The 144,179-nt window shown below is 39.6% G+C and overlaps 3 long non-coding RNA genes across 3 annotated transcripts; all 3 read left to right on the top strand.

The window, feature by feature from the left end:
* The first annotated feature begins 3,027 nt into the window (after window positions 1-3,027).
* On the top strand, window positions 3,028-55,556 carry LOC120399431. Its single transcript, XR_005595153.1, has 3 exons — window positions 3,028-3,112; window positions 4,183-4,449; window positions 55,021-55,556. It is a non-coding gene; the product is annotated as an uncharacterized LOC120399431 (long non-coding RNA).
* Window positions 55,557-65,414: 9,858 nt separating this feature from the next.
* On the top strand, window positions 65,415-67,896 carry LOC120396829. Its single transcript, XR_005593426.1, has 4 exons — window positions 65,415-65,538; window positions 65,699-65,810; window positions 66,342-66,475; window positions 67,382-67,896. It is a non-coding gene; the product is annotated as an uncharacterized LOC120396829 (long non-coding RNA).
* A 15,375-nt stretch (window positions 67,897-83,271) lies between these two features.
* LOC120399093 lies at window positions 83,272-119,417 on the top strand. The gene is made up of 5 exons (XR_005594956.1): window positions 83,272-83,391; window positions 95,672-96,033; window positions 96,273-96,412; window positions 101,763-101,949; window positions 118,406-119,417. It is a non-coding gene; the product is annotated as an uncharacterized LOC120399093 (long non-coding RNA).
* The last annotated feature ends 24,762 nt before the right edge of the window (window positions 119,418-144,179 follow it).

Consider the following 144,179-nt stretch of genomic DNA (forward strand, 5'->3'; position numbering starts at 1 on the left):
TTAAATTCTTAAATGTAGCTTAGGTATTGCTCATGTGATAGTACTGAGTGAAATGTGAAACTGTCTAGCTGTCTACAGGCTTAGGATCCCAAAAGGCCCATGGACAGAAAACTGCGAACATTTGGGAAACCAGGATTAAGATATTTAAGGTATCTAGTGGCAGTATCTGCCATTAGAAAATAGGGGTGAAATCTTGGTCCCACTAAAGTCAATGGGAGACTCCCGTAAGATCAGTATTTTACTGAGGATGTCTTACTATACCACAGTATTTTCCCTCACCATTATATTTGCAGAATTTCCTTTGCTTAAAAACGGAAATACTGCAAACATTGTGGTATATATATTTGATCATTTTGAGTGGTAAGTGTTCAGTTGTTAATGATGTGCTCTGAAGTGTTGCCATTCTTGAAACTTTGCTTTAATTTACTCGGACCCACAAGAAGTCAAATTATCTTGAAGAAAGGAAGAAATAAAGAAAAAAGTCTTTCTTAAAACTATGACTGCAAGGATCAGCATTGTTGCATGGTAGGCACTAGTTAAATATCAGTGGCGTAAGTTTGGGGGTCCAGAGGTGGGAGGATAACAAGTCACTATTTTCAAAGCAGAAGACACACAAATGGACCAGTCCCTGAGTGACAAGTGCACTTCGCCAAATAGCTTCCAATTACAACTGCCAAAACACTCTATTAGCCGCTCATGAATATTTGCAACTGCCTCCCTCCCCCCACTTTTTTAATGCAATCATCTCCAAAACCTCCTGGTAGTCTTCATTTCAAAATCTTGGCAATCCTAAACATTATGTGATATAATGCCAATGCCCCTTAGACTTTTATAGTTAGTCATTCTTTGCATATCACCCTTGGTTGAAGAGTGATCTGCATGGGATGGATTTGAGTATGTAAACATGACTAACAGTCATCTGAAGGTAGTTAGGAAGTAGCAGGCATTTCTTTATGGCAATCTTGAGAAAACAGAAGGACTAGTGGAGACTGAGGACTTGACCATAGGGTATCAGGCTCAAAGATTTTATCTTGCAATGTAGGTAAGAAGATACATTTTCAAATGTAAAGCCTATTATTTTTCTTTTTAAAAAAGTCAGGAATGACTAACTTTCAAGGAAAATATGTTTGTATCTAATATACTGGAGACCTTACTGAAGAACAGTTTATCCTAGTGAAAATATTTGCTGTATGCTGCTGTCAAGCTAAATAAACTTGGAGTGTATATACTGGGTAAATGTTGGTCACACACTTGAATGCGTGACTTTTCATAAGACAGTCTAGGATGTTTTTAAACTAACATTTGTTGCTCATTGTTATCATAACTGTACATAGTTAGTGTCAATTGACATTTTATTCAAGGCAATAAAAGTTCCTCTTTACCCAAGTAAAACATTTGTATTGGTTTTGACGTATCTCAAACTGGTGTATTGTAAAATAAAATCTTTAAAACTGTATTACCAGACAAGATGTTGGTTTCAGAACATTCTACCAGGTGGCTACAAATCATGAGAAATATGATGGAACTCCAGCCCAGGACTGCATGCTGATATTTGCACAGAGATTTTCAACAGCCCTTATATGCATCTATATTTTTGAAAGCTTGATCTTAAATGTATGCAGACAAGGCTTTGGCACCCAAAATTGGTTCCCTTAGCACGCACAAGTGGGACTTTTGAGAATGTTTATGTGTTTTTATACCTCATAGCTACAATTTCCCAACTAATACAAATACAGTAACCCTAATTTCCCTTTACAGCAAGGGAAGAGGGACCTATGCAGATTCTGGACATGGTTTAATATTAAATTGCCTTTCAGTATTTGGAAGATAAAATATTGCAAAGCTGGAATGTTTTTAGAGCAAGAGCTAAGTTTGCTAGTATGGCATTCTCTTCCACAAAATCTCCTGGTTTCTCACAATGGAATGAAGGCTTACTTTCTGGAAGAGATCTACCTTATATATTCCAGCTTTCCTGTGAGGAGGTTACCTTAAAGTGTGTGGTAATGTTCAATTTACCTCTGTGCATTCTTTTTGACATGTAATTCTTGCAGGGAGAACAGGAAGGAGGAAGGGTTGTCAGAGGTGATGCATCTACACTATTCAGCTCTCAGTAAAGCTTTCTCTTTACTATGTCAGAAGAGCTGCCTGAGACACTCATAGAGTTGTGTGCTTCTCTACACTCTGGCTAATGGGTGCCCTGGAACCACTTGTGTGTATAGTGAGCTCTGAGCTCAAAGATATTTGATATGGAACTGTATGCTATCAGGGGGCAGGACTGCCTATATTCCATTTAGGTGCCAGATTAGTTGCATATGAAACCATTAGGTGACTAAAATGACTTTAATGCCTTTAGAACTGGCCACCATGGTCATCAAGTTTCACTGTACATTCCTGTTGAAAGCTGTATAGCTTTAACTTTAGATATGAAAGTTGTTAAAAAAAGATAAATATCTCAAGCAGCTCAAGTTTTGTGGAGAAATTTGCCTCTTTCCACTTGAACTATGTTCAGTGTCTATCAAAACTGAGATAGGCAAACCCTGGGATATTTCATTTACCAAAGTTGGCTACTCTTGTGTTAATACCTAACAATGGTCCACTAGGTGTGCTAGTAGACTTGCTGACCAGTAGATTACAGTACAGATATTCAAACTGCATAACAGAAGGGAAATAGCTATGGGAAGAAAAGAAGGAAATCTCAATGTGGCGACATCCAAAGCTTCCCTGGAAATCCAAGTCACAACAGAAATGAATGCACATGAGTATTACAATGTGGTGATTTTTTTTAGTATATATTGCAGTGACACGTACATTGTTGAGAACTGGTTTTCAAAGGCTTTCTGATCTCCAGCTCTAATAGAAGCAAGTTTTCCTGATAATGCACATGAGACTAACCCAACATGAGACTAACCCAACATTAAGTGAACAGGAATTAGGTTGGCCATGAGTAATCCATCATTCCTAAATAATCCATTATTCTTACATATATATAGCATGATGTCATTTTAATCATCTTTGAAAATGTTTACTCACGGGACATATGATATTGGAATTCAAGAATTGATGAGAAATCACTGGAAAATACATTCCTGTAGAACACTGTCAAAAAAATGAGGTAAACAAACTTACAGACTAGTTTTGTTATAACAGCATCTCGGAACTCTGGATGTTTCTGTATGGGATATTTTTTCCTCAAAATGTACCACAATGGCTACCATTGATGCAGCTCCATTTGGATTGCATATGGGATCACTCTGCTTCCTCAGCCAAGTTAGTGAGGCCCAAAGACTATCCTGAATATCAGCTTATTTGTTATATGCAACATTAAGAAACCCAGACTGGGCTCTGCAAACTTATTCACCATCTTCAGTAGCAGAAGGCTTGATCCTGCTCCCATAAAAGTGAATGGTAAAACTTACCATGTGTGAAGAGAAACCAGCCTGGGTCCTGCTGTTTAAATTTTGATGGAATATATGAGCCTAAAGAATCAAAGGCGTTAACTTGACTGTCTCACTGTCCAATATAAAACAGTGTTAAACAAAGTTCGGGGTTTGACCTGATTCTGAAAACACTTTTTTCTATGGCAAACCTTACTCCCATGAGTCATCCCATTGACCTAATGGAGCTATTCATATGAGTAAAATTAACTTTCATGCTTAAGGGTTTGCAGAATTAGTCCCTAAAACAGGTCTTTCTGCTCCTTGTCTTTATCTCCCTATCATTTAGGCGGTTGAGCCTTTTTCCCAGTTTCCAGTGTAATAAAGCGAACTATGCCTCCCCTCTACCAGTCACTGCTGATTAATGAGTTCCTGTGACCTAAAGCCTGTGATTTCTTATTTCATACTGGATTTATACATAAAATTAATTAATATTTTTTAACAAATGTAGTTGGCCATATGTCACAGGTTGAGTTTAGGTACAAGTATCTTATAGGTATATGTGTGATGTATTGAGAAACTGAACTAATTGGGAGCCACTGTTGGAGCTGATTTTTGTATATGGCAAGCCATTGTTAAGTGACCTCTATTTATTTGGTATCATAAATTTACCCTGGGACCTAAATGTGTTCATAGACAACATCACAGTCTCAGAAAGCTTACAATCTGGTTTCCTAACTGTGAGCAATTTGTTTTAACTGAAGCACCTACAGTAATAACTGTCTATGAACAAACATTATTTCTACAGGACTTATGTAAAAGGGAAAACTGGCCAGCAATCAGAATCTTTTCACCTTTTTCATGAAGACAACTGACTGAGATAGTGCCTTTGAATTGTACTGCAGAAATATATGGATATTATTATTAGACACACCAGCACTGCAGTGTATGCACAGGACAATGGACTGATGAGCACTTCAAAACAAATATGCCTGAAGACCTTGAAAACAGAACAGTGCCTGTGTGTCCAGATGATGCATACCAACTGTCAACAAGGATAGCATTTGCCTAACAGGTGCACTATTCAAATTGCCAGCTATTGCCAAATCCCTCTAATAATGCTAATATAGGCACTACACTAAAACATATCATATTTTAAAAATCCACAAGTGATCGTTCAGAATTTTAAGTACATCCATTTAGGGTTTGGGGGCGGTCTGAGGGTAGGTTGTTTTAATTAATACTGTCTCATAGGATAGTGCTGGTTGGAATATTAATAGAAATAGTGAAAGTAAACGGTGGAGAACATTCACAGAAAATTTTGCATTTGTAAACTTAACATAGCTATTTGCAATGGAAACCTTCTTTTAAGATGAGCTCACCAATCACAGAAAAACACTTATCTTGTTACCCAAGTGGCCAGTCAAAACAGCTTAAATATCAACTACCTCCAATATTATTTTATTATTATTATTATTTTTTACAAATTAGCCATAGACCGAGTCCTGTTTGGGGAATAATTAATATGTTTTTTTTAAATAGTGACTTTTTTTTCACAAAAAAACTAATCAATGGAAAAAAAGGCCTAAATATTTCTTGTTTTTACATTTTAGATTTTTTTTCTAGTAATACTGTTGTCTTTGTGCACTGCTAGCAACTGTATGCACTTGTCCTCTTTTGTGTCATAATATCTGGCGTCAGAGTGCCCTTAAGCAATGGGCATTCATTAGCAACAGTGGTGAGCTACAAACTAAAGAAGCTGATCATCCAAGCCTTATTGTCCCATCGAAGTCAATGGGAGTCCTTCCATTGACTTTAGTGGAAGCTAGAGTAGGCCAATTGCCTGTGACATACAGCTCATTTTCATTAACAGTGAGCTCGAGTTAGTATATTGAACTTGAGATACCCTAGCTTGAACTGGGGGTATACAGCAGCTTGGCAGGTGCTTCCCAGCATGGGTAGACAGGCATCCTAGCTCTGTTTGAGTTAGCATGCTAAAAATAGTGGTCTGTCAGTGGTGGCACAGGCAGTGGCTTGCGCTAGCCACCCAAGTATATACCTAGGGGGGTGGGCAGGATTGTACTCGGGCAGCTAGCCCATGCTACCATGACCACACTGTTTTTTAAAACACACTAGCTTGAGCAGAGCAGGCACATCTGTTCACCCACACTGAGAAGCCTCTCCCAGATGCTCTGTAGACATACCCCGACAGTGACCACTTTGCAAAACATTGGCGTTACACAGAGTGATTTGATTAGAAACCCAGAAAGATTAGATTAGCAGAGTGATAGGATTAGCTGCTGACAAGCTGTTACATCTCCACTTCATTAGTGCACCCTACATATATTCCTAGAATCATAGGACTGGAAGGGACCTTGAGAGGTCATCTTGTCCGGTCCCCTGCACTCATGACAGGACTCAGTATTATCTAGACCATTCTTGACAGGTGTTTGTCTAACTTTCTCTTAAAAACCTCCAATGATGGTGATTCCACAGCCTTCCTAGGCAATTTTTTCCAGTGCTTCACCTCCATGACATTTAGGAAATTTTTCCTAATGTCCAACCTAAACCTCCCTTGCTGCAATTTAAGCCCATTGCTTCTTGTCCTATCCTCAGAGGTTAAGAAAAACAATTCTTCTCCATTCTCCTTGTAACAACCTTTTATGTACTTGAAAACTGTTATCATGTCCCCCCTCAGTATTCTCTTTTCCAAGCTAAACAAATCCATTATTTTCAATCTTCCCTCATAGGTCATATTTTCTAGACCTTTAATCATTTTTGTTGCTCCTCTCTAGACTTCCTCTAATTTGTCCACATCTTTCCTGAAATGTGGCACCCAGAACTGGACACAATACTCCAGTTGAGGCCTAATCAGCACAGAGTAGAGCGGAAGAATTACTTCTCCTGTCTTGTTTACAACATTCCTGCTAATACAGCCTAGAATGATGTTTGCTTTTCTTTTCTTTTTTTTTTTTTTTGCAACAGTTGATTCATCTTTAGGTTGTGATCCACTATGACCCCTTGATCCCTTTCTGCAGTATTCCTTCCTAGGCAGTCATTTCCCATTTTGTATGTGTGCAACTGATTGTTCCTTCCTAAGTGGAGTACTTTGCATTTGTCCTTATTGAGTTTCATCCTATTTACTTCAGACCATTCCTCCAGTTTGTCCAGATCATTTTGAATTTTAATCCTATCCTCCAAAGCACTTGCAACCCTTATCAGCTTGGTATTGTCTGTACACTTTATAAGTGTATTAGATTAGTCCTTTGTTCTTCACCTGTGAATACTGCTGTCCCTCCCATCGCTTCACCTTTTCCTACTAATTTCTTCTGCTGAGGTCCCCAGGATCTCTTCATTAGCATTTGACGCAGTATCCATCCCTTTACTTGAACTACAGCATTTTGTGCTGATGGGAGTTGTTACATTCAACATACAAGTTACAGAGACTACCTATTATCAAAATTGTTATTGAATTGTTTGTCCACCTCTTTTGTTTCCAGATTTCTATATTTACAGAATGGTGTATGCAGGGAGGAGTGGTCTGTCAGATTGCCACGTTCCAGGCAATTCAGAGTTTAAAAATCAAAAACAACACCTTAAATTGCAGCCCAAAATGAACAGGGTTGAAGTGCGAAGACATGAGCATAATTGTCATTGCCATACAATCCTGGAGCACTCAGAAGCAGGCAGTAATTCTCTGGGAGTGTGTATTCCCATCAGTTGTACCAACTGCCCACAGCCTTTCTCTTGGTATTTAGTAAAGCCGATTGAAATTTTTTAAATACAATGTTTAAGATGGAAAAATGGTCCCTTCAAAAAACCATTTTTTTTCAAAAGCATTTTGATTGTTTTGCCTTTTTGTCTTCTATAACCAGCTTTGATTGTTGGATTAGTCACATTAGGAATTTTTTTTTTCAAAATAAACCAATTTAGATTCCAAAATTGAAAAACTTCAAATTTGAGAAATCTGATTTTGAAAACATGACCTTCCATGGATTTTTTTAATGGGTCTATTCCATAATGTGCACAACTAAACAATCTTTGAAATCTGAGTGAATTTTTAAAAGATTTTTGACCAGCTCTAATATCTAGTGTACAATGAATTGATCATTTAGGATACAGATTAATCACTAAGTAGTATTTTAGTTTAATTGTCATCCTCCCCAATCCTACTCTCTTGTCTATTAACTGCTCTATTGTGGGGCTAACCCCTATTACACTATTTAATCTAAGTTCAGATGGAGGAAGACCCTTTTTAAATGCAGCACAGACCAAGACTAACATATTTTAAAGAAGTATAGATATAACAACTAATGGCTAAAATCAGCAATATTTATATAACTGATGAAAATAGTACTGTGTACTATTGTAACCTTTTTTCTCTCCCTCAGAATAAACCATGATGAAAAAAATTGATTATTCATTTGGACCCTGGAATTTAGCATGAACATAACTGTGCTTATCAGTTGCACTTCAGGAATCACTGCTCACATTAGCACACACAGTACTTGAATATGTCTATAGTGAAAACAAGAATATATTTATTTAACAAAGAATAGAGATTTGAGAGAAAGCAAGTAGGATTAATGGAAATTAAGGGTGACAAATAAAACGAAATCAAACCATGCATTCTAGATCCTAAACATAACTAAGACGACACCCTCTTGTCAAATAAAGTACTGCTTACCCAAAGTACTTTTCACGACATTTTCAACCAGGATGGCTGAGACCCTACTTTCAATGAGACCAAGTTCGTTGGCAGCTTTTCTCTACAGGTGAAGGAGGCCAGGGCATCTTTCTGCACTCCTAGATATATTAGACCAGTCTTTTGTTCTTTATCTTAGAATACCTCTTTCTGTCCCAGCTGTTCACCTCTCTCCTTGTTAATATTTTTAAGATGGTAGGGAGGCTTTAAGAACATAATTTCCAAAATATATTCATACCTCCTTATATATTATCCACCCATGCATTTCTCAAAGACTATGATGACCACTGTGACAGAGTCTTTCAGTAGAAACCTTACATGACTCTCTTTGGTGAACTAGAATGTAAATATCAGACCTAGGCAATCTCGGAAACCCTTATGCATCCCTGTGCCCTCTGCCAGCTGCCATCATGAGGTCCTTGGGTAATACCATTTGAAGATTATAATTTAATTTTCAGGTACAAATATTTCTAGGGAATTTGCTGTATACTTTGAGGCCAAATCAACCAAACACACTTAAATCTAGTCCCAGGTATGAGGGAAAATATTGTTTGAATGCTGATCATGGTACCAATCCTGCTGTGAAATCTTGCTATTGTGATTCCTTTAGCCATTTGTTGCAATGGCACTCCAAGTAAGTACTCATTATCTGTGCTTGCAGATCCCATTGCAGGGTCCCTGCCAAAGTCTTTCTAGAGTGTGGCTCAGGAAACCATTATTCATCCAGTATAATCTGCTAGGTTACCCTCAGACTAGTTACAGGACTGACTATTTTCATCTTAGGCTACGTGTTCTTCATAGGTTGCCATCATTTTCTAAAAAGTCTGGCCCAACAATGTGGAACAAATTCCCATGAAAACTAAGGGCCATCACAAATCTCAGGTCCAAAGCACAGAAGCATGTACATGGTAGTTAAAAAATAACAAAAAAACCACTACACTGCACATACTATTCACACCCTGGGGAGAGAAGACGAAAATGAACCACGTCTGACAGTCATGTTGTTTAATGTGTTATTGGAAAGCGAGGATGGCAACACTATCTGGTTTCTTTTTAAGTGAGGGAGAAATGGATGTAAAGTTTATGGGGCCAAATTCTTTTGTAGAATACAGAGGATTAATTCTGTGAGATGGTATGAATTTGACAAGGATAAAATTTGGCAAGCAAATCTGACAAGAATAACATTCTCTAGATTCTAGCATCTAAGCGTGTGCTTCAGTGAATAAGGTTTTGGTCATTTTCAGTCTGCTGCTCAGAAAATGCTTTCTTCGCAGCATCTTACTCAGATCAGAAAGATAGATAAAGTGATGATCACAGAGAGAAATAAAAAACTGATAAAAGAGAATACCAAAAAATAGAAAAAGGAGCTGGGGAAGGAGGGTCATTTTGGGGTCTATTCTCCATTGTGGCATGGTGGAATTATGCAAAGAACTCCTTTTATCATTAATAGATGTTCCCTGCATATATCCTCTATATTCTGATCAGAGAAAAGGTGCTTAAAACTGTAAATGTACAAACTAAAAAATGGTAATTATTTCTCCCTTTCAGAGGAAATCAAATTTGCAGAGTTATAGGTAATATACAAATGTAAGTACCCTCAGCATGATGATTTTATTATGATTTTTGGTGTTTTAGACAAGTCCCTTTGTTGAGGTCACCCTAAGATTAATTATTTTGGGCTTTGATTTCTTAAGAATAGGAAAACTGTTCAATCTAACTGGTAGAGTGGATCACCATTTACTCCTTCTCCTTTCACTGCTTCTTTCTTTGTTCAAAGTTAACATATTAAAGTTCTCTCAAACTTCTCAGTTTTAGTGTAACTCTGACTTTCCCTTTCTATTGGAACAATGAAATACTACAATAAAATACACCTTGGGGGCTCTGTTAAGGACTGTAATGGATTGTTCACCCTACACCAACTCTGAAAGGGTTATGGAAGCTAAGAAGTAGCCAATTAGGTTGAGAGGCTACACATGAGGCGCTTAGGCTGGAGAAGCAACCCCTGACTGGCAAATGGAGTTCAGCTGAGCAGGTGTGGGCTGGGCTAGTATAAAGCCAGGAAGCTGGTAGTGAGGAAGTCTGCAGCTACCCTCTCTGCATTAGAGAGGGAAGGAGGAGAGTCCAGGGAAGGAGTAGAATCCCTGGGAGCCTGGCCGTAAGGGAAAGGTGTACCCAGAAAGGTGGAGAAAAGATCCCGCGACAGGTGAGCAGGAAGCAGCTTAGGTGGAGAACAGCAAGAGTGGGGATTAAGCCAACCTTGGCTGCATTTTGGCCTGGAACCTGGCTTACTGTGCAGGCCTGGGTTCCCCTACCAGCCACTGATGGAGTGCAATTGCCTGGACAGTGGGTCTAGTGAGACACCACACCCCAGAATTGGAAATCACAAAGTGACCTGGCTACCGGGGTGAGTCACGGGAAGGAAGCTGCAGCCCCTGGAATGAAAGAGGGGGTTGAGAGACTGCAAGGGGATATTTTGGACCTGGAAGAGGACTATTACCCAGAGTAGCCAGGAGGAGGTGCCACTCACAGTGAGTGAGTACTCCATCACAGGGACTAACAGTATAATTAAAATAACTGCAGTTCAGAACCTATCCTTCAAACTTGGCACTGACTACATATTGAAGTCAACTGAAGTTTTGCCTGAGTAGGAAGTGCATATTGGAGCCTCTTGGTGTTTCCCGTCATATAGAGCTGAATGTATCAATGATTAACATATGCAGTGTTGTTGTAGCTGTATTGGTCCCAGGATATTAGAGAGACAAGATGGGCAATGTAGTATCTTTTATTGGACCAACTTCTGATGCTTCAATATGGGGGGAAAACTCTCTAATTGCACACCTCTAGCTGTCACCTACCACCCCACACTGAAACTCATACAGGGTATCATTAAACAATTACAACCCATACTCAATGGGGATCCTATCCTGAAAGATCTTTCCTGAACTTCCTCTTGTAGACTTCAAACAACCCTCCAATCTCTCAAAGCTTTTCATCAGAAGCAAACTCCCCAACTCAAATTGGCACCAGATTCTGCCACAACAATAGATGCAAAACCTCCACTTCTAAAATGATCAATACCGACCGAGAACACACCTTTAAGGATTCATGGGTCCCATCCTACACATGTCTATCACAATATTTGGTGTACTTAACCCAGTGTATTAAATGTCCAAATAGCAATGATGTTGGTTAAAACCAGACAATCACTACGCTCTTCAATGAACTCACACAGGAAAATTATAAAACATAATAATGCCACATCAGGTGTGGATGAACACTTTTCACAAAGTGATCACTCTATATCTGACCTATCAGGCCTCATCGTCAAAGGAAACCTGCAACAACTCTTTCAAAAGATGAGCTGGGGAGCTTAAATTCATAACTTTATTAGGCACTGAAAATCATTAACTGAATAGAAAGACTGGATTTATGGCTTCTTACAGCAATCTGTAACCCACTAGCACCTCCCTCCCAGCTACTTCTCCACCCGACCCTATTTTCCTCCCTATGGCTGGAGGGGTGTTATCAGGCCACTCCACCTTTAATAGTCCCTTGAAATGTGTTAACTAATTTTAACAATCTGTTCCAACTTGTATTTAGCTGTGACGTACTGATTAAATGTCCATTGTCCCAGAGAAGAAGAAGAGCTCTGTGCAGCTCCAAAGTTTGTCTCTCTCACCATCAGAAGTCCTTCCAATAAAAGACATGACTTCCCTCACCTTGTCTCTCTAATGATTAACATATCAGTAATGACACTTTTTATACTTGCCACTGAAGTCTATCAAAACTGTGTGTTCTCCATTTACTTGCGTTTCTTCTATAGGTAACTGCTAACATCTGCCTTCATCTATGATAGATTAGCTATTCAGTGAATATGGTTTAGAGATTCCAGTGCCAGCAGGGACTATGGTAATCATCTTCTTTGACTTCCTGAATAACACAGGCCATAGAACTTCCCTGACATGATTCATAGAGCATAGTTTTTAGGAAAATATATGATCTTGACTTTAAAATTGTCTGTGATAAAGAACTCATCACGACCCTTGGTAAAATATTCTAATGGTTAATTACCCTCACTTTTAAAACATGCACCTTGTTTCCAATGTGAATTTATCTAGTTCGAACTTCCAGCCAGTGGATCATGTTATACCTTTTCTGATAGATTGAAGAGCCCATTGTCAAATATTTGTTTCCCATGTAGGTACTTATAAACTGTAATCAAGTCATCCATTAACTTTTTTTGTTAAGATAAATAGATAGAACCAAGGAGCTCAAACACTATAGGGCACATTTCCTAATCCTTTAATCAATCTCATGGCTCTTTTCTGAACCCTGTCCAATTCATTATCATCATTCTTCTTGAATTGTGGACACCAAAACTGGATGCAGTATTCTAATAGTGGTTGCACCAGGGCTAAATACAGAATCAAATATCCTCTGTATTCCTAGCTGAGATTCCCCTGTTCATGCATCCAATAATTGCATTAACCCTTTTGGCCACAGAGTGTTGAGCATGGTAGGCAATATTAGGCTAAGAGTCTCTGCAAACCTGACAAGGGAAAAAAGTACAATTCATCTGTAGGCTATCACTTTTTTTGTAATATGTATAGGCTTGACAGAATTCCTTTTTTTTTTAAGAATGAAATATTTTTTAAGAAATATTGATGTTTGTTTTTAAAGCATTTTTATTGATTTAAATTTTCACAGTTGCACAAAATTTTGGGTTTGAAGGATATTTTCTATTTATCGACTTAATTTTTTTCACAGCTGCAGGAAATTATAGAGGTCAGACATTTGGGAGGAAGTCAGAAAATTATTTATGACAGTAGCCATTGAGATTCAAAAAGTTAATTGTCAATATCACATATCAAAATATATAAAGTAAATATCCATAAATAAAACTAATACATTCTCAAGCAGCATTTTTTTATTTGCTTATCTGTAAATTTTGATTATCATTGATGGAAATTATTTTTGTGAGATTGTGTATGTACTGTGAAGTTGACATTTGCCAATAAAAATCTAATCCTTCCAAGCCTAAACATATATTTTGAGATGGTCTGAACAATGTCAGTGGGCAGTTTTTTTCTCTGCTATATTAAACTTTTATTAATTAATGAATTACAGGTAGGTAACAAGAACCCCAGCTGAAAATCCCCTAGAAATTTCAGAGACCCTGGATTCAGAGCCACACTTTATAGCTCAGGCCCAACTGTATAACTGATCTGAACACTCACCGAGTTGAGGAAAGTTTTAATCCAAATCCAGACACCCTAGCTCAGTCTTCATTAATCTGATCTGTGATCTCTTAATGGACTGTGTACAAAATATAACTGTTACCCAGTAGTGTCCAAAGAAGTAGTATTCTAACTCCATACATTGCCAGCATTCATTACATGCATGTAGTAGAGTTGGGCATATAATGCTAACATATAGGCAAACCTGAAGCCTAGTCCTAATGCTAGGCTATCAGTCCTGGCATTAGACGTGCACTGAGGGCAGAGTCAGGAATTTTTCCCGCAGAGCCACAAAGTGGCTGTGGAGCCAGCCTGGGATGGTGCGATCTCCAGGGCTCCTCACATATCTCCTCTGTTTGGTGGGGAAAGGATGAGAGGATACTGCTAAGGTGGATCTCCTGCCCCATTGGCCCCCTGTACTCTGCCATGGAGGGTAAAACTACGAAGAGAAAAGTGATTCTGTTTTGTGGAGGATTTCACTATTTCAAAATGTTGACCAAACCGAAAACCTTCAAAATTCTGTGTGAATGAGGTCCCTGACTTCAAGGCAGCCTGGCTGCTATGGTCCCTGGAAGACTGGTTGTGCCTGACTTGGGAGCAGCTGACAGGCTGGCTGCCATGGTCCCTGAGACTCCTGGGCTCCGCAGCTCTAAGGTGGTCCACATGGCTGGCTGTCCTGGAGCTGAAGATTACTAAGCCCTGGGAGCCTGGACTGCCAAGGATCTATGGCTCTGGGAATTCAGAAAGCAGGCTGTCCATCAGCCCACCTTGCAAAGTGTGGAGGAACTAGGATCCCTGAGAGCCCTGCTCTGTGGTAACCTGCCAGATGAACTATGGAAGAGTAGAGGACCCTGAGGACTTGGGTTTCCAGAGCTTCCATACTCTCAGCAGCCTGCCAGACAGGCTACTGAAGAGTCTGGAGTAGAGGCAGATGTAGACACCCAATTCTGTGGGTGCACAATGCCGACCACCTGCAGAAGCACCCCCTCTCCCAGCACTGCAACTCTAATCCCAGCCTGGTGTGGAGGGGAATCCTGTGGAGTGAGCCTGCCCCTCACTCACCCTGCAGTGGGGGTTCCTGTCGTATAGCTATTACGATTTAGTGCACAGAGCCACTCAGGTTTGGCATGGCTGCCCTTCCAGCATGATGCTGTGACCAGGCCAAAGCTGAGTGGTTCTGTGACCCTGTGTGCCAGGTCACAACACCCCTCACTCAAATTTGGCGCAGCTGCCTCTCTGGCTTAACAAAGGTGCGGCCAGGCCATACTTGAGATGGGGACTCTGTGCAAATGCACCCAGTGCACTTTGGTTAACCCGGACCTAATTTCTGTAGATGCAACTGCACCTATGGTCCCGAGCTAAAGCTGCCACTGGCCTGGAGCCTAAAAACCTGACTCCCCAGAAGCTTGCCAGGTTGGATACCAAGGAGCTGGGGAGGTGAGTTGGCAGGAAAACTCACCTGAGTTGACCTTTGGAGGAGAGGAAGGTGATCAGGAACAATCAGCATGGATTCACCAAGGGCAAGTATTCTGTAGATGCAACTGCACCTATGGTCCCGAGCTAAAGCTGCCACTGGCCTGGAGCCTAAAAACCTGACTCCCCAGAAGCTTGCCAGGTTGGATACCAAGGAGCTGGGGAGGTGAGTTGGCAGGAAAACTCACCTGAGTTGACCTTTGGAGGAGAGGAAGGTGATCAGGAACAATCAGCATGGATTCACCAAGGGCAAGTATTCTTGCCAGCAAGTTAAAGTATGGATTGGATGAATGGACTATAAGGTGGATAGAAATCTGGCTAGATGGTCGGACTCAACAAGTAGTGACCAATGGCTTGATGTCTAGTTGGCAGCCGGTATCAAGCAGAGTGCCCCATGGGTTGGTCCTTGGACTGGTTTTGTTCAATATCTTCATTAATGATCTGGAGGATGGTGTGGACTGCACCCTCAGCAAGTTTGCAGATTACACTAAACTGGGAAGAATGATAGATACGCTGGAGGGTAGGGTTAGGATACAGAGGGACCTAGACAAATTAGAAGATTGGGCCAAAAGAAATCTGATGAGGTTCAACAAGGACAAGTGCAGAGTCCTGCACTTAGGATGGAAGAATTCCATGCACTGCTACAGGTTGGGGACTGACTGGCTAAGTGGCAGTTCTGCAGAAAAAGACCTAGGGATTACAGTGGACGAGAAGCTGGATATGAGTCGACAGTGTGCCCTTGTTGCCCAGAAGGCTACTGGTATATTGGGCTGCATTAATAGGAGCATTGCCAGCAGATTGAGGGAAGTGATTAGTCCCCTCTATTCAGCAATGGTGAGGCAACACCTGGAGTATTGTGTCCAGTTTCTGCCCCCCTCCCACTACAGAAAGGATGTGGACAAATTGGAGAGAGTCCAGCGGAGGGCAACAAAAATTATTAGGGGTAGGGCACATGACTTACGAGGAGAGGCTGAGGGAACTGGGGTTATTTAGTCTGCAGAAGAGAAGAGTGAGGGGAGATTTGATAGCAGCCTTCAACTACCTGAAGGAGGGTTTCAAAGAGGATGGAGCTAGGCTGTTCTCAGTGGTGGCAGATGACAGAACAAGGAGTAATGGTCTCAAGTTGCAGTGGGGGAGGTCTAGGTTGGATATTAGGAAACAGTATTTCACTAGGAGGGTGGTGAAGCACTGGAATGGGTTACCTAGGGAGGTGGTGGAATTTCCATCCTTAGAGGTTTTTAAGACTCAGCTTGGTAAAGCCCTGGCTGGGATGATTTATTTGGGGTTGGTCCTGCTTTGAGCAGGGGGTTGGACTAGATCGGTGGTTCTCAAAGCCAGTCCGCCGCTTGTTCAGGGAAAGCCACTGGCAGGCTGAGCCTGTTTGTTTACCTGTCGCGTCCGCAGGTTTGGCCAATTGTGGCTCCCACTGGCTGCGGTTCACTGCTGAAGGCAAAGGGGGCTGCGAGAAGGGAGGCCAGGACATCCCTTGGCTCGCGCCGCTTCCCGCAGCCCCCATTGGCTGGAGCAGGCGAACCGTGGCCAGTTGGAGCTGCAATCTGCCAAACCTGTGGATGCGGCAGGTAAACAAACCTGCCTGGCCCACCAGGGACTTTCCCTGAACAAAAGGCGGACCGGCTTTGAGAACCACTGGACTAGATGACTTCCTGAGGTCTCTTTCAATCCTAATCTTCTATAATTCTATGAAACCAGATAAGTTTCCAGTGAAAATCTGCCTGCTTTACATCTGCCTTTCATCAAAACTGAACCATCCCCAAAGAACATCTTGACTTTAACAAATCAGCATTCTCTGTTGGAGAAAACATTCTGTTGGAGAATTTGAGCCATTTGAAGCCCTGATGGAGCAGCAGCACGTCTCTGCACTACAGGGTGTTGTGCACTTATGACTCTTGAATCCATTTCTTTCCCTTCTCCCTGTTGGGCACAGAAACCATACTGAATCCACAGTCTGGGGAGCTTCTGTGGCCATAAACGCAGGGGGCAGAAATTGCCACTTTATGCTTGTAGGATAAAAAGTAGAATTTTTTTTTAAACAAATAACCTAAACTAGAGAGCGAAGAACTAGATGGCACGTGCAGAAGGAACAAAAGGAAATGCTTTTAATCTTCTGGGTGACATAGCAAGTGAAATGCTGATAAAGCAAGCATTGTTATGCCCCTCCTTTAAATGATTTCTTCACCCAAAGAGGCTTTCACCACATCCTAATCTTAACTAATGCCATGTCAAGCCAAAGGGAAATTCTTCCCTCAGTGCTCCCTGTGCAGTGATGCTCAACTGCTCTACAAATGATTCCTAATCATGAGCTGAGATAAAAGAAGACTAGATGGACGTGCAACAAAATGTCTGTCAATTGCAGTTTCCTTGTTCTACTTCCCTGTTCTAATTTTTTTTTTAAAGTGGGTTCCATCCCATTAAATAGGGACACAAAAATACTGTAAGTCAGTGAAAGAGCAACTGATTCTACATTTGTATATAAGTCAGGCCAAAGAAATAAACATACTAAATTCCAATAAACATTGTTACAAGTCCTTTCTCATGTGAACATGCTGAGTATATGTGCATTGCAATTTTAATGTCTAGTTTTATGCATGTCTCTCAATTTCCTTTTATATTTTTGATCCTAAAAAATCATACTGCTACTTCAAATATTTTTCATTATTAACCTCATTGTAATATCCGTAAAAAAAACAAACATGAAGTATGACGTTCCCCAGAATTATTTTCTGTATTTTGTTACCAACAAAAAAGTAACTATATTGTAATATAACAAAAATGTGTTTGGAGATGTGACTTCCTATAGCCAGAAAATAATGTTGGATACTGATAATTGCATTGGTCGTTGGATTAATTGTAACAGGGTGCTGGCTAGGAGAAACAAGCCAGGCCCCTGGTAGCCTTGTTCCAGGGGAAGAAGGGTAGTAGTTGGGCTGGCTGAGGGGCCATGCCCTAATTACCAGAGTGGGTCCACCTGCAGGCCTGGGTAGTCAGCCTGCCCTATAAAGCTGGCTAAGAGACAGGAAGCAAGGGGAGATAGGAAAGGGAGGAGTGTGGGCTCTAGATCCCGGCTGGCTGGGAAGTTAGCAGTCTCCCAGAGTGTTGGTCTCTGTAAATAGCTGTAAATAATAGGTGGTGGGAACGGACACAAACAAAAAAAGGACACAGGTGCTGCACTTCAGTTGGTCTCTGACTGCGTTTGTGGAGGGCCTGGGAGAAGGCACTGCTACAATCTCCAAATCAGTGAAATTATTTTAAAGCAGCGGTTCTCAAACTGTGGGTCAGGACCCCAAAGTGGGTCAGAACCCCATTTTAATGGAGTTGCCAGAGCTGGCATTACACTTGCTAGGGCTGAGGGCCAAAGCCGACGCTTGAGCCCCACAGGCCAGGGCCATGGGGCTCAGGTTACAGGTCTCCCAACTGAGGCTGAAACCCTTGGGCTTCGGCTTTGCCCCTCCCCCTGGGGGCAGCAGAGCTTGGGTGGGCTCAGGCTTTGGTCCCTCCTCCTGGGGTCACATAGTAATTTTTGTTGTTAGAAGGAGATAGCGGTGCAATGAAGTTTGAGAACCCCCGTTTTAAAGCATTCTCTGTATATGACTGTTGTTCTGATCTAAAATGCACGTGTATCCTATTTCATATTTCTTGCAGATCTTTTATAAAAGATAAAGTTATCAGTTGGTCCTTTCAGGATGCTTTGAGGTACAATCAAAGAACCAACACTTGCGAGCATATAGTATTCCATGATGTTCACCAATTGTTTTCTATTTATCAGACAGTGTAGCCAGACATCTGTTTTGTAGTCTATTTAGAAAACCCAAGATTAAATAATTTTCTCTGAAGAATGGAATGAGATACCAGCTCAGGTACATTTTGTCATCTGACGCTCCTGGTGTGGTGCTCTTTTCTAGTTAATGTTGATATAAATCGGCTGCGTGAGTGTGTTCCCTCTGTGTGCTGCCCCGGCTCTGCGCAGATAGCTGACCCAGCATACCCTGAGAGAACCCCCAATGACCACAGATTCTAGTAAGATATGAAGGCACCCAGGGCAGGTTTATTATCGAAGAGAAACACAGTCTCCAGCTCCCTTGCATAGAAGTCCAAGGTGCTGCTAAGGTGCTGCTAGCTCGTACTTATGTGCTCCCTGACAATGGACCAGCTCAGTCAGTGGTGGAACTTTCCTCTGCCCCCTAGGCCAGACAAAGACATCCATTCAGGGGTGCATTCTTATACACAGGTACAAAGAAGTTACACATCACTCCTGACGTAGCGAGGTGCAACCCCTCTACGTAGCAAGGTACAATCCCTCTATGTAGCAAGGTGCCGCCTCTCACCTTGTATATGTTGGTTCGAACAAAACAACTCTATCCATCATATTACCCTTTTGACCCTGTCATTGGGATGAGCTTGTTCCTTGTTATCTGTGTGGAGTGTACGAGTATGCGAATGTTCTGATATCTGGTGTCGAGTACCGTTTAGATATGTCTCTTTTTGCAGCATCAGTCCTTTCCTTGCCAGCTTCTGTGAGCAGGGCCTGCCTCTGGCTCACAGCTTAACTTTGCTTTATGTTAGCAAAGTCTTGACCATTACTTTAGTTCAGGCCTTAGGCCTCATACTGGGCCTCTGATAAGGGTTTATGTTTCAGGGCCTCATTTTACTACACATTTCAAAGATATTAATGAAAATTTCACAAGTTATTTCACTTCTGTCTGTTGTTAGATTTGTGTCATTTGATGCTTTTTGGATGATGGCTTTTGTTGAACGTATTAGCTTACAATTCACATGGTACAGTTTGTCAATCACTTTTAATTTTGCAGAATTGTATCCTTTTGCTTATAAAGTATTTCCCTAAAATATTGTCAGGATATTAGAAGGCAGAACAGACTTTCTATTTTTTTAATTGTTAAGTAGTTTGGTTTTTTTCAGACTTCATTGCAAGTGCAAGTTCTGTATAAAAATGTCATTTGTACATTGCTCTAAACTGAAACTTGAGTCTGTCATTACACTACACTAGAAAGAGATTCCCTACATCAGAGAGTTCGCTGCAAGATGATTCCAAAGCAGTAGGTATAGAAAGAAACATCAGTAATTTTTTAATGGGTTCAACTAGCAATTGTTTGTTTCCACACAGTGAATAGTTTATTGCAGATAAGGGAATATTGTTATTGACCCAAAAGATGAAGGCAGTGACTTAATAACTACAAGTCTGACAAAGATCTCCTCAAAGCTGAACTGAGACATAATAGTTTTTGGCAGATTCAACCGCATTGGTAAAGTCTGTGGGGAGACAGGTTTGCTCTAATAGTGTCATCCTTTCCTTAACCCAAACTGATTAAGCAAAGAGATTTTCAAGGCAAACCATTTTATCCTGGTGGGTAGGAGTAGAGATAAATGTAGGCATCGATGTGTAACGAGAAGAGACTAGTTTTTAAATGTTACATGTAAATACACAATGCCAGGGGTGGCCAACTTGAGCCTGAGAAGGAGCCAGAATTTAGCAATGTACATTGCCAAAGAGCCACATTAATACGTCAGCAGTCCCCCATCAGCTCCCCCTCCCCATTCCCAGCACCTCCCACCCACTGGCAGCCCTGTCGATCAGTGCCTCCCCCTCCCTTCCCACACCTCCCAATCATCTGTTTCCTGGCATGCAGGATGCTCGGGGGGGGGAGGGGGAGGAAGAGTGAGGTCACTGCAGGCTTAGGGGAGGGAGCAGGAAGGGGTGGAGTGGGGGGCAGGGCCTGTGGCAGAGCCAAGGGTTGAGCAGTGAGCATCCCCCAGCACATTGGAAAGTTGGCGCCTGTAGCTCCAGCCCCGGAGTCGGTGCCAATACAAGGAGCCACATATTAACTTCTGAAGAGCCGCATGTGGCTCCGGAGCCACAGGTTGGCCACCCTGCAATATGCACTAAGTTACATTTATCTCATACCTTTTGTCACTTCACAGGTAGGTCCCAAATGTTATCCCACAGAATTGTTACTTTATGAACCACAGATTTTTTTAGAAACTTCTAAATATTCTTAACCCTCCAAAATATGCATAGCTGTACTCATGATACGTGAACCTGGCTTTATAGGAGGTGGGAACTGAAAAAAAAGTACATTTTAACTCACTAAAAGTTTGCCAATACATTTTCTGTAAAATATGTACCACAGTATTTCTGCTGGCATAATTTGTATCTCTCCTATGGCTTAATTCATTTTCAGTGACCTGCAAAACTGATATGAGCCTTCACCATTCATCCTCAACTTTGCTCTACATTACGCCATCATGTATTTTTTCCTCTTATTACCTCCCCTCATCCCTCCACAAAAATCATGTGAGCTTACACAAAGACACACACACACACAGAGCAGGACTTTAGTTGAGGAGATTCAGCTGGAACATAAACACTAACCATTCTTACTGAACACTGAGCCAATACTTTCTATCTCACAAGTGGGGAGCTCTACTCTAGGCAATGTGAACAAAGCAGAGAAGAGGTGCATATTCACTGGAGCTGGTCAAAACATGTTCCCAAAAAATGCACCCCTTTTTTTATCAAAGTGAAAATTCAGAAAATTGTGACCATCTCTAATATTTATTAAGCTGAAAACTATGGTCATCCTCAATACAGCCTTCTGTTCTTAATAAATCATAAGAGATTTGTATGTGCATGTCATCTGTGAGCATATCTACACTGCAGCATGTACTACTGGCAGCAGCATGTAGAGTGTGCGTAGCTACACATCACAATGGAAAGCAAGTTGTGTCCACACTGTGATGCGTAGCTACATTGGTAGTGATAGGCTCTGGCAGGGGAGTGGCAGTGCGGAAAGGCTCTGGTAGCATTCTGTGTCAGGGAAAGTCTCCAGCAGCAGCAGAGCTGTTGGATCCTTTCCCTGCTGCCTTCCCACTACCAGAGCCTTTTCCTATGATGGGGAAAGAGTCCAGCCCTGGGGAGGCATCAGGCCACTGCTAAACATGGCAATATAGATGGGAAAGGCACTGATTGGGCATGTCGAGAGATGTCTGATGTGTCTTTGCTCTACTCATCTAAGCAGTTCCTTACTATTCACACTGCTCTTTATAGCTGTAGGAGACATGCAGTGTGTACTCTTCACAGTGCTATATGGAGTGTGCAGTGTAGATATACCCTATGTGTATTTTAGCAAACCTTGTACTGTGATTTTATGAAACACATCTTATTTTAAAGTTCAAAAATATTTTGCATTGTGGGAAGGATAATCTTTTTTGGAAGTTTATTTTGTAGCTTGTGAGGATGACTGTTCCATTGCTCAGTTTTGCTCTTTCTGAAATACTGCTTCAAGTTCACTAAGATGTGCAGCCACATGTAGTGTATGGTTTTCCAGAATCTGCAAATGCTAACAGATGCATGTCCCTATTACCTTCCTAACAGCTACTCCACAATGCTCCTCCTATATGATCCCAAGGATTCTGGCACTTGAATAATGTCATTCCAGCTTCTACAACTGAATTCCCTTTCTGCCACATCAGTGGGTACTCTTTCATTACATCAGTCAGAGATCTTATTGTGAATGATTATTTCTCCCTAAACTTTGGATAATCATGACATCTCAGGAATTAGTGTGTGCCTATTTAGTCATGGACAAGATTGGATTTAGTCATGGACAAGATGTCGGGGCTTCTGTTTTTGCAGGTTTAGTATTATTGCATTCTTAGATAATATATGGCCAACATACATAGAGATGAAGGCAGCTAGAATGTCAGTACTTGCCTCTGACTTGAAGGGTTGGGGAAGGAGATTTCTGGCATGGCCAGAAGTACTCCACACACCAAAGGGAGGTGTGACTAGGCAGATGGACTAGAGGGGTTTCACTTCACTAATCTCCAGTGGTTACATCTGTGGCAGTGCATAATTAGAAAGGTGGTAGCCAGATCCAATCTCAGAAAGATATTGGCTTATTTATTCTATTGCACCAACCAGGATAGGCATGATGCAGATACAGAGCTGGATGCCATCACCATATTGCAAACATTCCATTCCATAACTCTTTACTAATCTTTCCAGTGGGTTTATACTCACTGCACTGGAGAGGTATCCAATAGAAGGGATCCAGTTGGTTAGAAGAACAATGGCCTGATGCTACAATTCTGAAACCTTTTCAAAGAGAGAGAATGGAGCCATTCAAACTGACCTGTGCACATCACTCCACAGTGCCACAGTGGTGTCAATGGAATAGCATTTCATGGTCAATGATATCAAGTGTTAGTGACAGATCCAATAGAATGGGCAAAGGCATTTGCTCTCTGTTCATTACAAGGAGGGGAGTGTTAGATTCCCAAAAGGAAGATTGTGTTATGATTATGTATAGGAACTTGGAGAGCTCTATTTTCAGGAAGTGTTTAATGAGATAGAACAGCATAGGTGAAGGTAGGAATAAAGCCTGAATATTGTATTCTCTTGGCACTCTCTCATTTTATGCTTGAATATTGAGCATTGTGTCAGAAGTGAATTGGTTCCTGCAGGTATATGAAATCAGAAACTAATACAGTTGAAAAGATAATAACTAAATAAAAAGAACCCCTTAAATCCTCCCCCCAAAAAGAGAGATGAATATTCATGTCAGCATACTAGATTCCTGCCCAAAGCAGTTGGACATTAAAGGGGTTGTGTTTAGCAATTGGGCCACTGCGAACTACTACACTTAGGAAGGAAAAATCAAATGCATGAATACAAAATGGGGAATTACTGGCTAAGTGGTAGTACTACTGAAAAGGAGCTGGGGGTTATAATGGATCATTAATTGAGTATGAGCCAACAATGAGAAAAAAACAGGTTAAAGAATATTTCAATACATTGGATGTATTCAAGTAGGCAGGGCTTGATGAAATTCATCCTAGGCCTCTTACAGAAGTAGGTAAAGCAATTATCTTTGAGAACGCACGGAGGACAAGTGAGGTCTCAGAGGACTGAAGAAGGACAAACATAAAACTTATCTTTAAAAGAGGAACAAAGAGGACCTGGGGAATTATAGACCAGTTAGCCTAGCTTCAATACCTGAAAAGATACTGGAACAAATTATTAAACAAACAATTTGTAAGCATTTAGAGTGTAATAGGGTTATAAGGAATGGCCAACATGGAATTGTCAAGAACAAATCATATCTAATCAATCTAATTTCCTTTGATAGAGTTACTGGCTTAGTGGATAGGGAAAAGCAGTAGAAGTGATATATCTTGATTTTAATAGGGCCTTTTTTTCACAGTTCCACGTGGCATTCCCATAAGCAAGATAGGGAAATGCAGTCTAGATGAAATTACTATAAGGTTGGTGTACAACTAGTTGAAAAACAATACTCAAAAAATAGTTATCAATGGTTCTTTGTCAAACTGGGAGGGTGTACCTAATGGGGTCCTACAGGGATCAATCCCACATCCAATAATAGTCAATGAGCTGGATAATGTATGGTTAGAAAGTTTGCAGATGGCACTAAGTTGGGAGGGATTTCAAGCACTTTAGATACAGAATTAGAATGCAAAATGACCGTGACAAATTGGAGCATTGGTCTGAATTCTACAAGATGATATTCAATAATGACAAGTGCAAAGTACTACATTTAGGAAGGAAAAATCAAATGCACAATTACAAATTGGGGAATAATTGACTTGGTGGTAATAGTGCTGGGAAAAAAAACGGTTATGGGGGTTATAGAGGATCACAAATAGAATATAAGTCAACAATGTGATGTACCTGTGAAAAAGACTAATATCATTCTGGGGTGCGTTAACAGGAGTGTTGTATGTAAGACACAGGATGTAATTGTCCTTCTCTACTTGACACTGATAAGGCCTCAGTACTGTAGCCAATTCTGGATGCCACACTTTAGGAATGGATGTGGACAAATTGTAGGAAGTCCAGAGGAGAACAACAAAAATGATGAAAGATTTAAAAATCTGATCTGTGAGGAAAGGTTAAAAAACTGGGCTTGTTTAGGTTTAAGAAAAGAAGATGGGGGTGGGGAAAAGGGACTAGATGAGTCTTCAACTATGTTAAGGGCTGTTATAAAGAGGATGGTAATAAATTGTTTTCTCTATCCACTAAATGTAGGACAAGAAGTAATTGGCCTCATCTTCAACAAGGGCAGTTTAGGTTAGATATTAGAAAATCTACGGGAGGTCGTGGAATCACTATAGAGGTTTTTAAGAACAGATAGACAAATATCTGTCAGGGATGGCCCGGGTATACTCGATCCTGTCTCAATGTACGAGGCTGGAATAAATGAATTTTAGAGGTCCCTTACACCCCTCCATGTCCGTGAGTCTATGGGAAAACTAAACCATTTCAATAAAAAAAGAAAAAAGAAATGAAAAAAGAAAAACAAAAGAAAAACACCTACACTTTTATCTTTAATGGGCAAAGGCTGCCACCTACTCCAAAAGCATTTAGATATGTCAGCAGCAGAGTGGGAGGATCCATGTAAAATCCTAGAGGTGCTCCGAAAGCCTTTTTAACTCCTAAATTTTTATAGATGAATGGCATCTTTTAAAAAATTGCAGTCAAGAATCTAGAGATACAATAGTTCAGTTTATTTCTGAACTGCATAAAATAGCAGACTCACACAATTATCAAACTTTAAAAAATGAACTAATGTGTGATAGATTACTAATAGGGATGAAAGATGCAGGAGCTTGCATGACAATGCTCACAGAGGCCACACTAACTACCAAGAGCCATAAAAGTGTGCAAAGTTAGTAAACAAGCTCACATCTAAATGCAGAGCATAAGTGGAGCAGACCCCAGGGAATTTCACCAAATAGCCCAGGGAAGGCATGAACACACAAAGGAAAATATGACAAAAATTGTGCAAAAACAAATGCACAAATACAAAGCATCAAATAAATACAATGCAAAGAAAGACTTCTGGGTACTCTGGGGGGGGAGGGGAAACATGGACCCATATTCAATGTGCCGTGTGCAAAGCCTTCCCGTGGGGTGGCAACAGCTCGAAACCCACTCTCCTCCGGTAAAAAGTGCACTGTCGTCGTGTATCGTTTGGATTTTTGTCGTTTGGACTGATCCCCTGTCAGCTCGTCATGCTTCTGGTGTTTTCCTCACTCAATACCAAGCTTGAACGAACCCCCAGCTAATTCAGACAGACCCATATTCAATAATGGTGGCAAGAGAAATCATTATGCCCAAACTTGCAGAAAAGAAAGACAAATAAAAAAAACTGCACCACATTGAGGCAGCACCCCATTGACTCAAAGGGGAGATTTTGCATTACGTTAATGCTATGCAAAAGAGCGAAAATATATGGTTTGTAAAGCTGAGACTAACACCAGATGGAAGACAAGGCAGCAGCGCACAAACAAACAGGAAATTGAATTCCCAATTGATAGTGGGGCATCAGTAATGTGCAAGGCTACAAAGACTTTCTCAGTGTTATGCAAGAGAAGTCAGTAAAACTACAACCAAAGCCAAATAAAAATGTTACAGTGGAACAATCATTATACTACTAGGAGAATGTAAATTATAAGCAGAATACAAGTTGAAATTACAGACAATGCAGAAGTCACTGTTTTTAGCTAAAGCACACAAATGCATGAACCTACTGACACTAAACCTGGAACAAACGATTCATACAAAAGATACATAAGAAAAATGAAAAACATATCCAAAGCAGACAATACATTGTGGCATTCTCTGCAGCAGAGCTGCTAAAAGATTACCATGATGATTTTGGAGGACTGAGATATCCTCCAGAGACCTGGATATAGATAAAAAGATTCTGCTGTTATAGCACCTATTATTGATTACCAATTGCATTACAAGAATTACAATTAGAACAATACAGCAAATCAGGGGAATAAAGCATAATTACAAAAGTTACAGAGCCCACAGATTTGATAAGCAACATGATAGCCATTGGGCAGCCAGACAAGCTTTGCATTTGGGTAGACCAAGACAACTTAAACAAAGCACTGAAAAAGCTCACTACTAAATGTCTACAACTGAAGAAATATTACTTGACTTGGCGAAAGCAAAAATATTCCAGCACTTGATGCCAAAGATGGATATTGGCAAATATTACTAAATAAGAAAAGCAACGGCCTCACCACTAGGTAGGTATAGATGACTGAGAATGTCATTTAGGATCAGACCATCAGTGAAAGAATATCAACACCATCAGTAAGACATATGAATAGGACTCAAGGGATCAGTGTCCTAGCTGATATAATTCTGAATCCAGAAGTGGAGAGAGTATGGCTGAATCTGTGGCAGATCATGACCCTAACTTCATCTTAGAGAAGATGGGAGTTGCCTTACCAAGTGGGGGGTCAGTGCTAACGAGGCCAATTCAGTTAAGGTGGAAGTGGCCTATTCTCTTGACAAGAAGGGGTGAATATCAAGAGAGGGAAAATTATTTTTGTAGTGTTAACAAGAGCAATACAATCAAGGTGGATGTCGCCCATTTCCAACAGTTGACAAGAAGGTGTGAGTATCAGAAGAGGGAAAATTACTTTTTTGTAGTGACCCATCCACTCCCAGTCTTTTTTCAGGACTAATTTGATGGTGTCCAGTTTGCAAATTAATTCCAGTTCTGCAGTTTCTTGTTGAAGTCTGGTTTTGAAGTTTTTTTGTTGAAGAATTGCCACTTTTAAGTTTGTTATTGAGTGTCCAGGGAGAGTGAAATGCTCTCTTACTGGTTTTTGAACATTCCAATTCTGGATATCTGATTTGTGTCCATTTATTCTTTTGTGTAGAGACTCTCCATTTTGGTCAATGTACATGGCAGAGGGGCATTACTGGCACATGATGGTATATATCACATTGTTAGATGTGCAGGTGAACAAGCACCTGATAGTGTGGCTGATGTGGTTAGGTCCTATGATGCTGTTGAGAATAGGCCACTTCGACCGTAACTGAATTGGCCTCGTTAGCACTGACCCCCCACTTGGTAAGGCAACGCCCATCTTTTCATGTGCTATATATATATATATATATATATATATATATATACTGCTTACTGTATTTTCACTCCATGCATCTGATGAAGTGGGTTTTAGCCCACAAAAGCTTATGCTCAAATAAATTTGTTAGTCTCTAGGTGCCACAAGGACTCCTCATTGTTTTTGCTCATACAGAGTAACAAGGCTACCATTCTGAAATCTGTAATTTGAGTTTTTCATATTGCTCTGTTTTGTTTTGTTTTTCCACATCTTGGATAGTTCTCTGGAAAGAACTGTAGACAGAATAGGAACAAAAATTATTACATTTCCTATAAGGCCTGATATTAGTTCTTTGTCTGTGTCCTGTTGATGACTGTCACAGGAGGACTGGATCCTTTTAAGGGTATATGAACACTGTGGCTGGTAGTGAGTCTTCCAAACTTATTCTCACAGGGCTTGAGCTAGGATGCTAAAAATAGCAGTGTGGACACTTGGGTTCAGGTTCTCAAACACACCCGACGCAGTAAGCTTCAGCCTGAACTGGAATGTTCACAGTGCTATTTCTAGTGCTCTAGTTCAAGCCCCAGTAACATTAATTTATCTCCCTGGCTGGGAGGTTTGTTCTCATCTGCAGTGTAGACATACTGATCTGTTCAGAACCTTGATGGGGCCTGATAGAGGACAGGAGTTTCCTTATAAATGGCCAGAAGGAAACAGGGAGAGGAAGTTCAGGGAACTGTGGAGACTGAGGAAGAATCCTTCAGGGAAAACCCTCACATCAGGGGAGTTTGGAAGACAGATCCAGAAGGCTGAGCTCCAGCCAGGTAAAGTATGGGAGTAGTAGTTGAATCAGAGGAGGGAAGACAGAACCCTCCCTTCCGACCCAGGAAGGAGGGGTTGGGCTAGGCTAGGCCCAGACCAGTTTAAAAAGCATTGTGTAAAGGCCTTATGTTCATTTTGAACTACCTTGGGGGAGAGACCATTGACTTCTGTTTGTGACAGTGTGGAACTGATGAAGGGCAAATGAAAGGGACCAGTGAGAAGAATAGCCCCAGGCCCAGACTGAGGTCTGTGGGGTTCCCTTAGTCAAAAGGGAAGAATTTTGGGCCCAGAGGGCCACTGGAGACTGTGTATAAGATTAAATAAACTGTGGTGTCCTGTACCTTAAATGTTTGGGCATCCTATACTCCTCCATCCCCAGTGAAAAGTCTCACTTTGTTTTCAGTTTTGCTGCCAGCTGTGTGTAAATCTGCTCTCCCATATCTATCTGCTTCTCTGCTGACCCCAAATATAACATTGGTGACAAGGAACTTCTATTCAACAAGTGTCCCGTGGTCCCACTGCCTGAATGAAGAAGCAAATAAAAAAGAAGCAAGCTCACCTAGAAACTCAAGACTGAGCAGCCAGAAACAGAGCAGTGGGGAGAGACAGCCTTTATCCTGCACTGAGAATCATGGACAGCAGACGGTTCAGGCAAAGGAGCGTTTTGAGCAATTTATAACCTGCTATTCTATTCCAGTCAGGTGAGTTTCAACCTTGCTGACAGTGATGTCTCTTAAGGCATATGGACTGCTGTCTGACCTATTATCTCCAACTGTTCCTGGAACTGCCACATACACTGCAATTAGAGCAACCAAAGGAACACTTTTATCTTAAGCTAAGCTATGCAAATTGACTGATTGACATGAGACTCATCATCGCTCTTTTGAAGTTGGAGATTTAGTGTGGACATGCAACTATGGTTGTGGAGTGAAATAGGTATCTGTAGAACTTTTAAAATTCATGCACCTGTTTTGTGTGTAATGAAACTATCCCTTGGTACTTATTGGAAATGACATATGGATTGGTTACTGCCTCAACAAGTACTGAAGGCCGGATGTATTCCTGTAGGAATTTTTTGCTTCTCCCATCAAACCTCCTTCTGTTACAACTTCTAATTTCCAAGATTTGTTGGAAGAAACTTTGGTACCATATCCAGTTGATTCCTTACCAGCTCTAATTGACTCTACCAATGATTATTCCTGTTGCTCAGGACACTGTCACACCACCATTACCATGGTATCCCAAGACAGTGAGAAAACCAGTAGTGTGTCTAGACTTCTAAATTGTTTAGCTAATGAGTTGCTATTTCAGGGAAGAATAATCCCTTGCAATTTATGAATCTGCAATAGTCCACCCCCAATTTTTAGTTAGGCTATATAATATGTATTGCTAGCCATATGAATGATGATGTGTGTGTACATATATATATTTGGTAAGTTTTTAAAGTAAGATGGAGGAATGTGATGTCCTGTCCCTTTAAATGTTTGGATGTTCTGCACTCCCCTCTCCCACCTCACTTTGGTTTCAGTTTTGCTTCTGGAACATTCATCTCCACAGCAAGTGTGTGTAAGTCTGCTCCCCTAGTGTGTCTCCTTCTCTGATGGGTCCAAATATAACACCTAGCCAGAAAACAGAGTGCTACAGAGCAACGTCAGGGCATGAATGAGAGGGAGTGCATGGGAAGTTCTTGGTCTTGTTACAATGGCCATACAAAACTGATTCATAAGGGACCAAATGTTGACTGGATTCTTTGGCACTAACCATGTTATTTTCTTAGAAACAAAAGCTTTTATTAGAAAGATAAAAGTGAACTTTTAGCAAGAGCTCAAAATGAGAGAAAAATGTTTTCAATTTAAAATAAAATTGCTTTCCCAGTCAGAGCTTTAAATAACACTAAATATATTATAACACATGATAAGAAAGCCAGTAGTTTATTTCTCTAAATAAAATGCCATAATTTGTATAATTTAATTTTACAAAATGCCCTTCTATTGTGTCATCTTGTGCTTAATCCATGCTTTTAAATTCTAAGAATGTCTTGATGGGATTAAAATTATACCACAAAGAGTATGGAACAATACTATTAGTTTTAATATATTGTCATTTTAAACCAGTCAGCATAATATATTCTGTAAGCGCCAAAAACAGGAAAGATAAACTTTATAATGACTCAGAGTGGAAAACTGTGAAATTCCCAATTTGCATGTCAACACTTAGTCTCTTACTTGAAAAGGACAATGATAAATATCACCTCATCAATTTATTTGCATAGTTTGGGATTTGGTTACACGTGAGAACATCAGAACATGGCAGATCCCAACAGATATGCAAAGATTGCTTAAAAAAAAGAGTTGCAGGTGATAAAAGGGGCTCCGTCATAGTCCTCAACTGTGATGACTTCATGAATGAGGCCAACCAACAACTCTCTGACACCACCTACTACGAAGAACTCAAAGAAGAGACCATATCACAGTTTACCCAGGTATTTAAGTATATTGTCAAATCCTCCCACAAACAACTCCAAGAGAAACTTTACAAACTCATCCCCCATGAACGCACCCCAGGGACCTTCTACATACTTCCAAGGTAAACAAACAAAGGAACCCAGGCAGACCTATCATATCTGACCGTTATACTCTTACTGAAGGAATATTGGGACTCATTGAAACCATCCTCAAACCACTCACCACACAAAGGTATAGCTGGGACACAACTGACTTTCTCCACAAACTCTGCAATATTAACAACTTCCCTCAGAACACCATTCTTGCTACAATGGATATCACTTCCTTATACACCAACATCCCTCACAATGATGGCATAGCTGCCTGTCTCAAATATTTACAAGATAATGGACAACATTCAAATACCCACCCCAAACACATTGTCAAACTCATCGTTACTCATAGCAATTTTACATTCAACAACATTTTGTCCAAACCACAGGAACAACCATGGGTATAAGGCTGGCTCTCCAATATGTCAATCTCTTCCTCGCCAAACTTGAAGAAGAATTTTTGGACAAATGCACTATGAAACCAATGATATACCTGAGATACAGTGATTATATTTTCATCTTCTGAATGGATAACTTAAACTCCCTCAAAGATTTCCACCACAACTTCTACCTATCTGTTAAAGTCTCTCTGGAATGCTCCCACAGTAGCATCAACTTCCTGGACACCTTGACCAGCTTCAGCAATGGAACTCTACAGACAACATCATAAAAGAAACCCACAGATCACCACTTCATTTACAGAGATCTGGTAACCACCCCAAACATACTGAGAAATCTCTTATCTAAAGCCAGGCACTCAGATTACAAGAGACATGCTCTGAGGAGAAAGTCCTGGATATTCACCTTAACACACTCAAAACCACCTTCACCAAACAAAGACACTCCATCAGAGAAGAAGATCACATCATGGAACAGGCTAGTTAAATACCTTGAGAGAACCTGCTTCAATACAGTAATAAAACCCCTTCTGATAGCACATCTCTAGTTGTCACCTACCACCCCACACTCAGACCCATATGGGATATCATCAAACAACTACAACCCATATTAAATGAGGACTCCATCCTGAAATAAATCTTTCCTGAACCCCCTCTTCTGGTCTTCAGACAACCCCCAACCTCTCCAAACTCCTGGGAAGCTCCCCATAGATCAGGACACACCAACTCAAAGCCAGACCTTGCCAGAACAACAGATGCAAAACCTTCAGATATAGCTCCATGGTGACAATGATTAACACCCCCAAACACAAGATCTGTGGGTCCTAAACCTGCCTATCTCAACATATGGTGTAACTAATCCAGTACATTAAATGCCCCAATAGCAACTATATGGGTGAAACTGGACAATCACTATTCTCTTAAATGAACTCACAGGAAAATGATAAAAGATAAAAACACCACATCATCAGGCTGTGGGAGAACACTTTTCATAGACTGATCACTCTACATCTGACCTATCAGTCCTCATCCTCAAAGAAAACCTGCACAATTTTCGAAAGGCAAGCCTGGGAATTTAAATTCATAACTTTGCTAGACACTAAAAATCATGGTCTTAATAAAGACACTGGATTTATGGCTTATTAAAACAACCTTCAATCCTCAATGGCCTTTTTTTTTTGTCCTATGACTGAAGGGGTGTTAACAGGCCACTTCACCTTGAATGGTGCCTTAGAATATGTACTAACTATTTATGCTAAACTATCTGTTTGCTCTTGTAATTAGCTGTAACACCCCAAGTACCTTTCCCAGACCTAAGGAGAGCTCCAAGAAGTTTGAAAGCTCTAATCAACATAAATTGATCCAATAATAGATATTACCTCATCCACCTTCTCTTGATAATTGTTATTTTAGAATTGATCACACTATTGAGATAAGTAAATTTAAAACACACACACACTTTTTGTAGATTCCTGTACATAATATTTAATCAATTTTATTCAGAGAATTTTCTGCCACCAGAACTGAATTTATTTGAAATAACACAAAATTCCTACAAATAATGCTTAGTGTTTGTCTTATTTGTGAGGTGTTCATTTGCAAGGCCTTTACTTCCAATATTTGGAATATTTTGACAGAGGACATTGACCATATACTATGTCTCTGATCCCTCACTGGATACAAATAGTTTTGAATGAGATCTACACTGCTTGTGGTTACAGATTAAGATCCCAGTCCTTATAAACTGTTAAGCACACGTACAATTTTGCTTGTCTTAGTCTTTCCTTTTAAATCAATGGGATTAGTTCTATAAGGTCGCACACACCTGTAAGTGTATGTAAGCAACCTAACTGCTCATTTAGCTATTTTATTAAAAAAATTCTCTCTCCCCATGCTCCTTTTTTTTTTTAAGAGCAGTCTCTAGGCAATCTGAATCTGAACCCAAGAACAGTGGAATTCATGTAGAAGTAGGATCTACAGAAGTGCTCAGTAATGCCTAACTCTTCTCCTACGGAAGGCAGTGGGAGTTCTCAATGGGACCAGAGTTAGGACAACACTGAGCACTTTTGGAAATCCCACCCATGATGTTTGAGTCAGTTCAAAATGTAGCACTGTGATGTTGCCCATCCTTAGCAACAAATAATATGTTGCAATGTTAATTAGAGCCTTTGGGCTTTTGACTAATGGAGGCCAGGAAACTATGCAAGATATTGAGTTTTGGTTTATTTAATGTACAGTGTAAGTGTTCATTAAGAAAGAGGGCATAGATTAACACTGACAAATTGTGTCCTCAAAATCAATATGCCATTGATTAGGTTTTCTTGTGTAGAAACCAGTGTAAATATGTTTTAGATATTTAGGTTATATATCTGCAAATTAAGCAATAATGACCCATAATTTAAACTGTTGTATTTTATGGACTTTTAGGGACATCCGCAAAAACTGTATACAAAGTATGTCCATTTCCATTCCAATAGCAATAAACCTCTCAAATTGCTCTGAACACATAATAACTCAGCTTTGATGAACATTTCCTTTTCTTCAGCCATGGTCTTCTTGCCCTCCACTTATTTTCCAACAAAACTGCAATTTACAGTAAATGCCAAGACCCATGTTCTCTAGTGTGTTGTCCTTTGTTAATATAAACTGATTTATTCAGTTTAGAAAATACTCTGTTAACCCCTTGTTGAACTCCCTTTCATATCAGTGGAAAACTTGTACAAAGAGTGAGTGTGATCATTGGCCTCTCTTACTAGAGTTTTGTTAGATGGATATTGAACACTCTCATTCACTAGGTACTAACTAATATTTTAAGTGCTAACTAGAATTTTAAGAAAACAAAAACATTTTATGTATAATTTTTCAAAAAAAGATATAATGCATATTTTAAAAAAAATAAGCTAGTTTACTAAACTATTCAAAAATGTGTATGTAAATAAACAGTTATTATCAACATGACACTTTGAGTATTCCATGATAGCTATGGTAACTTGAGTTTTTTCTTTTTTAGTGTAACTTGAGATTCACTACACAATCCCTTCTTCTTCTGTTTAGTTTTTGAAGCAGGAATCCTGGGTGAAATAGCAACTGCACTAAAGTCAATGGCAAAGCTCTCATTTATTTCAATGACAGGCCAGAATTTTGCATTGTGTTTTTATAAATATTTGTTCAGTGCTTAGCCCAACTTAGTCCATTGTGAAATATCTCAGAGGCTAAACAGCAAAACCTGCTGCTGCAGGACCCTACAATTACAGGATAGGCCTAAAATGTTCTTAAAAATCTCTATCCATGTATTAAGATATGTTGAATACTGAGGAACCCTAATTATTGATCCTGGGACGGCACTATGAAGAAACAAGGTGTGTGACATAGTCCCTTCTTACTCCACCATAACCTATATTATATGCATAAGAAAGTACTAACCCTGTGAGACATTGTTCCCAAGCTTTAGGCACTGTGTGAAACTTACTAGCCATTCCCTGTAGCTGTTTCACTTTGTTGCCAGCTCTGCCTCCCAGAGGAAATGATGCAGCAGAATGGAAGTAATCCAGGAGCCAAGGATCTCTTGAGGTGAATCCTCCCCTTCTGTTTATGCCCAGCTGGGGAAGACATGGAGCTTGACATGATGGGCTCCTGAAGTAAAGAAAAGTGTTTCCTCTATCTGGATTTAATTTTCATATTTCCTATCAGACTATCTTTGCCTATAGACCAGTGACTCCACTGGTCCTTATTTTGCCTTTCTGGCAGCTGAATTTTGGGTTGACTATTTGAAATAAGGTTGAACTTATATCTGGACCTAACTGTCCAATCAATTTTTATGGTTATTTAGGAGGAAACCGAAGTTGGCCTCTTAGAAACATTGCTGTTTTTTCCCATCTCAAGCATGTTAGTTATTTCTGTTTCTGAATTTTTATATATGAGGTGGGTGAAACAAACTGAGTACAGTTTCCAATCCACTTATGTATTCCCTTGACTGATTGTAGTTCACTTTGTAGTATAAGAAGCATGTCACCTTTGAGTCATTATTCTTGTCTTATGGTTCAGCCGCTATCCTCGCTTTAACAATGTTGTGGTCTTTTAAGTGTTTAAATATTAACCTGCTTAAATTTAGTGGAAAGCACTAAGGGAAAGAATATGATAAGAAATAGTTAGATACCTACTAAAAGCAGAAGATGTTAGAGAGCTTATTCCTTCACTCTCACCCTTCCCTGGTCCTTCTCGCATGAACAGAGAGCAACAATACCCGAAGTCCAAAGGTGCAAACAATTCAATGTTTATTGAGGTGAACTTCCAGCAAGCTTAAATTCAAGTTCCTTTTCCTTATTTTTGAATCCCAACTTACTTCCTGTTTGCCCCTAATTTATATAGTAATATTTTCAGCTATACCTTAACCAATCATTCTACTAAAATTTACCTAACCAATCCTAATGTATTGTAACATGATTAGCTAACCAATACCACCACCTTAATTAGTTTACACCTAGCAAAATTAATTGTACAGCAGATAGAAACAATCACAGAACCAACAGAGACTATACAAATAAACATACAAAACAATACAGAAGTGAGGATTTTACAACTACATCTATACAGACATAAGGGTTTTACAACTACATATATACAGACATAAGAGTTCTCCAGCTGTGTCTATTGATAAGTGAGTTATTACCAGACAGAAAACTATCAAACTAAATTTTTAGGCTCTTCCCTTTCTCTGGAGGTGATAGATCGAATCACCTTCCTAACAGCCCCAGATTGCCTTATTTTAATATGACTAGTTTGGAATGTGAGGACGTGACCATACATTTCCCAGTTTATGGCTGCTAAAGAACCAGGCCTCAGACTGTCACAGTAAGAGAAGGCCACTACACAGACAGTGATTTTTGATTCTTTCTTTTATACTTCTATAACTAGCTAAGTGATAAGAATACACCTAAATTCTTAAAGTATAGGCCTTTGCAGACAGGCCTGAATATCTATATCCTAATAGAAGATACCTCAGAATGAATGCATTATGGACAAAAATTAATCTTCACACCCTGACAGTCATTTTATTTTGCTTGCCTGCTTAGAGGGAGTGCACCTCTAGCATGGTGACAGCAGTGCTCTTTTGATGTCCATTTGCAGGATCCCAAATGTAGAACTAGGGTTAGATACTTATTACTTTGAGTTAACTTTTACTTTTCTTCCCATCCTAGGGTCATTTACTAGTCTTGGATTCTTTGCTATTTATTTAAAACATCTGCTACTGCAGGGCCCCCTTGAGAATGTTTTTGAATTCTCTTGCCAAAGTATTATGATTACAATCATGAGGAATCCTCAGTGGGGATCCAGGAAAGAAAGTGTATTCCCTGAAACATTAGTTCATAGATTTTTAAGGCCAAAATGGACCGTTGTGATCAACCAATCAGCTGTACATTCAGCATCATTTCACCCAGTAATTCCTTTACCAAGTACAAATTTCAGGTTGAACTAGATTATATATTTTAGAAAGAAGACAGAATTGGGAAGAGCTATTTTTATAGAGTATAGGGTGCTGATGCTGATGCGTCAACGCAATCAGCCTCAATGGAGAGCAGTTAAATCACCTTAGATTCATGAACAATATTGTGTTGATTGCCAAAAACACGACCAAACTACAGAAAATGCTATGAGAACTTGACACAAAAAGCAACCAAGTCAGACTGAAAATGAACCGTTCTAAAACAAACTGTATGCAGTCTGTGGCCTTGCCAAAAGCCCAAATAATAGTCAAGGGAGAACAAATACAAGTTAATCAATACAACTCTTTGGGTCAAGAAATTAACATGTGCCATGATCAGGAAGGTGAACTCTTGCAAAGAAGGAAAGCTGGTTGTCACGCATTCAATTCTATGAAGTATGTCCTCCAAGGAAAAATCAACAAGGCAACACACACCAACTTCTTCAACTCAACAGTACTGCCAACAATGTTGTATGGCAGTGAAACATGGGCGCTGACGAAGACAGAGGAGCAACAACAGTCTGTCCTAAACAGGGCAATGGAAAGAAGAATTCTGGGGATTTCAATTGATGACCAAGTTCCCAATGAAGAAATCAGACAGCAAAGTGAAGTGCAGAATGTTCTTGAAAGCAGGTACAGTAAAATGCGATGGATCAGGCATATAGCGAGGCTCACTGACAATCAATGGACTGCAGCTGTCGTCGAGTGGTACCATGGGAATTGAAATTAACACTTGGACAACCTCTAAAGAGATGGGATAAATTTATTGTGAAAAGACATGGCCACACATGGAGAAGGAAGGTCAGGATAAGAGAAGAATGGAAGACGTGTTGTGATCAGCACAATCTATATGAGGGCTGAAGGTCCAATTGATCAAGGTGATAGGGAACTTGGAGCTTCTTTATTTCATTCCAGGGTGTGTCACTGACTTGCTGTGTTACTTTGGGTTAGTCACTTAGGCCTAAATTTTCAAACGTGGCTTGTAAAAGTAAGGCAGCTAAATCCCTATTATGGCATGTTAATATGTGGCCTGATTTTCAGAGGTGCTGAGTGCCTACTGTCACTGCTGACTTCAGTGGGAAGTTTGCCTGAATAGGAAATTTTATTTATTTAGCGTGTGCATAGTCGTCTAGCCAAGCGATGGCATCTTCAGTGGCATGATGCAGTTCTTCTAGGCCATCACTGAACATAGTCAGTGGACATTCATTGGCAACGTGCGTCATCGTCTGTGTTGCACCACAGCTGCACAAAGGGCTGTCACAAAATGCCCAGCAATACTGGTTGGCTGCACAGAGACCTTGCCCGGTCCGGAACCTGTTCAACAGTTACCACTGGCAATAGGGCAGGTCAAAACCAGGCAGGCAAATTATGGGAGGTGAGGGACTGGTTGGGGATTATAACAGATATCCATTTCTCTCACCAGAATGTTTCCACCCTAACAGCCTGGTGTAGCAGATGAGACCATAACGGGTGATGTGATGGCAAACATGCAGCTGGTACTTTAAAAAGGTCATTGTGCAGTGGCAGGCTTGAGTTGATACATACTTTCTCCAGTAACTTGCCAGTGGCAACCTCTCATCTGGTAGGAGGAGGAGCGATATTGCTCAAAACTGGAAGCCATGGGAGTGGAGTCGGACGCAGGGTGCCGGAGATGATACGCATAGCAGAAATGATAGACAATAATAAGATTTACAGATTTGGCTCCATAAGAGCAACAATAAAAACAAATAAAACTCCAAGCATTTCTTTATCCAAACAATACAAATGAAGGTCTCAATTTTATGTTCCATGGTGGGAGAGGTGAGAGGGTGAACCTTCTAAACCAGTGTGGTTATTACTTACACTGGCACAGCCATCTCTGCTAATTTGCAATGAATAGGGGAAAGGCAATGCCTCACTCTTGCCTCACCCAACCATGGGATTGCTAGTGTTACTGGAAAACAAGATGGTCCTCCACTGCATTGCCCATGGTTGCCTCCAATGACAGCTATAATGGAAGGGGTAATTTATGAGCTCTCCCTCCCTTTAACATACCTATTCAGTGAAGTTATATTAATGTCCATAATTATCATACAAAGTTGCCTGTCTTCAGTTGTCACTACAGGACTGTGGCAAACATGCCAGTATTCAGCACTCAGAATTCATATTGCTATACAACTCCCTTATCTGCTTCTGCAAACAACATTTGCTGTAATGACTGTCAGGAAGAGGAAGGATGGTTTAGTGCAGTGGTTCTCAACCAGGGATACACATACCACTGGGGGTACTCAGAGGTTTTCCAGGGGGTACATCAATTCATCTAGCTATTCAGCTAGTTTTACAACAGGCTACATAAAAAGCACTAGCAAAATCAGTACAAAGTAAAATTTCATAGAGACAATGACTTGTTTATATTGCTCTGTATACTATACACTGAAATGTAAGCACAATATTTATATTCCAATTGATTTATTGTATAACTATATAGTAAAAATGAGAAAGTAAGCAATTTTTCAGTAATAATGGCACTTTTGTATTTGTATGTCTGATTTTGTAAGCGAGTAGTTTTTAAGTGAGGTGAAAGTTGGGGTACGCAAGGCAAATCAGACTCCTGAAAGGGGCACAGTAGTTTGGAAAGTCTGAGAGCCACTGATTTAGTGGAATAAGACTCTGGAGCGTGGCATTCCTTTCCTGGTCCTGCCACAGGCTTCCTCTGTGACCCTGGACAGTCACTTCAACCTATTTTGCCTCAGTTAGCCATATGCAAAATGGTATAATACTTTTCTACCACTTGGGGTCTTGTGAAGACAAATTCAGTAATGTATGTGAGAGATTCAGCTACTATGGTGATCAGTGTCCTAGAAAAATCTATTGATGGATGAAATACTGACCATATAACACACCCCACTATTTGACTATTGATGTTTGATATTTCCTATATTTAGCAAAGAAAGTACAGTGAAGTCTAATGCTGCAGTACAATAAACATTGCCTATTCAATGGTGATCCTTGCAGTTGGATATCTAAGGTCCATTATTAGTAGCAGAATTTGAGATGCAAATTTAGCACCTATAATACACAAAGTGCAAAACTGGAGGCAGGATGAAAGTTTGGCTCTGTTTAGTCTGTTTCTATTAAAACAGTAAAACACTGGTGGCTGATGTGCGATGTGCTGACTCTAGTTGAAGCATGAAATTCATTAAATACCTTTTCTTGCTGTAGAAGAGAACTCCACTGGGGCCAGCATAATAATAAATGGTAATGCTCCAAAGAACAATAATAATACTTTGAGCTTATACAGCACCTTTAGTTACAGGATTTCAAACCATTTTATAAACAGCAATTAACTGAGCTTCACAACCTGCTTGTGTGAGACAGCAAGTAATCTATGATACTTTACACATAGATGAAATGATGCACTGAGAAGTTAAGTGCCCCCCTCACCCACCCCACAAGCTCACAAAATATTAAGGGGGCAGATTGAGAATTGAACCCATAATTTCTAGATCTGTCTTTTGCTTTAACTACTATTAATATTTCCATAGGAGGCATAAGCCGCCAAACTGAAAAGTCAGAGTGTGGAAGGTACATTTAATTATAGAAAAATAACTCTCCCCTCCAAATCAATAAACAAAGGCAGATCTTACTTGTGGTCTGGGTCTGAACTGAGATTTGTAGGACTATTTACTCAGCTATAGAATAAAAAATAGTTTCCATAGCAACCACTGCACCTTCTGAAATACTGAGCCATCTTTACAATAAACAATAATATAATATGGAATTGCTTTAACGTATTTATGCAGTGATATTTTTAAGAAGTTGAAGACACCCTCCCCATACTTTAGTATTCCTTTAACTTGCCATTGTATATATTCTTCCTAGATGTTTAAAACATTGAGTGTTTTTTTTTGTTTTTGTTTTTTTTTAATATTTATCATTGATGGTGGTCATCTTAGAAGGTGCTGAGTCCTCTCTGGTATTCTCAGCATCTTGTATGGTTAGTCTTACTGTCAGAAGGGGACTGATGGATACAAAGGACCTCAGGATAATTTTCTTCAGGTGCACAACCTCCCTGACCCCTCCCCCCATGTAATCTGTAGTTTGCGAGGATAAAATGGTTTCCAGGAGTTCAGTCCAGCGAGGTACTGAGAAGGTTGGAGCTGATCCAAAAGCACTGAAGCCCAGGCTTGATTTTAAGTTTAGCATATGCTTAAGTGTATTTCTAGACTGAGACAAAGCACTTTGCAGGATCAAGCCTTCAATGGATGCCTGATTTGGCCCCTTTGGTTTCTTCTTAACCAGACCATAGAAAACACATTGTGAATGCTGCATAGAGAAGCCTCAGCAAGAGGCTGCAATACCTAGTAATTATGTTAATATGTAAAGTTTATATATATTTATAAATAATCTTTGGAGTGTGCAAAAAAAAATAATAAGTGGAATGGATATAAACATTCTGCAATGAATGTGCAGTGTTTGAGGTCCAAAATGGATTTTTGAATTGTATCTTGAAGGATGAGGTGCTCTGCAGTGTAAAAGGGGTTTAAAATAAATTAAATGTTAAAATTATTGAATGTAAGGAGAAAAATAAGACTACAATATTCAAAAAGTTGCAAGGGAACTTAGTGGTTAAGGGGCCACAGCCATGCACATTTTTGTATGTGTCTATAACACCATAGGACAGGAGATAATATTCTACTGGTGTCTGATATTTAATTATCATTTCATAGGCTCTAGGACTGGAAGGGACCTCGAGAGGTCATCGAGTCCAGTCCCCTGCCCTCATGGCAGGACCAAATACTGTCTAGACCATCCCGGATAGACATTTATCTAACCTACTCTTAAATATCTCCAGAGATGAAGATTCCACAACCTCCCTAGGCAGTTTATTCCAGTGTTTAACCACCCTGACAGTTAGGAACTTTTTCCTAATGTCCAACCAAAACCTCCCTTGCTGCAGTTTAAGCCCATTGCTTCTTGTTCTATCCTTAGAGGCTAAGATGAGCAAGTTTTCTCCCTCCTCCTTATGACACCTTTTTAGATACCTGAAAACTGCTATCATGTCCCCTCTCAGTCTTCTCTTTTCCAAACTAAAAAAACCCAATTCTTTTAGCCTTCCTTCATAGGTCATGTTCTCAAGACCTTTAATCATTCTTGACAAAGAGTTCTGTGGCACTTTAAAGACCCTTAAAGACCTTAAAGACTAACAAATGTATTAGAGCATGAGCTTTCATAGGTGAATACCCACTTCGTTGGTGCATCCAACAAAGTGGATATTCACCCACAAAAGCTCATGCTCCAATACGTTTGCTAGTCTATAAGGTGCCACAGAACTCTTTGCTGCTTTTAGAGATCCAGACTAACACAGCTACCCCTCTGATATTTAATCATTCTTGTTGCTCTTCTCTGGACCCTCTCCAATTTCTCCACATCTTTCTTGAAATGTGATGCCCAGAACTGGACACAATACTCCAGTTGAGGCCTAACCAGTGCAGAGTAGAGCAGAAGAATGACTTTTCATGTCTTGCTCACAACACACCTGTTAATGCATCCCAGAATCATGTTTGCTTTTTTTGCAACACACTGTTGACTCATATTTAGCTTGTGGTCCACTATAACCCCTAGATCCTTTTCTGCCGTACTCCTTCCTAGACAGTCTCTTCCCATTCTGTATGTGTGAAACCGATTGTTCCTTCCTAAGTGGAGCACTTTGTATTTGTCTTTGTTAAACTTCATCCTGTTTACCTCAGACCATTTCTCCAATTTGTCCAGATCGTTTTGAATTATGACCCTACCCTCCAAAGCAGTTGCAATCCCTCCCAGTTTGATATCATCTGCAAACTTAATAAGCGTACTTTCTATGCCAATATCTAAGTTGTTGATGAAGATATTGAACAGAGCTGGTCTCAAAACAGACCCCTGGGAAACCCCACTTGTTATACCTTTCCAGCAGGATTGGGAACCATTAATAACTACTCTCTGAGTACAGTTATCCAGCCAGTTATGCACCCACCTTATAGTAGCCCCATCTAAGTTGTATTTGCCTAGTTTATTGATAAGAATATCATGCAAGACTGCATCAAATGCCTTATTAAAGTCTATGTATACCACATCCACCACTTCTCCCTTATCCACAAGACTCATTATCCTATCAAAGAAAGCTATCAGATTTATTTGACGTGATTTATTCTTTACAAATCCATGCTGGCTATTCCCTATCACCTTACCACCTTCCAAGTGTTTGCAGATGATTTCCTTAATTACTTGCTCTATTATCTTCCCTGGCACAGAAGTTAAACTAACTGGTCTGTTGTTTCCTGGATTGTTTTTATTTCTCTTTTTATGGATGGGCACTATATTTGCCCTTTTCCAGTCTTCTGGAATCTCTCCTGTCTCCCATGATTTTCCAAAGATAATAGCTAGAGGCTCAGATACCTCCTCTATTAGCTCCTTGAGTATTCTAGGATGCATTTTATCAGCCCCTGGTACCTTGCAGACATCTAACTTTTCTAAGTGATTTTTAACTTGTTCTTTTTAAATTTTATCTTCTAAACCGACGCCCTTCCCATTAGCATTCACTATGTTAGGAATTCCTTCAGACTTCTTGGTGAAGACCGAAACAAAGAAGTCATTAAGCATCTCTGCCATTTCCAAGTTTCCTGTTACTGTTTCTCCCTCCTCACTGAGCAGTGGGCCTACCCTGTCCTTGGTCTTCCTCTTGCTTCTAATGTATTGATAAAATCTTCTTGTTTCCCTTTATTCCTGTAGCTAGCTTGAGCTCATTTTGTGCCCTTGCCTTTCTAATCTTGCCCCTGCATTCCTGTGTTGTTTGCCTATATTCATCCTTTGTAATCTGTCCTAGTTTCCATTTTTTATATGACTCCTTTTTATTTTTTAGATCATGCAAGATCTCGTGATTAAGTCAAGGTGGTCTTTTGCCACATTTCTATTTTTCCTACCCAGTGGAATAGCTTGATTTTGGGCCTTTGGTAGTGTCACTTTGAAAAACTGCCAACTCTCCTCAGTTGTTTATCCCCTCAGTTTTGATTCCCATGGGACCTTACCTATCAGCTCTCTGAGCTTACTAAAATCCTCCTTCCTGAAATCCATTGTCTCTATTTTGCTGTACTCCCTTCTACCCTTCCTTAGAATTGTGAACTCTATGATTTCATGATCACTTCCACCCAAGCTGCCTTCTACTTTCAAATTCTCAATGAGTTCCTCCCTATTTGTTAAAATCAAGTCTACAACAACTTCCTCCTAATAGCTTTTTCAACCTTCTGAAATAAAAAGTTGTCTGCAATGCAGTCCAAGAACTTATTGGATGGTCTGTGCCTCACTGTGTTATTTTCCCAACATATATCTGGATAGTTGAAGTCACCCATCACCACCAAATCTTGGGCTTTGGATGATTTTGTTAGTTGTTTAAAAAAAAGCCTCATCTACGTCTTCCACCTGGTTAGGTGGCCTGTAGTAGACTCCTAGCATGACATCACCCTTGTTTTTTACCCCTTTTAGCCTAACCCAGAGACACTCAACACTTCTGTCTCCTATGTCCATCTCCACCTCAGTCCAAGTGTGTACATTTTTAATATATAAGGCTACACCTCCTCCCTTTTTCCCCTGTCCATCCTTCCTGAGCAAGCTGTACCCGTCCACAGCAACATTCCAATCATGTGTCTTATCCCACCAAGTTTTGGTGATCCCAAGAATGTCATAGTTGTATTTATTTATTAGCACTTCCAGTTTTTCCTGCTTATTACCCATACTTCTCTCATTTGTATATAGGCATCTAAGATACTGAATTGATCTTGCCTCCCAGTTTTGCCCTGACCCTCCTTTCTCTCTGCCATTATGGCCCAGGCTCCCTCCTATTTCCAACCCATCTCCCAGGTCTCCATGTTCCCCACTTACCAGTAGGCTTTACTCACCTGCCCCGTCGCCTTATTTGACTTTTCCACCTACACTCTGCACACCAATCCACCTCCCTGGGATGTATTCTATCATCTAGACTCCAGGTCAGATGGATCTTGTTCTTATTTAAGGGTCATGTTTCTTCTTTTATGTATTTATTTCATTTGTTTGCTTATCTTTTACAGATGAGAAGTCATTGAGGTAAGATTAGTAGTGGAAGTGTGCCTACAGTGGGGAGATCCGTTTTGCAGCCTGTTTTGGAGGTTTTCAGTTGGGTACTCAGCTGTGACCCTCTGATTCCACTTGGCTGAAGAAGTGGAGCAGCGTTACTGCTTAATGGAAATACGGAGACCATGAATAGTTTTGTTGCAAGGTTCAGGAGAGAAGGCAGCAAATAATCCTGATATCAACCAAAAATTGAGATGTTTAGTCTAGATTTCACTACAACAAGGCTCTTCTGGTCTTTGGTTCATCCTAATTTATGGTGGTTCTTGGTTTGTAAAGGCTCTGTCTAGGACTTGATCAAGCACATGGCTTCTGGATTTGCATGTGTTTCTCAAAGTAGTTAGGAAAACATTGCAGGGCTAGGTATTCAGTTGGTGCGTGTGTTTTCCCCAGCTAGTTATTTTCTCGGGAGCGGGGAGGAAACTTTTTTGGGTACTACTCAAGTGAGTATGTTCTTTGGGGGTTTTTTTATTTTATTTTATTTTATTTTTGTTAGGTGCCCAGTGCTCTGGATAGTTACTTTTAAATATAATGTATAAACCTAAATACAGAAATAAATTTGTGGCATATGCAAAATCTATGAGAGTGTCATGGCATGAAGGTTCTATTGGTACTCAGGCAGATAGCTGCTTAGACAAATTTGATTAAACAGTTTTAGTCATAATTTGCTGATTAATTTAAACATTTTTCAGAGAGAGTTCAATTTTGATTAAACCTGGCCAGAGATCTCACAGACTTCCAGGGTCTGCAGCTTCAGTTGGATAGTTTCTGGGTCAGGGCCCCTTTATCAGAGAACATTTAAATTTTGGGGGTTTGTTCTGAATCAAAACAAAACTAAATTTTGAAATATTGTAATGCTCGAAGAAACAGAATTATTGTTCTCCACACAGTTCTACTCAAGAATATTATGATCAGATAAGGACATAATGAGAGAACCATTATTATAATGCACAATCATGTTTTTTTCTCTCACACTCTCTGTAAGTATGTGTTTAAATATATCTGTATGTGATGCAAAAGACCAATTACTCATGCTTTTAGAAGAATACTTGTTACATTGCTGTAGACCATGCTAAAATATACTTTCACGGTTAAGAAAATAGTTTTGGTTTCTGAATCATCCCTATTAAACTTTATATAAAGCCTTTACGTCATTATTAACAAAATGTCTCTAGCAAATTATGTGCTGAGGAAGTAAAAAGCTTATGTTATCTGGTGCAAAATCAGTGCAATAGTGATGGTAATTTTCTGCAGCATCCTTGAAAAACTTTATTGAATTAAGTTTAAGTATCTTTGGAGTTCATTGTATTAAAGGCAAAAGTTATGTATTATTGTGGGCCAGGACTGTATATAATATCTCAATGGGGGAGATGTGTTGTGAACCCTGGGAAGTGATATGAACTTGTGAGAGCTATACTGAACAGTGTGCGAAAACATAAGAACATAAGAATGGCCATACTGTCTCAGACCAAAAGTCCATCTAGTTCAATAGCCTGTCTCCTGACAGTGGCCAATGCCCGGTGCCCAAGAGGGAATGAACAAAACAGGTAATCATAAAGTGATCCATTCCCTTCCACTCATTCCCAGCTTCTGGCAAACAGAGGCTAGGGACACCATCCCTGCCTATCCTGGCTAATAGGCATTGATGGACCTATCCTCCATGAATTTATCTAGTTCTATTTTGAACCCTGTTATGGTCTTGGCCTGCACAACATCCTCTGGCAAAGAGTCCCACAGGTTGACTGTGCATTGTGTGAAGAAATACTTCCGTTTGTTTTAAACCTGCTGCCTTTTAATTTCATTTGGTGACCCCAATTCAAATTCCTTACCTCTGGTTATGCAAACAGCCCAGCGTTTTGAAGTCACACCGGAGGATAGCACCATTATCTACTCATTACACATTCCCAGAGTCTCAAGATCAAAGGCTCTTATATTCAGGAAAGACTAGCCTATTCATGGTGATGCTACTTCTTAGCTGAGGCTATTAGGAATTTGAAACCATAGAAAAACTCCTTTGTGTGGTTTGAAGGACTGACTCCTACCAGAACTCTTGTAGGAGGTAAAGGATGATCTCTGCTAATCTTATTATCAGGCATATAGTTTCTTTTATTGTTTTTAGTATGTTTTCTCTGTAATTCTTTCATTTAAGAATAAATGTGGTAACTTATGAAGGGCTGTCTGGTAACTTGGAACTGCTGGCAATTACAGCTGTCCATAGCCTTTGGAGGGAAAGCAAAGTTCAGATGCTGTCCTGTTTAAGCAGTCTGGCTTGCTGGGTATATCACGGTGTGGGCACGGAACTATGCAGCCTGCAAAAAACCCAGTCAGGAGGGAGAGAGAGACAAATCTCTGCCCAGAAGAGGTGATAGCTGAGGAGGTAGGAGCCTAGAATGAGTGCCATTGGTCGACCAACCATGGAGAGGGAATGCAGATGCATTTGACTTAAACTGTGACAAGAAGAACACCGGCGTGTTTTTGCCCCTCATTTTGGAGAAGATCTATGTTCTTAAATGTGGATGTTGGGTTAGATTCTAGGCAAATCAGGGGGAAAAGGTGTCTTCATGCTACTTTTGCATCCTTCTGATGCTGTGCTACTGCAAGGGCTGAGAAGGCACCTGGCATAATTCTAGGCAGCCTGAGGTCTGCTCAAAGTTATGTCCGCTTCCCTTGTCCTGTCTACTGCTTGAAGCATAAGCCAGAACTGCAACAGTGGCATGTGCTATGGCCCTGCCCCTCCAGCCTATGGATCCATCTTGGGGGCTTGCAAGGGGCAATGGAAGGCTGCTTAGGGTGGTCTAACATAGTATATGTGTAACCCACATTATTCAAGCTTGACTCTGTCTTCCTCTAGTTCCTAATTCACCTATAGAGGTTTATGTGACTTTTCTAGTGTTTGAGCCTGAGTTTTTAAACTTGGCCAGTAGAGGTTCATTGCTGATGATTAGAGCAAAGCAAAATTTGCAATTTCTGTAACAAGGGAAAGTCCAACATCTCAACATGTAATTTCATCCCAAATTGGGATAAAAAAAATTGAAATTAGATTTTTCATGGAATGGAAATTCTGAATTTTAATTTCACATTTTTGATCCCAAAGAAAATGTTTCAGGTCTGTTAAATAACAAAATATTCTGATTTGGGTCAAAGTGACCCAAAATGGAATATTTAATTTTGATTTTCTGGAAAATCAAGATTTTTTTCCATTAAAAACTTCAATTTTTCAGAATCTGCATTTTCTGTCAGAAAACCATTCTGGCAGAAAGCTCTCAACCAGTTCTACTCATCAGTTGTCTGGGCACATTGCATAACACCTGTACTACATGAGTTTTCTCTTGCTCCATTGAAAGCTCTTTACAGCCCCAGTATGCTGCCAGAGTAGTATTTAGGGAATGGAGAAATCTCTCCCATATATTTTCGTATGGTCTACAATGGCATTACAAGTATTCTTCAGATAGTCTGAGTAATGGGCCCTTTTGTATCCGATGATGAAATTTTAACTTTTAATTTTACCTTTTAATATGTATTTATCATTGTGCTGATGTTTTTACAGGATGAAGTTGAATCAATACAGTTCACTTGTTGATGCTTTTATTTGAGAGTTACAGAATCACATCATAGCACTGTGCATTTCAGAATATACTCAAATGTCCTGAACAGGCTACTTATTCATCATTGTTAATAAAAAAGCATGGAAAAATAGAAACAAAATACAATGTATCTATTAAAATTCTCCTCAATTTCTAGTAAAATAAGGTTTTTTTCTATGGTTAGTCACATTAAACTGGATCAGGCGATGCTAAAAATATTAACTAGAATAACAGATATTTTCTGTGTTATTTGGTATAAACTTAGTAACAAATTGAGATGTTTTTAAAGAGTATCCTGATTTCTGAAAATGCAGTACTTAAAATAAGTCAATAAAATATTTTGTAGAACTTTCTGGAGGAGAATGAGCAATTGAAAAGAGGAAAATACTAAAAACATAACATTCCTTTTTGATAATAATAAATTAATTTGCAAAAATATATTAAAATACATAAACTTTTAGTAATAGCTGTGTTGTAAATCACCTGCCAAAAGTCCTTCATAACAAAATAACACACCTCATCGCAGCCAAAACAAAATGACATTTTTACTTTTAGCTTATGTTACTTTTTATTTTATCCAGTACAAAAGTAAAGGAGATAATCTATTTTTAAAACATTGGCAAGATTTTCTGTAGTAATCAACATAAATATATTCTATAAATATATCCAATAAATATCTATATCTCTACGATCTCACTGTCCATTTAACTGGTTTCCTTAAGGGCTTTGGAAGCAGAATTTTAAAAAAAGCAAAAAAACCCCACACCTTACTTTTTGCAGGGCTGGATGTGCATTTAACGGATTTATAAACTGTGAATGTATGTGATTATTTACCTAGCTCCCCTTAATTCATATCCATATTTTTGAATGCATTGGTTTGATTTTGTTTCTTTTATATTCCTAGTTCAGTATACATATGTAATATCAACTTTAATTTAAATTTAACAAAGTGGTGTATGTGTATCTATACAGGATTCATACATGCACAAAACACTGCAGCAAATTATGGTCCTGTTCCTGCAATTCAATCTGTACAGTCTCCTGTGCCTGTGCAGCATTTGATTAGTGGAACCCCACATGGATGCAGGGGTTCCACCCTACTGGATCCCAGTGCAGGATGAGGTTCTCTATCATCTTTAAAGGGGATCAGATTGTGCCAATAAAATTACTTGACGTTGAGTAAAGCTTTCAAAAGTGCCTAAGTGACTTAGGCATCTAGAAGCTGAGGTCACTTTTGAAAATAGTGTTGAGATTCCTAAGTCACTGAGGCACGCTTGAAAATCACACCCATTACTCCGTTTTCTTTACAAAATATGAAGGGCCCAATTCTACCACCTTTACTCATGTTAAGTAGTAACTTACTCCACAAGCAGTTCCATTGAATTCAATAGATTTAGCCATAAATTATGGTACGTCTCAGCCTGAATAAGATTCTTTCTTAATATTTTTCCCTTTGCTATTCCATTTGAAGCAGCACCCAGAAATATTTCTGATGAACATCTTTTCTTTAATACCTGCAGACAGATATGCACTTAATTAAATAAAGTAAGTTAAATCTTGCTTGGAAAGGTTCCATAGGGTATCTTTCAAATACACCCATCTTTTCTCCTTTATGTTCAAAGGAGTTATCCGGGATGCTTTGTGAGTTTTACTTCAAGCTGCCTTTGCCACAATTTGCAGTTCATTGCTGCACTCTCTGATAATCCTACTACACTGACTGGCTGCAGTTATTACCCTTTATATGAAGGATCTATGCTGAAAGCCAGTTATGAGTTTCTGTCCCTGTGGATCATATGATGAAGTTGAAGCAGGCTGTCATCCAAAGCTGTATAATAGCCTCAGCTGGGAAATACAAAAGTGCCATGGATTATTGATAGAGTCATATCTGCAGTTCTGCTGACAAATTTGATGCCTCTTTTGCTAGGTTTCTAATATTAAGAAATATCTCTGTTAGTATGTTCCTCCCATGTGTTCCTTTTGGATTTGGATTATGGTTTGGCTGTCTTCCTTTTATTCTGGTGATAAATGGCCTTATTCGTAGTGACCTTAATGCTACAAGGAGAAATGATGAACTTACAAAAGTGCTAATGATCTTCATTTAGAAAAATACCCTAGGACTAAGGATAAAAATGATCATTTTAAAATTATCCTTTGACATTTTTCTGTTTTTCCCCCAAAGTCCTTTTTTAAGTCATAAAAGGCATTTTCAGTATCTTGAATATCTGTTTCAGGAAACAAAAGGCATGGTATAGGGATGATTATTTTTGCAGGATGACATGCCGGTGAAATAAATCTTCCAAACACTGATCAAAATTACATGCAGGTTGCCATCAAAATCTTCTGCCACCCTCATGTCATCATATGACACACCTAGCGTGGGGGGAAAAAAGTAGAATTTTTTAAAGATCAAGTTTGACAAATCCACAAAAAAAGTTTGATATTTTATTCATTGTCCTAAAATTGCTACCATTGTTTCCTCATTGTAGCAGCTTCGTTTGTTTGTATCCTATTATAGCTACACTCCTACAGAAATGATTATAGTAAATGAAGGAAATGATGGAAGAAGCTTTCTGAGTAACTGAGCAGATGCTGCATGGGCTATTTCTCCCCCACCCCCAGAACCCAGTCAACTCAGGGGAGAGGATGGGGGAAGGAAAGGAATTCTATATTAAGCTGGAATTTTGTGTCCAGACCGGAAACATTGTAATGCACCATAATTTTGATAAATCCAAACCCTGGGGAGGTCTGAGTCTGTCTCTGGTTCTTTTACTTTAAAAAAAATGGAGAAGAGGGAGAAATGCAAATAGCTGCAAATAAAAGATCTTTCACTGTTTTCTGTGAAATGTCAGCAGATCTCTTAAAGAAGGGAGGGGGCATTAAGAAATATTTTTAGAAACAAATCCTGGCTTATGTGGAGGAGGATCTTGGATCTCATTGTGAAAAATGCACTAAAATTTCAGCACTTACAAATATTTTGAATTTATATCTTTCCTTTGCAAAACAGCAGCTGGGGGTAACTCTCTGTCTCTCTGCACTTTGCTTCTTCACCATTGTGTCTAATCCTTTGATTTACAGCAGTACTTCCATTACTGACGGTGAACAGAAATAATTAACCAATAATGCATATAACAATCTGGTTTATATCCTGAAAATACTGCCAGGGTATATGTGTAAACTTAAATTACAAATAATTTCCTTTTAAGTCAGAATTTTATTTTTCCTCCTTTTCCTGCCAGGGTCCATGTTTTCATTGTCAAGGGGGTAATGTTTTCTCTACAGCAGTCCAAGGCATCTCTACCACATAGCACTGTTCAAAGAGGTGTGTGAGAGGGGTGCTGTTAGCAACTATAAATAGAGCCCCTTCTAACTAACAGCACCCTAGTTAGTTAGAACAGGCAGGGCACCGGTTACTTAGAGTAGGAGAGAGTTAGGCAGTCTGACTGGGGTTGAAAAGTTAGTGGAAATCAGGTGCCCCTATAGGGAGTCTGATGAGCTATTGAAGTAATTAGCTCACCAGCTGGATATCTGAGAAAAGAAAGCAAACAATACAAAAGGCTAAGCCAGCTGGTGGGAAGTTTGCCCTTTTTATCTGCTGCTACAGTGTGTTGTACCTGGAGCATAAGGCAAGAAGTAATAATAATTAATACACTTGGTGAAGGTACCCTTATGTGTGTGTTCTGTTTAATCTTCAGGAGGGTTTACTAGCCAGGGATGGAGGGGAACCTGCTTACAAGGTGGCATAATACTACTAGCCATGGCAGGAGAAACAGAAATTGAAAGGAATGAATGTAGGTTTTAGCAGATTTAAAAGTTACAATTCACCCTTTAAATGAAAAAATCATAGCTGCTGTTGTATTTAATGAACCTGATGATCACTGTTACAGAGTTCAACATTCAGCCTGTACAGGGCTCTATAATTCCTTCAATTCAGGGGTTCAACTGACTGTAACACTCTCTTTTTCTATATACATAATGGTTCTCAATCCAGGCCCTGCTGAAGTTAATGGAGAGACTCCCATTGATTTCAGTGGGAGCTAGATTAGATTTTAAGACTCATTATCAGCTATCATTAAAACTGGCCCAGATCCTCCCTTTTTCTAGATCTTCTGGATTGTCTTTGAACAAATTTAAAGCTGTCAAAATCCAGCTAGTCTCTTTCTCCAGTCCCATCTCCAAAGGGATTTTGCTAATGGAAACAAGGCTTCTGAAGGAAACTAAAAAAATCGTAAAGTGTCTCAGTCTGCATCTCTTACCATATTCTCTCCCTAAAAGAAAGTAAATGCTATCTGAACAAATCTGCAGTTCTTACTGAGGCAAAAAGTCAGTGGGAGTTTAGGCTGAATAAGGATTGTCAGATCAAGCCCTGAGCAGCATAAGTTTGAGAAAAGTTTCACTGTTGACGGTGATGTTCCACAAGACGCTCCCATTACTCTCTGAAAGGAAGATTAGTTAGTAATAACTGCTATTGTGAATGCCTCCATTTGTAGCCTGGTATCCATATTTCAAATGACTTCAAAATGTGTTCTCCAGAGTTTATGTACTGCATAATGTCCCTTGCTTTCACTCTTTAAACTAAAACTAATTATATTATGTTGCCACAATTACTTTGATTATTTTGACAAATTATGAGCATTCAAGTAGATGATATTGAAACATCTGATTTTTTTTTAATTCCCTTAATATTCCCCAGAAGCATTAACTTGCATCTCTGACTTTTAAAGATTACAATCTTCATCCATTAAGGGAATAGTTTCCTTAAATAAATAATTACAGATAGGAGAATTATCATGAAACATCACATTTTTGAGACTGAAGTCAATGAAATTATCAAGGTCAAAGATTTATTATCTCCTTAGGGAGTGCACTGTGATTTCATTAATGCTAATGGGAATTTCATGCGTATATAGTCCCTTCTACATGTCTGTCTTTGTATCTAATCTATCATATAAGTTCTGATTAAAGTGCCCATCACCATGGTATCTGAGCACCTAGGGAATCACAGATGTCTTATAACCAGGTCTTGCAATTTTTACACATCACTGAATTCACGTGGAAAGTTGTACCTGCACAAAGGCTATGGTGCAGAGCCTTTTATGATGAACAGGCATATTTTTCAGGTTGATTTTTTGGGGATATACATGGGCACTATCAGATAAATATTTATATCCAGTCCACAGCCCTATATTTCATTTCAACTGTGTGGTAATATAGTGTGTTGCTGCTATGAATGGTATTGCTATTGATATAAATAGTTATTCTATTCATAGAACAAGTGCAGAATAGGTAGCACAGATCAGGGAAGAGAATCTTGCATTCTAATTTGTTGTGCAAAGTAATAGGAATATACCACCTGGAGGTAGCAATTTATTAATATTCATTACTATTATACTTCCTTTAAGGTTAATTGCTCATGAACTAATAATTACTTTCTTTCAGTGTGTTCATTATTTATTAGCAGTTTCTGACAAAAATAGACTTTTGAGACTATTGGTTATTCACATACTGTTTACCTAAAATGTTTGTTTTTGTGGTGGTAAGTCATTCTGTAGTGTTTTTACTCCCTGAATGAGTAGATGAAGCATTTTAAACAAATGAATATCAGAGAGCAAATAATGAATAGTGTATTTCTGGTGCAAATTTTTGTAGCAATAATCCAGTCACCTGAAAATATGTGAAACTTTCTGCATTCACAAACGTGTTCATTAATGCCTGGCAGTTGTTTGAATAATGCCAAATAATGACTCAGTGTTCATAAATAATAGTGAACTGACCTTGACACTTTTGTGAGTCCTTCCCATCCCCCCATCTGCCAACATACTAACATCTAGCTCTGACATCAATGAAATGGCATATGTTCTCCTGCTATGCAATTGTAACTTGTTGACTTCATTAAGAGTTTTCTATGTGTCCCTTGTGTCAGAATTTGGTTTATTCTGAAGAGATCTATGGCAATAGGGATGAAGCATCAGTATGGATGTTAACTGTGCAGTTCTCTGACAAATCCTTTTCTATTGCCAGAACTGAGCATTAGTCATCAGGAAAATGAGTCTGAAAGAATATGGGTAGGAGTTAGATAAACTCATATTCTAGTGCAGTTGTTTCTGAGGTCTGAAGCTTTACAGTCTATTGAGACTGTCCATTGTCGACTTCTCCTTTTAAAGGGCTGCCAGAATAATCAGTTTCAGTTTTGGAAAAGGGAGAGACATGGTGGGTAATTAATAGGTGAACTGGAACTAAGAAATGTGCTATTTGTTAATGAGAAGGGCAAACAGTAGGTGCTTTCTGTTTGCTCCCAGCTAGTGACAATAAAAATGTTAAGATCCCACCTGATTTTTTTTTCCTGCAGTGAGCTGGAGAGGGGAGTGATCTCTCTGTGACCACAGAGAGAAGACCTGAAGTCAGGCATACATACGTTGGAGCACCAGAAAGTCCAAGATGTGATTGCACAAGATTTGTGAAAATTTGCCTATGAATGTACATACATTTGCTTAATCATGGCACAGAGGAAAATTAATACTACGAGCTTGATGCAGAAATTATTAGGTCAGAAATTCCCTGACCTATATTATGCAGGAGGTCAAGTTAGGTCATCATAGGGTCCCTTCTGGTCTTAAAATCTAACGAACTTATTGTTCGGAGCAGGTAGACACATTTCACTTTTGGCATCTTCAGGGACACCTCCTTCTCTTACTATGAGGGCTTAACCTGGCTTCCAGTTCCTTTTGGTTATGTGGTTACCAATTGTCTTTGTGCACTTAGTGCAGAGATACGTTTAGTTTGGTTCATGTGGTTGATACAAGGGAATTGAGATACCAGTGAAAATAACACATCTCCTTTTGTAAAAGAGAGAGATCCTTACTATATGTCAGGCCAAATATGAAATAAGACCATTTTCAAAGGAATTACAGAAGGTAATAAATGTAAATTATTTCTACTATCTGACCTGCTCCATATGACCTATATCAGTGCAGTTTATATGAAAACAAAAATACAGCAGCCTGAAAAAAAATGGTCTTTCTAAGTAAAGGGGGGCGGGGAGGAGAATGGAACACAAAAAGGCATAAATTAAATATAAGCAAACCACTGCTAGTTCATAGATGCAATTTGAATTTGAACTTTAACCAGAGCTGATTTTTTCCAAGAAAATTCTTAGAAAATGTTTGTGGTTTTCTAACAGCACTTAACCCTAACCACACTTATTAACAAGAAAAGTGAGTCTTGTTAAAGTTTATAAAATGAATTTCTGTGGCTGTTCATTGCTGAAAATGCATAGTAGGTTTACAGAGACCTTTTAAAAATCCTGACTTGGGAATTTCAGCTAGGGGAATAAACATTTAAAAATGGTTCCATATCCCATTGACCTAATTAAATGCCATAAACAAACTGCACATAAAACACACACTTTCCAAATTGCTACATTTGAAAATCTGCACAGTTTCAAAGTCTTAATGATGGGCACAATTATTTCCTGTTTCAAAATGACTGTAAGCTGGCATTTGATCTGTGTAATTTTTAGAACAGCAAGAAAAAGATATTCATATGTGCATCCAATTTAGTCTGAGTTAGCATATTTTGATCTTTCATTACTTGATAGCTGAATATTAACATTTATAGTTATAGGGTGCAATTCTGCAGTTAGATATTTTGTAATTGAAGTCAATGAGAGTTTTATCTGAGTATGGACTCGGACAGCAGCGAGGACAGATGGAGAGAACTGTACATATTTGTTTAGGATTGACCACATGAGGATAAAGAAACATGGCTAGTATAATTTAATAATAAAGTTTAAAATACCTTATTGCTCAAACATGTCCCCATGAGCACACAAACATATACAATAGTGATGATACACTTATATACATTCATATTACATTTACAGTGAAAAATATTCAGGATGCTTTTTGTGTTGTGTTCTCCATAAAACCTCTAGGCTGGTCTGTAACAAAGTAAACAAGCAAGAGAAAAGAAAAGGAAAGAAAAAAGAGAGTACTGCCTTTTGAGACATCTCACTGTTCAGTTGATAGATGCAGTTAAAAAGAGCATCTGTGCAGTATTTCTTTCTCTTTAATTAATGATTTTCACCAGTAATGCATTTATGACACATGCAAACATGTTTGATATGCATTTTATCAAAGCTGACAAATAAAGGTTTAATAAGGCATACATAATTTAAAAAAAAATCAAGTTTGGACATGCTTTTCTGTAGAATGCAGAGATGCATCTTGGCAGCATTCTCCAATCAGTACATTGGAGTTGAGTTTCTTATTGATTCCCTTGGTAAAATGATAGTTTCTCTCTCCCTCTCCCCCCACACTGTGCCCCGGTAATATAGTGAAGTATTAAAAAAGCAGGATAAGTACATTTACAGCCTTCTTACTGCTGCCCGCAGGGTGCTATAAATGCACAAACTGGATATAATTGAAGCACATATTAACTTACCTTCTGTTGTACAGGAAGAACATAAGCAGGCAGTTAATGTTCACTGTGTTGAAACTCTTAACTTGGGGGTTGTGAATTAGCTTGCAGTAGTAATTTGGTAAGCACCTGGGAAAATTGCAAGCTTCGTTTCCTGCAACGTGGAATATGATTAAAAACAGAATATATTATCATCATGGGTACCATTTAAAAATGTGTAGACAGCATTCTGTGATGTTAAAATGGAAATTGGAAGTTGTATTCAAATGTTGAAGATGCTTGCATGTTAATTATTGTCTACCACAGTGCATTGAAAGTGCAATTCAATTATTTGCTTTGTCAAGCAATATTTTGATTAACTTGAACTTTAATTTTGTACATCTGGTGTTTTTCACACTGTGATAAAAACAGTGTTGAAGTATGCTGCTCTGCCAACAGTACCCTTAAACAACAGAGAGAACATATGCAAAGCAACAGTGAGCCATATTAAAGACTGGAAAGACGGTCTTTTCAAAATAAAAAAAGAAACATGTCTTTAAGGGTATGCAATCAAAGGAATGAATCTAGTGGGGTATTTATGGATACAAAGCCTGAGGATATGTTTAGCCCTTAGACTCTCACAAACATTGGCTTTAATTAGGATAATTACATTAGTATAATTACTATACTAAGTTATGATACACCCTTAGGTTTTAATTCACAAAGCAAAACACATTTGCAGATTCAGGCCAGCAGTGAGGGAAATATGCCAAACTAATGGTGAAATAGGATATCTTGATTTTTACACTGGGGGGGAGGGACTGTTTTCTATTTCTTAAGCTTGTACACAATGATTGGGGCTGATGGCAATACACATCCCCGTTAATTCTTTTAATTATGGGGGGAGGCTTTTTGAAATGTTTTCCTAGGTTTATCATTTGCCTGTGTTCTTCCATCCAGAGTGTAGGATTTTTATGTGACAATCAAGGACAGATTGTGCCTGGCTCTGTGGGAGTACTCAGGGTGGTGGTAAGGTGAATGGATCTGCCTTCTCCTAAATAAAATCCATCAGCATGGTTGGGGAGCAAAGGCAACATTCTGTGAAGTACTAGCTTCCTCCAAGGAGAAGACATGAGGTGAGAAGGGGGGAGGGCATGGAGATTCTTAAATGAAAAATCCTATAATTCAAAAAGTATTATTAAATTAAATATGGAGTGGTAATAAGACCCTGTCATGGTCTCTGAAGTACTGTATCTAGAAGGTGATGATTTGTGAAGTTTATAACACAGTGAAATATTCAGTGTGAAAGTTAAAACACTCTCTAAATTTTTCACTTGTCAGGTTGGTTGAGTTTCCATGAAATAGTGGTTTATGCAACATTTTTTCATATGTGCTCACAATTAAAAATAAAAGTATTATTAGAATGAGGAGTTTATTTTCTGGATGCCCAAGAGATCTTGAGGCATTTTATTATGATGCATTATCAAGTTTTGAAGTGGGTTGTTTGAAGATTGACATGTAATTTAAGTCACATGATCTTGGTACTAGTGTCTTAGTGACTGAGCCTACTCTGTTTGCTCAGGAAATTTATCAGAAGCCATTGTAGCTGAGAGGTAGCATTTTTTTCATTGTAGATTTTCTTCAGCAAAAAACTATCTTTTTGACAAAGTGAAAGATTTCTTGCAAAAATTCTGTTTGATGAAAAATGGAAAAACTAAAAACTCACACTGAAAAAAAAATCTGTTTATAAGTTTTCTTCTTTTTTTTTTTAACAAATTCAAAAAGTGGAAGAAAATTCTTGCCAATTGATGTTGGAAACTAAGATATGTTTTTGACGACTTATACTAGAAAGAGATCTGTTAGTCTATAGCACCTCTGAGACACATTTGTTTCTCTTCCACCACCTTTCTCGTTATCATCCACTCAAACCACACATCATTTTCTGAGAGTGTGCTGACTATGAATAAGGCAGTATTTGATCTAACCCAACAAGTCATATTTGGATAATTAAAGTGGGGAACTTCAAGTGGGTGCTCAGGAAATTATTTTTTTTGTCTCCCTGAGAAAAGGACAGAACAGAAATGCTCACTTCCATCTCATCCCAGCTCATCAGCAATGTGTTTAATAATTCAGAAATTCACCAGTAATTGGTGTGTTGCTTAAATGATTGTAAGCTTTAGAAGATGAACATAGAGTATGAACTATTAATGTAAGGTGAATATTAATTGTACTTCTACTTCTAAGTGTGCTTACAGAATCACAACAGTAGCCTGTTGTCATACTTTTGAAGGTTAGTTCTTATGACTTTTGTATACTTTTTTCTTTCAGAGGAAAGTAATATGACTGATCACCCTGTCTTTTGGAATAAAGTAAAGCCTTGAGCTTAAAGCTGTCTAGACTCTCTTTTCAGTTTGTTTTCTGACCTTTTCCTGTAATGCAGCATGTGAACATCTGACAAAACCTTTAATTTTTGCAGGTTAGGCTACATGTTGTTGTTTGGAAGGGAAATGCAACTATAAAGATAAACCCTTTCAAACTTTAATGTTACCATGTTTCACAATTCAACCTAACTTCAGTATTCCTTTGGTTTTCTTTTAAAAAATAAATAAAATAAAAATATTTTTCTGACACCAGAATTATTTTGATGGAATGGTTATGGAAGCTGGAATACTATTTACTTTGAGCACAGACAGCAAAAAGGCAAAATTTTGCTGATTCTTTCTTATTTTAGTTCTTTGAATAGCTTGACCTATTTTCAGTACCTTTATTGCTCCTTTGCCTATTGGATTTTTATCGCAGTCTCCAAATGTTATATAAGCTTATCTGGTTTTATTTAGCTGACATTTTTTTAAGTGCAAAAGGAAGGGAACACCTATTATACCATTCACATTGAATAATGGGGATGTCATAAATATTCTGGAGTGTTTTTCTATAGTGAAAACCATGAAAGTTTCATTTTGCTTTTCTATGTCAGGTTGTGAAAATGAACATACATAGAGATGCATATATTTCATGCAAAGAAACCTATATTAAGATTGTAAACTCGGTGCATGAAATTTAGTAAATGTTAGAATTAAGGTTTCTGGTGCAATCTGTATTTGACTCTTTGGTGCGCATGTATTATGATCGACATTAACTACGTGATCACTTACTATGTTTTCCCCATGGATTCTGCTTCAGTTAGTGCATAGGATGGATAACAAATAAGGCAGGTGCAGTGAATGAGGCTGTCATCTGGAAGGCCCCTGCCTCATTTACAGTACAGTTTGGAAAGTATGGATTAATATCATAGGTGATCACATGACTTTGTAAGATGCTGAACTGACTTACATAAATGGATTCTGTAACTTACTCCGCCACTGCCTTCCTAGGTGATGTTGGCAGAGTCATCTAAATCAGAATGGTCCCCTGTCTGTTCCTTATTTTCCAGGTGCCCAACCAGACATCAAAGACTTGATTTACAAAAGTGCTGAATACCTTCAACTCCAGTTGAAGTAAATTGAAGCTACAGGTGCTCAGTACCTCTAAAAATGCAGGGTTGTGTATATAGTTCCCTAGGCTTTTAAAAAAGACAACTGTAAAAACAGAAATGTTGTTTTGTAGAACAATATGGCATACCACACAATCCCTTTTGTCCCGGAGTGGCGCCAGGGTTTTTGGCACCCTAGGTGGGGGTCCTTCCGCGCTCCCGGTCATTGGCGGCAATTCTGTGGCAGGGGGGTCCTTCTGCACTCCGGGTCTTTGGCGGCAATTCTGCGGCGGGTCCTTCACTCGCTCCGGGACCCGCCGCCGAAGTGCCCCGAAGACCGGGAGCGCAGAAGGACCCCCCCTGCCACAGAATTGCCGCCGACGACCGGGAGCGCGGAAGGACCCCCACCTAGGGTGCCAAAAACCCTGGCGCCACTCCTGGACAAAAGGGATTGTGTGGTATGCCATATTGTTCTACAAAACAACATTTCTGTTTTTACAGTTGTCTTTTTTAAAAGCCTAGGGAACTATATACACAACCCTGCATTTTTAGAGGTACTGAGCACCTGTAGCTTCAATTTACTTCAACTGGAGTTGAAGGTACTCAGCACTTTTGTAAATCAAGTCTTTGATGTCTGGTTGGGCACCTGGAAAATAAGGAACAGACAGGGGACCATTCTGATTTAGATGACTCTGTCAACATCACCTAGTAAGGCAGTGGCGGAGTAAGTTACAGAATCCATTTATGTAAGTCAGTTCAGCATCTTACACTCAAAGTCATGTGATCACCTATTATATTAATCCATACTTTCCACTTCCGAATTGCCACCGAGGGCGGCAAAATGCCGCCCCCCCAAATCCTTGTGCCCTAGGCGACCACCTAGGTCGCCTAAATGGAAGCGCCGACCCTGCTTTTGTCTGATCACCAGTGGAGTTTTATATATTTCGAAAAATAAAAGTTCCTCAGGACACCAGAAATCAAGGATCAATTCATTTCCTCCTTGATGGACCAAAGATTATTTTTTGCATTAAATTCCCAAGAGTGATTCTCAGTTCTATTGTGCGATATAGTGCTTTGTGGTTTACTTTTGACAGATTTAATGCTTCATTTGAATTAACTCCACTAGGAGGCCAGGCTTGGTTAACCTTTCTCTAAATGCACTTTATTTATTTATTTGTGTTATTTTAATGCAAATCTTACCTCATCCTGAGCAAATACTGCTCTGTGGCCTTTGAAACTTAACCTTTCTAATAGTATTTGTGGCATATTTTGTAAATATATGGTATTTGCAAAAATGTGGAGCTGTCCTAGTAATCAAAGTAGCTTATAAATCTATTCTCTAGGAATGTTACAGTTCAGCTGGAATTTTATGATGAATTCTCTCAGGTACATTTAAGTGTTCAATATTTGAATATTTAACATTGTGTGTGGCGGGGGGAAGAGGGAGAGGAGGAGTAGGGTTTTTTTCCCAGCTATTCAACAGAATTCCCTGTCTCTATTTGTTTGTCATAGCATCGTCATATATGCTGCAGAAATGAAAAGCAGGAGGAAATGAAGGAAATGTCTAGAATGGATGTTTATGAATGGATACAGTTAGACTGTATATGGAATGCTATGATTGTATTCAGACTGCATATCTGATGGCTTAGATCTGTGCCTGATACCTTCTTGAATAATGCATCTCATTTGTAGATCTTCATTGGAATCCTCGCTTGCTTTTGCTCCCCTCTATCCCACCCTCCAAAAAGCAGATTGCACCAACTGCAATCAACTGTAGTTTGATTTAAAAAAAAAGCTATTTTCAGTATTCCAATAATCAGCTCCCCCATTTTGGAATGTCTTACACTGAAAGAAATTAGTCCAGTCTGAATAAGGAAAGTAATATGTAAAAGTTTTCTGAACAATTCACAGAAACATATGCTTGTGATACTATAGTCTTTCTTTATTTGATCTTCATAGCATCTGTGAGCAAGAATTGGTGGATTTTCCTGTGTTCAGATGTTGACATGTAGATTACTTAAAGAACAACTTGACTTATTGATAAAGACAAGATCAAATATTTTGATGTGTTGATGTTTTGACTTGTGAGCATGTGAGTGCAGTTCATGACCACAAATCAGTCACCTTAATCCAATCCTTATGAGTAGACATAGTGACCAAATCTTGGTGGCTTAGAATGTTCAACCCATCTAGACTGCAAGACGCTTTCTGTCAGTGTGTTGTAGTGATGTCCAGTGCTGTGCGCTAGGGAAGTATGAAAGAGTGTGGAATCTTTTATTGTGTTTCTGGAGCTTTGCTGTCATAATGCAATTCAGGCTAGGTTATGTCTGATGAGGGAAAACCTCAGAAGTATTTTTGATTTCAACACATGGGCATGCTGGGCCAGGCAATGAAATGTCCTTAAAGATAGAAAAGCCGGGTGGAATGGATAGCTTATATTAGAGTATGTAGATTTTCACCTCTAAACTGTAAGATTTTGTCTGGCCAGTATCAATAGTGCACTCTATAGCTGTAGCACTAGTGCAGACAGTACAGCCACAGGAGGGGTTCTCCTATCACTGTAGGAAATCCACATCCTCTGTGAGAGGTGGTGGCTAGGTTGACAGAATTTTTCCATCAACCTAGCAGTTTCTATACTGGGGTTTACATCCGCTTAATTCTCACAGCCCTGAGTGATATAGTTAAGCTGACCTAATGTTGCAGTGTAGACCAGCCCTGAATTATCTTCTGACCCATAATGCTGATCCCTTTGCTTTAAGATAGCAATAAATTAGCAGCATAGGGATCTTGTAGTACTCCTACTACTACTTGTGGATTGAGGACTTAGATGCTTCTGGAGCTTAAACTGGTAACTTTAAGCAATACTAAAATTATTTTAAAGTGTGTTTAAAAATAAAGAAATCAGATGATGTGGAGGAGACTGGAGTTTCTGCAAGGGAACGGAGAAAACAAGTCAAAGAACCGAAACAACAGGGAATCTTGTGAAGCCATATTCAGCTCAGCAGATAGGACTAGGGGACAAAACCTGCCAGACCGTCTTACTGCTCTATCTTGAAAAAACAATTATACAGCAAAATACTCTGAACTGGCCAAGAGATAACTGGATGCACAGATAAGTGCCTGATCCTACACTGTTAAAGTAATGGGATTTTTGCCCTTGACTCCATGGGAACAGGACCCTCACCCCATTTTCCAGAATGCATTTCTTCTAGATGTTTCTAGTTTATGGATTTGTTTACAAATCAGCACAATGCAAAATATTGATAGTCAGGTTCAGAGAAGCAGCTTGAAACTGTGCTTCCTCATGGAAAATGCTAAGAACCAGCTCACATCTTGAAAACTCTTCTGCTCAGATAACAACAGATGCCACATTTAAATGCACAGGATATGCCATTTATCCATTATTCAAAGTCACTGAAATGAATTGCTCTGAATGTTATCTAGTAATATTTTCTGTTTTACATTTATTTATAAAGAAATCTATAGAGGAGCCCATTTTCCTGTCATTAAGAGACATATAACAATCAAAAGCCTTTCAAGTTCATAATGTGACACTGTGCCTTGAAGCCTGCCACACTCTGGCTCAGATGGAGCAGTTTCAGAGTTCTCCGATGAGATTGTTTCACTGCTGGTAATGGAAAGTTCTAATCACAGCATTGCCAGGGAGCCTGGCATGAGTTGAAGAGGGAGGCAGTATGTAAAGGGCCTGGGACATATGTCTTAAATTTATATGGCTAGTAACTTATCCTTGGAACTACATGTGGAAACCAGTGCAAATGACAGGACGCTGATCTGCATTCGCTGCATCTTTTGAGTTCTTCTAAAGGGTAGTCCAATATGGAATGCATTGGAATAAATCCACCCCTCAGGCTATGTAAACATGGATCACTGATGCAATATCTGTATCAAAAAGGAATAGTCTTTGACTTTGGGACAATTGTAAATGGTGGGAAGAAAGAACTCCTTGCCAGAGCTACTGCATGGAAATCCAGGACATGCGGTGAATCCAAAATAAATCCAGGACTGCAAAACTTATTGTCTGTCAGTTAAATGCCCTTACTAGACAGTCACTTTAACCCCCTCCTCCCCTTTTTTTATGACTCTCTATACCTGTCAGCATCACTTCTATTTTCCTAGACTGATCTCTAGACACTTCTGCCAGGCACCGATGAATCACGCTACCAAATTATACAAAAATGAGATGTAGAACTCAGTGTCGTCAGCATACTGGTGTCAGTCTGCCCAGTAGCTGAACAAACACAGTGGATAGGAGGGCTTTTTAAGTGTTCTACTTAAGCAGGTAGGGCATTTATTATGAATCAGTTCAGTGAATACAAATGTGCTGTGTGTTAGAGCTGACCAAAGAACAATTTTATTGCACAGAAATTTTTGAGGTTTCAAAATTTGTTTTTGTTTTGCATTGGAATGAAAACAAAACCCGTTGAATGCTTTCATGAAAATGGAATTGTGTTGAAATGTACATTTTCAACTTGAACCCTCAGCTTTCTGATGTGGGCTGGTAGAAAAGTATATGGGAGTGATTGGCCTGGAGTGTGAGACACCTAGGTTCAAGTCCTTGCTGTGCCTGTTTCAGAACAGAGTTTTTCATCCCAGATCACTCCAAATCAGGCAGAGCAGGGACTTGAACCTGTGTCTCATATGTCCCAGGCCAGTGGCCTCAATGAGTCTCTTCCCACCCCCAGATAAAAATGCTGCTGAAAAAGATGTCTCCCTAAAAAATGTGGTTTTGATTAAACCAGCATATTTCAGAAAAATTCATTTAGTCAACAATATTCCAACTAGCTCTACTATATATTTATATTGCTTGCTAACAATACTGACTTTGTTTCAACAGCTGTAATATATTCATTATCCTGGAGACATACATCATAAGAAAAAAGCAGAAACAGAAACTTTTAAAAAGATGAAAAGCTTGAAATATTGGGATTTGGTTGTTCTGGTCAGCTGGTTCTGAAAATGCTGTTCAGTCTGACTCTCCAGGTACCGGTTTTGCTGGCATTACCTGCTACCCAATAAATTATTTCCAGTGGTGATTATGATACAGGCAATATTATTTCAGTTTTAGAAGCCTTCACACGTATCAGTGTTCAGAATTGGCCTCAAGGATCTTCTGTCTATTTGTTTTATTTCATCAAAACAGGACTTCTAAAGAATGTGTTTTTTAAGTGGAGAAGGCTGATAAAAAACAAGTGCAGTGGCTTAGAGGCTGTGGGGAAAAAATATAAACAGACCTGGTTCAGATACATTCCAAGGTAAGTGGGACATGTCCAGTATGAAATTCAAGGTAGAATAAAATTAAAAATAAGTCAGGTTTTGTTTCCAGTTGAGCTATGAGCAAGAAGCAACTATTATTGACTCAGGGGGAAATATTCATTTTAACACATCCATGATATTTGCCTTTATAAAATACTTTGTGTGGGAAAAGTACAGAATATTGTTAATATAAGACATTGTAAACCACAACCAATACTGAAAAAGCAGGGGAGCTAAACAATAAAGACTGGAAACTCTAGTGAGATAAGAAATTGAAAGTCAATTCCGTTTTCTAAAGAGAGAGGAACTTCAGCTGATTGGCCTTGTGGTCTAACTATGGGTAAAGTTGTTACCTGTCCCCTTATGGGGAGTTCCCAGATTCCCTTGTCCCTAGATTGTGTCCCCTTGTGATGAAAGTTATAAACCTCACACTGGTGCAGCCACAAAAGAGTTAATGTGCAGAACAGTTACTTTCCCAGCTGTGACTAAGTGGCTGACCAGCAACTCTGATAAAACATTGCTGGTCCTAGATACAGAAGCCTCAGTTGAAGGAGCACTCCTAGGAACGGGAACTTAGAGATCTCCCAGGTAGTTGGAGGAGGCCCCGCCTGTGAAGGGCTGCATGCTGCCAGAAAGTCTGAGGGGATTTTGGATCTTCCTGAAGGTAAGAAAGGAAGTTTACCCAGGGAAACAGCAAAAAGTCTGTAGAAACAGATCCTAGCTGCTTACTACAGGATTCTTGGGCCAGAACCCAGAGAAGAGGGAGGGCCTGGATTCTCCTACAGACTTCCAAGGAAGAGGAGATGTAAAAAAGATTGGCACAAAGAGAGACAAGGACTGTCAAGCCCAGGTGTGGGTCTGAAGGCCTGGAACAGGGTCATTCAACTTCTGTTTTACTGGACTCTTTATTACCCCGTCTGTCCACTCCTCCCCCACCACACACAAACAATGAGCGAGCTGGTCAGAGTGTACAGGGAGATTCTGGCAAACCAGTAAAGGGCCTGAAACCACTATTGTGTATTGCTAAAAGCAGCCAAGTCAGCAGGCCGTAAAGTGGAGGGGAGGGGGTTTGGGGTGCCACAGAAAGGGCAGCTTGACCCCGCATCCTTCCTGTTAAGAATTGTGTTGAAATTGCTGATACATGCATTTTAGAAAAGCAGGATGTGCACTCAGGAATATGTCTAACAGTGTCTCAAGGCTGCAAACTCTGGGGAAAAAACCACACCTGGTTAATTAATAATCAGAAGAAAACCTCTTGCTTGACCGTTGAAACTGCTTGCTTAACAAGTTTTCTTTGAAGGACAGGTAATTGTGTTACTAATGTATAAAATAAGGGGGGAAGATTAAGGTGCTGGGACTCTTCAGGATGGGACTCTCCCTCTGGATGCATCTTGTGTTCCTCACCAGCAGATGGGCTGCCGCTGTGGCAATCGAGAGCCACGCTCAGCTTCAGTAATTATCGAGGGTTGGGGGTGTTTTACTAACCTGTTGCAGATGTGTGCAAGTGCTTGAGATTAAGTAAAGTTTACCTTTAAGTGAAAGCACTCTTGTGTTGTCCTGTTTGTGCCAGCCATCTATCGATTGGACGCCCGTGTCTCCCCTGATTTATTTCCTGACACCGCCTTGCACAGAGTAAAAGTTACCAAGAGCTTTGGGTTGAAAGAACCCTGGGTAAGAAGAGGACTGAATTGTAAGAATAGGCAAGCCACTCCAGGCTCAGAGCGACAATTGACAGAGGGTGCCAGAGCTGAAGAGATTTGTTACACCATGCTTGGATATGCAGGGGCACAGCGGATGATGAGTGACCCTCACTGGCCAGCAAACCAGCTATTACACTGATTTGCATCCATGATCCTAAATTTGTGCAAAGGTATTGGTCTCCCCATGAATATGCTGCCAGAGGTCCTTTAATGGCAGGTAAGTTAGCAAAGCTCTGTTATGTAGCTGCCTCATGATAGGAAGGCAAAAGAGCCCTTTCCCTACTCCAGCTACCATTTTACCTTGCTTACATTTCCTCTTTCAAGGATAAATTGTCAATGTAAGCTACAAATTTAAATATTCAAACTTCTATAGCTGTCCAAAATGTTTTTCTCTGTCTGTTCTTTGCCTCCTGCCCTGCCCACGTCCATCATTCATGAATAGAACTGGTCAAAATATGAACATTTTGCAAATAGTATTGAAACGTTGAATTTGTTTCCACTTTTTCAAAGTGGTAGGAGTTTTCTTACAGTTTTTTTCTGAAATTCTTGTCAACATGTATTTTAAATTTTCTGAATTTTATTTTCCATATTCCCACCCCAATTTTTTTAGTATGAAAATAAAATTTTTGATAAAAGTCTTTCTAAAACAATTTTACATACTTTTTATTGAAATCATCATGGAGAATTTTGTGAATAATTAAAAAATTAAGTCAATACATTTTCACCCACACTTTGTTTGTGTGTGTTTGAAAAAGCCATTTATCTAGGGGAAAAAAACACTTCTTACCAATTCTCCATCAATTAAGTTGTGAATGACAAGATACCTGAAAACCCAGAGCATCTGAGACTCACTGCTTGACACTGTGTAGTCAACCAATGTGACCTGCAGCATGGGACCCTGTGTCACCAAGTCAACTGATGGCAGCTCCACCACTTGGACATGTCTGCAACTCCTGCTGATGTTTGCAGTGAAATTCCACTTGTGAGACAGGTGTGTAGACCCTGAATGTGTCTGGAGTGACACTTTATACTTTTGGCTTGTACTTTGTACGAGGGAAGTTCAATTGCCATTGGGTTTGATTTTAAAAGGACATTCTTTACATTTATTTTTTTTCTGTTGAATGAAGTGCACCACAGAGACATGTAAGCTCCACTTTAGCCTCAGTATAAATCCAATTCCAGGTATTCTTAGGAGCCCAGGTGTCCCATCAGATCCTTTGTGACCTACCACCATCATAGGGCAGATAGGTGCCAAGGACCACTCCCTCTGTTATCTTACTGCCCTTTGTGCAGTGGGAAAGAAGCAGTAAGGAGGTTCCAGATGGGAGAATAGCGGGGCAGGATAGTTGACAGGAAGTTCCATCTGTAGCATGTAGGAAGGAAAGTAGCTTGAAGCAACCTTGAGTTTCCCTCCATTCCTCTTCTTGCTTATCACCAGCTCTGTTCCTACAGTGGCCCCTGGAATTATTTGAAGATGTAGATGATGTCACCTGCCTCCATAAGAACGGCCATACTGGATGAAAACATTTCAAACACTTTTCACTTATTTTAATGAAAATATTAAAACAGATCAAACAAAATCAGTGCCCTGATTTCTGAATTGTTCAATAAATAATAAATTGGAATCCCAGCAGGAATACTTTTCACAGTTTCAAAAACTAACCCTATTAATCATCATACTCAGTTAAGAAGAACAAGGTATAACATTCAATAAACTTCTACCACAAAGGGATTAGGGCCATTCAAAATCTAAGCCACATCAAAAGAAATATTTATCATGAAAAGATGGTCATATTTTAGAAATAAACATAAAGGAACAGATCTGCTAGCTTAATATACTATGTATGCATATGTGTGAGGAATTCATTTTTATTATTAGTGTGGGTACTTAAAGAACATAAATGACTATAATCATTAAATGGGAGCATCATCTAAAGAATAACTCAAAGGAAATACTTTTCTGTTGAAATGAAAAAGGTAAAATAGACTATTCCTCATATTACAATAGATTTAGCCTTCCTCATAACATACCTCCCTCTTTGATTCCATTGTGAGTGATGTGTACAGTCTCAAATCTGATTATTAATAATGCTAAAGATTTTTTTTCAAATTAATTGGTGAGAAAACTTAATATAATTAGGGGAAAACACAAAAGAAATTCAATAAGAAAATCAATACCTATACTAAAATGATGAGAACTTACATTCTAGCACCATCTGACCTGAATAAGTCTTTTTTTTTTAAGTACTATAGCTAATGACTGAATCTTTCAAAAAACGTAGTGTTAAATAATACTTCCAGCAATGAAAAGAGTGGAGTCCTACACAGAATAATGCATTGAGTCAAAAGTTATAAGAAGAGAAAAGTGTTTAATCTTCAATAATAAGCAGAAAACCCAGAATTCTAATGCCTGAGAAATATTTAGACAATAACCTGAAGACCCCTGGAAGAAATAAAAAAGTATTTAAACTAAGAATGTGCAACATACAAAAGAAGAAAGCACATGATCTATTTCTTGGAACAAGACTCCAGGGACATTTCATTACTAACTGCCTAATGTCTACTGTGCACCTAGAAGACAGGACTTCCTCAGTATATTTTATTAGTCCCTCTGATCATCTTGTTTTAGGCTTTATACATTATTTCAATAACTATTGATGTGATTATACCAGTTGAGGTAGTGAGTGCTATAGCAGCCAAGTCCTGAACTCTATCTTAATCCACCTCTTGTAGTTGTTCAGAACTTTTCAAATGGGTTACTTTTTGGCCTGAAATTTTCCATGGTTGGTCTTTCCCTTGTGGAAACTTGAGTAGACTTGATTTCAGGAATTTTCTGAGTTATGAAAACAGCAACCTATCTATTTATCTCACAGATGTTACCATTGGAGTATTTTAACCAACATAACTTTCACAAAAAAAACCCCTAGAAACTGCAATTGTATATTATTTTGCATATCTAATTGAAAAACAAATCACGGTTTGAGTAGATCTGAAAAAAAAGTCTTGCTAACACTCTTAATGAAGAAGAAAATGTTGTGGTTTTTTTTTTAGTTTAATTAAAAATTTGAAGCTGAAACTAGACAAAGTCAGGTTAGAAAAGGCACAACATTTTTGTAGTGGGGATAATTAAACATTTGAACAGTGACCCAAGGATGTGATGGCATTTCCATCATGCAAAGTCTTTAAAACACAACCAGATGATTTTCTGAAAGGCTCAAACAGAAGTCATGGGCTTAATGCAGAAATGGCAGGGCGAGATTCTATGGTCTATGTTGTACAGGTCAGGTGAGACAATGGCAGTGTCCCTTATGACTTCAAAATAACTGAATCTTTGAATAAAATTTGTCCTGGAAAATACTTACAATTTCCCACACTCCAGTAATTCCTAGTTTTCCTGATGCAGCAAGGTACTCAAACATATGAATAATTCCAGTATCTTCAATACTCATATGTTTAAAGTTAAATAGATGCTTACATGCCTTGCCAAATTAGGATCAATTTTCTTAACTCTGCTCCTGTTAAATTGAATGGGAGGGTCAATGATAAAACTCCTTTTGACTTCAGCGACCTCTTTGAGTGCTTTTGGAAATCCTATCCTTAGTCATTTCCATTCATATTCATTAGAATTTTCTTATTTTATTTATCTGGATATGTCTTTAAGTATGCCACAGTTAGGGCCTAATCATGCACATCTTACTAAGATGATGTTCCTAGTCCTATAGTGACCACACTATATGGATCCAGTGACCAAACCAAATGTGTACATTGAGGTATGTGTACCAATGCTATGTCCACAGGGTGGAAAGGGGCGGGGGAAGGAGGAGGAATTTCAGAGCAACTATGCTGGTGCTCCATACTTGACATGAACACATCTGTCTTGACCATCCTAAGCCAAAGTCCTGCAGAGAAGTCCTGTGGAAACCTATTTACTCACACTAATTCATAGTGTGAGGATTAGGTCTAAGGAACTTGCCTCTACCCCACCCCCTTTCCCTGAAACATGCGGTATAGGGCAGGCCACAAAGATAGCATATGGGACTAGAGAGATCACTGTTTTTTCCCCAGTATGGCAATGCCTGTGTAATACATGAGTATTAAGCACAAAAATGATGGCAGTAGGGAAACTGCAGTAGTGGTACTACCTATATTAAAGACAAAGCAGTACAGAAAGGCATTTCCTATCAGAAAGCAATGGAAACCTGTAAGCTTCAAAGTTTTTGTAAGGTAAATTCTGTACTGTATCTGGAGAAGATGTAGTTGTTTACTTACAAGTGATTACAGCAACTTTTAAATCAACCTCAACATTAAAAATCATGAAGTTTACTTGAGAAGAACTCTATTCCAGTTTCGGGTTAAGAAAAAGGTAGTGTTGCAGTGACTCACTCTTTCTGCTGCTTACTTCAAACACTTTCTTAAAAGGCTGCTATCTGCCAAAGAAGGCTGGCAACACAGAAAAGCAGGTGAATTGTATAAGTAGGCCTAAAATGGAAGAGAGAAAGGAGGTTAGAAAAAAAATCCAGCTTGTCATACTTGCTTTTCCTCTCACCCTTAGAAAGTATATACAATTACTTTCAGATTGGTTGAAGCAAAGTTTTATTTAGATGTTGGATAATTCATCACGTTGTGTGTGTGTGTGTCCGTTTCTCCACATGTTAATGGTCTGTAACTAGAAAAACAGCAGCATTGTTTCCCTCATACTCTGGTCTTCAGATTAAAAAACAATCTGTTTTTAATACTCACTGGGAAACATTTTCAATATATTGAAATATTGAATATTCAGTAGAGCTCTTCCAGGATGTGAGGTAGCTCCATTAAACAGATACTTTAAGGATATTTTTAGAAGAATCTCCAGAAGAGCACATCTCACTGCCATGCAATGAAGTAAAATGATTATCCTGGCTCCTATCCATCCTTCAATTTCCTATGTTCCTTCAATAGTCCTTGCTTGCACTAGAGAGCTGTGTTTATTTCATTTTGTAGCCTCCCTTTCCTTCAATGCTACTGTATAGGACTCCATTTGTCCCTACTGTACCTTTTAGTAGACCTGTCTTGTGTGTGATGAGAAGATATTATGACTCAGTCTTTGTCTCATCAGATATAAAAATGAAATGTTTTTTCTGTCTTGTATGTTGTCTTCCAGTAATTTTTCAAGCAGTTTGAGCAGGATTCTGACATTTATACCAGTGTATAGGTTAATATATTGTTAAGACCAAAAGAGACCTTTGGAACACCAAGTCTGACCTACTGCATTATAGAGGGTAGAGAATTTCACCCAGTTATAGATACCCTTGCTTTGTGTCTGACTAAAGCATGACTTCCAGAAAGACTTCAAGAGATAGAGAATTCACACTTCTCGTGGTGGTTTGTTTCTATGGTTAACCACCCTCACTGTTAAAAAGTTGTGCTTCATTTTTTATTTTAATTTGGTTTCACCTTCCAGCCATTAGAATCATACAATCATAGAATATCTGGGTTGGAAGGGACGTCAGGAGATCATCTAGTCCAATCCCCACTCATAGCAGGACCAATCCTCAACTAAATCCTCCCAGCCAGGGCTTTGTCAAGCCTGACCTTAAAAACCTCTAAGGAAGGAGATTCCACCACCTCCCTAGGTAACCCATTCCAGTGCTTCACCACCCTCCTAGTGAAAAAGTTTTTCCTAATATCCAACCTAAACCTCCCCCACTGCAAATTGAGACCATTGCTCTTTGTTCTGTCATCTGCTACCACTGAGAACAGTCTAGATCCATTCTCTTTGGAACTCCCTTTCAGGTAGTTGAAAGCAGCTATCAAATCCCCCTCATTCTTCCCTTCTGCAGACTAAACAATCCCAGTTCTCTCAGCCTCTCCTCATAAGTCATGTGCTCCAGCCCCCTAATCATTTTTGTTGCCCTCCGCTGGACTCTTTCCAATTTTTCCACATCCTCCTTGTAGCATGGGGCCCAAAACTGGACACAGTACTCCAGATGAGGCCTCACCAATATCGAATAGAAGGGAATGATCACATCCCTTGATCTGCTGGCAATGCCCCTACTTATACAGACCAAAATGACATTAGCCTTCTTGGCAACAAGGGCACACTGTTGACTCATATCCAGCCTCTCGTCCACTGTAACCCCTAGGTCCTTTTCTGCAGAACTGCTGCCTAGCTATTTGGTCCCTATTCTGTAGCAGTGCATGGGATTCTTCCGTCCTAAGTGAAGGACTCTACACTTGTCCTTGTTGAACCTCATCAGATTTCTTTTGGCCCAATCATCTAATTTGTCTAGGTCCCTCTGTATGCTATATCTACCCTCCAGCATATGTACCAGTCCTCCCAGTTTAGTGTCATCTGCAAACTTGCTGTGGGTGCAGTCCACGCCATCCTCCAGATCATTAATGAAGATATTGAACAAAACCAGCCCCAGGACCAATCCTCCGCTTGATACCGGCTGCCAACTAGACATGGAACCATTGATCACTACCCACTGAGCCCAACAATCTAGTCAGTTTTCTCTCCACCTTATAGTCCATTCATCCAACCCATTCTTCTTTAACTTGTCGGCAAGAATACCATGGGAGACCATTTAAAAGCTTTGCTAAAGTCAAGGAATAATATGTCCACTGCTTTCCTCTCATCCACAGAGCCAGTTATCTCACCATAGAAGGCAATTAGGTTAGTCGGGTATGACTTGCCCTTGGTGAATCCATGTTGACTGTTCCTGATCACTTTCCTCTCCTCTAAGTGCTTCAAAATTGATTCCTTGAGGATCTGCTCCATGATTTTTCCAGGGACTGAGGTGAGGCTGACTGGCCTGTAGTTCCCTGCATCCTCCTTCTTTAGTTCTTGTTATGTCTTTCTCCATTGATTAGAGTCCTTTAGTACCTGTACTCTTCTTGCAATGAAGGTATTTATACACCGTAATTGAGTCACATCTCAATCTTGTTTTGATAAACTAAACAGATTGATATCCAAGTGTCTCACTGTAAGACATGTTGTCCAGCCCTCAAATCATCATGATTCTTATTTGCATCCTCTCCAAATTTTCAGCATCCTTGTAGAAATGTGGACACCAGTTAGATAATGACTTATTGGTAAGTTTTGCATTTTCTTTTTAAGCTCTTTGGACCCTGTCTGCCTCTATGGTTGTACAGTACCTAGCACAACATGGTCCCAGTCTTCATTGAGGAGTCTGGGTGCTACCATAGTATAAATATGAAATAAGTAAGGGCTTGATCCTTCCAAGGTCTGAGCAAAATGCTTGAGCTAGTCCAATAAAAAATGCATAAGTGCTTAACTTCCAGCATGAGAGTAGTCTGATTGCCTTCAATGCTTTCAACATATGATTGAGCTTTGCTGGGGTCAGAGTACTTACACTAACAACCTGATTATGGTGCTATGTAGCAGTAGTGATAGGCACACTTTTAAAGGTGAAAATAAATAAAAAATGAAGGTCACATTAGCAATTTCATTGAAAGGTTATGATCCTACCAACCCTTACTCACATAAGCAGTCACACTGCAGTCAGTAAGATCTGCTTGCATGACTACAGGTTTGCAGGATTGGGCCATAAATCCCTATTTTGAGGGGTTTATTATCCAGTCAAAAACAATTTTTGAGACTGTAATTTCATATCAGTGAGGTTTTATTAACAGTTTAAATTTCAGTTGAAAGAATGCAAGTATCAACAATAATAAGAAAAGGAAACCAAGAATGATGATTAAACCATAAGAAACTTGATATTGTAAACAGGCAGTATTTATTTCCTTCAATGAATTGCATAATTTTGTCAAGCATTAAAATGCAGTATCCATAGAGAGCAGCCACATTGGAACAATTTCACTGTAATTGCTCTAAAGTAACATAAATAGATCATGAAGGCTTTTAAAGATGTTATGATCTGCTGGCTCAGTGATCTGCATTTGATAAAATCCCTCAGGGGCTTTAGAATACTAGATTTGTTTGTGTTGAGCCATCTCAAATCAGTGTTCAATCAGGTAACCTAATGTTTTTGTGCATAACAATAATGTATTAGAGTTTGAATCAGAATTGTGTTTTTTAGTTCCTTTCTAGTATCCTCTCCTTAGTATCTCTCAATTATTCATTGTGCAGGATTACTCGCTAAAGCAATGATTAAAAACGTTAAATTAAAATTAAAAGCTCTGTGATATTACCTTTTATTAATGTTCTTCAACTGATTCACTGGTTGGGATAATCCGATGGGTAGTTCAAATACAAACCAAGTAGCATAAAACTAGCTGCACATACTAGCAGGTCAGGTGTTAGCGTATTAGCTGTAGTGAAATCACACAGCTATTATCTTCCTACTCACATTTCCAAAGGGGTGTCTTCAAGATTTAGCTGAAATATACTACTTTATAGTATATTATACTACTTTATTGGGGGGGGGGGGTAAGAAAGATTTTTTTTATAAAGGATTATTTTTTGCTGTATAGCATATCATGACAGTATATCTTCCTCCCACTACTTGATACCAAGTATTTCATTAAAATATCCTCAGTGCTATTAGCTCACAAAACAAGTTCACTCCTAGTTTAGGGATTGTCATGCTTTCTCCTCAATCAGCTTATTAAGAGAAACTGTGCAGGACAGACCATGCTAGGGAGGGCACTAGGACCCAGGTTGGCCATCTCTCACCATTTCCCTGTTTTATATGACCAGAGGCTCCAGCCTGTAAGAGCAGCTGCTAAAGCAGCCAAAACAGGAACTTTTGGACACTCAAGAGCTTTCCACAATTTTGATTGAGGGTTTTCTCTCCTGTGCTGATTGGCTGTTTGCTCCAACACTCTCCCTCCAATCCCTCACATTCGCTTCACCTTAGCTTCAGTCCACACCTTCCCCTTTTGTCCTGTCCTGTACCCTGACCTCCTTTCCATTTATTTTTATTCCCTCCTATTGGGGCTCCTAATTACGCTGCCTAAATCATGGAAATAACATGCCAATCATATTGATTACTCTACTTATGCATCCTACCCTTTTCCTACCCTGTGTTTCTCTCATATATTTAGGGATTCTACATGAACAATTAGAAGATGGCAAACAGGGTTGTGAAATTACTCCACATTAGCCTGCTGCAGTCTACTGCCTATATGCATCCCGCTAACATACATTAACAGTTCCTTGGAGCACATGGAGTCCTCTTAGAAATGGGAGTAAATCAACGTTCATTAATGAACTGTTAATGCATGTCAACAGGTTGCATGTGGATAGATAGACTGGCACCCCCCATCTTACCAGTGTCTAATTGTTCATATAGACTAGTCCTTAGACTGTAAGCTTTTTGGGTCAGGGAACATCTGCTACTCTGTGTGTGTGTATGCTACCTAAAAATTGGGAGTCTCATTTTTGGTTGTCCCTTAGATACTACTGTAATAAATATGATTTTAAAAAAAGATTCTAAATATTGACATTTAGCTTCTGTAATCTGGTGGAGGTGTTGAATGTGTGACATTCTTACTAATAAAATTCTGGTCCAAACGGCCCAAAATAATGAATTCTTCATCTCAGATATCTGCCTGATGCAGGCATCCTGAAGTTACAGGAAAAAACAGTGCATAAGGGTTAATTGGTCCCAGTGAAGTAAAGGTAAGGAATGTGTATTGAACATTTAACAGCTTGTATCTTTCTTTTCTTGAGTTGTGTTAGCTTTGTTCTAAAAGCTAACACAATTCAAGACAAAGATGGAAACAGTCTTACAGAAGAAAGGGACATCATCAATACATGGACCAGCTACTGCTTTGATCTATACAGCCACCAGACAAATGGAGATCCTAGTGTCCTAGACAGCCCAGATTCAACAGAGGAAGATGACCTTCCAATACAGCCATGAAATCACTCAAGAACAGAAAGGCTCCTGGTATTGATAACATCCCAGCCAAACTGATGAAATTCAGAGGAGAAATTGTAATAGATATACTCACCAAGATCTGCAACAAGATCTGGCAGACCGGTGAGTGACCCTCCATGTGGACACAGTCACTAATCATCACTCTGCCAAGGAAAGGCAACCTGCAACTGTGTCAAAATTACCAGACCATAAGCTTAATTAGCTAACCCAGCCAAGTGATTTGAAAGTCATATTGAAAATATTGAAGCCACAAACAGAGAATATCATCGCTGAAGAACAGCTTTCATGCTGGAAGAAGTATCACAGAACAAATTTTTAACCTTCAGGTTCTAAGTGACAAGTACATACAACACCAGCAGAACATCTACCACGTCTTTGTTGACTTCAAGAAAGCATTTGACAGAGTATGGCACAAAGCTTTCTGGGAAACCATAAAGAAGTACAATGTTGGTTGTAAGCTTATTCTTACCATTAAACAACTGTATGCCAAGGCCAGCAGTGCAGTTCTCTTCAATGGTTCAATAGGAACATAATTTTGCACCACTGTTGGAGTCCGGCCAGGCTGCCTTCTTTCACCCACGCTGTCCAACATCTACTTGGAGCAAATAATGACTGATGCCCTAGAAGATCACATATGCACAGTCAGTATTGGGGGTGAACAATCTCAAATCTTGGTTCGCTGATGACATTGACGGCCTAGCAGGCAGTGAACATGAACTTGCCAACCTTGTGAAATGATTGGATGAAACCTCTGCAAAATATAGCATGGAAATCAGTTCAGAGAAAACCAAGCTGATGACAAACAAACATGATGGGATCAGCTCACTGTCAGTGGACAAGAGCTGGAGACTGAAACAGTTCAAGTGTTTGGAGGCAATCATCACTGATGAAAGATCAAAGGCCGAAATTCTGGCAAGAACTGTGCCAACAGCAGCAGTGGCAAAGCTAAAGCCAATTTGGAGGAATAAGAACATCTCCCTGGAATTGAAACTGCTGCATACATTGGTCATCTCCAATTTTCTCTATGTGTGCGAGACATGGACCCGAATGGCAAATACAAGTAGTAGAGATGAGATAATTCTGTAAAATCCTGGGCATCTCCTACTTCAACCATGTCACTAATGAAGAGGTCAGCAACATCGTCACCCAATGCACTGGGTCATATGAAGACCTCCAATTGGTTACAAAGTGAGCAAAGACTCAAATCCCTGGGTCTTTGGACAATGGAAAAAAATCAGTCAGGTTCTTAAAAGAAGGATTTTATTAAAAAGAAAAGGTAAAAATCATCTCTGTAAAATCAGGATGGAAAATAACTTTACAGGGTAATCAGATTCAGAAAGCACAGAGGAACCTCCTCTAGCCTTAGTTTCAAAGTTACAACAAAACAGGGATACCTCCCTCTAGCAAAGAGAAAATTCACAAGTTGAGAAAACAAACATAAACTAATAAGCCTTGCCTGGCTGTTACTTACAAGTTTGAAATATAAGAGACTTGTTCAGAAAGATTTGGAGAACATGGATTGATGTCTGGTCCCTTTTAGTCCCAAGAGTGAACACCAACAAAATAAAGAGCACAAACAAAGCACCGCCCCCCGTCCCCGGATTTGAAAGTATCTTGTCCCCTTATTGGTCCTTTGGGTCAGGTGCCAGCCAGGTTACCTGAGCTTCTTAATCCTTTGCAGGTAAAAGGATTTTGGTGCTTCTGGCCAGGAGGGATTTTATAGTATTGTATACAGGAGCGTTGTTACCCTTCCCTTTATAGTTATGACACCTCCTACAACTGTGAAGAAGCAAGACAATCTGCCCTAACCAAGATCATCCTCCAAGGGTCAGTACAGGGGAAGAGAAAAAGAGGTAGACAGAAGAAGAGATGGATTGATAACATAAGAGTGGACAGGAATGGACTTCACGGAGACTCAAACACTGACACACAATCATCGGGGTGGAGACAATTGGCTGATTGGTGGTTGGGGCACCATCATTGATGAGCAATGTGGTTATGGGAGTGGTGATGATGATGATGACCATCTTTCTTTTCTAATTACAGAGGGGTAGCCGTGTTAGTCTGCATCAGCAAAAACAATGAGGAGTCCTTGTGGCACCTTAGAGATTAACAAATTTATTTGGGCATAAGCTTTTGTGGACTATAACCCACTTCATCAGATGCATGGAGTGGAAAATACAGTAGGCAGGTATAAATATACAGCACATGAAAAGATAGGAGTTGTCTTTCGGAGTGGGGGGTCAGCACTAATGAGGCTGATTCAATTAGGGTGGATGTGGCCCATTTCCAACAGTTGACAAGAAGGGGTGAATATCAACAGAGGGAAAATTACTTTTTGTAGTTCTAACAAATACATTTGTTAGTCTCTAAGGTGCCACAAGGATTCCTCATTGTCTTTTCCAATTAGATTCTTAAACCATCGCAATTTGACTGCTGCATCAGAAATTATAGCATTAGAAACGTTGAACTGATTAACTGCTAGTATTTTACAGCTTTGGTGTACATTCTAGTTTACTTGAGTTTATTCAGAAATAAATATAAATTCAGATCAGCTCAAATGAGTGCAGTGAACCCTTTGTTGCACAATATGAAATTGTATATTCTCTATAAGTATGTTTGTAATGCTCTGAATATAATAATGCCTACTCGTGGCACAAGAATATAAAAGGGCAACCAAACTAGGTTCCAATATTAGCAATAGTTTTTGAAACTTTTGCTAACCTGGTAAGTTTGTTTATTTTTTTCCTTGTTAAAATATGTATTTTGGAGATTGAATGGAGGCAAAAAATTCTATATATGGAAACATTCATAGAGTGGTTACTGTTTGCATGGTTCCTCCTTCCCAACTGTAACTAAATGCTTGCTTTTTGCAAAATATTTGTCTCGCTTGAGATCACCAAATTAATTTGGACTGAACACTGTCACTTCCGTTTATCTGAGAACTAACAGAATGACACACTGTAGTGTAATGTCAGGAAATATAATGGATCATTGGATTGCATCATGGCATTTGAAGCAAAGAGGTATCACACTGAGTGGTCTGTTTAATCTTCCAACATATCAGAAATTAAAAATGAAATTTATATTTTTTAAACAATGTGAATATTTGAAATAACTATTTATGGTTGAATTCCTGTTTTGCAAAAGAGGACTTAGAGAATACAGTCCAGTCAAAATATAGCTACACTCACTGCCAAACGCCCCCATAGCACAATGCCATGATTTGTCTAAAATTATATTTTTCTTTTCAGTGCACAGGAAAATATTTGCATGATGTATTGAGGCAATGAATATTATGTGCACTTGAAGATTTTAGGTTAAAGGCCCACTTAATAATTAAAGAGCTATTTACGTAAATGAAGGTGATATCCATTTAACATACATATATTACCATTATTATTAAATCCAGTACTCAGCAAGAAACTTTCAGAGATGGTGCCAATACAAGACCCTAAGTTGTTTTTGACTCAGGTAGATAAGTATTGTTCAGCTATTTTTGTGGTGTTGATGTCACCAAAGTATGGATATTACCAACCAAAAAACCTACACCCTTTATCAAATATCAAACTTCCATTTCAAGTCGATACGGGGAATCATTATTTGAATGTTAACTATGTGGCAACATTCTCAATGTGTCATTCACTTTTAACAATTTGAGAACATGTACATGTTCTAAGCAGGAACAGTTGGAACAGTCCTCAATTTGGGCCAAGAAAAATAAGGAAGGGAGCATAATCACATGTCCGTCTTCTATTTTCATGAATGGCAAGATGAAAAATGATAAATGCCTGTTCTGGGGAACACTATTTCCTTACTGGAAAAACTCAACTGTTAATTTTAATTTACTGTAGTTTTTAATTAAAAGTGTGTAGTAAGGTTATTAGACACCACTTTGACAGAGACCAGATATGTTGGCTAAATCATGACATGCATTGAACACCATGATGTGGGGCAAAAAGGGATGTTGATTACCAAATACTCAAATTACTCAAAAATGTGTGGTCTAGAGCAGTGGTTCTCAAAGCCGGTCTGCCGCTTGTTCAGTGTAGCGGGGTGGTTACCTGCTCCAGCCTTAAAGGGATTAAAACAGCCCTGGAGAGGGCTGGGGAAAGGGGAAAAGCTGGGCTGATTGGGAAGCAGCTGCAGCTGGGGCCACATCCCAAACAGACTCAGCTGGCCCTTATAAGAGGGTAGTGGCCAGGAGCACAGACAGATTCTCTCTCTAGCCTGTTGAGAGGGGTGGGACCTGGCTGTTGAGAGCGTAACAAGGTACCTGAGCTGAAGCAGGGCTGGGGGAAGGCCCAGGGAGTTGGGGAGCTCTGGCCTGGAATCCCCCCTAGGGTAAGGCCAATTAGGTACTGGGGTTGCAAGGGGCAGCCCACAGGTAGGCAGAGGCAGCAGGTCCAACCCCCCCTTGCCTGTGGTGAGTGGCTTGTACACTGCCGTCTGCCACAGTGAGTGGGGGCTAGATGGTGACTGGCAGTAGCCCACAACTGAGGCAAGGTGGGGATAGAGGGTTGGGGGTTCCCTTGTGTGGGGAGACTCTGAGACTGTGGGAGTATTGCCAGGGGGCAGCACCCCAAAGATAAGGGGCACTGGGTCCTGGGAGGGACATGGGGGGCCAACAACAGTGGGACACCGGCCTGCAGAGGGTGCTCCAAAGGCTGGAAAAAGAGCTAATTCCCAGGACACCAGCAGGAGGTGCCACAGCGGTGAGTCCCTCATGGTTACATTCAGGAAAAGCCCCTGGCAGGCCAGGCCTGTTTGTTTATCTGCGGCGTCTGCAGGTTCGGCCGATCACAGCTTCTACTGGCCTTGGTTCGCCGCTACAGGCCAATGGGGGCTGTGGGAAGAGTGGACAGCAAATCCCTTGGCCCGCACTGCTTCCTGCAGCCCCCATTGGCCTGGAGCGGCAAACCACGGCCAGTAGGAGCCGCGATCAGCTGAACCTGCAGACACGGCAGGTAAACAAACTGGCCTGGCCCACTAGGGACTTTCTCTGCACAAGTGGCAGACTGGCTTTGAGAACCATTGGTCTAGAAAAACAAGAAATGGTAGGCCAAATCTCAACTGTCTCTTAATGCCAATTCAGAAATGTGACTCCGACTAGTTTAGTCATGTGGTTCTTTGCCTTGCCTTAGGGAACTCCATGATTAAGACAAGCCCAAAAGTGTAATTAAAAACAGAATTTTTTAATTAAAAAAGAGAAACTCAACATAAAAAAACACAACATAAGCAATAAATAATTACTTCAGTTACCATCTCTTCTGTCTGTCTCTTTGTGGAGAGTTTTCAATAGAGGTTACACCTCAAAAGTGGGTCTGCTTTAGTGAGGTCTTTCTTTTATAGGTAAACTAAAATCAAAGTATATAATTCCCCAAATCAACACTGAGTCATATTTTTAGTGTATCCTAGATAACCAAAACAGTTTATAGATAGGCAAGTGAATTTCATTTAAGGACTGGTGAATTCTGTTTCTATTATCCATGATAAATCAGTTTATAAATGGGCAGATATAAGTGATCTTAACTAAGTCTTATGAAACTGAAAGGTAGGGATTTTTTTGTTTGTTTTAACTCAGTTACTTAAAATAAATTGTTCAAGAAGTAGTCCTGAGACATAAACATTAATGAACATTAAGAATCTTAACTTCAAATTAAATCCCGCTATTTCTCTCTGTTGACCAAGGCTAGCTTATGTTTCCTTTCCAGGAACACGTAGTTCAAACAGTCATGTGTTTAACAGCAGAAGCTGTTAATACCTTAAATTACAATATCCTTTCAATATCCTTTCAAAATCATTACATGAAAAAGTTAAATTTAATACCTTAGCAGTGCTTTAGCAAATTCCGTCCCACTAATGATGATGAAGTCTGTGATGTCATCATACTGCAGAAATGGGGCTGAACGGAAAGATGGCTGCCAGCTTGTATTCTTCCTGCCTTGTTGCTGCTTCTGCTTGTAGAGATGAGATGATCCAGCAGGGCTTACATGAGTGCTGAGAGTATGAGTGTATTAAACTGCTTCAGGGTAAGAGGATAACCATATGAGTGTAATAAAAGTGTGAGACAGTATAAGGGTGTGAGAGTAATAAAGTATATGTGAGTGTATTTCAATTCAGAGGAATAGTTCAGTCTAATAGTTGCTGGCACCCCCCAGTGGCAGTTTCCAGGGCGGGTAAAAGGCTAAAAGGCACCGTTCCCCTGAAATAAATGACCTGGGATTTTGCTGATGGGCCTTGTGCTCATGGGATAAAGGGAAAATTTGTGGCCTCTGATGGCTGAGTTTCCCCCATTTAGTACCTGTTGTCCCCCTTGTGGGGGGCAGAGGTGATAGGATTCAGACGAGAAAACTGAGGCATGGGGTAGGCTATGGGTTCTATGGTAAGACATTTATAACCCCCAGTAAAATGATGTAAAATTTGTGGTAGATGAGAGCATGGGTGACAAGACAGACAGCAACTCTCCCCTGTGTTAAATGTAATAGAATTTGCAACCTGCCACTTAAAATCCATCCCCGAGTCTGCCCTTATTTGCTGACATGTCCAGGCCAGTTTGTACCCTTTTTTCCATAGTTCCACTGGAGAAGGAAGGCATACTTCTTTCAGGGCTTGTCTGGATTTAAATATCAGCTGCTGTCACCATTAATTGATGAACACCTTTGTGGGTTGGTCTTGTTAGCATCTTTAGCTCATGAATATACAGTCTGCTAGTATGTATGCAGCAGGGTTATAATTGCTTTTGTCCTTGAAGAAGGAAACTATCAGAACATCTGTAAGGTTAGAGTTGTAATGCTTTCTTATGCTCAGTCCATATTGTGAGATATCACTTTAGTTCCTTCTAGGTTTAATAGGAGTTGAAGTTCTGTTTCAAATGAGTCCTAACACTCTTATTTCCTGTATGAGTTTCTTTCAGCTCTCAACATAGTATTTTAAACTCAAACAATTGTTAAAAAGTGTCTTGAAACTTAAATAGTCATCAGAGAAGGAATTGTCCTTTCTTCATACCAATCCTTGGAAAGGTTCTTCTTGTCGTTTGGGGTTGGAAAGGAAGTTGCTTAAGCATTGCCAGATAACTAATTAATTCCCTAATTCTTATAAATATTTTATATGCAAATAGCTTCTTACATTAGTAACCAGTTATACCAAGAAATGACCCTATTCTGTGTGTACATTATTATTACTATATTTGTACATCAGTACTTACTATTTACAAAACAATGGTATCAGGCAATTATTATATGAAAGCTTGCATGTAGATGCAAAATATTTGCAAATACAAACCTCAAAAGAAACTTTTACCATCTTAAGCATCTGTGGGACAAAAAAGATTTTCACCTTTTAAGTGAAAACATAAGCTACGAGTAATCAATATCTTCTGTAAAACCTTTCCAACCATGTATGTTCTCCCTTAACTTTAAAGACTGTAGATGTTAGTGTATTTATTAAAAAAAAGAGTTTTAATAAGGATATTTCTAGACTTTTTTTGTATGTTTAACTAATGTTTTCCTCTTTGCAATGAAGAGGGGCAGAAGAAGCCCACTTTTATAATTTAGGTCATAGTTCTGTTGTGTGTTTGAGTTCAATAATGATTGGAAATTGTCAAATGGGCACAGATGGAATTATGTAATCAAAGATTATCAATCAGAAACTAGTACACCACTGTACAAAAAGAACAGACACATTACCACCGTTGTTGTAAGTAAAAGAGCTGGCCTCTGTGTCTCTTTCCTCTGCAGTTGGTGGGATGCTGGAAGTTTTATACTCCCCACCTAATTCCTCAAACCTCTGTCTTCTTAAGGGTACAAGGCAAAGAAATCCATTATTTTGTGGGAAAATACTCTCCCATGATTAATTTCACCATGTGTTATGTTCTAACATTTTTGTTTTAACTCATTACTTATGGAATTTCCTTTAATTCAATATTAGGTTACATGATTTACTAAACTGAAAGGGCATTCTAATTTGGTCATTATTACTATGCCTGATTGTATATTGATCATAGTACTGATTCAGTTTCCCCAGTTAGCACTTTGAAATTTGGGAGGTTCTTGTCCAAAGATCAGGCCCAGTATTATCTGAATTACTGTTCAGTTTGAAGCTCTGATGTGCACAGTTGCAACACTCACTCTTAGGAAATCATGTTATATTTATAATAGTTTTAGTAATAAATTCACAAACATTCCAACCCAACAAGGCAGAGAGAGATAATACAGAATGAGCTAATCATCCATATACTTACACCATCCCTTGCAAAACAACCTGAAATGGAAGTTACCATCTTCCTCATCTTCCCCCCTCACCATCATCACCATCACCAATGGTCATCATCCTGGCATCTCCCAAGAGCTACATCTCTCCTTCCCAAAGCACTCAAGCTGGGATACAACTTTTATAATGTGCTGATGTCACTATGTCTAATGCATATTCAGTAGGAGTTTCTCTCCTTTTTCTTATTTGTATTTCCTCACCCTACTAATGTTGGGGTGCTCTTCTCCCATAGGTCATTAATCCTTTTAATCTCAAATTTATTAGCATATATGTCAATTAGTTAACATGGAATTCTTGTGGTCAGACATCTGTTGATGTCCCTGACTAAAAACATTCCAAGGTGGTATAAAACGAGCATCTTGTGATTACCAGTTCAGTTATTACAACATTCTATCTTGTGATATTTTATAATCTAGGGATACTCTTGGTTAGCTGCTAATGCCGATGCTTTTGGAGCCTTATCCCTTAATTAATTTAGCTAAGCTATTGTCTAACATGCCTTGAGGTTTGTAGGCTCATTGCATTATTACCTTGACTTATACCTGTGCCTCACCAAGGAAATACCTATATCTATAGGCTCTACAGATGGGACAAGTGGCAGTTCCCCAAAACAACTTTTAATGGATCCCCATTTCATTATTACAGAGAACATCTGCAATAACAAATGTCACTTATCAATCACCCAGTCCTCTGTAGACACTTTTAGTTGTTTGAGGGTATCTCTTTCCTGTAAATCTTTTTTTCCCCTCAGATTTGGAGGCATCAGCCATTATGGATATAGTCCAAAACTCACTCATATGGAACTCTTGAATATAGGTGACTCACAGCTTATAAACCAACATTCTGGCCTTAGAATTCAAACACACTCTTTGCTAATACCATAGAGAGATTTTTGGAGAATAATTAATATGTGAATGAAGTTAAGATACAAAAAGAAAAAGAGCACTAAAAGGCTTAATATTTACTAACAGCTCTGATAACCCATCCCTAAGCATCACTCCCGCTTGACCCTTAATAGAGAGCATCCTTATGTTCTTATAAAGCCTGTTTTCTTGAAATAGAGATAATCTCTATATCAGACTGGTGCCTTCTATTTCGAAGGCTTCAAAAAGGGAATATTTCTGAGACTTTGATAAGAAAATCTTAGGGTGGTTTGCCTTTCTGACCAAATGGTTTCTAGGTTTGCACTCTACCATTTACAGTAAATTTAAATTTGCAATTAAAGACTCCTGTCAAATATTCTATAGAAAGCATGAATCATATTAACTAAAGCTTAAATAATCTTCCAAAACATAATATAAAATAAAATTAATATAGAATGTTAATCGAATATACACACACACACACACACTCAAAAAGCAACAATGACATTTTATTCATATACAGAAATGAACATGGAATAACAATGAAAAAAACAACTCTTATCAACGTAAATACAATTATAAAATTCCTTTTCATACATAGATTTAAAAATGAAATTGTATAAATTATATAAAATTATACATTTCTCTTATTTATATATATAAATAAAATATGGATTTTTATAATTTTATTCACATTTGATAGAGATTTCTGCATTGTTATTCCATGCTTATTTCTGTATATGAATAAAATGTCATTGCTGCTTTTTATTTTTCTTTCTTTCTTTCTCTTCCACTATGTGCTTATATTATTTAGGTAGTTGTCCATACACACCTCTACCTCGATATTACGCTGTCCTTGGGAGCCAAAAAATTGTACCGCGTTATAGGTGAAACCGTATTATATTGAACTTGCTTTGATCCACCAGAGTGCGCAGCCCTGCCCCCCCCCCCCCCCCCGGAGCACTGCTTTACCGGCTTATATCCAAATTCATGTTATAGCGGGTGGTGTTAGTGGTGTATTGACTAGATAAGTGCAGGGAATATAGGAATTGAAAGCACCTCTGCATATACATAAGTACTATTTCCACAGCATACTTGTACTTATAAATATTTCTGTAATGGTGGACTTGGCACTTACATTTGTCCTTTTTATCAGTACTTTTGGCAACACTGAAATTTATCAACAAATATAGCATGTGTACTGAGGCTTATCTCCCTTCATTTATGTGCATCAAAAACTGTCAGTTTTTTTGCAGAATAGTTTTGATCATGGAAAACAGGAGTCTGAGTCTGGTTGAGGGGAGCTTCACTAAAGTATTGTTCGAGATCCACGCCAAAACATTAAGGCTCAGAGTCATTGGAAGGTCCCAGAAAAAGTATGGCCCAAAAGTCCCTGAGAGAGAACATTTAAAACAAAAAATGTTCCAGTTTGGGAATGGGTAGTGGAATGCAGTTAAAGACATGTTCTATTGTATTCAGGATAAGCCTGGAAATCAAGAGCCCCTGAGTTCTAATTCTGTCTCTGTCTCTGCATTAGCTCCACTGAGCAGTATTGAGAATTAATTAGATAATACTTGTAGAGTGCTTTGAACATGAAAACATTCTGTAAGTGCTAGGTATTGTTATTAGTCTTGTCCTGTAATAAGGATAGTGCTCTCGGTGTTGAAAGTATACCTGTATTAAATGGTTGCTCTGATTATCAACCACGTCAGGTTTGCTTTGGCTTTTAATCACTTGTGAAAGCCATTTATTGCAAAAATACTCTGATGCCATACAAATTAACCCTTAATTAATTCCAGTGCTTGCAACAATACTCAGTCAGCTATTTTTTGTTTTCAGTTTTACCATGAATACTTATAAATTACCATAGTGGTACCACATAGTTTGGAACTTTTTTGACTCTCTCCCTAGATGGAAGTGTTACCAAATAGTTAGAACAGGGGACTGGAATTCATGCTTCAGCATTCTATTTCCAGGACAAATGTTTAGCCAGGCCTCTACCTGAGAATGGGTGGATCGGCTTATGTGTCCTGCATCTTGCAGGAGGTCAGACTAGATGATCATAATGGTCCCTTCTGATCTTGAATTCTATGATTCTATGATTCTACCAAGCCTCCACTTGTGTCTATGAAAAATGATGTATCCACATTCCACATACATTTTGCACACACTTGCATGAACACCTGAACAGTTCTGACATCTATGTGAGTGCACAAGGAGTATGTGTGTGCAATCTATAATACTTACTACTAGTGCTTGAAAGCATTAGAATTATTGAAAGAAGCATGCATGAGTCTGCAACTGAAAAGCTCAGGCGTGCGTGTAAAAAACTTCAGGCACATGTATGTGGAGAATATGGATTGAAAATCAGGTGTTAATCTGTCTAACTCCATTTTCCCTTTTGAAAAATGTGTGTGGAGGGGGTGTGTGTGGGTGGGGGGGGATTACCTTTTTTCACAGAAAAGTGTTGTGAGGTTAAAGACACAGCTGATTATAAATCAATGCAGCTTTGTTGAAGTCAATGGAACTAAGCCAATTTACACTACCTGTGGCTCTGCCCTATAAAATTTTGAAAAACACTTTAAATAGAAGGTATTATTCACTTCAAAATTATTCTAATTTCTGCTGCTAATTATTGGGTGGTAAGAAAGTGATGACAGCCTTTGAAGCTAGGGGAGCCAAATGTGAATGCATTTTAGAGGAGAGTTCAGAGTGGAAGACTGCGAGGGGTAGTGGGTTTGTTTTTTGAAATTCTTGCTTGGAGAATGGGGTAGGGGAGAAGAAGAGAAAATATTAATTAAAAAAACTACCCCCACCCCAAGCAGCTTTCGGTGACAGTTACATCTGGATGCTCTGACATTCCATTCTGATGTTGGCAGGTTGTGGTTGTGGTGGTGGTGGTGGTTTTTGATTACTAATACAGCACCAAGAGCTAAGCTAAGCATTTCACAGACCAGAATGAAGTCAAGGTCCTTATTTCAAAGAGTTATTAATCTAAATAAACAGCTGACAGATGTGAAAATGGATGCAATGTGTGATTGAGTTCAGCACATGGCAGCTAGAATTACAAAATTTGTTTGTAATTTGTAAAAGATCTTCTGTTTATTTTGTGCATGCTCCCCTGAAAAAAGGATTAGGGTCAATAAGGTAAATATTACAGGGGGCTTTTGAGATAATTTGGGAATTCAGGGTATTTAAGGCTTAACATACAACAGGGAATGCTGACAGGCAATGAGATAAGGACGTGTGAATATGTGTAGATAAGCAGTTGCTTTGTTGTTAACAACAAGCACAGACAACAAGGTGCTGACCAATATGACATGTTTATGCAAATTCCTAACAGGGAAGTTTGTGATTAACCTTCACTGCCTGTGAAAGTCTTGATATAAACAATGTGACAATTGAGTTGATTTATCTGCTTCTACTCTAGTGTTAACAAAGGGCCTGATCCAAAGCCTAAGGGAGTCAATAGAATGACTGTCATTGACATCCTTGGACTTGAAAACAAGCCCAGGAGAGGGCAGTGCTTGAGTACGTTCAGGTTTGTTTCTCATCAGGTCACCTTATCATTAATTCTCACAGGTCTTAAACAATAATTTTGTCTGTTTCCAAAGAGAAATGCAAAGGTCTCATTTTTCACATAAAATGGAGTGATTATTCAAATTGGATACTGCAGCACTTTATTGCAGACCCTGATTATCTTTCATCTCATTAAAAAGCTGTTGAAAAATAATTTATGATTTAGTTTCTAACAGGTGATGAAAAATTCATTTGAGCTAATGGCAGAATCAGATTATATTTTATTGCTCAATTTTTATTGGTCTTGATACAAGGGCAGTAGATTAATTATATTTCCCTTTCACCATCTCAGTAACATGAAGAACTATCACTTCTGGGAAGGGAATTTATTTAGTTCAGAAAAGATTCTGTTCTGTTTTAATTACATTATTTCAGGGAATAAAAGAGTAGACATGGCCACTCTGTGTCTTGAGTGATTCATTCAGGAAAGCATGTCCAAGCTGGCTATATAGAGAGGCCTTAGTGAAAGATGTGTTTTAAATGTTAGGGTAGAACCTTGCTGCACTATTGTTATTTCCTGTGCTCAGAAATGTTTAGAGAGAGAGAAGGAAAGAAGATCTATTGTAACAGTCAGGTCACTACAATAATCTGGGGTTGAATTATTTGTTCAGCTGTAAATAAGAGGGGTTTTGTGGAGACTAAAATAGTTCATTGCACTGCAAAAAGTAGTTCTTTTGCCCCCACTTCCTTCTTTCATGTTTGTTTTTTTAAGTGAAAGTTAGTGCCAGTGAGACTGACACAGCACTGGAAACTAAAGGCTTAATTATCCACAGAAGAGGTACAGCATGTTGCAGTTCCTTACACAGCCTGGACTGCACCACCAACGCAAGTTCCTTTTCACTGAACCACCTGCTTTATCCTCTGATCTGGATTGAGCACCTCCAGAGATTAGAGGGTAGTTTAATCTCTGTACCTATTCAATCCTTGGCCTTTCTGGAGAAACTGCCAGGAAGGAAGCCAATTAGGGGCAATTGTACAGGTTTATTTTTTTTGTGAGATGTGCATATCTGTCCACCAGGAACTAGTCTGAGGCCATCAACTCCTGTGCCCTCAAATGGACATTGTGACAAAAACAATTTTCAGCCAGACCAAGCAGCACTATATATATTTTGAACTACTGATCTAGAGATGAAGAGCTCTCTGTGTATTCACCTGAGCCCCAAGTAATCTCCCGTGGTCTGTTTTCCTCCTCCTTGCTTGTGGTGCTCATTCTTGAAACTTAATCAAAGTGATAACTGCAGTTGCTTATGTTGAGACGCAACCAAACTTTCAGCACTTCAGAAATAGAAGGTGGGGGGTTTCAACAAAAGTATGTAAATACAAAATGAATGTATGAACACTATGACCCTCGCAATAAAGTTAACTATTTAACTGTTAATTGTTGTTTGTGACCTAGGTACTTTGGTGTGAGTTTTTATGTTTATTTATAATTTATATATATATATATATATATATATATATATATATATATATATATATATATATATATATATAGTATTGTGCATGCATATATAATGCACACACAATACAATGCACAAAATATTTATATATGTTCAGGAACAGAGAGTTGGCAGATAATTTGCCAGCTTCTCAGATTGGTTACTTAAGGGAGATTAGATGTTGTTTGGTAGTTTACAAGGTCACTAGCATAAAATGGAAGTTTCTTCTGAACTGAATACTGCATGTAGAATGGGTGGTAGATTCCCCTCATCAGAAGACATGGACAATGTCTGACACTAGGGTATGTCTACACTACGAAATTAGGTCGATTTTATAAAAGTCGATTTTTAGAAATTGATTTTATACAGTCGATTGTGTATGTCCACACTAAGCGCATTAAGTTGACGGAGTGCGTCCTCACTACTGTGGCTAGCATTGACTTACGGAGCGGTGCACTGTGGGTAGCTGTCCCACAGTTCCTGCAGTCTTCGACACTCAATGGAATTCTGGGTTAAGCTCCAAATGCCTGATGGGGCAAAAACATTGTCGTGGGTGGTTTTGGGTACACGTCGTCAGTCGCCCCTCCCTCTGTGAAAGCAACGTCAGACAATTGTTTTACATCTTTTTTCCTGGGTTACCTGTGCAAACACTATACCATGGCAAACATGGAACCTGCTCAGCTCACCGTCACTGCTGCTGTTATGGACAAGTCTATTGTGGGAGCTGCTGTAATCCAAGTAGCCTATGCAATCATTGATGTTCTCTTATCAAGGGTAGTGACTCTGGGAAATGTGCGGGCCTTTTTAGATTTTAGGTGCATCATATTCCTGTCCTTTGTCGCTGGTGAGGAAGTCTTGCAGCCGTACATTCCAGTCCGGTTGGCGCTGTAACACCCCATAGCACTTCTGTGGTTGACACATGTAACAGCTCCAGGGCTCTTGTTCTTTTGCCTTGGCTGAGGTACCTTGCCCTACCCGGATCTCCAAGCATCCAAGACAGAAGCACCTGCAGCAGCTGGCATTGCTACACAGAAGCAGCTCCTTGCCTTCGCAGCAGATGGTGCAGTAGGACTGCTAACTGTCCTCTTTGGACATGTAGCTTGGCCGGGGGTTCTGGGAACGTCTTCCCTGACCTGCTCCTAACAACTTCCAGGGCATGGTGTACAGCTCCACTGCTTCTGCTGCAACTCTGCTCTCCAGCTCCCCAGCGACAAGCTCGGGGGGATCCGTTCTGGTCCTCCTGGGTGCTGCTGGCAGCAGATGGTGCAGTAGGACTGCTAACCGTCCTCATCCACCACTTCTACTGCAACTCTTCTCTCCTGCTCAGGGGATCCGTTCATGAAGCTTGGGCATTTTGGTTAGGAGGCTATGGTACATAGGGAGGAGGGTAGTCAGTTATACAGTGGATGCAGCGGGGGTCTGTGCTCTTGTTGGCTTTCCTGCAGCTCCAACAGATGCTTCATCATGTACGTTTGCTCCTCCATTAGCCTCAGCATTGCATCCTGCCTCCGTTCTTCGCGCTCACTTAATTCTGTCCTGGCCTCTGCCACTGAATGCCTCCATGCATTAAGCTGTGCCCTATCAGTGCGGGGAGACTGCATGAGCTCAGAAAACATGTCATCGTGAGTGCGTTTTTTTCCACCTTCTAATCTGCGATAATCTCAGGGACGGAGATGATAGGGAGAGTGTAGAAACATTCTACGCTCTACAATTCTGGGGGGAATGTATAGTCACCTGTGCTGCTGAGCGCTGCTGAGTTCACCATGCTGACCAAACAGGAAATTAAATTCAAAAGTTCCCGGAGCTTTTCCTGTGTACCTGGCTAGTGCATCTGAGTTGAGAGTGCTGTCCAGAGCGGTCACAATGGAGCATTTGGGATAGCTCCCGGAGGCCAATACCGTCGATTTTCATATACACCACCCCAAATTCAACCCAGCAAGGTCAATTTACTACTCCCCTCATCAGGGAGGAGTACAGAAGTCGATTTTAAGAGCCCTTTAGGTCGATGGAACGGGGTTGGTTGTGTGGACGCAGTCCTTTTTAAATTGACCTAACACGGCTAAATTTGACATAACCCCGTAGTGTAGACCAGGCCTAGGATTCCTATATACTCTACTCTCTCTTATCATTATGGGAAGGATAATGAGGCAGTGGTTCTATTTCTCTGAATGATCCAAATATTTGGAAGGAGGGAGGTTGTGTTTCTGGCTGTGTGGTTACCTTGGATTTCTTGGAGTCCTGTGAGATGTAGGCACCCCATAGCAAGAGGCCCTGGGCTCTATAGTTGAGTGCAAGCAGTCAGGATATATTAAGTAGTTTATAGTATGGAAAATTTCTACAGGGTGTGACTATGCTGTTCCTATGACAGAGGAGAGTTAAGCTCTTTGTGGCTCCTCCATGAAAAGGAAAAAAAATGCAGAAATTCCTTGTATCAGAATCTGTATCAGGGATAACATTTTTCATCATCACACTTGAATTTTGTTCCTTCCCACTATTTCATTTCAGGTCATCTGGAAACCATGTAGATCAGTGGAATTGAATGGGGCACTTTTGTGGCAGTGTACCTAAGGCACTAGTCAGATTGTGTTACTTCACTAATTCTTCTTCTCCTTGGATTTTTGGTTAAGTAGAGTAAATTAATTACATTTTGTTTGTTTGGTCTACCCAAATCACAAATGATGACCAAGTTCCCTTGGCTAGGAAAATGCATTAAGGTGAGCAAATGGGGAAAAATAACTGATAGCTCACTGTACATAGACAACTAAGATTGTTTAGGAAAGCATGTTAGCTCTGCTGAAGCTATGCGTCAGTTGCATAAGTTGAACAAGCTGTTGATTCGTAAGGAAAGCCTAATAGAATTCCCAAATGAGTAATGAAAGGAGGAAGAAAAAATACAAACTGGATAAGAAAAAAAATCACAATTTCTTTTTAATGTTGAAAATTAATAATAACAGAAGTCTTTAGCAGCGATTGATTATATTTCCAGTTGTGGAATAAAACAGGAACAAATATCTTTGCTCTTTTTCAAGAATAAATTAGAGGTTTCTTGAAAACACTAAATGACCTGACATGGGTCACAAAGCTGCAGGTCTGTGTAGTGCTATATGATTAACTTCAGTGGGGTCAACTAGAAAATGACAAGGACTTACAAATGAATCACCACAGCCCTCCCGTGTGTGTTTGGGCAAGCTGGGTTGGAGATTTAGCATGTGATTGGAAAGAGAGAAAAAAAAATCTTTTGCGCTAGAGTATGCTACCTGGCAGCAGGATTTGGAAAACACACCATGAGAAATCATATGGGGAACTGGAAGTTCATGAGTAAAATCTGAACTCCAATGAGAATGAACAGCATCATGCAGAATTCTGGCCAGAGAGCTGGCAGTGGAGAGAGTTTGACATCTATGATAAAATTCCAACACAATAAAACCTCAGATCAGTAGATTGGATATTGTCACCATTCTTCAGCCATGTAAGTGCAAGTCAACACATGAAGCCCAGGAATTCATTGGCTTTAGTGAAAAACCTAGGATAAAGGAAGAATTGCATGGAGCTCAAGCAAGCGAGTTTGGCTATTATGAAGTCCTGAGTAGTAACATGAAGTGGTACATATCTTTCAAAGGCATTACCAATGGCAAACCTGCTTTTTGTTAATTCGGTACAGAGGACACCTATAGAGAAAAAAGTTGCTTTTGACAGTGGTTTACTCATCAGAAGCATTTATTCTGCACATCAGAAAGCATGAAAAATAAGCAGCAGTGTTAAAAAATAAAACCGATGACACTGCTCTGACTTACAGATCCTAAAATATTATGTACAATAAGCACATTCTAGTGCCAGGCCATATGGAATGTGAATTTGTGTCCATGAAAAGGACTTAGTCGGCACAAGAATGTATGATTTATGCCTCCATACGCCATCATTAGTGAATCTTGCCCCTCAGTTTTGTATGGAGGAAGATTTGTAGGTTACTTAGTAGCAGATCAATAGATGTCTTTACAATTCTTGGTTTTCTTTGGCATGTTTGATGGCTTATTGGAAGATTGAAAAAATGAATTGGAAATATTAACTGTCGTATTCAAATATCTACTTAATTATTTTTAGTTCAAACAAATCCAGTTTATGCCAGTTGATTGCTTCTGTTTTTTATTATGTTTTCTCAGCAGACTGGCATTACATTCTACTGCCTTTCACTCACTATGGAAAAGATGAGATTTCAGCCGAGAGTAAGGATCAACACAATACCACCATTGTTTCCCAAATCAAGACTGGACAAAGAGAAGGGCGATGGGTTGGCAAATGGAGAAGAAACACATTTTCCATGAAAGCTGATCAGATATGGCTAAGTAGCTAGCTAAATGTCTTGAACAATAGTTTTCAGTCAAATTATTTAACAATTTTAATACTACTCTCATATCTCTAATGTGCAGTTATCTCACTATGGCATGGGTGGAAGATGCTCACTTCATGAGACCTGTGACGTTTTCTGTTTTAATTAGTATATATAGGTCAGAGGTTTTTCAAGGTGAGTCTGATGCCATCATCCATAGTGTGTGGTGGGGAGTCATGCTGACACGGGTTGTTGATCTGAGCTGCCCTAAGAGGGAAAGAGAGTGAAGTTTAAATAGAGCTGTCTGGAAGACTCCATTTCATGTTAAATTTCAAACATTGGAATGGAAGGGGGTCGGGGGGACCATTTAGAAGTTGTTTTTTTTTGTTGTTTTTTTTACAAAAATGGAATTGTGTTGACATGATTGTTTATAGATAGAAACCTAAGCTTCTCGATGTCTCTGGTCAAAAGTGACTCAAAAACATTCCTGAAGAAAACATCATCCAAATAAGTGTCAGAAATACTACTTGATGTCATGTTCCTCTACCCACATGACTCTGTTCTTCCAATGAAGGTATGAATAATTCCTATTGAAATCAATTACAGTACACATATTTGGAACTACTTGCATTCTGTTTTTAAGAGAACTGCAGTAACAGGGTAATAAGGGAGGTGAAGGGATAAAGAGGAAAGCAGGTGATTGTGGTACAATTAGTGTGGTTTGTAGTAGACACTGATTCCTGAATAATTGGCTGCCTCCATGGAGAAACAAGAGGGTAAATTCTACCCCAAGTGGATAAGTTGTTGTTATGGTTTTAAAAAGTCTCAGATTGTCCTCAGACCAAGCTGGATGAATGTATTTGTTGCTTGGTAGCCCTTGAAAGGGCAACTGGATGAGGCTAAAGAGGTTTCAGGGTGTAAACTGATAATTAAAATGACTTGCCATCTGTTGAGAAGGAAAAAAAAATGCTCTACCAAAATACACAAATACCCTCCGAGGGGATAGCATAGATGTAACTGGCTGTACAATTTGTCCCAGTATTATTATCTCATTAGTTTTGAGACTAAAATGATTCCTTTAGTAGGAGAGAGAGAGAAGCACAACACTTGGGGATAGCAAACTCACAGCCCACGCAGATGGCTGAGTGAAATTATATCTCACAGCAGAAACACAATTATATTTCATATGAGTTTTAGCTGGAGACATAATCATATATTTTCTACCTTTGTTTAACCACCATACCGGTGTAAAATATTCATATCTAGAACAAAAAACAAGTGGAACTTGTCTATTTGAATTTCCGTTACATACTTGAAACTCAGGCCAGCTTGGCTAAAGTTCACAACCCTTTCAGCAAACCTGACCTGATTTTTACAGTCCAACTTGGAAACCATGTGAAAAATACTCGTTTTTGCAGGGTTTAAAATGCAAGGGCCTGAGTATTTCACACCAGTTTTAAGCCTGAGTGACTCCATTGAGTGAAATAAAATCAATGGAACTACACTGAGAATCAGGCCTCCAAAGTGTGAAATTTAGACTGCATTGTGTGTTTAAGTTTTTGCAGAAATCCAAAGCAAAACCCTTTCAGGTGCAGACTGAAACTGAAAGAAAAGTTCTAAGGAATCCCCAGGAAAATAAAGCCTCTGAATGTTGGGCAGTTGTGCTAGCCTACTTTTCTTTTCATACACAGCCCTATTGGTACAAACCATCATTGTATCCATAGCCAAGAATAAATAAGGGCCAGTAAATCTTCCTGGTTTTGAAGAGAGAGATCTGGGATTGTAAGATATTAGGCATAACAAAATAATGGGCTGAGGAGCAAAAAAGATCATTCCTTATCCTTCTGTTACATATTCTCAGTTTTATAAATATCTGTATCTTGGATGGAGTGTGGACTATGAAGAAGAGGGGAGGCTGCATCTGTTCATATTGTGTTTAAATTGCCTTGTGGTAATTTATAATGTGACAAGTTATTATCTAAATTTGACACACTGTACTATAGCATTATAGGCAATGTAATGCAACATGATACATCATTAATGTATTAAGCCAGGTTAAAAAATTAAAAAAAAAAAAAACAGAAAAACCTCACAACAGACACTCATTCCTTTATTGATTATGTAATCTCTGGGAAATGGTTATTCTAAATTATCCACAATTATTTTACCACTTGTATGTGTTTAAAACAAAAATTAATTATTTTTGCTCTTGACCATCTGTTTTACAAGTACAGTGACAGAAGAGAATTGTACCTGCTGCCCATTACTACTGTGGGTTGTGGCAAAAAAACCCATTTTAAGAACAATTTCCTTTCCATCTACTTTAAGAAATACTTTTCAAAGCTAGGACCATGTCTTTATATGTGTAGATAGCACAATAAGGCCCCAGTATTGATCAAGGCATCTGATATTTACATATTAAATAATAATTATAGGGGTGTTGTTGGAAGTTAAATCTGTGTCAGCAATTCCATTTTTACATGTTTTCATGTCCATAAGAATCTACTCCAACCCAAATCTTAGTTAACAGAATCTGGGCCTCCATTTACCCTCTCTTACCTTAATAAGTGCATTCTTCAGGCAGGTATAGAAGAGTACTCTTTCCTTCCTCTACTCTGTAGAAAAGCAGAGAACTTTTCCACTCATAAGTGGTAGAAATTCCCTTTTCTGAATTTGAAATGGGTGGTAAACCTAAGCTATATATATTCTTTAAGAACTGTCCAACACTCCTTTCTAAGAACCTGGGCTATTTAATTGCTTCCCCCCCACCCCCAACTTTGAATCAAGGTCTTGTGAGAATTTGATAGGTATTGCAACAAATATCCATGTAATACCCTTCTTGTAGTAGGGTTTTTTGTTTGGTTGTTTTTTAATTCTGTTTCATGATTCTTCAGTGTTTTCATTCCAGGGATGTTTTCAGTGTTCAGTACTGTCTATTCCTTTTGAAAGAAGAGAGAGTGTGGGGGGAAAGGGAGGTAGGGAGGGAAGAGAGAAAAATATCCTGGGAAAGATGAGTTGATGGTCCTGGCATTTGTATCTCCTAGTTTTCCCAAGAAATTTACTCTTGTCCCTTCCTGTAAATTCTGGTCAATGTTAAATCAAACTGCATTCCATAAGATTTGTTTAAAAAATATTAAATGAAAAATCCATATTCCACCAACTGAATTTCTCAACTCTTCATAACCTATTCAGCCATCTGTCCACTTCCCATATATGTTTAGTTTCCTTATTGCTTTAGGATCAAATTCTTTTCTCAGCCACACTGGTATAAATCTGGAATAACTCTGCTGAATTCAACAGACTCTGGATTCATCCTACTGTGATTGAGGGAGAATTTACCAATAAGCTTTTCTCTTTTTTAGTTCTCACAGTTACAGTGTACCTTTTTTTTCTTTTTAGTTCAGATATCTAAATATTAGATATTTACCATCTTCATCCCTGAATGGATGTCTTTCTGCCAGTCATTCAAGTTCTTAATCAATTATAAAAACTTCAGCTATAAATTTGTCTTTTCCCCCAAATTATACATTCCCAAGACAAAACCATACTTTTTCTGCTGTTGATAGCATGGGCTTCCGGGTTCACCAGCTTATTAACCCAAAGGCTGTTTCTCTTTCCCCACATTAGATCTCTTCCACTACACAACACAGATAAATTTATGTTGCTAAGTTGTGTAAATTTATTGGCTTTAGTTTTATTTATTCATATATTTTTTGTTGGAATGCTTATGAATTATTCCAACAGCCTGCTTTAATAGCTTTGAATTGTAGGATAACAACAACTGGGTTATGCCATATTGAGTTTCAGAGAACTTTTTCTTTGTCTTGGGGAAGGAGACGGAAGAACGCGACTAGATAAGTGTAACTGAGGACTGAATTTGTTCCCAAATATTTGTATGTATAACAGGATGACCTGCTTCTTTAATTGCAGGACACTCACGGCTGGCCAACCCTGTTTAATTAGCCCCACCCCACCCCCAGGCCATACCTGTATTGGGTGTAGGACTTTAAAAATGGATGAAGCCCAGTAGTTTAGTGCTGGCTGTAGAGGACAGCAATTGGGCTGGGTTGTGGCTAGAGACCTGAGCCACAGGAATGGAGCTAAATCCTGTGGAGGGCCCAAAAGCCAGGGGCCAGGCTCTAGGAAGGCAGTCCTGGGGCCAATGTTCCACAAGGAACAGGGAGCTGAAGAGGAGCCTAAGAGGGATGAGAAGCTCAAGCTCAATGAGGGGATGATAGATGCTTCAGTTGTATCCTGTTTGTAGCTCTGAGCAGTGTTCTACTGAGGGTCCTCAGGGAGAAGTCCTGGGACCTGCTACGCTGGAAAGGAGAATGTGATGATTTCATTGAGTTCTTTGGGACTTTGCTACTGGCTTGGTGGGTAGCTGGGTGAAGAGACTTTGAAGAGGCTAGCTTAGAGAAGCTAACTTGATTCCTGACCAGTTACAGCTGAATTTGAATACTCTGGAAAAAAATTGACCTTTTAAGTGACCTCGCCAGATGATTAGGCTACAGAAGACACAGACAGAGGTGACCAACAGTAACAAAGGGGAAAGCCCAGCAATCTCTACACCCAGACATAATAGAATGATGACCAGTGAGTCACTTCTGTGCACTTGGGGCTTGCTCTGGGCTGGGATATTGTAACAGTACGTAAACAGAGCCTCTTCCTTTAGAATAATCAGCAGGTGGGGATGAGAAACTGAAAACTCCATGAGTTACATTTCACAGAGCTTTCAGATAATTCTCCTCTGTAGTTAGAATAATGTAGTGGGCTATGGAACGTGCAAAGCATCCAATACCTCAAGATCCAGTGAGGAAGGATCATGGAAACTGGAGTCATCCTATGTGAAGGTTTACCCTCTTGCACAGCTTTGATGACCACTCCTCCTACTGACATTATGCCTAAGGTTACTCAGCAGCAGCTGTGGAAGGGACTTCACATCAGTTAATACTCACACTACAAGCAGCATTAACACTCTTTATCAGCTTTTTGCCTATTGGTTCACTTGCAGACACCCAATCCATACCCACAATCTCCCTTTGATGCATACATCTCTCTCCTTCCACTGAGGTTCTTCTGCCCCTAAGGAGATTTGATCAGACGCTTCATTTAATTCCTTTAACTCTTTGATAAGCTACTCTTTTTAAATGTGATAAAAGAACACTAGAGAAAGCGCTGTAGAGCAGCCCCTATGTCAGTAACAGTATATTTTAAAATACCTCTGGATAGATCACTGCAGAGTCAATAATTAATAATTCACAACAAATCATTTATATTGAAAACTTAAACACATATTTTGCATTAAATTGTCCTTGAACAGTTTGCATTTAAATTTATTTGTTTGAAAAATTGCCTAAAATTCTTTGATAGATTATTTCTCCAAATAATTTCTGGTCTGTTGCTTGTCTGTGATCAGACCATTACAAGTGCCCAGCATCTCAAAATTCAAGCTTTGGTTGGACAAAAGTTACATGGTATAATTCTGCTCCCTGACTGAAAGATATTTTCTACTTAAAATATGATGTTTCTGTCATCTTTCATGATGATAATCTGGTCCTTTAGCATATTGTCTGAAAGCAAACTTGGAGAGTGTGTACTCAATTATATCAAATTTGTTTAAAAAAATTGAATGAATATTCTAGTAAAATTTTTGAAGTGTTTGCCCACCTCTACTAGTAAATATGTTAATTATACATATGCAGTTAATTACCAAGGGAATCTTCTACCATGATTTTGTTTCATTACCATATCTCATTGTTCAAATGTGAATCAACTTCTATTTAAAGGGATACTTGTATGTGAGTAAGGCACAAAATTTAGATTTTTGTGTAAAGAGGGGAATTTACTAATTTATCTCTAATATTTAAATAGCACTAGTCTCTGGAATATCAAGGGATTGACATAAGATTTTTCCCATCCAGAAATGAAACTATTGTTTCTTACCTCTTTTGACCGTGGACTGGAAAAGAGCAAACACAGTGGAAATCTATAATAAGGACAACCAACCTGGGGAATTACAGACCAGTCATCTTAACTTCAGTATGCGGAAAGATAATGGAGCAAATAATTAAGCAATCAATTTGCAAACACCTAGAAGATAATGATGTGGTAAGTAACCATCAGCATGGATTTGTGAAGAGCAAATTGTGTCAAAGCAACAAGTGGTAGATATAGTATATCTTGACTTTAGTAAGGCTTTTGATACTGTCTCATATGACCTTCTCATAAACAAAATAGGAAAATAAAACCTATATGGAGCTACTACAAAGTGGGTACATAACTGGTTGTAAAACTGTTCCAAGACAGTAGTTATCAGTGCTTCACAGTCAAGCTGGAGGGACATATCAAGTGGGGTCACACAGGGATCAGTTATGGGTGCAGTTCTGTTCAATATCTTCATCAATTATGTATATAATGGCATAGAGAGTATGCTTATAAAGTTTGCGGACAATACCAAACTGGGGTGGGGGAGTGTTGCAACTACTTTGGACAGTAGGATTAAAATTCAAAATGATCTGGAGAAATGGTTGGAAGTAAATAGGATGAAATTCAATAAGGACACATGTAAAATATTCCACTTAGGAAGGAACCATCAGTTGTACACGTACAAAATGGAAAATGACGGCTTAGGAAGAAATATGATTTGGGGATCATAGTGGATCACAAATTAAATATGAGTGAAGAGTGTAACACTGTTGTGGAAAAAAGCAACCATCATTCTGGGATGTATTAGCAGGAGTATTGTAAGCAAGACATGAGAGAGAATTCTTCCACTCTACTCTGTGCTGATTAGGCCTCAACTGGAATATTGTGTCCTATTCTGGTGCCACATTTCAGTAAAAATGTGGACAAATTGGAGAAAGTCCAGAGAAAAGGAACAAAAATTATTAAAGGTCTAGAAAACGTGACCTATGAGAGAAAATCGAAACAATTGGGTTTGTTTAGTCTGGAGAAGAGAAGACTGACAGGGGACGTGATATCTGTGTTCAAGTACATAAAAGATTGTTGCAAAGTACAAGGAGAAAAATTGTTCTTGTTAACCTCTGAGGATAGGGCAAGTAACAGTGGACTTAAATTGCAGCAAGGGCAGTTTAGGTTGGACATTAGGAAAAACTTCCTAATGGTCAGTATGGTTATACACTATAATAAATTACCTAGAGAAATTGCGGAATCTCCATCACTGGAAATTTTAAAGATCAGGTTAGACAAACACCTGTCAGGGATGGTCTAATACTTAGTCCTGGCTTGAGTGCAGGGGACTGGACTAGAAGACCTCTCAAGATCCATTCCAGTCATATGATTCTATGAAGTATTTTTTCACATAACACACAGTCAACTTGTGGAACTCCTTGCCAGAGGATGTTGTGAAGGCCAAGACTATAACAGGGTTCAAAAAAGAACTAGATAAATTCATGGAGGATAGGTCCATCAGTGGGCAGTGATGGTGTCCCTAGCCTCTGTTTGCTAGAAGCAGGGAATGGGTGACAGGGGATGGATGACTTGATGATTACCTGTTCAGTTCATTCCCTCTGAAGCACCTGGCATTGACTACTGTCGGAAGACAGGATACTGGGCTTTGGTTTGACCCAGTATGGCTGTTCTTATGATTTTTGTCCTTCATTTGGAAACCATCCTTATTTTGATGGAGACTCTGTTTTGACATGTGAGATCAGAAAAGCCTTAGCCTAAGTGCCCAGGAATAATTTAGTTTTTCCTCATGTTATGCTTATCTGAATTATGTCACACTTGACAATTTTGCTTTCCATGATTTATACCTGTCTTTTAGGCTTTTTATTAAACAGCTGTGTGGGATTGGTGACACAGACCATCTAAATGGGTTTCATACAGCTTTTGCTTTTGGAAATCTATTCTATTTTTTCCTTTCCTTTTGTCACCAGTGACCAAACCTCATCATCTCATTTTATAGACAAGGAAATAGGCAGCTCAGGCATCTGAGCTGCCACCCTCCTTTTCCCTCATTCCCACCTTCAAATTATGATTATTGTAAAGGAACATAATTACGGGTAGCTGCTCTGGTAGAAATGTGAGAGCTTTTTTTTTTTTCTTCCATTATTTTTCAATGTGTGCGCTCAAATTTCATTTTCTATAAGGAGAAGGGCAAATAATTTCACTCATGCTGCTTTTTACACCAAAGAATAGAAAATACATGATCCTGTTAACATCACATGTTAAAATATCCTTAAATCAACAAGTCATACCCATTTCCATTGTTCATTCACAAGTTCATTTGTAAGCAGCCTAATTCAAAAGTTTAAATCCGGGAATTAGATTAGTATAACTTCTCCAGCAGCATTTTGCTTACTTTGCTTATCTGTATGTTTTGATTATCATTGATGGAAATGTATTTTTGTTGGTTTGTGTATGGTGAAAATGACATTTAACAGCACTTACCAATAAAAATTCAGTCCTTCCAAGCCTACTCATGGTGCATTGTGCCTACAGCAGGGGCTAAAGGAATGATCATAGCAGTGGTTGGGAGTTCTACTATTGCCCTGCTACTGATTAGTCTTGAGCAAGTTGCTTCACCTCTCTGCCTTAGTTTCCCTATCTGCAAAAAGGGGATAAATGCACTTAACTGTTTCTCAGGTGGTGTGATTCATTAATGTTTGTACAGCCCTTTGTATGTATTCAGTACTAAATATAATTTGAATCATGATTTGAATTAGGTTTTTTTTTCCTTTCCCAGATTTAGCACTCAGTTGTGCAAGATGTTGAAGTATGGTGGATGCTGAGGGCCCCTAGTGTTTCACAGGTTCAGGCTCCTCACTGGGATATTTTGCCTAGAGCAACCTATCCTTACACTACATGGAGAAGGCGAAACAGGTGTACACATTGTTTGGGTATATCCCCTGGAGTACAGGACAGGTGACATCCAGAGCCAGATAAAAATCAGTGGTTTCATTTTGTAGGGTTTGTCTGTTTTCATTCATTTGGAATCCTACCCCTTGACTTTGGATGAAAGATTTGCAAACTGCAACAAATATTTCAGGGACTGTGGCCTGGTTTCAGGGATGTAACAAAACTCACAACCAGATAAGTTTCCCCTGGTATCCTTGTGAAACTTTCCTAGTGCTCCAATAGCTGTCCTATTTCAAGTTATGCCTGTTTCACCTCTTCATACCTTTACAGCCAATTTTACCTCTTTCTCACACAAACCTGGTTTTATCCCCCTTTTCCCGTGGCATTGTGCCTATCCATCTGTGTGCTATTTTCTAAAAAATTACTGTGCACTAGTCAGGGATGTTGAGCAGATCTCTTGCTAGATGTGTATTTGCTCCTGTAAAGCCTCTCTCCCACACCCACCACTATGGTCAGAAGCAAGGAGAAGCAGGGGTGGCTCTAGGTATTTTGCCGCCCCAAGCACGGCAGGCAGGCTGTCTTTGGCAGCTTGCCTGTGGGAGGTCCTCTGTCCCGCGGATTCAGCGGCACGCCTGCGGGAGGTCTGCTGAAGCCGCGGGACCACCTGCGAAGGCAACCTGCCTGCTGCCTTCGTGGCGACCAGCAGAGCGCCCCCCACGGCTTGCCGCCCCAGGCACGCGCTTGGAGCGCTGGTGCCTGGAGCTGCCCCTGAGGAGAAGACCCAGAAGCATACTGGCAAAACAGCGTGTGCGCTCAGCAGCAGTGCTAGTGTAATGCTATTCCACTCCACCCTTATTCCTGTGTTTGAAATCTAAATATCAGTAATACATGTTGGGATACCTAAGGCATTTATGAACTAAAATAATAGTTCATACATGCCAATTTACACTCTCACATGTAATGGATTCCTAGACACTGCTGGTGGAAGCCAATGGAAGAAGTGTACGGGTATGTGTACACTGAGGTTGGGAAATGTGGTGGCATCTAGCTAGATCAAAGTTAGATCAAGCAATCTGTGATAGCCTAGGTGGCTTCGAAGGCCACTCTCCATGACCCTGAGTACATACTCAAGTGGCTGCTGTCAGGCTGTCCTGACTTCAACCCCTGATTTCAGTGTAGGTGTACCCTAAGACAGCTGCTGTGATGGCCATATAGAAGAGGTTCTAGAAGAGGATGAGCATGTCTCTTGTTAGTTGAGGGAGGCCTAGTGCCGTGCCTCACTCTCTTAGCAGAAAAGCAGTAAATGCTATTAACTGAGCAATATGTCAGTCACAGTCTGTTCTGTGGACAGCCTGTGTAAGTCTGGTCTATTTTTTAGACTGGCCTGTCTTAAACTGTTCTATGAACAGTAGGTTAGATCCTCAGACCATGTAAATCAATGAAGTTATGACAGTTTATACCAGCCAAGACTATGGCTCAGTGTGTCAGATTAATCTCGGTGGGAACAAAGAAGTTGTGCCTCTGTTCTGTTGTGCATGGTAAGCTCGTACTTCTTATGTTTTATATCTGAAGAGCTTTCTGTTTGTGGGCAGAGTCAGTGTAAATCTATTAATTCAGGTACTTAATCTGGTCAGTGCTAATATATTTGGTAGATGGTCTGTGTAAGATCTAAATTCTTGTAATTATTTCAAGCAGTGTAACTCGTGGGCAGTGTGTGTAATTCATGGAGTTAATCTGGTTACAGCTTTCTGTGCAGTCTATACAAATCACACATCATATCATTTTAATTACATTGCCATTCTGCATTGCAATCAACCTGTGAAAATCCCAAGGTAATTTAACTGTTAATTAAACGACAGACCTTTTTCCTTTACACCTGGACACAGGAAATACAGGCACCACTAATGAGTCAGGAAATCTTTTGCAAATTAAACGGAGCACTTTGATTAGGAAATGGCCCTGCCAAACTTCTGCAGCCACATGAATCAAGTCTATGTAGACATGTTGCCCTCTCCTGTATACAAATGACATTGAAACATGTTGTCACATGAGATTATACAGGAAGTCTTTAGTTGAGCCAGAAATTGAACCTGCATCTCTTGAGTACCAGCCCAGAGCCCTATTTGCTAGCCTAATGTTTTTCAGCTGGTGGGTTGTGACCTGAGGTGGGGAAGGTGTAACAAAAGGCAATCAGGGCAGCTGAGAGACATTGAAAATGTTATTCTTTCTCTGCCACATTTACACTTCCAGATCAAGTATTATTTGTCAGCCTCTATAAACACACCCACACACAATACAGGCTTATCACTGTTATCGTTGCTATGTTTTTACTCTTTAATAATAAGAGGGTAATGAAGTCTTTTTACTTTGAGTAAGGGATTGCCAGCCTGAAAAGATAGAAAAACTCTGTACCCAGGTCATCCATCCTTGTTCTAACTACAGCTGTTTTTCTTTCCATACAGCTCAATTTGCAGTGAGAGATTGTTGGTCTGTTTATAATTTCAATTTGTAAACATTCCCCAAACCTTGCAGATAGTGGGCACGATAGCAGGAGACTGACCATATCCAAGTGGAGATCTTATGCCTCTTACTGACTAGGGAGTGTCATTCTGTACTCCATGGCAGCACAACTCCACTGAAGCTGCCCTATCAGGGACTCTCCTGGATGTTGCTGCCCTTAGAATCTCCCTGAAATAAAGGGTCTCCCTCTGTAAAGGGGCTCAGTGTAAGAGTTAATGTGGATCACAACCTTTCGGAGAACCCTCCAAGAAGATATATAGGGCAGCGCTGTGTTGGCAGCTAGCTCCAAACCCTCAGCTACAAAGGGAAAGGAAGAGCTGAATGCAGGACGGCCTCCTCCAGGATTATATCACTGGGGCACACTGGCATTTTTTATTTTTGTTTTGTGTGAAAAACTGAAATTTTCAGCAGAAAGACTCTCTTTTTTTGGGGGGGGGAAGAGTTATTTTCATTAAACCCCAATTTTCTATCAAAACAGTTCCAATGGAAAATGAGGCAATTAGGCTCAAGAGTTGTTTAGGATGGAAGAGACTAAAACATGCTTGTATTCTGAGATTCTCTCTCTCTCTCTTTTCCTGCTGTTTCAGAACTGCAAGTAAAGTGTTATGCAAGAATCTTCCTTCATAATGAATGGTAGTTATTTAGCTTCAGTTTCTGTTCTATGTGATTCTACTAAACTATTAAATGATTGGTTAGCCTTTCAGATACCTTGGTAATGGCAATTCCTCTATAAAAACAAAACAATATTTCACAAAAATAAAAACACAATTTTTCAGCTTGGCTGGCATTTACTGTACATTTTCCACATTGTTTTTCTCCATTAAGCATTCCTTGACTCAAACACTGTAGCATAAGTAATGAACAACTTAGCTTGAGATGTGCAAAACATTACAGAAGTTTAAACCGCATCTACTGTAGCAGAAAGATGCAAGATAATTTTTAGTGTTAAAAAATGAGGTAAATCCATTGCTGTGAATCCTATAATGTTAGCTGTAAGACACAATGGCTTGTTATTTGTAACTTATATTCAAATTGACAGGTGCAATGCCACTAGTCAAAAATGATGATTGCTCAGAGCATTTTTTATGTTCTGATCCTTTCTTTGAGAGGGCACTCTCAAGTTTTTAAGTTGGGTATTAAGTGCCTCTGAAGGATGCATGGTTGAGGGAGGCAGTTCTCTTGATTTAAGTATTCTTTGCACAAAGATCTACTCAGCAGAAGGCCTTTCTGCAATATACTAATGTAGCTTACAAAAAAAATCAGAAGAGGAAAAAATATAATTTGGACTGTTCACATGAACTACTAGAAGCTAGCCCTATAACCAGAAACTAAAAGCTTTGTTACTGATAAATATCACAACTATTGTCACTTTAAAGACAACGATGGATTATAGGTGCATAGAAAATTTATCCTTTCCTAGCTGACTTGACCTAAAGATCTCCTGAAGCACTTTGCCTGTCTGTATTGCATATATAAAAGTTTCTAGATTCTAGGTTCAAAAGGGAATCCAATCTATTTCTTGATTATTCCTCACAGTTGACTAAGTCTGACATTGTTTGCTTGTGCACTCTTGTATATATCCCCACTAAGAAGTTTACTCTTCTTTTTCTTATCACAAAAAGTAGCTTTTTAATAATTTATTTTTCTTTGTTTAAAATAGAATATCATGTTAATAATATACAGAAATTATATATAATCTGATATATCTTAGATTTATGGAGAAGCTGTATTAGTAGCAATTATTTTTCTGCATCCCCTTACTAGCAATTCAGATCTTTAACAAGAACAGAGAGTTAAGGTCTTAGGAAGATAACAGCTGTGGCTAACATAGGCAATAATTTTGAACAATGACATAATGAAACTTAAACTAATGATTTTAAAGTGCCTTGTACAACCATGTCCCAAGTGGGCCTCCTGTGAACTGCATTAATCATTTACAGATCTGCCACACCAAGATACTTTAGTCGCTAAACTTCACATTAATTTATTTATAGGTGTTACTCTGGTCCCAGCTCCATAATATCTAAATGTCTCACATTTCTTATGCCTTCAAAAGGAAAAGCCACCCTTTTGAAAATTGTGCCCTTAATACAGAACCTAAGCTGTTCAGCAGTGAGAAGTAAACTGATGGTAGCACCATAAGTGACAATGCACTCTTGAAAGACTGAGTAGGAGCAATGTATGCATTGAGGGAAGAGATGAGAATTTTGAAGTAAACAGAAAGTGCACTGGTAGAAGTTAAAGGATAATAAGGTAGTCTACAAAGATAATACAGGTAGTCTATAAAATATCCCCTCCACTGATGTTTTCAAAATAGATAGAACTAACGCTCAGATGTATAACTCCACAATTTAAATATACATTCAAATGTTCTGTGTGCTCATGTTACCCACATTGTATAAAAATGTCTTCTGATATTGTACTTGCAAAAATGACATGTTTACTTATGCATATAAATGCACTGTTTATTCACACAATCTGCATTTGCAAGGGCAATTTGGTATTTACATCAACAAATCAGGTAACTGTAATGTAATGGATTGTTAGATGTTCGTTCATTCGTTCATTCATTCATTCATTCATTTCTAGAGCTGATTTAAAATTTCTGTGTAGTGTTTTTTACAAAAATTTAAAGCTTTTCCATCGTTGCCCGTCTCTACTCATCATCAAATCTGCATCTGAATATTTATCTGTGTGTGCTGATGCAGGGTTTGCATGCCCAAATATATGTTCTGGAGATGATTTAGAAAATGTAACCCTAAAAATGTTAGGATCTTTGTAGAAAAGGGTCAATGTTCTGGGCACCCCAAACACCCCAATCCCAAATATTTTTTTTTATTTTAGCACTTATGGTCCACCCAGAAATTTTTATTGAACATCAAAGATTACATTACAGCAGTTAAGAGACTGGCTTCTAATAAATGTATGACAGGGAATCCCTCTGCCCTCCTCCAGCATACCAGAGCTGTGATTCTAACACTTTCCTTTTTCTCAGCTAATTAGGAGAAAGAGGAATGTGCCCATAGTGTACATTGGTATCTTGTCTTCTAGAGTGGTCTTGAATGAACTCTTTTTAAAGAGGACAGTCCACAGGACTATAAACAGGACACTCTGCACCATGTGAAACCAGTGCAATTGCAATCAGTGGAGGTACTCAATCTGGTTTCCCCTCCCTTACACACTTTTCCACCCACTCTCCCCCCATGTAACTAGGAGAGGCCGTTTGAGAGGATAATTTTCATTAAGGGTCCTTTCTTCAGGAACGTGCTTCCTTGTACAGTCCATCAGGGACCTTATTCACATGAGTAAGGGCTCATCATGATGCATAAGTGTTGAATAACTAGGTCGTCTATGTAGCATTTAGGGAATTTCTCTCTAATTATTGTTTTTGTTAAAATGTGGAGAGGAAGGTTCTAAGTTTTCCCTCTGTAAAGATCTCAAATGGGCCTCCAGTTTTGAACTGCCCCAAACGACTGTAAGCATAAATTTGCCGGCAAAAATATTTTATAGCATAGACATCTGAATAGCTTCAATCAGGTTTTTAGCATTAACATTCCTCAAAAGCTCTCCTGAAAAACTACAGGAACAAAACTGGAGACTAACAATTTGAAAATGAGACTCCAAATTCGCAAGCACTCTATTCAGCTCCTCGACTGCAAAATAAAATGCAAATAAGTGTTTTGTTGCCATATGCTCTATTTTTGGTCTTTTCAAAGCCATATGTTTTTAGTTCTCCTGTCTGAAGAAATCTCATATTTGGAAAACTCTTCTCCAGAGATTTGAACAGTCACATTACTATTCTGTCTGGAGTTGAGTATTAAAAATGATCCTTTCACTGTTTTTACAATAAGGATTTAGTATTTGTATAACACACACACACAAAGGTAAAATTGAAAGAGCACTTCTGATGATCAGTACATATGGTGTGATAAACCCTGATGGACCTACTGACTTGAAGGAGTATCGAGATGAAAGGAGCATAACTCCCTCTCAGTGTTAGCACTTAGCGGAGTTTATGGAGCCACTAGTCACCCGTGTGATGCATTAGATTCACAGGGTATTAAGGCTAAGACTGTTACTTGGCTTATATTTATGGAGATGGTAGATATTAGAGTCATATAGTACTGAGTTTGAGTGTGGTTGGCCACATTTTTGTCAATATAAAGATGTACCTGGACTTCTATTTGACACTTAATATACCTTCCTACTGCCCAAAATGTATACACCTTTCTGGAATAATTAATGAAACACAGACAGTTGTGACTTTTTAAAATAGGAAAATCAGACATAATGTGAAGTTAGCACTTGATGTCATCTACTAGCGACAACTATGCAACTTCATAAATCTTAGATTCACATTGTGAATGCTTAGTTGTGGGACTAGTAAATTTAATGACTGCATATTTCCAGCTCATGAATTCATAACTAGTTATTTGCAACTTGCAAATCTTATTTAAGAACTATGACCTTAATGTGTAAAGACTTCATGTACTCTAACAATGACAAATACTTTAGCTGATTGCCACAGGGTCTAACCTGCTGTACTTAGCTTTAAAAAATGTATAGCAGAGAAGGGAGTTTTATTGCTCAAGTTTCAATGCAGTTAAATTATTTGTTTGGATATTGTGTGTAGTAAAAAGTTAAATGTTGATAGTTTAAAGCTAGATATGTCTATTGAAGGTAGATTTATGTGTATCGCCAAGGTTAATTCCTACTGCGGCTACTCGGGTACTGCCACCCAGATCACATTAATGCATATGCAGAGACAGCTGCAGCGGCACAGGAGCCAGCAAACAGAGCTGTAAACAGGGGAGTTTGAGTGGGACTTCTGTTGGAGGAGAAGGTATTTGTAGCTATTTGTATTTGTAGTTGTATTGGTATGTGTGGAGGCTGGTAGGGGCAGCGTGCTGGGAGAGAAGCTGAGCCCTGATTAGGGGGCAGGGCTTCTCTGACTAGGGGTCCTATAAAGGTAGCCAGACAGTCAGGCAGTGGCATAGACAGCTGCAGCGGCACAGGAGCCAGCAAACAGAGCTGTAAATAGGGGAGTTTGAGTGGTACTTTACAGGGGGAGTTTGAGGGAAGACTAAGAGAGGCAGGCAGAGGAACACACAAGCTACTGAAGGGAGTGTGCAGTGTTCTAGCAGTGTCTTGGTGCTTGTTGGCGGTTTGTTTTGCTGTGGGTGGTGGTGTTTTGGGTTGGTTTGTGTTTCCCAGATTTACAGGATTTAGGTGGGAAGCCTATGACAGATACAGAAGCAGCAGTTGTAGTGACCAAAGCAGTGGAAGACACAGTGAAGATGACTGGATGTGGAAGCTGCGGCATGTACATGATCCTGGAGGGGGTACCTGAAAAGAGTTTTCTCTGCATGAATTGCTGCCTGATAGAGCTGATGGAAGAAAAGATCCGAGGATTGGAGATGCAGGTGGAAACTCTGGTCGAGTTTAGGCGGGAGTTCGAGCGGATGATGGAGCAAACACATGATGAGGCCAAAGGGAAAAGCTCAGACTTGCAGATGGAAGCAGGACCAAAGAACTCTGAGGGGAGACTGCTGGGTGAGGAAAGTGGACGGTGGAAGCATGTGACTAAGCAAACCAGGCAGAGGAAAAGTGAAGGAGCATAGAGCTCAGGAACAGGTTTGTGGAATGAAGAAGGGGTACAGCAGGTGGTAACTGAAGGTGAAAGGGCAAGGAAGAAGAGAAGAGCAGCTAGCCTTATAAGGAGAGGGGATGAGTCAATGGAGATGACACCAAACATGAGCCCCGGGTGGATACAGGATGGGTTGCAGAGGATTGCAAGGGTGAATAGGAATTGAGAGGACTTGCAGCAAGAGGGAATAGGGGATAGACCAGAGAATCACACTGTCACAAGGAAAAGGCAGGTCTATGTGACTGGGGAGTCCTTACTGAGAAGAATAGACAGGCCTGTAACCAGAGCTGATCCAGAGAACAGAAGGGAGTGCTGTCTGCCAGGTGCTAAGATACGGGATGTGGACCTGACTCTGAAGAGAATCCTAATAGGAGCGGGAAAGAATCTGCTGATTGTCCTTCATGTGGGAACGAATGATACGGCCAGATTCTCCCTGGAACGTAAAAAGGGAGACTATGCCAGGCTGGGGAAATCGAGGCTCGGGTGATCTTCAGTGCAATTCTGCCTGTTCCTAGAGAAGGACAACAAAGGTGTGACAAGATTATGGCAATCAACAGATGGCTCAGGCAGTGGTGTTATAAGGAGGGCTTTCGGATGTATGGCCAATGGGAGGCATTCATGGACAGAGGACTGTTCTCTCGGGATGGACTTCACCTGAGAAGGAATGGAAATAGACTTCTAGGATGGAGGCTGGCACAACTGATTAAGAGAGCTTTAAACTAGGAATTGGGGGGAGATGGTTCGGAGATGTCCAGGTAATCTCCACACCAGATTTTAACATTGACAGGGAAGAAAATGAAACAAGAAAGGATACTGTCATGGGTAGGAGAATGGCCATACGGAGGAAGGGTACTGTAGACACAATTCTAATAGGTGATACTGGTGGTAGAACATCTGGGCCTAATCAGGAAAAGAATGTGAGTGAAGTCAAACAGCGAGAATTAAGATGTTTGTACACCAATGAAAGGAGCCTAGGTAACAAAATGGAGGAACTAGAGTTACTGGTGCAGAAAGTGAAACCAGATATTATAGGGATAACAGAAACATGGTGGAATAGTAGTCATGACTGGAGTACAGGTATTGAAGGGTATGTGCTGTTTAGGAAAGACAGAAATAAAGGCAAAGGTGGTGGAGTAGCATTGTATATCAATGATGAGGTAGACTGTAAAGAAATAAGAAGGGATGGAATGGATAAGACAGAGTCTGTCTGGGCAAAAATCACATTGGTTAAGAAAGCTACTAGAGCCTCCCCTGAGATAGTGCTTGGGGTTTGAGTGATCATGAGCTAATTCAGTTTAAACTAAATGGAAAGATAAACAAAAATAGATCTGTGACTGGGGTTTTTTATTTCAAAAGAGCTAACTTTAAAGAATTAAGGAAATTAGTTAGGGAAGTGGACTAGACTGAAGAACTTTAAGATCTAAGGGTGGAGGAAGCCTGGAATTACTTGAAGTCAAAGTTGCAGAAACGATCAGAAGCCTGCATCCCAAGAAAGGGGAAAAAATTCATAGGCAAGAATTGTAGACCAAGCTCGATGAGCAAGCATCTCAGAGAGGTGATTAAGAAAAAACAGAAAGCCTACAAGGAATGGAAGATGGGAGTGATCAGCAAAGAAAGCTACCTTATTGAGGTCAGAATATGTAGGGATAAAATTAGAAAGGCCAAAAGCCATGCAGAGCTTCCCTTGCAAAGGGAATTAAAACCAATAGTAAAAGGTTCTATAACCATATAAATAAGAAGAAAACAAAGAAAGAAGTGGGACCACTAAACACTGAGGATGGAGTGGAGGTTAAGGATAATCTAGGCATGGCCCAATATCTAAACAAATACTTTGCCTCAGTCTTTAATGAGGAGCTTAGGGATAACGGTAGAATGACAAATAGGAATGAGGATATGGAGATAGATATTACCACATTACCTCAGAGGTAGAGGCCAAACTCGAACAGCTTAATGGGACAAAATCAGGAGGCCCAGATAATCTTCATTCAAGAATATTAAAGGAACTGGCACATGAAACTGCAAGCCCATTATCAAGAGTTTTAATGAATCTGTAAACTCAGGGGTTGTACGATATGACTGGAGAATTGCTAACATAGTTCCTATCTTTAAGAAAGGATAAAAAATGTGATCCTGGCAACTACAGGCCTGTCAGTTTGACATCTGTAGTATGCAAGGTCTTGGAAAAATTTTTGAAGGAAAAAGTAGTCAAGGACATTGAGGTCAATGGTAACTGGGACAAAATACAACATGGTTTTACAAAAGGTAGATCGTGTCAAACCAACCTGATCTCCTTCTTTAAGAAGGTAACAGATTTTTTAGACAAACGAAATGCAGTGGATCTAATTTACCTTGATTTCAGTAAGGCATTTGTTATGGTTCCACATGGGGAATTATTAGCTAAATTGGAAAAGATGGGGATCAATATGAAAATTGAAAGGTGGATAAGGAACTGGTTAAAGGAGGGACTACAACGGGTCATACTGAAAGGTGAACTGTCAGGCTGGAGGGAGGTTACTAGTGGAGTTCCTCAGGGATCAGTTTTGGAACCAAACTTATTTAATCTTTTTATTACTGACCTTGGCATAAAAAGTGGGAATGTGCTAATAAAGTTTGTGGATGACACAAAGCTGGGAGGTATTGCCAATACTGAGAAGGACCGGGATATCATACAGGAAGATCTGGATGACCTTGTAAACTGGAGTAATAGTAATAGGATGAAAAATTTAATAGTGAAAAGTGCAAGATCATGCATTTAGAGATTAATAACAAGAACTATTGTTATAAGCTGGGGATGCACCAGTTGGAAGTAACAGAGGAGGAGAAGAACCTCAGAGTATTGGTTGATCACAGGATGACTATGAGCCGCCAATGTGATGTGGGCGTGAAAAAAGCTAATGCAGTCTTGGGATGCATCAGGCGAGGTATTTCCAGTAGAGATAAGGAGGTGTTAGTACCGTTATACAAGGCACTGGAATACTGTGTGCAGTTCTGGTCTCCCATGTTTAAGAAGGATGAATTCAAACTGGAACAGGTTCAGAGAAGGGCTACTAGGATGATCCGAGGAATGGAAAACTTGTCATATGAAAGGACACTTAAAGAGGTTGGCTTGTTTAGTCTAACCAAAAGAAGGCCGAGGGGAGATATGATTGCTCTCTATAAATATATCAGAGGAATAAATAGCAGAGAGGTAAAGGAATTATTTAAGATCAGTACCAATGTGGACACAAGAACAAATGGATATGAACTGGCTATCAGGAAGTTTAGACTTGAAATTAGATGGAGGTTTCTAACCATCATAGGAGTGAAGTTCTGGAACAGCCTTCCAAGGGGAGTAATGGGGGCAAAAGACATATCTGGCTTCAAGACTAAGCTTGATAAGTTTATGGAGGGGATTGTATAATGGGATAGCCTAATTTTTGAAATTTAATTTGTCTTTGACTACTAGCGGTAAATATGCCCAATCGCTTGTGATGTGATATTAGATGGGATGGGATCTGAGTTACTACAGAGAATTCTTTCCTGGGTGTCTGGCTGGTGAGCCTTGCCCACATGATCAGGGTTTAGCTGATCGCCATATTTGGGGTCGGGAAGGAATTTTCCTCCAGGGCAGATTGGCAGAAGCCCTGGGGGGTTTTCACCTTCCTCTGCAGCGTGGGGCACGGGTCACTTGCTGGAAGGTTCTCTGCACCTTGAAGTCTTTAAACCACAATTTGAGGACTTCAATGGCTCAGACACAGGTTTGATACAGGAGTGGGTGGGTGAGATTCTGTGGCCTGCATTGTGCAGGAGGTCAGACTAGATTATCATAATGGTCCCTTCTGACCTTAAAGTCTATGATTCTATATGCTCAGATATGTAAAAAATGTGCCTCGGGATGTAATACAAAATCTTTTAAATCACATATAAAGTGTATTAATCAAACGCACATTTATTCAAAACTAGACATAAATGCTTTTTTGAAGTTTCAGTAACATACAACCATTAGATTTCTGTTCAATGAAGTTTTCATTCCAGTTGAGACTGGGAACAGAAATTCCAAGAAATAGATGTTTTTTGTAGGATTTGTTGCCTGAGTCAGCTATGAATAGTAAAAAAACTTCCTATTCAGCACCCAAGACACAAAACAACCCCCCTCAAAGCAAATGTACTCTAACTCTATGTTCTTCTACTAATTTCGCCCACCATTTTTTATTTGGAATACCTGAAAGTCGGAACTCTGGGCTTCAATTCAGTCTTTGCCATAGATTTACTTGCGAGAGTCCCTTAAAGCTGCCAAAAGTTACACCAGGACCAGACTAATGCTATGATGTCCCAGGATGCACCAAGTGCTCTTTGACTAGAACTCGTTTCCTCTCCAAAAGTGGAATTAACCAAAATCCATTCAAAAGCTAAATCAGTTGGGCTTTCCCAGGATTCTCCAGCCAAACGAAAGTACTACTCACTCCTCCTCACCAAAAATTAAAAGATTGTACAAGCTGTGGGTATGATGGCTAATACTTGCTAAAAGAGCTGAGTTATTAATAGATATTTTTCTTCACTGGCTATTCTGAAAAATAACAAAAATAGTTTTTGCTTTGGGTCAAACTAAAAATGATTATTTTTTTGAAAATTTAACAGCATTGAAAAGTTGGCAAATATTTTGAGTTGGGTTGAATAAGAAGTTTTGTTTAACCTGACTTGAAAGCAGAGGAGGACTTGATTCAGAAAATGAGGGCATGGGCAAGGCAGAGGGCAGGCACAGTGAAGGAGGTGAGAAGGAAGAGGTGGTGGTGATGGTTTTGGTCTCATAACTTTTCATCAGTGGTTAGGACACTTACCCCGGGATGTGGGAGAGCTGAGTTTAGTTCTTCCATCTTGGGATGTATAAACCTGTAGCGGGGCGAGCACCCCCACTATGGGGAGAAAGGGATTAAAACCAGCTCTGGGAAAGGGCTGCTCTGAGGAGCTAATCAGGTGAAGGCAGGTAGCAACCAATCCAGGCCTGGTAGGGCTGGTATAAAAAGGTCTGTGAGCTAGGAGACAGGCAGTTTCACTCCAGTCTTGGGGTGGGAAGGACCGGGCTGCCTAGAAGCACAGGGTACCTTCAACAGAGCAGTGCTGGGTAAGGGGCAGGCTGAGCTGGGGAGCTCAGGCCTGGTGACCTCCCAGGCTGCGGCCTGACAGGAAGGCCTAAGGGGGTACAGGGGCTGCAGGGAAAGGCAGCAGGTCCAACCACCTGATATTGATGAGTGGCCACTTCAGACTGCAGTTTTCCCCTGAGGGATGGGGCTAAATGAAGATTGGCAGTGGGTCACTGAAGTGAGGTGGGCTCAGTGGAGTGTGGTTCCCTGGGTGAGGGGCAGCACCCCAAGATAAGGGGCACCGTGGTCCGAGAGAGATATGGAGCCTATACATGGTGGAGATAAAGGGACTGCAGAGGGCAAGACACCGGCCCACAGAGGGTGCTCTAGGGCTGAGAGAGCTAAATCCCGGATGATCAGCAGGAGGCACCGTGCCAATGAGTCAGCCATCAGTTACAAAACCCTATGTTGCTCCTGTCACTAAGAGGTTAACAGTGAGCTTAACTTTTCTCCTCAGCTGCAGCTAATTTCTGGACTTGTAATGGGGGGAATAAAAAAGACTGCATTTCAGAAGACAGATCGGCTTCCAGAGAGAATCCTGAGAGGAAACTCCTGCAGCAACTTAATGGCACTAACCCAGCCAAGAAGTGTGACTTCCAGACTGAGAGAATCAGAACATGAGTCTGGGAAAAGCCAACAGAAGATGTGAGGTAGGAAGCAGCAAGGGATCGGGAGGAACCAGTTTCAGCTGCTTCATATAGGGTCTCTGGGATGGAACTCAGAGGAGTGGGTAGCACTGGTTTTCCCCTACCATCCCCAGTAGAAGGAATACTAAGGCATCTGGAACAATGGGGTCAGGACCCCCAGGGGCCTGGAGTTGTCAACCATTCACTAGGGACATTGGTCGTCTGGTTCACCACTTTCTTCACTGCCCCAGAAGGGGATAGACTACTGTTGACCCAGCCAGCTGGAATCATAACAGGAACTAGATGATAATATGGGGTAAACTGACTCAGCCCAACACCCACTACAGCCATGAGAGGGCACTAATGGCTGAAGGCAGCCCTGGGCATCCTTCTTCTACTTGCTCTAAGGAAGGGATTTGAACTTAAGTTCCCACATTGCAGGAGAGTACCTTCCCCACTCGACTATGGGATATTCTGATGGGAGAACAGCTGTTTCCTTCAGTCTCTCCTGTTGAAACTGTTCCACTTTGTATAGATAATTAAATAGCCATTGGTGCAGGGACTTGGGTCTCCTACATGCCCAGATTGAGTACCCTAACCACCAAACTATAGTCATTCTTACTCTTTTTTTTTCCTTATACGAATGACTATTCTTTGTCATTCATAGTGGCAATTGATAGGCATTCATGATAGCCAGTTTGTGACTGTAGTCTGAAAAATTTAAATGTTTTAGTAATGTCAAAACAAACCAGTTCATTTCAACATTACCAAAACATTTCAATTTTTCCATTTGGTCAAAACTATTCAGTGAATTCAACACAAATTCATGAATAGTTTCGAGTTGACCAAAATTGCATTTTTCATTAAATAATCTATTTGCTGAAAAAAAATTCATCTTGCTGTAACCTGTTAATAGTATTGGCTTCAACATAGCTACAGTAGCTGTTAACACCTTTTCAATGTTCATTTAAAAAAAACAACAACAAAAAACAGCATTATTTCTTTATCAGCTTGATACAACAGTATTATCTGTCTAGCTACAAAGGTGTTCTCATTTCCATAAAGATCCATACTTTTGGTAATTTAAGTCAGAGAGGCTGTTTACCATAGAGTTATGCAAGCAGGGTTCAAATAAAATAACCGACAAACTTCTTTGACCCAAACTTGAATCGAACCCAAACTCTTTCTGAGGTTTGAATAAATGTACGTTAAGAGTGACTGCTCTAGGAGCATTTCTGAACTGAAGCAGGCAGTGCCTGAAATCTCATGTGAGTCTTTCCTCAGGAGATTTCTATGCAAATTTTGCAAAACCAAGGTGTTGAGTTTTTAGACAAGGATCTATGAGCTGATCCTTCTGCCTTTGAAGACAGTAGCAAAATTCCCTTGCAGGAACTAAGCTCCTAAACAGAAAATCTGTGTGTACTTTTCTCTATAGAGGTAATTGCTTCTAATTTATCTGGATGCAATAACTACCTCCAACCTTTAAGGGTAATGAGACTTGACATCCATAAAAAAAGTGTCTGTCTAAGTACAATTAAATGAAGCTTTTTAAATAGGAAGACAGCCCTGATTTAAAAGAGAATGGGGAAAGAACATGTTATTGACCATGAGGTGCATCGAAATCTTTTGATTTTCACTAGTACAATACAGTCAACTATTGATTAAAAATGATTGCTATTGTTGTTGGGCAACACCGTGAGATTCTTAGATATCATCTTCTTTTGCCTGACAAAAGAGATACAATGTCAACAGCATGCCAAGGTGATTTTCAATGCAGTTTTTAGAATGGCTGTTTACTGCTATAGATCTTTCTTTGGGCGGGGAGCCAGTATGTAGCCTGGAATAACGTGAAGCAATTGTGCTGTATTGTACTCCCCATCAGAGTTCCCTCAGTCTCTCAGTAGAAATTGGTTTTAGACAAGAAAATCTTTGAACAAAGTGAATTCTGTGCAGACAATTAAAAAAAAATAGAGATTGGAGTAAGATATTCTGATAATTTTTTTTAGTATTATTATAACACTGCTTACTCTTCCATGGGTTAATATTAAAAATAATTGCATATTTATAAATCTAGTTTATAAAAGTTTGCTGCCATCTGACTCACTTAAAAGAATGCCTGGAAATAAATCTCTTAAAAGAATACATTTTCTCTGTTATCCTAAAATGTACTGAATAATTCATGTGAGCCTCTAAAATAAACACAATAAAGAATGAAGTAGTTAAACAAATACATTTTTTGAGCTCCAAGGTTATGTAATTAACTCTTTATTCTGTATGCAGTACTTGGTCGACAGTATCACATTATGACAGGCTGGGAGGAAAATTACATATAAGAGTACTTTGCTATATGTTTACAATAACACAATGTATATTTAAACATGCAATTAGGGATAAAACTGCCTTTGAAAGAGCTATGAAAACCATAGAAAGAAGTTGTTGACTAGAAAATTTATAAATGAACGATGTGGTAAGTGTGTATGGTGATCTCACCTATGTAGCATGCTATCAGGGGAAAGGTACCTTAGGCCTGGTCTACACTGGGGGGGGGGTGGGCGGGTTCGATCTAAGGTACGCAACTTCAGCTACGTGAATAGCGTAGCTGAAGTCGAAGTACCTTAGTTCGAATTACTTACCCGTCCTCACGGCGCGGGATCGACGTCCGCGGCTCCCCTGTCGACTCCGCCACCGCCGTTCGCGGTGGTGGAGTTCCGGAGTCGACGGGAGCGCATTCGGAGTTTGATATATCGCGTCTAGATGAGACGCTATATATCGAACTCCGAGAAATAGATTGCTACCCGCCGATATGGCGGGTAGTGAAGACGTACCCTTATATGTCAGTGATCATTTCATGACTGGCCTATGTCAGCCATAATGCCTCCACAGATACATAGATGAGTGCTGTGAACCATGGTATTTGCCACATCTGTACATTGTGTTCCCAGCTCAGCTTGACGTATAGCTGTGGCCTGGCCACCATCTGCTCACCATCCCCTCTAGTGGCCTGATTCAAGCCTATTGAGTTCAGTGGGCTTTGGATCAGGCCCTGGATCAGGAAGCACTGTAGATGGCATTAGTTTATAAGAAATGGCTTCTTGAATTCATGCCCCTGGGATGGGATGGTGGAAAGGATTCCCAGTGCCCACTCCCTTACAGTGCACCTGGGAAGGGGCAGCCAGAATCCAACCCTTGGATTTATCATGTATGCCAAAAGCTTATATTATTTCCAGTGTGAGATAATGCTTTCTTTTCCTTACCTTTCAGTATGTAAATGTTACTTCATTTCTGAACTAGAGTGAGCCAGTATGACTTGATGCTTTTGCCTGACACTCTAAGGTACTAGTGGGAGGAACAAAGGGTTTGTTTTGAGTCGTCTACTAGAAATATAAGAATATTACCATTCTTATCAGTTCAAGGATTATCCCAAGTATTATCACTGAAAAGCTTTCATAAGTTGTTTTATTTATGCTAATATCTCTCCAGTGTTTAAATACTCACATTGTTGTTTTTATGCTCTTTCCGAGATAGCGACTTAAAACACAAAATAGTGATGTTTAAGACTGAGTAGACAGTTTTTTTAGTAGCAGTGTCATGATAATGATATTTGTACAGCACTTTGAATATTTAAAACCAGATCAGATGATGAAAATCACCACACCTTCTTTAAGTCAATTTAAGGTATGTTGAACACATCACCTGAAGATCTGGTCCCAAAAGTGTTATATTGTACTTAATAATTTTATGAGTAAAATATTTAATATGTGTAACCCTTCTGTCAGGTGGAGCTGGCAGCAATCAGGGTTGGGTTCAATATTTAGGGGTTCCTTTTGAACAATACAATACAGAACTGGCTCAAGCCCCCACCGATTAACCTGGGAAAATTACACACCACCTCTGGGCACCTCTGAAAGGCAATACTTCCTCACTCGCAAGCACAGAGTCTAGGGGTAGAAAAGAATCTTTTAATGAAAGGAGAGAAGTCACCTGAGATTAATTAGGGAAAATACCACAAGCAGGATTCATAGTCATAAAACTGTGAACAGGACACTCACCCCAGAGTGCATGGGGCAGTGCCTTCAGCCTCATGTTCTTCAGTTCTACAACCAAAAATTCCTTTACTATGCCCCTTTCTGTGAAGACCGAGGGTTCAGAGGTGCATCTGTGTGAGTTTGCCTTCTGCCCAGGAGTGGCTCCAGGCCCCAGCACGCCAAGCGCGTGGTTGGGGCGGCAAGCAGCGGGGGGAGGGGGGCGCTCTGCTGGCGCCGCGAAGGCAGCAGGCAGGCTGCCTTCGGCGGCTTGCCTGCCGTGCTTGGGGCTGCAAAATGCCTAGAGCCGCCCCTGCTCCTACCTGGGTAAAAAGGTACCTTGACTTTGCTCTGGCTGTCCGCCCCGCCAGCCATTGTGCCTCACCTGCCTCTCCAGCAGCTTGTTCGCTGTCTGTCAGTCACCTTCTGCTGCCACCTGCCTCTCTGATGTGACCTCTGCACATCAATCTCTTAGTAATTTTCAGCTCTTTTCAAACTGGGCAGAAACAGTACCCCATCTCAAGTGATTTTAGCTCTCATTTGAGCATTTTAACATAATAAAGAGGCTCCTAATGAAGCCTATTTAGCTCTTTCTTTGAACAGTGCCTATCCTGGCACCACGCTGCGTGTGCCCCAGAAGCAGCCAGCAAGTCTGAGGCCTAGGCAGGGGTCTAGGAGGTTCCACACGCCACTCTCGCCCACAGGCACCGCCCCTCAGCTCCCATTGCGGGGGGTGGGGGCAGCGCATGGAGCCCCATGGACCCCTGCCTAGGAGCCAGACCTACTGGCTGCTTCTGGGGAGCAGTGCGGTGCCAGCCAGGACAGGTAGGGACTATATCCTCATTAGCCCATTAATTACCACCTAGGTGCTCATAATCCCTGAATAGAAAGGTTAACTGCCTCTAGTTTGGCCTCCCATCTTCTTCGGGCTGCAGCAACATCAGTGACAAGGCTGCTACTAATAGTGTTCTGTCACAAACCTGGAATGGGTGTATCTCAGTAGGCTCTGCAGCTTTGGGGTTTATTTCTTTTAGTCCTGGTCTATACTACAAACTTATGTTGGTATAACTACATCACTCAGGAGTGTGGAAGATCCATACCCTTGAATGATGCAGTTATACCGTCCTAACTGTCGGTGTTGATAGTGCTCTCTTAATGGGAGGGCTTCTCCTGTCGATGTAGCTAGTGCCTCTCCGGGAGGTGGAGTACCTATTCCAACAGGAGAAGCTCTTCCATCCGCCTAAGTAGCATCTTCACTAAGCGCTAAAGCAGAGCAGTTGTAGAGCTGTAAGTGTAGATAAGCTTTGGTTGTCTTCCAGAGCCCAAGTCTAGCCATGTACAACACACTTCAGGCCACAATGTACAACACATTTATTTTGCTTAGTTTTATTGAAATGTAAAATTTTCAAATGTCATTTCTAGTTTGTGATTTAATCTTTGTAATTCAGTGCCTATCTACAATGGTAATTGATGCTACAGAAATTGGCAAATTTATAGTGTAACGTTAGACTCTGAATGAATGATACATGATGTATCCTATAATCTTTTCCTTCTTCAAGAATTATATTTCAGTTTTTTACCCTTGACACTTACAAATTACAACTGCTTCCTTTTATGCATGTTCTCTAAGAGAACTTGAAAATTATAGCTTTGCAGTCTCAGAAAATAATGCATAAAAACTCCAGGAAAGAAATCCCATGGGTGATGTTAGTTCACTTTATGACATCTGGCAGCCATTTTTGTTTAATACCAGGTTACTTTGGAAACTACTACTTCACTGGAAGACCATGACCAAGAGAAGAAAAAGACACATTTCATTTTAAAGCAGGTGATGAATCTTTCACAGTCAGCACCAACAACCACTCCTAATGTTATTTAGAAGACTGTAATATAACCTAATTAATATGTATCTATCCATTTGCTTGTAATGTAGAATTTGTATTAGGAATGGAGTAGCCAGGTTAGATTAAAGATCCAATATGAACTCTGTCCAAAACTGCAACCAAACTTTTTTCCCCGAGGTATGAAACAGTTCAAATAATTCCCTACTCGTGATACCTCCTTTTTTTGAGGGGGGGGGCATATCTGCACTTCAAATTTCTGGCTGGGCCCAGGAAGTAGGAATGACACAAAGTAGGAATTGCCAATGCTTGATTATACTCAAGGGCAGTCTAATCCACTATCTCATCTCCAACAGCAGCCAGCATCAAATACTTCAGAGAAAGGAGTTAGACCCCAAAGCACACAGAAGTAGAATAATCTGTTCCCACATTAGATCTCATCCTACTCTCTTACAAACCAGTTGTTATATTTCCTGGACAACTGATTCCATCATGAAACAGCCTTTTTTTGTGAGATTTTGTACCTCCCAAGATGTCTGGATGAGTATCTCTGAAATGAATACTCAGAAGAAGTCCCAAACCTTTTGAGATTTTATTTCTGATTATTATTGTGTGCTGGAACTACAGATTCTATATACCAAGTAAAATGAAGATAAAAAGTTCCCTTTATCCCCCTCTGTTGATGTGGGATTAGGTATTTACCTTAATTAGACGTGTTGAGATCTTGCTGGTTTATTGTGTCATTTGTAAGTGCAGAGGATGGTGAAATATCTGAACTAATTAGAATTAGTTAATATTTCAGCCGTGCTCTGAAAATCTAAAATGGTACATTTGTATTATTTTGAGGGTTAACTTTCATAGGCTCTTTTTAGGAGTTTAAAAAAAAAATACTCTAGATCAGTGATTCTCAAACTTTAGCAACCCTAGGATACACATTTTGATTTAATTTTTTTTCAAGGACTCTCAAATCCCCAACTCAGACCCAGGCTCCACCCCTTCCCCTCCTCTTCTCTGCCTCTTTCTGCCCCCTCCCCCGAGCATGCCCCAGCCCTGCTCCTCCCTGTCCCTCCCAGCACCTCCTATAAGCTGTTGAACAGCTGTTCCCCAGCATGCAGAAGGCACTGGTAGGGAGGAGTTGATCCGTGGGGCTGGCAGATCCCAGGAAGTACCTCACAGACCCCAGTTTGAGAAACGCTGGTCTATATTATAAGAAATTGTGGGTTTGAACCTTCTAAAATTTTAATACATAATTTTATAATCTTTTTGGCTCTCTTACAAGTACATATTGAGTTGTCACATCTAAATGCTCTCTGAGTAGAACTGATATTTTTTGGTTCACTGGCAAATAGAAAAAAAATCATTTTGGGTTGACCTCAGACAATTTTAAAACTCTTTCATGAACGCAAAAGTTTTTATAAAAAAATCAGTGTGTCAAACTGTCTCATTTTAGATTTTGAGCATTTGAACATTTTTAATAGAAGAAATAGAAAATTTGAAAATGAAAAGTTGTTTCAAATTAAAAAATCTAAATGTTTTATGTTGAAATGTTTGAAATTCCCCTCTCCCCATTTTTTTCTTTTAGGCAGTTCAGCAAAATGAATACAAATTCACAAAACCTATTGTTGTCACCAAAACTGCATTTTCTGCTGAAAAAGTTTTGGCTGAAAATTTTTGCCCAGCTAATAAGAGTAAAATACAAAACAAAAAAAATAAAACAAAACATCCCCACATTTTTGTACGGTGTGGCAAAGCACTGCCTCTGCTTCGGTAGCCTCCAGTACGCTTCCCCCATCTGGCAGTGGAGGCTTGGAGTAAGTCAGCCCCCATGCTGGATGGTGTTAACCCCCAAGTGGGAGAATGATTTCCCAGAATTTTCCAGACAAGCCTAGGACAGGCCCCAGGGAGTGCCCCTATGCCAAAAAAAGAGGGGAAAAAAAACAATTCTAAGACAAAATAAAAGGGAATACTTTCTCCTACCCTCACTCTGAGGGTGGATGGCCTTTTTATTGGCACCCGCGTGCCAGTCCTTCCGCTAAACAGGCAGTCTGTTATGTAGCTTCCCCTGTAGGGTAGAGAGCAGCTATCCACCCTGGAGCAGCCTTTCTCCCTGCTGCCACTAGCCCTGCAGCAGCTTGTCTCCACCTCTTCTTCCTGCAGGAGGAGTTTTTAAAGGGCTCAGGCAGCCCTTAATCCACCTACAGGATCTCTAATTGACCTGAAAAAACAATGAGGAGTCCTTGAGGCACCTTAGAGACTAACAAATTTATTTGGGCATAAGCTTTCATGGGCTAGAACCCACTTCATCATATGCATGGAGTGGAAAATACATTAACAGGTATGTGTGTATGTATGTATGTATATATGTATGTATTGTGACAAAGTTCCTCCTCTACCTTGGTGGGTCCTGCGCTTATTGGCAGATTTGCTCGCCTCACAGATTCACCCTGCAGGTCGGGAAACAGCCCAGAGACCTTCCCCTATAATAGAAGCCACAGTCCAGGTCAGTTCCTCCTGTGTTCGATCAGGAGTTGGGGGGAACCCGAGCCCGCCCTCTACCGCGGGTTCCAGCCCAGGGCCCTGTGGACTGCAGCTGTCTAGAGTGCCTCCTGGTACAGTTGCGCGACAGCTACAACTCCCTGGGCTACTTCCCCATGGCCTCCTCCCAACATCTTCTTTATCCTCACCACCAGACCTTCCTTCTGATGTCTGATAACACTTGTACTTCTCACTCCTCCAGCAGTATGCCTACTCACTCTCAGCTTCTCACTCCCAGTTCCTCACACACACTTCCTCTCCTCTGGCCTGACTGGATTGAGCCCTTTTATAGCATCAGAGGGGCCTTAATTAGAGTCAGGTGCTTAACTGCCTCACCTGACTGTTAGCAGGTTAATTGGAGTCAGGTGTTCTCATTAGCCTGGAGCAGCCCCTGCTCTGGTCACTCAGGGAACAGAAAACTGCTTATCCAGTGGCCAGTATATCTTCCTTCTACTACTCTGCTGTTCACAACTGGCCTGGGTCTATCACAGTATATGTATGTGTATACATGTATATGTATGTGTGTGTGTAGAAATAGTACATGGAAAGATGGGAGTTGCCTACCAAGTGTGGGTTCAGTCTGCGACAATTCAATTAACAGTAGAATACCAAGGGAGAAAAAATCACTTTTGTAATGTTAATGAGGGTGGCCCATTTCAAATAGTTGACAAGAAAGTGTGAGTAACAGTAGGGGGAAATTAGTATGAGGAAATTAGTTTTTGAAATGACCCATCCACTCTGAGTCTTTATTCAGGCCTAATTTGATGGTATCCAGTTTGCAAATTAATTCCAGTTCTGCAGTTTCACGTTGGAGTCAGTTTTTGAAGATTTTTGTTGTTGAAGAATTGCCACTTTTAAGTCTGTTATTGAGTGACCAGGGAGATTGAAGTGTTCTCTGACTGGTTTTTGAATGTTATAATTCCTGATGTCAGTTTTGTTTCCATTTATTCTTTTGCGTGGAGACTGTCCGGTTTGGCCAATGTGTACATGGCAGAGGGGCATTGCTGGCACATGATGGCATATATCACGTTGGTAGATGTTCAGGTAAACAAGCCCCTGATGGTGTGGCTGATGTGGTTAGGTCCTATTATGGTGTCCCTTGAATAGATCTGCAGACTGAGTTGGCACTGGGGTCTGTTGCAGGGTTTGGTTCCTGGGTTAGTGTTTTTGTAGTGTGGTGTGTAGTTGCTGGTGAGTATTTGCTTCAGGTTGGGGGGCTGTCTGTAAGCGAGGACTGGCCTGTCTCCCAAGGTCTCTGAGAGTGAGGGATCATCATTCAGGATAGGTTGTAGATCCTTGGTGATACGCTGGAGAGGTTTTAGTTGGGAGCTGTAGGTGATGGCTAATGGCGTTCTGTTACTGTTTTTGTTGGGCCTGTCTTGTAGTAGGTGACTTCTGGATACCCTTCTGGCTCTGTCAATCTGTTTCTTCACTTCACCAACTGGGCATTGTAGTTTTAAGAACACTTGATAGAGATCATGTAGGTGTTTGTCTCTGTCTGAGGGATTGGAGCAAATGTGGTTGTATTTTAGAGCTTGGCTGTAGATAATGGATCATGTGATGTGGTCTGGATGAAAGCTGGAGGCATGTAGGTAAGTATAGCGATCAGTAGGTTTCCAGTATAGGGTGGTGTTTATGTGACCATCGCTTATTATCACTGTAGTGTCTAGGAAGTGGATCTCTTGTGTGGACTGGTCCAGGCTGAGGTTGATGGTGAGGTGGAAATTGTTGAAATCCTGGTGGAATTCCTCAAGGGCCTCCTTCCCATGGGTCCAGATGATGAAGATGTCATCAGTGTAGTGCAAGTAGAATAGAGGCGTTAGGGGACGAAAGCTGAGGAAGTGTTGTTCTAAGTCAGCCATAAAAATGTTGGCATACTGTGGGGCCATGCGGGTACCCAGAGCAATGCCATTGACTCAAAGGTATAAATTGTCCCCAAATCTGAAATAGTTGTGGATGAGGACAAAGTCACAAAGTTCAGCCACCAGGTTTGCCATGACATTATCGGAGATACTATTCTTGTAGTCTGTCTTTGTGTGGAATGTCGGTGTAGAGAGCTTCTACATCCATAGTGGCCAGGATGGTGTTTTCTGGAAGATCACCAAATTATTGTAGTTTTCTCTGGAAGTCCGTGGTGACTTGAAGACAGCTGGGAGTGTTGGTAGCGTAGGGCCTGAGGAGAGAGTCTACATAGGCAGACAATCCTGCAGTCAGGGTGCCAATGCCTGAGATGATGGGGCATCCAGGATTCCCAGGTTTATGGATTTTGGGTAGCAGATAGAATATCCCTGGTCTGGGCTCTAGAGGTGTGTCAGTGTAGATTTGTTCCTGTGCTGCTTCAGGGAGTTTCTTGAGCAGATGATGTAGTTTCTTTTGGTAATCCTCAGTGGGGTCAGAGGGTAACCCCTTTTCAGTTTATAGGGGAAAGGGTCGTTATCATTTTAGGGCTAATATACCTGCCTTCTGCCACCCTCTTACAGCTGTCCAGCCTGACTTTGTCACAACAGAAATTTTGGGTTTTTGTACAGAAACTTTGTGTTTTCCCCTCAGCCTAGGTTTTAAACAGTCTCCCATTAATATGGTGATTGTGTGCATTGTAGATGTCTGTGTACACATTTTGTGCTATTTAGTTGGGTAAAATCCAGGTCTATATAGAGAAATTCCAGTCCCTGTGTATTTTATTAAATCATCCTTTTATAGATGTGGGAGGGGAAAATAATTTTCTCACATGAAACCAGAGTTGATAAAGTATGGCTCTTTTGCGCATTTGCTGCTTAGCGCCCATGCAAAATATATCCTGGGTCAAATACAGTGCCTCATTTCCAACAGAAACAAAAAGCCTTGATTACAGATGGTTCCATTTTGTAAATATGGTTGTCTTTCTAGAAAATGATCCACTTTATAGAAAAGTCTCTGGAACTGATTAAACTCTCTGCAGAATAGTTAAACCAGTCTATCCCTACTATCAATAATTCCAGAATTCTCTAGGATGGCTTAATGATGCTGTAGAAAAGATACCATTGGCTACTGAATGCTACCAGCAAAATCCTGTCTCCATTGAAATCAATGGCAAAACTCTCATTGACTTCAGAAATAGCCTCTTCACTGCTCTTATAGAATTTAATGAAAAATGAAAATAGGGCCAAGATTTTACCCTATATGTCTGATTTTTGACATGTCTGGTTTATGCACCTTTGTGTAATGTAAAAGACTACCACTCTGATTCTAGTAGCCTTTTACACCAACTTTGCACAGATACAAATGATTATTGGAGGTACAAGTCTGTGAGAAATAAGGCACTACAGGTGCTCCCCAGGTTATGCAAACCCGACTTACGCAAACCTGAACTTACGGAAAAAGTTCTTTAAGTTCCGTAATTTTTTCTTTCTTTTTTGCGTAATTGTCAGGTCCCCAACTTATGCAAAATTTAACTTATGCAAGGTGTTCTGGAATAGAACGCTTGCGTAAGTCGGGGAGTGTCTGTATATGTTTTAAAGAAATTTCTTTAAAACCACTTTTTAAATGTCCATAGAGTCCTGTTAATTGTGGCCTCAATTTCTATAGACCTGTAGAACAGCATTTTTCATTAAATTCTATAAGAGCAGTGAAGAGGCTATTTCTAAGAAGTATTTCCATTATTCTGTACTAGTTACTTGCATGCAACTGTCAAAACTTCAAAACATGTAACATTTTAACACTGTGCAATTTCTTTAGAACAATTAATCCAAGGATCATTATAAATATGAATTCATTTAACTGCCCGACACACACATGAAACATGTATTATGCTGCTGCTGATGTGCATAGCTTGCAGTAATAAAAATCTAATGAAGTACATGCTCATGAAAGCAAACCCCCAAAAGACGAGCAGAGTGGAGTATTATGTGTTTGGGGGAGAAAGGATCTAAATCTAAGACAAAAAGGGTTTAGAAGCGAATCCTCTTTTAAACAATCCCTAAAAACAATTTTCAAAGGGAGAATAGGAGGACTGAGATAAATACTAAGAGGAGTGATATTCATATCCTACCACAGCAAAGACAATTGCTTGATAATTTTACATGCAACAGTGACCACTATTACTTGTCAGGATGAGGCATGGTGAAGAAAATCAGTACCACCAAGGTCCTTAAAAGTCAACGGGTGGATAAATTGAAACAGAGTAAGGTGTACTAATTTGCCAGCAAGTCAGTAGTGGAGCTAGGTCAAGAATCCAGAAGCAGAGCTGGCCTTGCATAAAGAAAGCACAAAATTCAAGCTCGAGTTATGGGAACCTCAGAGAGTGGGGAAATAGTCAGATGTTTCCTCATTCAGCTGGCTGGCCTAAAAGCTTATCTCTCGAAATCTTCCAATTCTCCATGACAAATGCCTCACATCAATTGCCAAAGTTTATGCAAATTAATATTTTGAAGAAAATGTAATAGCCAGAAGGTGTCAAAGACTTTAGTATTTTTGCATCTTTATTACAGAAACCCCAGTTTATACCCTCAGTGTGTATATATAGAGTTTGCAGAGGGCAAGGCCTGGAAGGTATTTTTATTTCCCCTTTTGTTATTTTATAGAGCTGTAACTTGTGGTGCTCTCCAATTATTCTGATAAAAACCATCTGAGAATAGCAACAGGAAATGCTGTTAACATATTTCCATTAGTATAATAATGTGGTTCACATCATTTACATAATAAAGACCTTCAGGTGCATTAATAAAAGGTATAACGATGACTTTTGTGTTCATCTCCTGAACTATAGCATTTGATCGAAATGTACCTGTGCAAAAATAATTCATAATAAAATATTGAAAATCATGTTGAAGTCATGTCATGTTTTGGACTGTTGAAAGAGAAAGAATTCAGATTTAGAGTTCTGTACCACGTACTTGCATACAACTGTCAAAAGTTGATATTCCATTCTTAATTCACACTAACAAGTGGAGCGGGTATACAAAGGGCCTTTGCTGTAGCTGTAGTGTCAACCAGAACAGAACGTCTGAGCTTTGAGTATCATGACAAATCCTTAATGTTATTTAACAGAAAACTCCAGTGATCAGTTATCATAACTTAGAGGACTAAATCGATGTTTTTTTTTAAATAAGGGCCCAGTCCTACAAACACCACCAAATGTAGTGCTCGCAACTCTGAGCATTTCCATTGAGATAAATGAACTTCTCACACTAGTACATACAACTGGTCTGATCCAAAGCCAATTGAAGTCAAAGGGAGTCTTTTCACTGGCTACAGTGGGCTTGGATTAGGGCCTGTATGAATTTAATTGAACTAATCATTTTGTTAAATATTATGCTCAGTAGTAAGTAATTGCAGGATTAGGCCCTATAAAATAAAGTATCCAGCCACATAATGGTGGGGGAAAAAAAGGGAAAACTGTCCGCTCCTTCATGTAGCCAGTGCTCCTACCAAATAGAGCTTTCCTGGGAAAGATGGATGATTTTCATGTCAAGATGATGTATAGTAGCATCAAGCAACATAAACATTGTGCAGCAGGTCCTCAGTAGCTGCAAACTGTCATAGCTCCATGGTCTTCAAGCTGAGGAACTACCCCTGTGTTGGGTATAGCAAAACATGCCTGAATCTTGTATCAAAATGAAATGTTCAATCTCTGGGTTTGCACATTCTTAGTAAATATTGCAAATTTAAATATTATATGGAATTATTTAATAGTTAAGTGAGGAAATTAATGTTTAAAAGAAAATGCCAATATAATATAAAGTATGCCAATACTAAACCTAATTACAAAGAAGACTAAAGCATTAAAGAAATTGCCTTTAATGTAATAATCAATATTAAACAAGAAGTGACCATCTTGGTACTTTTGATGCAAAGGAGGACAGAACAGCCAGTGGAAAGATTTGAGATCAGAGCATGTGAAAGTTCTATAAAAAAAATTTTCATTTCTTTTGTATGTATGTATTCATTTCACTGGTTAAACCAACACTTAAAAAACAAACCCTACTAAATAATAAAAGTGGGTAATCTAATTCTTCAGCCTCCTTCCTCTTTATCAAATTAGTCTTTCTGCTAGAAAATACTGGTTAGGTCCCACTTTTGCATGGTATAGTCAGGCAAAAATCCCATTGAAATCAATGGATTGTTTGCCAATTTAAGTGAAGGATCAGTTCCTAAAATGCCAGCTTCTAGCAAGAAGATCAATAATATTGATGATAATTCTATTAATATCAATCAATTTATTATTCTGTTATATATTAATAGACTTATTAATACATGGTCCCGATCACTGAATGGGGATGCAGGAAAAATTGCCAAGTAGTTGGAAATACTGGTTTGAAAATTGTCAACCCAACCTATATAATGCTACACCGTTTTCCATCAGTCCAGTTCTGCATCATCAGACAGTTGAGAATAGTATATTTCTGCTTGCTTCTTAATTATTTTTGTCATCAAGATATTTCACTTTTAAGGATTTGCTTTTTTTTATATAATTAGATTCTCTTGGATTACACAGGAGTTTTCCTTTGAGCATTGTTTTTATTTAATTTCCTCAAATGATTATAGTTGCCTATATAGTATTATACAATTTCACTCTGTACTCGTGGTAGTGACCTTCACGGTTTTTTTGTATTTTTTAGCTCTGATTTGGTACTTAAGCCCAAGTTTAACCAAAATTATCACTGGGAGATTTGTCAGATGACACAACCTTGTAGTATCCTGAGACGAAAGTTAGCCCTTTTCAGATATACTCCAGTATGTATAACCTGTCATCCTGGATGGAGCATGGGAAACAGCTGCATGGGGAAATAGCCAGCCTTTTCTCTCTTCACAATTCAGGGTTAACTTTCTGAACTCAGGGATCATTTGTTCACTTCCCCTGTTGCTGGGATTCTTTTTTCATCTTGTTTTGGAGATGAGTTTCCAGAGTCCATACTCTTCTGTGATGGCATTAAGATATTTCAGTCTCCCACACTCAAGCCCGTGATGTTAGGATTCAGTCAATCGGATACTAACATGACTTGTTTAGATAGACATACCGTAATTGCTTCACAGTAGTGTCTGTCCAGTCCTTTATTTGAAAAACAAGAAATTTCTGACATTGATTTCAATGAAAGGAGGGTAAATCTGGGTACAACATTGATTTCAGTGGAGTTACGGGAGTGAAAAACATGAAAAGTGTAGCTCAGATTCAGTCATGTTTATGCATAGCTAGTTCTATGTAGCATGTACATATATGCACATGGACACTTGCACATTTGTGTCTCTGCATGTTATCAAGACAGAAAAAACTTCATGTAACTAAAGAAAAACAAATTTCACTTTTGTGCTCGTATAAAGTTTAATTTTTAGAGTATTTTTTAAATTTAGAGTGCTTTTGAAGCATTCAAGATCTTTTCTGTTAAACTGAGAGCACACATTGTGGTATTTATTGACAATGGGGAACAAAACCAGCCTTCATCAAGCCTGTTTGTGATCTCACATAGCATACAGTATTGCATGATGCACTAATTATCATAAAGCATAAAGTAAAATGTTTGCCATTTAAATGTTTACAACTTTGATTTTTGCTTAATAAAAGTTACCAAGGTATGCAGCAACAGTACTTATTTACAAATGGCAATTGTAGACATTGGAATGACAACTGGTGTTGATACTGTGTTGTAGCACATCAGCTATACCTTTCTCTGTGCTCTCCTTAAATTCGTGTGCAGTTAATTGTGTGTTAGGGAAAAACAAAACAAAACAAACAAAACCTGAGAAAGTATTTTTGATTGTTTCACATTTTGTGATTCTAATTTGTAAGTCTTATTAAATGCTTATCACTACAACTTCTGTATGAATTCCAGCACATTTATTTTACAAAGCAGTCATTCTTCCAGTGGAGGGTAGCAAACTCTTCACCTTGAATGGAAATGGATTCTGCAAGCTAGCTGGCAGGCCATTTGTTTTGAGGAATTAAAAAAAAAATAAAGGCAATGCAGGTGTTCCTGTTAGATCAAATGAATGACAATTTCTCTATATTGTTAAGAAATGTATGCTTGTGCAGCCATACTTCATAGATGAAAGGTCAAAACTGTTAAACTTCGTTAGTTTGTGTGTCTTTTGTATGACGATAAATTTCCATAGAGTATTTGTTTTTCTGAAGCATGCAAGATCTTGTCAGTTAAACTGAACACAACTGAACAACATCACATGGTACTTATTGATGTTGGGGGATAACAACCTTCATTAGGCTGTTGTGAGCTTCTAGAATGTAAAGACTTGTTAAATGTGGTTATAATGTACATCAACTCATTGCATACCTGTTTTTTATAGTGATATTGTTTTAAAATCTGTCATCCTAGATATTTAAAGGAAGTCCATCACTATTGTACAGTATGTGTTCAATTTTATGTTGCTGTATAGAAGGTGAAGTAGGTATAACAACTTCTGAGTTGAAATAGATTAGATCATTTTAACATCAGGGTCAGAATGGCTTAGAGGATTGGTAATGTAGTATGTAACCTTTTTGTCACTATTCTGCATTTGGCCTCAGTTAGCAGAGACTGAAACTTGTTACGGTACCATAATATAGTTGTTCAGTGACCTGTGCAAAATGAATTGGTGGTTGTTCCCCAGCTCTTAGTTGACAGGTGTTTTGCCTCACAGTGCTGGTGTCATTCTTGACAGAGACAAGAATTCCACATCACCATTTTTTTTTTTAAAAATGAAGGTGATTAGAGTTAATGCATGTTACCCAGACAGTATGAGGAAACTTGCACTGCTAACATCTATTTTATATGTGGATAAATAAAGGACTCCAGTGTCCAGTATTGTAAATCCATCACCTTTCATAAGCATAAATAAAAACAGATTGAGTCATATAAAAGCAGAGGGAGTAGAGATTTTTGTTTTCCTAGAGACTTTTTTGTATTGCAGCAGATAAGACCTAACAAAAAAGTATGCAAAAAGAAAACTGTCTGGCAAATATTGGCATCTGCTCCAAATGTAAACAACTATACAAGGCTTGATTCTCCAGTGTTGTGCACCTTTTGAGATCATATCTCCCTGTGCAAAGTGGGCACAAGAAAATACCAGATCAGAATGATAGCATTTTTAACATTTATATGACTTTTACCCAGTCTGAAGCCATGAAGAACCAGGTCTATTTTTGTTGAAGACTCGAAAAACATATTTAGAAAATCTAGAAAATTTGAATCTGAGATTCTGTTCTCCTTGAACCTAAAGATACCTGGGTACCATCAATGCCGATCTTGTAAACCACACATTTTTTTTATTATTGTTGTTATTATTATTATTATTGGTCTTTTTCTCCCAGCTACACAAATTTTATGAGACAAAATGAAATGGCTGCCAGCAAAGACTAAGTGTTGCCCTAGAAAGGTCACATGGATGCAGATTTTTTCACATCTGTTCATGGTGAGTAGTGCTTTATTCCATGAGCAGTCTCACTGAAATCAAAGGGTGAAATTCTGGCATAATTGAAGTCAATGGCAAAACTGCCATTGATTTGAATAGGCCCAGAATTTCACTAAGTAGGTCAACTTGCATACTAAGAATGGAATAGTCTTGCATATTGTGAAGAGAGCAAATAATTGTGTGTACATGCATAGAGGTTCAGGGCCTTATATGTACCATGTTTTTTTTAGATAGAGGGAAGACCATAGATTTCCTTCACACAAACATGTTTTATCATTTACCACTTGCTGCATGAATTCAAAAGTTACACAACAACATTTACAATAGGTTAATAGAAAGCAAATATTCAAGAATGGAAAAACCTTCTTTCGTGTATCTGGAAGTTCTGTGGCATTCAGGCCGTTTGGATGTACTGCTTTCATGTTCGTAACACTACAGGTCTGTCGCATCTTACGCTGGGGTTCCGTTCAACAGTCAGCCCGTAAAACGAAAATCGCATATAGTCAAAATTACCTTTGAAAATGAGTTAAATCACCCATAAAGTACAATTTTGTGTATACAACCCTGTACAATACTATGTATTGTATACAGCAATATACAGTACAGTATATAATAAAGACTACATATGCAAAATATAATTTTACAGTATTTTTAATAACATAACAGAGAGACAGAAGAATGAAAGAATAAAAAATGAAAATAGTACAGTACTGTAAACCTGAACAGTCACCAGTCATCCTGGATATTCTTGCTAGTCTTGTACTGTACACACTCCAATGATTAGTCTTCCTTTTCTCCTGACAACACTATCATTGAGTCGTCAGGGCTTGATGTCGATCCAGGAGATGATGGGCCAGGCTTGGGTGATGGAGAGCGAGTTGTAGAGGAAGTGGATGGCTCTGGTTCAGCTCGAGAAGTTGATTATGTAGGCTCTGCTGCTGGTGGTTGTTTTTTCTTTAAAAACATGGTGATTGGCAACTGTCACTGTTGTCTCTTGAGCTCCTCAAACATTTCTTTGTACGGTCTCAAATCATCCGTAATACTATATGTGATTTTGAGGCTTCATTCCATAGAAGGATCATATTCAGAAATTAAATCATTCAAGTGTTTCGCTGCTTGGAACACTTCAGAAAATTTATGAAGACTCCAAGTTCCTGGCTCTTCTTGTTTGTCATCATCTTTGTCTTCTGTAGACGATTTTATCAGTTCCTCTAACTCTTCGTTAGTCAATGTTTCTCTCTGGCCCTCAATTAATTCCTCAATTTCTTCCTCGAGGATGTCGTTGAAGCCATCACCACCCACATGCCTGGCCACCTGAATAATGAGTTTCACTTCTTTGTCAATGGTCGGGAAACCCTTAAAATCATTCACACAGTCTTCCCACAGGTTTGGCCAGCATGCATTGACTGTTTCAGGCTTGATTGCATCCACTGCCTGTTTAATATAAGTGATGCAATCCGCAATGTTGAAGGACTTCCAACACTCCATCACATTAACATTGGGATCGGCATCCATAGTGGTAAGGATCCATGAGAATGTAAGCCTTGTGTACGTGGCCTTGAAACAGCTAATGACACCTTGATCGAGAGGTTGGAGGATGGAGGTGGTATTGGGGGGGAGAGAGACGACTTCAACGTCGTTATGTGCAAACTAGAGTGCCACAGGGTGACCAGGAGCATTGTCTACGATCAGCAACACTTTAAAGTCAAGTCCTTTCTCTTCAAGGTACTGCTTGACCTCCAGACACTTGGGGAACCAATCCAGAAATAATGCTGCTGTCACCAAAGCCTTTTTATGATTGCCAGAACACAGGCAGGAGATTTTTGTTCTTACCTTTTAGGGCATGCAGATTTACAGCCCTGTAGAGCAAGCCCAGCTTTATTAAATGCCCAGCCATATTGCCACAAAGCAACACAGTCAAACGGTCTTTAGCTGCTTTGAAGTCAGGGGCTTGTCTTTCTGATTTCAAAATGTAAGTGCGGGTGGGCATTTTTTTCCAGAAGAGCCCAGTCTTGTCAGCATTAAAAACTTGTTCTGGAAGATAGAGGAAAGGGGCTATGATTTTCTTTAATTGTTCGGGGTAGGCTTTTGCTGCCTCCTCATTGGCAGATGCAGCTTCACCAGTAGTCTGCACGTTTTTGAGGTTGAAGCAGTTCCTAAAACAGTTAAACCAACCTTGGCTGGCTTTGAATTCTTTCTTATCAGAAGGCTGTCCCTCTTTGGCGGGAGGTTTGAACAGCGCATAGATGCTAAGAGCCTTTTCTTGCAACATGTTGCCATTGATAGGCACACATTTACGGTTAATGTCTTCCAGCCATAAGTTTAATGCCTTTTCAGTCTTCACTAAAGTCTTATCACGCACTTGGCTCATCACCTTAGCAGTTACTGAAGCATTTGAGGCCATGGCTTGATGAATTTCTCTCTCTCGAATCTTGATGGCACGGATGATAGATTCGTTGCAGCCATATTTACACACCACGTTGGTGATGGACATACCGTCTCTCAATAAGTCCAACACGGTCAGTTTTTCCTCCAGCGTTGGACCACATCGCTGTTTCTTCGGTTGAGCACCAGATGAAGTAAGTGGCTTGCATTTAGGGGCCATGTTATATGAAAAATATGTATCTTTAAACAGTACAGGTACGGTAGAATCTCACTCAGTGCAGCGAGATGCGCACAGTATGAGAGGCACACTGGAACAGCAGTACTGTAGTGGGAACAGCAGATTCGTTTCTCCCATCTCACACTCACTCCGGGGCATACGCACTATTTAAACTGTTTTTTTGTTCTTTTTTTGCCAACCATCCAGGGTTGTTATAGGGGAGAATCTTATCACATGCCTAAAGACATGCTGTTGCTGTCAAGTCCCCCCCCAAAAAATATTTTAGTGGGAACAGCAGATTCACGTCTCACGCTAGGGAATTGCTCTGTGCATCCTCAGTGGAGAGTAAATGTGTCAGGAGATCTCTCATTCCTAGGTGCAGATTACTTGGAGAAAGAGAGGAAAGCCAATGTTCCACCCTTTCCAATGTGCCAACTAGCACAGGTGCTCACGCTCAGCTTGTTGGTTCTGGTATGTTGGTGTTTAGTAGAGTTTATGGGAACACATATGCAATCCACTTGCTCTGCCTGGTTTGAGACTCCAGTGGCCACCGGGGAGATCATTGTTCCTATTCAACACCACGTTGGCTGCAGCACTAGGGACTAGCCTAATAAATATCCAATAACTCTTTGCTGACAGAAAGACAGTTTGCACTTGATGCAGAGGGAAAAGCTCCCAAATGTCCTCATCCCTGCACAAGCTGTGTGAAATTAAAAAGTTTCTAGCTATTGGTTGTCAGTTGCCTCCATATTGGAATCTATTCAAATTGTCACGGTGGTAATCTCAACATCTCTACTTCAGATTCTACAACTGCCCTTTCCATGAGTTATTGGTATATACCCTATCTACCTTTCTGAAGAATTTTTAAAGCTTGTTTCTTTCCCTTTATAATCCCACAGAAAATGCTTGCTGGAGCATGAAATGTTTTGGTAGAGGTTGACTCAGCATCCTTCTTAACTGCTGCATGGCAGTAGATTTAGATGCTTTGCAAAGGTTGGTATTATAAGCAGTGTTGGTAGCAACATCTATTATTAAGATTGCTCATCATTTCCCATTGTAAGACCATGTTTTCAGTTGCTTATAACTTTGCCAAACATTAACTGTTTGAGCTGAACTTTTTCATGCTGGGTGTCTGCCTCAGGATGAATTTTGAAAATTTCCAACCAAAACATTTCAGTTGTTTCCAAGCATGAGGCTAGAGGGGGGGAAAATGTTTTACCATGTTAAAGTCTGGTGACCTCACCCTTGAGAAGCTCAGAACCACATGGGAATGCCTGGGGAAGTAGATCTAGGGCAGTGGTGGGCAACCTGCAGCCTATGGTCTGCATGCAGCCCAACAGGGTAATCTGGTTCCAGGCCATGAGATATTTTGCTGATGTTGACTGTCTGTAGGCATGGCCCCCCGCAGTTCCCAGTGGTTGGGGTTCACCGTTCCCATCAATGGAAGCTGCGAGAAGCGGAGGCCAGCACGTCCCTGTGGCCCACTGCTTCCCGCAGCACCCATTGGCTGGGAACAGCGAACCACAACCACTGGGAGCTGCGGGGGGCCATGCCTGAGGATTGTCAGTGTCAACAAAATGTCTTGCAGCCTGCAATCAGATTACCTGGATGGGTAACAGGTTGCTCACCACTGATCTAGGGTCTGATTTGCAGAACACTCACAACTGCAGCTGATGTCAATGGGAACCCTGTTCTGAAAATATAAAGAGCTATAAAATGCTGAAAAATCAGGTCCTAGGCTTCTAAAATTGGGCACTCAAAGTTGACTTTTGACAATTTTGACCTTAATCTCTCTATGCTTCAGTTCACCTTCTGTAAAATGGGGATAATACCACCCCTCTCACCTCACAAGGAGGTTGGGAAAATAAATTAATATTTGTGAATCACTCAGATCTATATTGATGCATGAGGAGATATACATATCTCAGAGAGCTGGAAGGGACCCTGAAAGGTTATTGACTCCAGCCCCCTGCCTCCACTAGCAGCACCAAGTACTGATTTTGCCCCAGATCCCTAAGTAGCCCCCTCAAGGATTGGACTCACAATCCTGGGTTTAGCAGGCCAATGCTCAGACCACTGAGCTATCCCTCCTCCCCAATCAATTCTGTCTTTTGAACAGGGTTTGAATAATGTGTAATGAATAAGAGATACACATTGAACAATGGGAGAAAACAAAATATTGAATAGCTGCTCATCATGTGAGCACTGTCCCCTCCCGTGCACTTAATAAGGTAGGGGTCTTGTGGAGAAAACAGTATGTGATCATGTAATTAATGACGGGCTTTAAAACATTCATAATGTAATTTTAACATAGCTTTGTTTGTATGTACTGGTGAATAGAACTTTAATTAATATGTTCAGTATGCAGAATTTGTATAAATGACATGTAAAAGGTAATGCAATGTTCCTATGCCTAGCTACAGACCTTGCCATTCTCTGGGAGGTTTGTGTTTTAAAGCCAGAATTGGAATTTATCAGCCGAACTAATCCCCTTGAATTTTGGTAATGACTATAAAATGGAAAGTTGATGTGAACCAATAACATGACTTTCTTGACTTGGTATTTGAAACATGGTTTCAGCATGGTATGATTCTTAATGAATTAGGTCAAAAGCCTGGTGGAGGAAGAAGCAGTTTGCTCACCTTTTTAGCGCTATGGCTTGATATGACTTAATTTTTGTCTTAAACTTAGCCCTTTTTTTTTTTTAAGTATGAAATTATTTGGATCAGACACAACACCTGCCCCTAAACCTATGTCAGTGCTCTTATCTTATATACATGTTGTCAGGGTGGCTGAAGGCCTAAAGGTTCTTATGTAGAGTGTGTCCCCCACTGAGGGAAGCCATCTGGCTCTCATTTGTTTCTTCTCTGTAGGACATAGTTTTATCTTATTGATTAGATACTGTAGTACAGTGTATATTTCACACAGTTATGAAAAGAACAAAAAAGAAAATGCTCCACGGAAAAGGATCTACTCTCCCACTGATATGCCAGTGAGTTACATGTATGACTTCAGTCTACATTAAAGTGAGTAGACAGTGTAAATTCCCCATACATGTTTGGGACTGTGGATCTTCAAGGATATTGTTTGTTTCCAGCTTAATACATTGGGGCTCAGCTATGGATCCCTGGAAAAAAATAATATTTTTGTGCATCCAGAGGCTAAAAACAGCATTTCCTCTGTTTATTAATGATCTGGAAGAGGGTGTAACCAGCATATTAGTTCACTTTTCAGACTATGCTATATTGAGTGGTTTTGTGAATGCTAGCAAGGACAGAGTAAAAAAAAGGGACCTATGCAGATCTGAAACAATGGGCAACAAATTACAAAATAATAATAATCTTAGAAAAAGAGCAAACTAATATATTTGGGGAATAATGACTAGAAACACTGATATTAAATACAGAGGAAGTACTTTCAAAGCAGTAACATAGAAAAATGCAATGAGTAATACTGGACAGCAAATTGCAATACAACATGGAAAATAATGATTTTTGGCTGCTTTGAGAACTGAAAGTTGATGTTTCTCTATAAAACACAGGTGACACTGCACATTAAGTGTAATATTTAATACAGTTCTGGGTACCTCAGTGCAAGAAAGATGATGCTAAAGTTATCTCTCTATGCTGATGACTCTCACATATACTGACCCCACTGACCCTTTTGTCCTGTGTATTCAGGCTCATCTCTCTTTTTCTCGGATATATCCTCAGAGATGTTTCACTGTTCCCATAAACAAAACATGAAAAATGTTCTTACCATTCTTTCTAAATGTTCTTCTTTCCCTCTTTCTTAGTCATCACAGACCACTCAGATATCTTCCCTCTCACTCAGACTCACAGTATTGCAGTTATATTTGACTCCTCCCTCACCCCACTTTTCTTTTTTCCTTGCATTGAAGACCTTACCACATTTTGTCACTTCTCTTGTAATATACCTGAAACCAATCCTTATTTCCAAACCCCTGTTTTGCACCACTGTTCTATCCCACTTGCACAACTGTCAAATTCTCTCCCTCTTCAGTCTAACATTCAGCAGCTAAAACCATCTTCCTCTTCCTCAACCACAATAGATTTTCACCCCCACGAAGGAAAAAGAACACAAATTCTTGCATGTCCTGAAATACTATTAATGCATCTCTATTATGAGCTAATAGGGGCTAGAGAAGCAAAATCATGGGTTCAGTCTTCCTCTGCACCAAATCTACACTTGGCACAGTTGAGGAGACCAAAGAGGAAGGACAGCTCAAAGCTATCTTTCTGCTTCTATGTTCTTGGTCCAGCCAGGAGTTGCAATAAATTAATGTCAGAAAGGAATATTAGATCATCTAGTCAGAGCTACTGACCATGGAATTTCTTACTCAGTGTTTAGTTTAATAAATTGCATCTATCTAAAACATATCTTTCAAGAAGGCAGCCAGTCTTGATTTGAAGCCTTCAGGATATGGTGAATCCTCCACTTTCATTTATAGTTTGTTTCAGTGACTAATGACTTTCATTGTTAAAAAAACAAACAAACAAAAAACAACAATAAGGAGGGGCTGCCTTATGTCTAATATGAATTTGTCTGGCTTCAGCTTCCTACCTTTGGTTCTTGTTATGCCTTTCTCTGCTAGGTTAAAGACCTTGTAGTACCTGGATTTTTCTCCTTATGAAGCTACTTAAACACTGAAATCAAGTCACCTCTCCATTTTCTTTTTGATAAGATAAACAGAGATCATTCTGTAGCATTTTTTCCAGGTCACAAATGATTTTTATAGTTCTTTTCTGCACAATCTCCAATTTTTCAATATTTTAAAAATATGAGCCCCAGTACTAAAATACTGTGTCCAGTTCCTGTCTGACCAATTCCATAAACAGAAGTAAAATCACCTCAATACTCACCTCTTTGCACATCCAAAGATTGCAGTGCAACTCTGTTACTTCAGCTGCAGTTGTATGCTGCACAAGATCACGATATGGTGGCACACCATGTGCTATGCAATGCCCTCTCCCACATTTGGCATGACTTCTTCCTGCTCCTTCCCAATCTTGATACAGCCTCTAAATATAAAGGACTGGTTCAAGTGTTGTAGAGCTGGCTTACTCACCTTTGTGCCACATGAGGATTCCCCTATTTTTGACTGACCCTTTAGGACAGCATTCCAATCTCTGTGATCATCTCAGGTAGTGCAAAGTAGCTAGACGAACTAGTTAGAGGAGCTAAATGATGATTGAGCCCAATATTG

Source organism: Mauremys reevesii, linkage group 2 (assembly GCF_016161935.1).
Source record: "Mauremys reevesii isolate NIE-2019 linkage group 2, ASM1616193v1, whole genome shotgun sequence".
Lineage (NCBI taxonomy): Eukaryota > Metazoa > Chordata > Testudines > Geoemydidae > Mauremys > Mauremys reevesii.